Raw genomic sequence first — 144,179 nt, forward strand, 5'->3', positions numbered from 1 at the left:
TTATTCAATGTCAATATAAACACCCCACTAACAGCAGAACAAGACAGTTTATTCATCCCAATTTCAGAATGAAGGTGTAATAAAATTGATTATATAATGAACAAGTTAGACACCCCCTAACAGAACAAGAGAGGTTAATGATCCCAATTTGAGAATCAAGGTGTAATAGAATTGTTAATCTATTAAACAATGCGGAAACCCCAATAAAAGTAGTAGACCGGTTATTCATCCCAATTTGAGAATTAAGGCCTAATAAATTAATTATGTAATAAACAAGGTGAACACCCCTCTAACAGTAGAACAAGACAGGTTATTCACCCCCAATTTGAGAATCAAGGCGTAATAGAGTTCCTTATCTTGTAAACACGATGGACACCCAAGTAACAGTAAAATTAAAAAGCTTATTCACCCCAATTTCAGAATCAAGGCCTAATAGAATTGCTTATCTGATAACCCCTTAGTGACCAGCCTGTTTACTGACCAAGCGTTTTTCTTCCTATTTTCATCGTCGTGTTCCAAGAGCTATAACTTTTTAATTTTTCTGTCTATATATAGTTGCAAGAAAAAGTTTGTGAACCCTTTGGAATGATATGGATTTCTGCACAAATTGGTCATAAAATGTGATCTGGTCTTCATCTAAGTCACAACAATAGACAATCACAGTCTGCTTAAACTAATAACACTCAAAGAATTAAATGTTACCATGTTTTTATTGAACACACTATGTAAACATTCACAGTGCAGGTGGAAAAGGTATGTGAACCCCTAGACTAATGACATATCCAAGAGCTAATTGGAGTGAGATGTTAGCCAACTGGAGTCCAAGCAATGATATGAGATTGGAGGTGTTGGTTACAGCTGCCCTGCCCTATAAAAAACACACACCAGTTCTGGGTTTGCTTTTCACAAGAAGCATTGCCTGATGTGAATGATGCCTCGCACAAAAGAGCTCTCAGAAGACTTACGATTAAGAATTGTTGACTTGCATAAAGCTGGAAAGGGTTATAAAAGTATCTCCAAAAGCCTTGCTGTTCATCAGTCCACGGTAACACAAATTGTCTATAAATGGAGAAAGTTCAGCACTTGCTGCTACTCTCCCTAGGAGTGGCTGTCCTGTAAAAATAAATTGCAAAAACACAGCGCAGACTGCTCAATGAGGTGAAGAAGAATCCTAGAGTGTCAGCTAAAGACTAACAAAAGTCTCTGCTGGCATATGCTAACATCCCTGTTAGGGAATCTACGATACGTTAAACACTAAACAAGAATGGATTTCATGGGAGAATACCACAGATGAAGCCACTGCTGTCCCAAAAAAACATTGCTGCATGTTTACAGTTTGCACAAGAGCACCTGGATGTTCCACAGCAGTACTGGAAAAATATTCTATGGACAGATGAAACAAAAGTTGAGTTGTTTGGAAGAAACACACAACACTATGTATGAAGAAAAAGAGGCACAGCACACCAACATCAAAACCTCATCCCAACTGTGAAGTATGGTGGTGGGGGCATCATGGTTTGGGGCTGCTTTGCTGCGTCAGGACCTGGACGGAGTGCTATCATCAAAGGAAAAATGAATTCCCAAGTTTATCAAGACATTTTCCAGGAGAACTTAAGGCCATCTGTCCACCAGCTGAAGCTCAACCAAAGATGGATGTTGCAACAGGACAACGACCCAAAGCATAGAAGTAAATCAACAACAGAATGGCTTAAGCAGAATAAAATATGCCTTCTGGAGTGGCCCAGTCAGAGTCCTGACCTCAACCTGATTGATATGCTGTGGCATGACCTCAAGAAAGCGATTCACACCAGACATCCCAAGAATATTGCTGAACTGAAACAGTTCTGTAAAGAGGAATGGTCAAGAATTACTCCTGACCGTTGTGCACGTCTGATCTGCAACTACAGGAAACGTTTGGATGAAGTTATTGCTGCCAAAGGTGGTTCAACCAGTTATTAAATCCAAGGGTTCACATATTTTTTCCACTTGCACTGTGAATGTTTACATGGTGTGTTCAATAAAAACATGGTAACATTTAATTCTTTGTGTGTTATTAGTTTAAGCAGACTGCAATTGTCTATTGTTGTGACTTAGATGAAGATCAGATCACATTTTATGACCAATTTGTGCAGAAATCCATATCATTCCAAAGGGTTCACATACTTTTTCTTGCAACTGTATGTATATATATATATATATATATATATATATACACACACACACACACACACACACATACAAAAAGATACAGTATCTTTCGAGTTCTGGGGAGGGATCCAGTCCCTGCCCATAACTGCCTTATTAAAAATAGAGTATTACGAATCGGGCAATGAGATGCAGGGAATGGATCACCCCTCAGAACATGAAGCATACATGGGGTGGGGATATTTATTTCTATGGGGGGTGCTGTGTGCCTTGCACTTAAAGCAGTGGTATAACTGGAAATGACTTGGCCCCACCCCCCAGCAACTTCTTCGCAACCACCAACTCCTGTGCAACCCCCACTGTGACTAGTCAAGATCGTTCTCTCAGATGAGGTCCAGCAGCCGCTACGTCCTTTTCCTACCCGTGTCTCTGTATATAATGTCATTTTATAATACTGTTGGCAGGGTCCCTTCTGAGTTCAGGTCCCAAAGCAGCTTCTTCCCCTATAGCTACACCTCTGACTTATAGTGTCATGGTGCAAGGAGAGGGGACAAACACCAGAATGACAACAGAAGGAAAATGACCAGGAACTAGGATGAGGACCACACACCAGAAAATCAACTGCATGGCATGAAGTGTGAGTCCAGACTAAATAGAGGAACAGTAATAAGCACAAGCTGCACCTGAGAAAAGAGGTGTGGTCATTACCAACAACAACACTGCAACAAGTGAAAACAGAGAGACTGTCAGATAACCTCACATGCAGCCAGTCTGTCAGATCTTCTAACCACTGTCATGGGAGGGACCATGACAGTACCCCCTTCTATGGGTGACCTCCGGACACCGAGGACTGACCTTAGCTGGATGAGCCCTGTGAGAGGCTTTCACAAGGCGACTAGCCACTGGAACCCACATTCTCTCCTCTGGACCGTAACCCTTCCAGTGAACAAGATACTGAAGGGATCTACAGAGAATTTTGTGAGTTCACTATCCTTGCGATCTGAAATTCAAGATTAACGTCCACCATGACAGGAGCGGGAGGCAAGGAGGATGGGTCAGCAGGTTCGACATATTCAGCAATGATATCCGGAAAACATTATGAATTTTTAAAGCCTGCAGAAGTTCAAGACAAAAGGCTACTGGGTTAATAATGGCAGAGATCTTATATGGACCAATAAACCTTGGACCCAAATCTGTAATAAAGTCCATGGATAAATGAGTCCAAGGTCGGGATGGGATAGACAACGGAAGTAGAGATCTTAAAGGCCTAGTATGTGTCACCTTGGCACATGCACAAGTCTCCCAAGCTGACACATAGCCCTCAATACATTTATGCAACCCAGGCCACCAGATTCTACGACAGATGGATCTGCTCCCAGGGTGTCCTGTAAGAACAGCACGGTGATGTTCCTCGAACACCTTGTGCCGTAATTCAGAAGGAACAAACAACTTCCCTGGAGGATAGTAATCCGGTGAATCTCCATGGGCCTTCAACACCTCTGCTTCAAGTTCGGGATAAAGGGCGGATATTACGACCCCTTCAGCTAATATCGGACCGGGATCTTCTGAATCACCCCCCCCCCCCAAGGAAAGTTGCGTGACAAAGCATCCACCTTGACGTTCTTAACCCCAGGGCGATAGGTGACAACAAAATAAAATAAAAAAACAACGACCATCTGGCCTGCCTTGAGTTCAGACATTTAGCCCACTCCAGTTAAGCCAGATTTTTGTGATCAGTAATTACTGTATTGTTATAAATCGCTCCTTCCAACCAATGATGCCATTCCTCAAAAGCCAACTTAATGGCCAGCAACTCTCTATTACCTATGTCAATTTTTTTCAGCAGTTGAGAGCTTCTTAGAGAAGAAAGCACATGGGCGCCATTCACTAGGTGAAGGACCCTGCGACAAGACTGCTCCTAGCCCCACCTCGGATGACTCAACTTCCTTAATAAATGGCTTTGACACATCTGGTTGCACCAGTACAAGAGCAGAAGTAAAACATTTCCTCACAGCTGAAAAGGCTTGTAATGCCGCATCAGATCAGACTGAGATATCCGAACCTTGCCTAGTCATGTCCGTTAAAGGTTTAACAACAGTTGAGTAGTTCAAAATAAATTTACGGTAGTAGTTAGTGAACTCCAAAAATCGCATAAGCACTTTCAGATTTTCGGGTCGTTCTCAGTCCAACACAGCACAGACCTTTTCAGAATACCTACGAAAACCTGAAGATGAGAGAAGATAACCCTGGAATTGCACTTCTGGAACTGCAAATATGCAATTCTCCATCGTAGCATACAGTTTATTCTCTCTTAGGATCTGTAAAACTTGTAACACTTGTCTCACGTGATCCCGATGTGTCTCCATTTCAGGAGAATAAATTAGAATATCATCCAGATACACCACAACAAACCTGCCCACCAGATGATGAAATATCTCATTGATGAAATGTTGAAAAACCGCAGGAACATTGGTCAACCCAAAAGGCATGACCACATTCTCAAAATGACCTTCAGAGGTATTAAAGGGCTTCTTCAATTCGACCCCCTCCTTGATCCTTACCAGATTATATGCCCCTTCAAATCTAACTTAGAGAACTCCTTGGCACCGACATTTTGATTGAACAAATTCAGGATCAAAGGAAGGGGATAAGGATTACGGACAGTAATAATTAAGCTCACGGAAGTCCAAACATGGCCTAAGAGTTCTGTGCTTTTTCTTTACACGGAAAAACCCTGCATCCACTGGGGATTTGATATGTGATATATTCTCGCATGGCTGCTCTTTCGGGGCCACGAAGATTATACAACCGAGACTTGGGCAAATTAGCTCCAGGAATAAGATTGATGGGGCAATCATACTCCCGATGTGGAGTTAACAACTGGACTCCATTTTCAGAGAATACATCAGAAAAATCAGAAATAGGGGGGCGTGTCTGGAATCCGAGGAGAGTGGCTGGATATATGTACTGCTCTGCCAGGAACAGCTAAAATCCACTGACAACTGAACCAACTCCCGGTCAAATCGCCCCATCCAGACCGGAGACCGGAGTTCGGCTTACCTCGCCAGAGGACCGCGGCCTAAAGTACGTCGCGTGTGCCCAACTACAAACAGAACGTGATATTTCTAGGCCTGCCGCATACCGCATTACCTTACGGGGGACCTACAAGTAGGCAGCTCTGGGCATCAGAGGCCCTGCTGGGACCCATGTGTGAAGCGACGGACCCGGCATTTCACCAGTTAGGTGAAGACCGTGGAGACAGTGCCGCATCACTGCAACAGCATACCGAGCTGGCACAAGTCGCTGAGTGTCTGAAACCTTGCCTGCCATATCGGTGAGTGGATGACGATGACTCTCAGAGCAATATAGCACCGGAGCCCCAACCCAGCTAGTCTCCTCTTTCCACTCCCTATCCGGAGCACCCTTCCTCCCTCCCCACCACACTCACTCTTTAATTGGCTTGCCTAAATTTTTCTAGACCTCCTTGCCTTGCTACTAAGAAGTCTGCTCTACTTTTGATTTTAAAGGGCCACGACCCAATTTTTTCTGCACAGACCACACGGTTCTTAGAAAACATTTGCAATCGGCCTTTCTCTCCTTACCACACAACTTTCACAGTACCAAGTGTCTGAGCACCTGCTGAGTTTCCAAGTACCCCTATAAAAAGGGAAATTAATCACCTTAAGTCTATACTGCTCAGCTAAAGAAAAAACACTATGTTCTAAACCCCCTGAGTGCAGAAGGGGTGGTTCCACGCACCCAAAAGGGTCCAGGTCCTACAGCACATAAGGGCCCCAGTCAGGACACACAGAGGCCCTCAAAGAGCCCAGCTTCGTCCCAATTGGATTTCGATAAATATATAATGAAGAAAACACAAACTCAACCTGGGGCACAGTACTCAACTCCCAAAAGCCCGGCATCACGTCAAGTATCTACTCTACAAGAAAAAGACAGTGAAGAAGAAAACAATATGGACACATCCTATGACCTCCCCATTTCTAGGTCGTTTTTATCACAGGCCCTGTCCAATGGTCTCAACCCAGTACTAGAAGAATTATCAGGAATCAAGAAAGAAATGAGGCAAATAGGCCACAGAGTTGAGGTCCTTGAGTCCACACAAACCGCCATTACTAGTTACACAAAACAGAACACAGATACTCTGGTTCATTACCAACAGCATATTAACAATCTGTTTGAATACATTGAAGACCAGGACAACAGAGGCAGGAGAAATAACATTCGACTGAGAGCGGTCCTAGAGTCAGTCGCACCCGACGTAGTACCAAAAGCAGTACTTGATAAATGTCACTCTCTACATGGCGAGGGCTACTCAGAATCTATCCTTATCGAAAGAGCACACAGAGCCCTACGGCCCAAACACAGACCCAATGATCCTCCAAGAGATATGATCTGCAAATTTGTATATGTCGCTCAAAAAGAACAAGTGATGAAAAAAGCTAGAGAATGTACGCAAATCGTCTATGAAGGCTCATCTATTCTCCAATATCAAGACCTCGCACATCACTTTAAACAAGAGACCATCTTAAAACCACTGACAGACCTCCTGAGGCACAGAAGAATTGCCTTTTACTGGCTGTTCCCATTTGGTATGCTAATTACCTGGGAAGAAAAGAAGTACGTCATCAGAACCCCTAAAGATCTTCCAGACCTCTGCGAAGCACTCGAGATCGAAGATGTGGACATTCCTGACTGGTCTGCGACAAATTATGTCTGCATTCACTCCAAAATCACTACATTCACTCCCAAGGAGACTGTCGTCTCTGGTAAAACCCAAAGAATCAAGAAGAATCAAGGAAGACTGACTCCGAGACGCATCATCACAGAAGAGGACTAAAGGTTTTGTTAGTCTCCTATTACTGTTTGACAGCTTTGGCGTGATTGGTTTTACCATGATGCCACAGCTGTGTCAGAGCCCTGCGTCCTAGCTGGGGGCTCCTATGTATTGTCTCACCAACCTCTTTATAGATTTAGCAGTTGGAGTTGTTATTACTATACCCGACTGGTGAGCATGGGAGTGCCCGGCACGGATCACAGTCCAGCTCTGACCTAGGACAGCTATTTTTGTAGCCAGGTCATTAAAGCCTACCTTTATTAGATTGTTTACTCTGCTAACCACTCCTTTCTAACACTTCATGTTACCAGTACCTTTATATAGGTAGCACTTAACGTGCTGCCAACATTTGAATATGTTCAAAAGTTCTGACCTCTTTTGGTCCTATACAGGTTTCCCAAACCTCCTATTAGTTCATTTATATTGGAGGATCATCGGTACTATTGTTAATTTCTGTTTTGTTTTATATGTCTTAGCTCGATTCTGTTCCCACCTTTCCTTCCCCATCTTTCCCGGCCCAAGATCCAAAGCATCACTCCACGTCCGACTAGTATACCTACCAGGTACAATTTAACTGAAGTATGTACACAGCCAGACCTACTGTACATCCTCTACACTTTACAATGGCTACACTCAGAATAGCTACATACAATGTGAAAGGCTTTAAGTCCCCAGCGAAGAGAAGCCAAATTCTGCAGCAGTTACACAAAGAAAAAAACTATATTATATTTATTCAAGAAACACATTTTAAGCACAATAAGATACAACATTTTGCACATTCCTGCTACAACCTCTGGTACCACAGTTCCTTTGCTCATTCCAACAGACTTAGTGTGAGCATGGCAATCCACAAACACACATATTTCTCATTGATAGACTCAAAACTAGAAACAAAGGACGTTTTCTTCTAGTAAAAGGGAAAATAAATACATAAATCTATACATTTGTTGTGGCCCACAGACAATGGTTTGTAAGAAATTTGAAGAATTTAAAGAGGGCCTAGTAGTCGTAGCCGGAGACTTCAATGTATCCCTCAACCCCCAGATTGATGCGTCGCCAGCTATACCCAAAAGCACGCTAAATTGTATTAAAAAATTGATCCATAAAAGCAATCTTGTAGATGCCTGGCAAGCACTCAATCCTAATACACGTGATTACACCTTTTTTTCATCCCCTCACAACAACTACCACAGACTAGACTATGTTCTTCTCCCAGTGTCCCAAATTCATCTATGCACCGAGGCACAGATTGGACCAATGATCATTCCCCAGTGTATGTCTCCTTCAACACACCAGACCTGGCGCCTAAGAATCTCAACTGGACCTTAAACGAGACACTGCTAGACAGACAGGTTATAAAAGAGAAGATTGAAGCGAAACTAAAATAATTCTTCTCAATCAACACATCAGGCGACACCTCACCTCATATGGTGTGGAAAGCACATAAGTCACTTATCAGAAGAGAATTCATCTCAGTAGCCTCCTATCTAAACAAAGAGAGATGTGCAAAGATAGCCATTTTATATGATAAGATCTCCAGATTAGAATACGCGCACAAACACTCACAGAATAGCAAACAACTAGAGGAACTATCTGATGCCAGAGAAGAACTTAAAAAAGCCTTAAATGCCCAGTCAGCTAAGTCTACTTTCACACTCGCGTTTTGGTTTTCTGTTTGTGAGATCCGTTCAGGGCTCTCACAAGCGGTCCAAAATGAATCAGTTTGCATTCTAATGCATTCTGAATAGAAAAGGATCCGCTCAGAATGCATCAGTTTGCATCAGTTCAGTCTCCATTCCGCTTTGGAGACGGACACCAAAACGCTGCTTGCAGTGTTTTTGTGTCCGTCTGATGAAACTGAGCAAACGGATCCGTCTTGGCACACAATGTAAGTCAATGGGGACGGATCCGTTTTCAGTGACACAGTCTGGCACAATAGAAAACAGATCAGTACTCCATTGACTTTCAATGGTGTTCAAGACGGATCCGTCTTGGCTATGTTAAATCTAATACAAATGGATCCGTTCTGAAAGGATGCAGACGGTTGTATTATCTGAACGGATCCGTCCATGACGGATCTGGACAAAACATGAGTGGGAAAGTAGCTTAAGCTCTACCTTTCACTAAAACAGAAATTCTTCACACATGGGAACAAACCTACAAAGTTCATGTTAGCAATTTTACGACAGCGCAAACGTAAGTCTAGAATTTCTGCAATTAAACAGACATAGCGTCAGCCTTCCACGGTTTCTACTCGGAGATATACAATGTAAACACAGCTGACCCTGAAAACATTAAGAGTAAAAAACACGAACTAATGGAAGATTTTTTTTAAAAGGTCCATCTCCCCACCATATCTGGAGATCAGGCTTTAAACCTCTGTCAACCCATCACCTCAAAAGAAATCTATACAACCCTGAAACAAATGGCCAAAGGGAAGTCTCCAGGTCCAGATGGTCTCCCAGTTCTTTATTATACCACCTTTTATGATACTCTACTACCTTTTATGTTCCAAGCCTTCAATTCGGCTCTAACAGGCACTCCTTTCTCATCTCCAACTTTAAACGCCCATATCACCCTGATACGTAAAGCACAGAAAGACCCAACCTTATGTTCCAGAGGAAGAAAAGACAGGATGCAGCGTCTCATGTGTGGTGCTGTTTGCTATTAGAATATATCTAAAATAATTGCACTTTCCCTCTGCTGTTGTGAGGAGTCACAACAGCTGTATCTCGCCTCGCTGGTATTATCTGACCAGCATAATACCCATGCCAAAGATGCGACCGTAGGGGTGAAATGGTTATTGAGAGGATATAAGAAAAATTGGAACTTCTATATCAGAGCTGTCAGCAGGGATGCAGTACCAGGTAAGTATTGGTAAAAGCAGATAGTGGTTTATTTACAGTCTACGCCTTTCAAGTTCAGGGTTCAGGGATTTAAAAGCACTTTTGGAGCGCAGGTTGAGGGGTGAGAGGGGAGAAGAAACAAACAGAGGTGTGTTTGTGCATAATTATATATGTTAATCACATAGTAAAATATTTTAAAATACTTTCCAATAACCTTATTTCCTCATAGAAGGTTTATATACATAAAGCATGCGCTTCTAATAGATGTGGAACTTACAAAACACAGACAAGACCCTATCTGGTAAGGGTTCATATTAATCAGAAAATAAAGCCTATTTAGGCTGATAACCTCACTTGTCCCAGATATTAAAACTTAACTTTTACTAACTTTGTGAATGTGAGCTAAAGAAAAGGTCAAAACTATGTGACGCCCTGTCGAAGGGCTTAAACAAAAATTTAGCTGTTATTAATAAACTGGAAAGCAAAGAACTTGGTATCCCACTGGACGTCCAACGGGATGTTCAGTTATTGTTTAACCTAAGTGAGAGTACCCCCCAGGGGGGCCGAGGCCCGTTTACGACATTAAAAAATAAGAGTGCAAAAATGCCACCATTGGGAGATCTGTCTTGTATAGATGTCTTTATTAGTCAGGTTTCCCAAGAATTAGAAAGTTTGGTACCAGGGAAACCCAGGTTTAATTGCACAAAAGCAGAGTTTAAAGCCCTGGAGAATCTTGAACACGACAAGAATTTAACAATTAAGCCCTCCGATAAGGGGAGCAATGTTGTTATTATGGACACAACAGAATATAAAAAGTTGTGTCTTAATCTCTTGGGTGGCAGGGACACATATGAGAAGCTAAAATCTGATCCCACACCTTTGTATCAGAAAGAACTGGTGATAATTTTACGAGAGGCTAAACTTGAGGGTCTTATATCAGAAGACGAATTTGATATTATGTATAAGAAACATCCCACTGTAGCTACGTTTTATAGTCTACCAAAAATTCACAAAGGGACATCATCTTTTATGGGGCGCCCCAATAAAATCATCTTTTATGGGGCGCCCCAAAATGTGGGTATTTACATTGATCGCATCTTGGCACCTTTTGTTAACACCTTCAGGACCTTGGACGAGATAGCTCGTCTTAACTTGCAGGTACTTCATGCACTAGGACTAACAATCTTGTCCTGCAGTTAAACTGTCACTGTGAGTAAACACACAGTTGTATGTGAACTAAGCTACTTGTAATTCTCCTTCTCTGGTGCTGAGGAGATCAAAGCTGTGGATTAGCCTGCCCTTCCTCCTCAGCTGCAGAGTTAACCCCTTTCAGTACTCCTCACACATCCACACATCCATAGCTCTTCCTTAGTGCTATGTTTGGGGAGCTGTGTCACCACTGAATGTCATTTACAAAATGATCCAAATCTGAAGTAGACATATGGGAAATGTAAAGTAAACTATTTTAGGAGGTATTACTATCTGTTTTAAAAGCAGAGAAATAGAAATTTAGAAAATTACGAATTTTTCCAAATGTTTGGTAAATTTTGTATTTTTTTATAAATAAAAATGAAATATTTTGACTCAAATTTACCACTGTCATGAAGTAAAATTTGTGATGAGAAAGAAATCTCAGAATGGCTTGGATAAGTAAAAGCGTTCCAAAGTTATTACCATATAAAGTGACACATGTCAGATTTGCAAAAAATGGCCAGGTCCTTAAGGTGAAAAATTGCAGGGTCATTAAGGGGTTTTTAAACAATTCCGGGATATGGGCAACCTATTGGGCCGCCTGGAAGGTGTTTTCTTGGAAGATGACACCCTACTTGCATCGATCGACGTAGAGGCACTCTACTCCTCCATTCAACATCATCTTGTAGTGAAGGCGGTAGAAACGTTTCTAGCTACTAGGGGTTGTCAGTTTCAAGCACACAATCGACTGAATCTTAAACTTTTGGAATTTACATTAACTTCCAATTATTTTTTGTTCAATGGTACCTTTTACCACAAACTCAGAGGCACTGCGATGGGGAGCCCCTGTGCCCCATCGTATGCCAACTTGTTCCTGGGATGGTGGGAAAGGACCATTGTGTTTGGAGACCCACCTACAGTAAAGACCACTAATGTGGTCACATGGGCTTGATTTATTGATGACATCTTTCTGTTATGGAAGGGGGAGGGGGAGGAATTTGTTGATTTTGTGAGTGGTTTAAGTGACAATAACATTGGACTGAAATTTACATCTGAGATCAAGAGGGATGCACTTCTGTTCCTGGATATTGAGATTGTAAGGGGTGGTTAGAGTGAGCTTAAAACAAAAACTTTCAGGAAATCAATGGCTGTCAGTTCTTTATTGAGCTGGGATAGCCCCTTTGCCTTTAAAAAGGGGTATTCCAACTGGGCAATATCTGAGAATAAGGAGGAATTGCTCTACCCTGAGTGATTACAAACAGGCAGGGGACCTCTGTAAAAGGTTTCGGGAAAAAAGGTATCCTGAATCCACCCTGAAGAAAGCATACAAGAGCAATCGGACCGAGCTCCTTCACCCCAAAAAAGAGCAAAATGCAACTATTCCTATACGGTTGACAGCCACATTTGATAGTGCTACAAAGAAGGTGAGTAAGGTGATATCTTACAACTTTACCCCTATATTAAAAAAGTGATCGCAGAGACCCCTCAGATCACCTACCGGAGAGGCCAAAGTTTGCGCGATCATCTGGTTCACAGTCATTTTAGTGAAGCAACAGATAGAATAGGAATGTGGCTTCAACCAGTGTGTGGCTGCTATCATTGCAGCAGTTTCATTGCATGTCCCTTTGTCCCCCCCAGGGCCGTGAATTCACGAGTAATGTTACAGGAAAAATATATACCATCAGACGCTTTCTTAATGGCCGCTCAAAAGGGGTCATATACAAGGTTACTTGACAGTGTGGCCTCGAATATGTGGGCAAAAAACCACTCGTAAATTCCGGAGATGGATTGGCGAACTCCTGAGGGGACATGAGACATGGTAGAGACACCACCTTGGCTAAGCACATTAAATTGAGTCATGATGGTGATTATTCAGGAATGAAATTTATGGCAATAGAGTTGGTCCCTCCTCTTAAAAGAGGAGGGGACTGAGACAAGAGGATTTTGCAGAGGGAGACATGGTGGATATTTGAATTAAAAACTGTCCAACCTAAGGGCTTAAATAAGCAGTTATTATTTGGCTGCTACATTTGACATTATAATGTATCCCAGATTAACTCCAGACCCCTCTGGAAATATTGTCATTACCCCAAACTACTGAGTCATTTTACTCTTGTCTGTGGGACCCTGTTACAAATAATTTCTCATTGAGCTTTATTATGTATATCCTACTGGTTCATTGATTGTTTTATCTGCCGTCTAAATACCCTATTGCACTATATAAATATCTTTCAGTACCCAATGCGCACTTTTTGAATTGGTATCTATAGTACCATAATAACTATCTAAGGGGCGTGGCTTTAGGGGGAGTATATTTTGGCCCATTCTATCCATCCCCCCATTTCCCGCTTAGCCCTGCCCTCCAATCGTATCACTATGGTGACAAGTCTCTACCACTGCTATGTACCGCTTCCTTTTCATCTGTGGCAGGCGCCTACAGGCATCAGGGGCGCGCCTCCTCCATCTGCATTTGGGGATCACGTGAGTAGTTCGGTCAGGTGATTTATCAGATGACCGACCATGTGACCACTCACGTGAATGACCACATGACAGTGGGGGGCGGGCTAGCAAATTAGTCCGTGCGGATTTAAATACCGCCAGCTTGGACACCTACTCTATCACTGCCATACGCAGGACGGGATTTCAGCCAGGCTATGGACATCAGCACATGGAGAGCTAAGTATTATGTATTCAGCGCTTGATCACTGCTAATTTATGACCTCCTATCTGTTGATTTTTAAGCCCAAAGTTGACCAGGGCTATTGGAGATTTAGCACGAGCCTTTAAAATGATATGAGTGTACACTTGTTTTGTGTTTCCCCTGACGAAGCTGGGCAGTCATCGCCGCTATAAGAGTGACTACTAGCGCCACTTAGAGAGAGTGGAAAATTGGAGCTAGTTGTAGGGATTAGTGTTGAGCGAGCATGCTCGGCCGAATACCAGTTCGGCTCGAGCATCGCTATGCTCGGCACATGGCTGTACGCAAAGCTAAGCAGCCAATAAACGTGCAGGTAAGTACTGCCCTCGCTGTAGTGCCGGTAGCCATGTTGGGTACTGGCATTTCAGTGATTGGCTGGCCGTAATGCGTGGATGACGCGTGTTCAGCTCATTTGAAGTCAGGGAAAGATGAGCATAGGAAGGGACACACAGTGTAGGGTGTGTAATTGAATAATATGTCTGTACAAAAATGTTTCAGAGACAAAAAAGTATTTGTAAAGACTATTGTGTGTGACAGCAGCAATATATGTTTGCAGAGTAACGTGCGGTAAATTGCTCAGTGAAAGAGAGAGCTGTGCATAGGAAGGGGCAGGCAATGTAGGAAGTGTAATAGAAAGATTTTTATGCACAAAACTTTTCAGAGACCCAAAAGTCCTTTTAAGGACTATTGTGTGTGACAGCAGCAATAGATATTTTTAGCGCATCCTGCGGACAATTAAATTAGACCGCTGCGGACAATTAAATTATTTGTGCCACATCTCCTGTGTAAAGTGTGCGCATCCCTAAAATATCAGTGACATCCAGTGCACTTTTTCCTTAAATAGTGTCTGCTGCGGACAGTTCAATTATCCGCGGCACATCTCCTGTTTAAAGTGTGCGCATCCCTAAAATATCAGTGACATCCAGTGCACTTTTTTCATAGATGGTGGCCGCTGCGGACAGTTATTATCTGCGCCACATCTGCTGTTTAATGTGTGCACATCCCTAAAATATCAGTGACATCCAGTGTAGTTTTTCCGTTCTGCTGTGTAACGTGTTCGCTTCAAAAAAAAATCTGTGACATAAAATTTTATTTTACAATAGACAGTGTCCTCTTCTGACAGTGACCTGACCAGGCCCACATCTGCTGTGTAATGTGTGTGCTTATAAAAAAATTCGGACATAAAATTTAATTTTTCAATAGACGTGTCCTCTTCTGACAGTGACCTGACCAGGCCCACTTCTGCTGTGTAACATGTGCACTTCTTAAAATTCTCTGTGACATCAAATTTAATTTTTCAATAGACGGTGTCCTCTTCTGACAGTCGGGAGTGGGTAATTTCTGCGCCTTCCTTGGATGTGGTAGCTGTTTCTCAGGCTTCCTCTCTGGAATTGAACACTGATTCCCTGTTACCAGTGGTCACCATGTTAGGCGCATAAAAGAACATCGAAAGTTGATACGGCAGACATCCAAATGGATCATCAACGTCACAGGGACATGCAATCAGGCAGAAGTTATCTAAAGTCAACAAAGCGGCAGCAGGCCTTCGCCCATAATGTTTACGATGGTCAGCTCACCTGCAGGCCCTTAACTAGAATTTTTTCGATGGTCATCTAAGCAGCAGGCACTCTCCCATAAGAGTCTGGTCAACACAATCCTCACCGCCGGGGGTCACGTAACTAATTAGCATGGAGGAGTCTCATAGGTTATCGGAATTAACCAGACAAATCGCTCCACCAACTCAGAACGGCCATGCACCACCACTCACAGAATCGAGAAAGAGCTATCAATCTGTCAATCCTTTCCGTGTACGGGCCGGGTAAGGTATGCCGTGTTAAGTCAAATTAAGCTACAGGCTCCATCCAGTTTAAGTTTCAGCTTTGCAACCATACTCCCCCCCGGAATCCAAAGACTTTGGTTTCCCCGAAGCTGCTCGTGGTTTATGGGAATAACACCGCCGGATCGCCTCTCGGATCGTCTTCGAATCTCCGACTTTCATTGTTGGTTAATGAAAACATTCTTGGCAAATGCTTTCACTGTGGTTCGTCTTGCGACGGTCCACAAATTTCATCTCTAGCGGTGCGATACGGATGCCACCAGCCGTCCCTCTTAATCATGGCCCCAGTTCCGAAAATCAACTACTTTTTTGGCTAAACTTGCACTTTATATACAAGTAAATATACAGGAAAGAATTTTTCCTAACAATTTTTCCTCTAAAATCGTCTTTAAAGGGTGGCGTACTAATCGGACAACATCGTTCCCGGCAGCAACCTGGGAGTCCAAGATGCATCCAGACATCCTCCCCATGCTGTCCCCAAACAGTGGTGTCTTCATCAATTTCTAACATTTTCCTATGAACCAGGCACACTCCCCTCTTCAGAGCAGGGGGTACCTTGTTTAATGCTCGGATTCTCCCATTGACTTCCATTATACTCGAGCACCCGAACATCCCGATGTATTCGGTACGAGTCCCCGAGAACCCGAGCAGTACAGTGCTCAATCAACAATAGTGTAGGGGTACCTAGGGGAAGAGACCCAGTATCCCCTTGTTGTCCCTACTTCTCTCAAATCTCACCTCCCAATATATCTTGACACTTTTTTGTACTTTGCACCATTCTGTCTATGCGTGGTCACTTTATGCATGTATGTTTTTATTAATTGATGATTATGTAGCGGACTTATCTTAATATGAGGATCTATTAAAGGTTACATTTTAAGGCTACCCCTCTACAGTCTAAGAATACATCTCCGAAATTCAGAACAATAGGTCTCCGCAGAACGATCTCCCTGCTGTAAGCAACACAACTCGGCCATCAATATCCAATCTGGGTCATCGTAGATAAGACCTAGAGTTCTAAAAAAATGATCTACTGACCGGAGGGACTGTGATCCGGTCGGTAACGAAAAAGCCCAAGACTGAGTGTCACCTTTAAGTAGTGAAATTATTATACCCACACTTTGACTTTCGTCTCCAGAAGAGTTAGGACGTAGTTTAAAATATAATTTGCATGACTCCCTGAACCGAATAAAGTTGTCACTTCCCTCTGAAAATGTATCTGGGAGAGCGACCTTAGGTTCAGGACAGGCCTGGTTCCCGCTGCCAGAACCAGCTGCCTGTGGTCTCTGGATCTGTGAGATGGTAGTGCGGAGGTCATCTACCTCCAAAGACAGCCCCTGCAGTTGTCCAACTAGTGCAGTAATAGTATCTATCACTGCACTGGCGTTTTATTTTGGTGGTTGATAGTGTCACAGTGTAAGGGGAGGGGAGGAACACTAGAATAACAACAGAAGTAAAGTGACCAGGAACTAGGATGAGGACTGCACACCAGCTCTTCCAACTCCAGGCAGAGAATATCAACTTTATGGTATGAAGTGTCCAGACTAAATAGAGGAGCAGTACTAGGTGTCATTACTAACAACACTGCAGCAAGTGAAAACAGAGAGACTGTCAGATAACCTCATGTGCAGCCAGTCTCTCAGATCTTCTAATCTCTGTCATGGGAGGGACCATGACATATAGTAAGCTATTACTACTAGTGAAAGCCACACAGACCCTTCCCATATTCTTCTCTCCACATTGCAGCACAGTGTGAGGGTCTATTTACCCTTACAGTCACTCACAGAAATGCTAACTGCTGAAGTTTTGTCTGCTGGTTGAATCGGTCAGTCATACATACTCTCTAGCATCCAGACTCTCCAGCAGGTCACCGAGTTTAAGGATGTCAGCCACAGGCTGCACTGAAAATGGATGGGTCATCTCACATTGCTCTCACTACTCATGTAAAGCTGCTGGACTGTAACACTTTATGCCGGCAGAGCCCAGAGCGGAGGACAGGTGTCAGTTGGCCAATGCGGTGTGCAGGCAGCACAGCAACTCCCTGCTTATGGGCCCCGTGTACTTGACTTGTTCTGACAGAAAGGAGTTAATGCCATTTGGCAGCAGAGGCAAGGAATAGGGTAGGAATCAGGAGAAAGACAGAGGACTGGGGCCGTGTTTACCTGTCTAGGGTTACTGGTACGTGCAGCATAAATTCAGATTGGATGGCACTGTACTTCTTAATACAGATGACCATAAGAATGGATGATTCTATTAATCTGAAACGTGCAGTCAGTGGCGTAGCGTGGGTTGCCAGCACCCGGGGCGAGCCATGTATGGCGCGCCCCCCCCCCCTCCCAACCTGTGGACACGCCCCTTTTACAGATAATGTAGCAGTCCTATATAACACCACAGATAACATGGTGGTAACGCTCTAAGTACAGATGATGTAGTAGATGAGTATAAGGCCCCTGAAGTCTGGGGCAAGGATGCGGCAGGGTGGGCCAAATTCTCAATCCACCCCCCAACCCTACTGTATAACAAATATGTGTTTGGGCATTACATACATCACTACAAAATATACAGGGGAATACAGCACCACATACCTCATCCATCCAGTGACCTCTCCTGTGATGTAGACTTTCCTCAACGTCTTCATTCGGAGATAAGACCGCTATGACACCTTCTTTCAGCCGCGTCTCATCTATGCCCCCTCTGTATAATATATAATGGCCCCTCTGTAATATTTGGATATATAATGGGCCATTATATATCCTAATACAGAGGGGCCATTATATATTATAATAATACAGGGGGGTCATTATATATAGTAATTATACAAAGGGTCCATTATATATCCTAATATTACAGAGGGGTCATTATATATAATAATTATACAGAGGGGCCATTATATATCCTAATATTATAGGGGTCACTATATATAATATACAGAGGGGCCATTCTATATTATAGTTATACAGAGGGGCCATAATAAATAATAATTTTACAAAGGGGACATTATATAATGGCCTTCTGTATAATATATAATTAGTTATACAGAGGGACCATTATATATAATAATTATACAGAGAGGCTATTAATAATGGGGCCTCTGTATAATTCTAATATATAATGGCCCCCCCTGTATAATTATTATATATTATGCCCCCCCTGTATAATTATTATATATTATGGCCCCACTGTATAACTATAAATTATAGTTATACAGTGGGGCCATAATATATAATAATTATACAGGGGGGCCATTACATATTAGAATTATACAGAGACAGAGGGCCCATTATTAATAGCCTCTCTGTATAATTATAATATATAATGGCCTTTATGTATAATATATGATGGCTCCCTTGTATAATTATTATATATTATGGCCCCCTTGTATAACTATAATATATAATTGTCCCCTGTATAATATATCATGGCCACCCTGTATAATATAAAATGTTGCTCATTCTTTCTAAATATACTGGCCTCCTTTGTATCTCTTCTGCCCACCTCCATAGTGCCCCCAGTACTTCCATAAAAAAAATATAATACTCACCTCTCCATCACTTCTTGTAGTCTTTGCTTGGGCGTCCCGGCGCAGGCGGTCAGGAACACATCACACTGCCCTACTGCGCCACGTCATCGTGTCATCTCGCGAGACCCGGCGCAGGAGGTCTTGGTGATATAATCACGATCTCCTGGACTCCTGTGCCGCTCTGCTGCTTCTTAAAGCGTCAGGCCAGGCGGATCGGAGGGGATGGGAGCCATAGGCTTCCATCACCCTCATTTTACTGCTTTCTGCCTGGCGCCCCCTTCAATTTGGCGCCCGGGGCAACGGCCCCCCTGGCCCCCCCCCCACGCTATGCCCCTGTGTGCAGTATGTCTATTTATAGTCATACTATTTGAATGTTTTAATGCATGTTTAAATAAAAGTTGAGTAAAAAAGACCCCATATCTTACCCCACTTAAACCTCTCCCCTATAACTCCTACCCCCTAAATGCAGACTTCCGATCAGAGGGAAAGAAAAGCTAACTCACCTCTCTTCTTGTGCCCCAGGTGTCACCGCCACTCCTGGTCCACTCTACTTTTCCTCCAGGCTCATGCACTGCACTATGACCTGAAGCCGCACAGCGTCAGTTCATAGTGCGCGTCTGTGCAGTATGCACATCAAGTCCTCTTGCAGGACACAACAGGGCTCTGGCTCACCAAGAAGAAAACCAGGGAGCAGTGAGTAATGCCAATGCCGCATTACACTCACCGCTTCATATGCCTCCTCTCTTAATGGGCACTTCTAAAATGGAAGAGCATATTAGTTACAATTTTTTTTTTTTTTTTAGGGCACCTAATTTTGCCTACCCATCATCCCAGCTCTACCCGCAGATCGGTGGGGGCAGAATTTTATGTAAAAACAATTATCTAATTGTTTTTATGCAAAAACAATGATCTAATTGTTACTAATGAGCTCTTCCATTGTAGAAGTGCCCATTAGTACACAGGAGCTGCGAGCCAGGGAGCTATCAGTGTATTGCTGGTATTGCTCACTGCTCCCTGCTCTTTTTTGGCAGCTGCATAATGCCCAAAAAAATCTACTGCAGTAGAAGCTGTGCTGTGGCAATCCAAGTAGATTCTCCAAAAATCCCAGTTCTCTGAACAAGAGGGGCTTGCAAGATGTGGTCATTTGAAAGAGGGAAAGAAGAATCAGAAAAGGAACAAAAACACAACCCATTGGTTGGGTACAATAATTGATGCTGTACAATCTCATATTTATACCTGTGGTTAACTAATCCCTGCAGCTCAAATGAATGTTCCTACTTGAAATTCTCCTTTCAATCCCTTATAGTCAATCTGAGCTGTAATCTCTTTAGGCAAAGTTCTTGATTCCTGCCTCTCCTGTGTGGTGACACTCCATCAATGATGCAGAATCTTAACTGGTATACATTGTGCCAGAGCTTAAAGTAGCACTCCCAGAAAAATGTTGTGACCTGGTAATCTATAGTGAAGGTAATCTCACTAGTCACTGTATTTATGACTTATAACCTCCCTTCTGATCCTTATCTGTGTCATGTGACCAACACTCTGATCTCCAACTGACACAGGACAGGAAGTCAGTTACTTCTCTATTCATTCCTATGAGACTGACCTTGAGGCTCCTATAAGATTAAATAATAAGCAAAAGTGACCCACGCCTGTATTTCTTGCGCATTACGTGAATATTATATTGCCGATTTTTCGCAATAAAGAAAATAATCCCGAATTTGTGAATATATGATAAATAGTCGCCCAAATATTTGTGAAATATTGCAAATTCAAATATAGTCCCTGCCGCTCATCACTAGTAACCACAGTATAAAATGAGAAATTCCACGGCACTTCCTAAAATAATTAGTGTTTTTTTACACCAGATGCAACGTTTCGGTCCTCTCTATGGAACCTTTCTCAAGCGAGTAACCACAGTAGACATATTTCTGCAGTGACCGCGATAGCACTCATTCCTACCGATATCAGCATGTAACATCAGATGGAGAAGCTAAGTGAGATCCGAGGGAAAGAGGTATGCACTCCAGACAGATTTACATCATTATCAGGGTGCATATTATATACTGTACAACAGTAAAGATATAGTAGTTATCCACATAGTGAGGGCCACATTTGAAATGTCAACTAAGAAGATTATATGAGTTATGGCTAGACAAAATAAGGGATATTAACATGCCCAAGAATGTGCACATAAGATGCCAGCAACAAGAAAAAGGCAGGTGGGCACAACCTCACCCTACCACATTACACTGTTCTGCTCTTCCCTGCGTAACTGTTATCTACTGGTTCTGAAAGGTGCCACTGTGAACTTCTCCTGATTTGGTCATTAAAATCATCTGCAGGAGAAAGGAGATAGTCCTGGAAGAGACACTAGGCTTTTTCCGGGGATGTCGCAATATGTTGCATAACCTCTTTAACTGGAAAGCCCCATTTATATTGCACGTTGTGCTCACAGAGCAGTGTTGTGCTAGTGCTGCATTCAATGTGCCAATGTGGTAGCCAAAAGATTGGCAAACATGGTGACTGATTGAAACTGTACCAGCAGAGATGGATAATTGCAAGCAGTGACCATAAGTTTCTCTTTGATATGGAAAAAGTGTATACGGGCTATCGCATCCCATTGTACCAAGGCTGGTAATGCTTTAGGTTTGGGGAGTCTATGTGCCCTTTGAACTATTAAATCAGTAGATAAAACTTGTGGCAAAGTAATCATTTGGGAAGTGATTTAGATTCTCTAAACATTGACCATTTCTGTAATGCCAGGGAAACCTCACATTGTTTAGCCTCTAGCTGCCTTCTATGTCTGCTATTTAAACTTTTAAAGGGACACTGACAGGCCCAATAAGCATATTCAGGTATATATATGATGACAGTACAGGTCTTCTAAAGTGTATTAAAATCATATAAGTATACCCCCTGTCCACCTTATAAATACAGTAAACTGAAGTTTTATAACCTGGTTGAAGCGTCTTCAATCTGCCCAAGGGGCGGCGTTTCATCTCCACTTGCGCCTAGCCAGCCGCCCCCCAACTGCCGTTTTGAAGCACCGCTCAGCTCATCAATATTCACTTCGCTGGACGGCTACTACTGTCCCCGACTGCACAAGATCCGGCGCATGCCCAATACAATCCTATGGGCATCGGCCTCTAGTATTAACCCATTCTGAGGTGTAAGAGAGCAGCGCTCTGAAGCGCTGCTCTGAACAGTGCCCGGCACATGCGCATACTGAAGGGGCTGAAGCGGCCTCGAAGATGCTGACTGAACGTAGGCGCTGTGTGATCCCGGCCAGTGAGGGTGCCGGACGCATGCGCTGAAGATAAGATGGAGGCTGATGCCCATAGGATTGTATTGGGCATGCGCCGGATCTTGTGCAGTCGGGGACAGTAGTAGTCGCCCAGCGAAGTGAATATTGATGAGCTGGGCGGCGCTTCAAAACGGCAGTTGGGGGTGGCTGGCTGGGCGCAAGTGGAGATGAAACGCCGCCCCTTGGGCAGATTGAAGACGCTACAACCAGGTTATAAAACTTCAGTTTACTGTATTTATATGGTGGACAGGGGGGATACTTAGATGATTCTAATACACTTTAGAAGACCTGTACTGTCATATATATACACCTAAATATGCTTATTGGGCCTGTCAGTGTCCCTTTAAGCATAGAGTATTTCTCCTTCACAGAAAAGGTACATCAACAGGTTAATTGTGGGCTGTAGTAATTTCAGCCATTTTATTTTCAACATGTGACATGTGTGTGCGTAAGGAAGCTATTTCATGTTAAAGCTTAGTGAAAGCAGACTGGAGATCTTCGCGAATAGATATTTTCAGTTCTGCATAACGGTAGCATGCATCTGTTGCTGAGACTAGTGGTGTGGCTGCATCTGTATGTCTATTCCGTAGCCACGAAAAAAAACTAAAAAAACATGTTGTTTTACGAACAAGGATAGGACAGTTCTACATTCTGTAAAATGCGGAACACCCACGACTGGTATCCATGTTTTGCGAACTTAATAAAAAGGAAATGGTCATGTACATAAGCCCATAAGACTTTGCTGAGCAGAATATAGAGACTATATGGTTAAAGTTAGGTTGACCGAGGAAAATGACACAAGGGATGAAATCGCATTCACCACTGTAATGTTCCTGAATATGGCACCTGACTGCTGCAGCCAATCACCGTCCTCAGTGGTTTACAGCTGAGGACAATGATTGGCATCAGCAGTAATGTGCCGAATCCATGTCAACAATTACTGTAACGTTCCTGTGATAAGAAAAGAGCCATGGCCCACCGCAAAATTGATATGGACAGTAATTTGCCTCTGAAGACAATCCTGCTGCAAAGCTAAACCTTTAAGAGACAGATTGGTTTGTTCTACTGTTCCTTATTATACGTAACTGTTATCACACCTTTAATGACTTATTCATGCTTTCTCACACGATTAGCAAAAGGCGTAAAACTACGCACCTACAAGAATATCTCCTTACCATATAGTGCAGTTACGTGATATCTTTAGTATCAGCCTAGTAACCACATTGCAGAATATAGCAGGCATTTTCCAGTTTGTATTTTTAGCCTCCATCATATTTCCCACTGAAACCAATCCATATTGCAAACATCTGCGCCCCAATTCCATCACCTTGTGCTTGCCAGAATCTGTCTCTTTGAGCTCGTTGGGCAGATTAGTAGAATTGTAACTCATAAAAGTTAGGAACAGAGCAGGAATCTGAATATCATTAGTTAAAAAGCCAAACTAGAACAATCATTTTGAATTGTTAAATAATTAACTATTCCACTAGAAATTCATAGATCTCTCACCAATCAAGTGGTAATAGAAGTACACTTTCAGGTGATATAAAAGGCAGGTTAATGCGACCTTGTAGGGACATTCATTTTATTTCTTTTCAGTTTGAAGTCATGAATTAATAACCGCACAAAACCCTTTCTCCTTCATTTTGTCTAATACATTTATAAAATGAAAAGATCAAATCCACTTAAAGGGGTGGTCTCACTTCAGCAAATGGCATTTATCATGTAGAGAAAAGTAATACAAGGCACTTACTAATGTATTGTCATTATCCATATTGCCTGCTTTGCTGGCTTGATTCATTTTTTTCATTACATTATATACTGCTCATTTCCAGTAACTGTAACCCCTAGGAACTAGCAGTGTATAATGCGATGGAGAAATGAATCAAGCCAACAAAGGAAGCAATATGGATAATCATAATACTTAGAAATTGCCTTGCTATAACTTGGTCTACATGATAAATGCCATTTGCTGAAGTGAGACAATCCCTTTAATGGAGTTGTATGACATTAAAACTTCCAGGTCTGTTCTGCTGTTCTTGAGTAACTAGGACTGATCTTCAAAAAAGAGCAACCTCACTTGTTGCTGGTCTATGTTTGTTGCATTTGGAGGACTGGATGCCACCATTTGGACCATGAATTCCTAGCTATGCACACGTGTCCTTTTACAGATCTCAAGCTGTAAGGAGCCATAATATGATGTCCTTAGCAGTCCCTGAACCTATTCCAGTTCTGTGTATGACTGATTTCATATGGTGGTATACAAAAGCTTTTTCGTTTGGAATCAGGCAGGAAATAGTCATAGCATGTTCCATTTTATACCTTATAATAGAGCATTGCTTCTAAGATACAATGTTCCCATGAGATGGTGGAAAGAGCATCTACAGCTCTGCTGTAGTGATTCATGTACTGTACAGTGTTCTTTAATGAGATCATATAGTCAATTTGGTGAACATATGTATAAGGATTGTATACCACTATATATCTCTGCTCTAACCCCCAAAACTAAAGTTCTCCATCTTGTGAGATTGTGATGGACTGTCAGCCCTCACTAACAAGACAGTCTTTCGTGTTAGTTTGGGGAAAGGCAGTGTTCTTCCCAGCAGGGTTAGAAAATGATTTTAGTTCATTCTGCCAGAGCCTTGGTAATTCTGAAGTGTTTAATGTGGTTATAGCACCATTTAGCGGTGTTAAGTTGTATTAAACTTTGTTTTTCCTGTTACAAAGACTACTGTATTGTGGGTGGTGCACTGCATTGTGGGAGTGCAAAGAATGCTGGGAAAGAGAAGCCTCTAGTCTCCAGGACACATCAGCAGAGCCGTCCTTTTGCATATCTCCTTCTCAAACTCCACCATCCTTGTAAAATCATATCTGGTGAGAGATCTACCTTGTTTCAGGGATATTATGTTATGCAGAGCTGTTCAATTAGTTGTAATTGTTAATTGTTACTCAGGTAGTTGTTACTACTGTTAGCTAGACATCTAATCCTATCTATAGGCAGCCATTTTGCCATGTGCTTCAGTGTTATTCTTGTACTTTTACCCCAAAATCCTGTTTTGCCAATCAACAATCCTATTTTAAATTATCAATAGTGATGAGCGGTAGGTCCAATATTCGAATTCGCGATATTTCGCGAATATGTGGTAGAATATTCGTCACATATTCGCGAATATTCATATTCGAGATTATTTTGCGATTGTGAAAAATCTGCAATGTAAAAATCGCGTAATGCGAAGTGGGTCAAAAACTAATATATAACACTGTAGAATATAGTGCTATATATTCGTTTTTTAGAATTTTCAGCATTTTTTTTTCCATCTGAAGTGAACAGTCTTTGTCCCACAAGCAATTTAAGCAGAGAGAATCATGACTTCAGATGGGAAAAAAAAAGACAAATATTCTAAAAAACAAATATATAGCACTATGATATATAGTGCTATATATTAATTTTTAGTATATTCATCATTTTTTCAATCTGAAAACATGATTCCTCACTGCTTCTTGCTTGTGGGCCAATTAGTCATTGGCCAACAAGCAACTTAATCAGGAGGGAATAGTGGCTTAAGAAGGAAAAAAAGCTGAATATTCTAAAAAAGGAATATATAGCACTATTTGCGAATTCTCGAAGTTGCCATATTCCAGATAAATATTCATAATTTGAATATTCGCGCTCAACACTACCAATCAATCATACTTGTACAATCTCTCACTCACGCGCTCCATGCAGAGAGTATAAACTGTTGACAAATAAACAAGTTAGACTACAAAGAACAGTCCTCTTATATGGAAGACAGAAATGGTTTATGCTGAATGTCAGACTGTACACTGTGTGAACGTGTAAGAAGACAGAACAGTAAAACAGATGCTAGTCACCAGCAATTCTGGATCTGACTATACGGAGCCGCCATCACACACGCGGTCCTGCATATGAGATTGCAGCCATACAGTCAAAAGAAGTGAGAGCGCAGCCCCCAGCAAGTGCAGCACAATCCAGACCACACTGAAGTCCATTTCTACCTAGACTGAGTCCGCACAGAGACATTAAGCAGCTAGCAAAAAGCACACAATGTCCGCTAGCCAGGCATCATCATACAGGACCAGGTCATGAGCAAGCAGCTCTACCAAGTCCCCAATAACAGAAAAGGCTGCTCCCGCCCGTACAAAAGCTGAGGCTGCAAAAGTAAGGTCTTCCTTTGCTGCACAAGTGATGCAACTAAAGAAAGAGAGAGCATGCCTGCAAGCGTCAAAGGAAAAAGAGAGAGCAGTACTGTAAGAAGAGCGAGCACGTCTGCAAGCATCACTGGAAGAAGAGAGAGCACTCTTGCAAGCATCACTGGAAGAACAGACAGCATGCCAGCAAGTATCACTGGAAAAACTCACCGCAGATAAATAAGCGGCAGCCGCAGTGGACGAAACAGAGTTCCTAGAAGCCTTGGAGTTCCCCGAATCTGAGAAACACAGCCAAGTACTTGCCCAGACCTAGATGAACAAGATCCAACACAGCGTTTCTCAGAATACGTCCATCAGCATCCCAAGACAGATGACAACTATGATGAAGAATATTAGCCAGCTTATACAGAGTGCCGAAGATCCTACTTTAAACCACAGGGATTCAAATTTTTAACAACAGGTTCCCTACTCAACGGCAGATATGCGGCATCACGACGCATATACACCATACACCATAAATATGCAACACACATAAATACACCATATACATGGTAAACATACATAAATATACCATGTATACACTACACACATATACTAAAAAACGTTTAAAAAGCCTAAGGAGCTAAACTATCAGTGTCACGCAAAGTTTTGTTTACAGCGCTGGCCCACACCTCTAACTCCTCCCAATGTCTATCTGTTCATGTACCAACCCTGCTTAGTCTCAATTGTGCACCCCACACAGTAGTTATGCCAGATCTGGGATGGGTGGAAGGTATGCATACATAAACAGACTATATAGACACTACACTCACATGATCACATATACAATATACACCATACAGTATATAAATAACACCTAGGCTACACTTACAGTTGATTTACCTAGACCATATACATTTTATACACATTTGTACCTAACACTAAATACATATTTGCATACATATTATATTCTGTGCCATCCAGAATACAGCACCACATACCTCTTACATCAAGTGAATTCTCCTCTGATGCAGACCTTCTTTTTCATCTTCTCCTTTGAGACCAGACCGCCATGATGATTTTTCACCCATATCTCGTCTCTGCAGTTTGACAAAAGACATCTTAGGTTCCTACTTTTCCATCCTCCTCCTACCTTCTTAACAACTCACCTGCTACCTTCACTAATAATATAAATAAAAATGTGCACTAGTTCAAAAAAGCTCCTGTTCTGTGTGCCAGTACAAAAAAAATTCCCTCAGTGCCCCCAGTAAAATACCCCTATATAATGCCCACATAGTGCTCCTCTCCTCTACCCCATAGTGTCCCCATAATGTGCCAGTATAAGATGCCCCCATAGTGTCCCCCATGATGTGCCAGTAATGCCCCGTATTTTCCCCATGTGCCAGCAATGCCCTCTGTAGATGCCCCCATGTGCCAGCAATGCCCCCAGTAGATTCCCCCATACTGTCCCCCATATGCCAGCAATTCCCCCAGTAGATGCCCCCATAGTGTCCCCATGTGCCAGCAATGTCCCCAGTAGATGCCCCTCATAGTGTCCCCAAGGATGTGCCAGTAGATGCCCCCATAGTTTACCCCATGTGCTAGCAATGACCCAGTAGATTCCCACATAGTGTCCCCCATAGGCCAGCAATGTCCCCAGTAGATACCCCCATAGTGTCCTCCATGTGCCAGCCATGCCCCCAGTAGATACCTCCATAGTGTCCCACATGTGCCAACAATGCCCTCAGCGCGCCACAGAAAAGAAAAAAAAACACGGTACCTCCACGCTGTCAGCGATGCGATGCAGTCCTCTTCTGGCCTAGTGTCTGCAGCCTATCAGAGGAACAGCTAAGGGAGATGCCTCTCCCTTGCCCTACTGTCACTGCCTGCCCTGTGAGAGATCTGAGAAGATTGGATAGACTTGTGGCACTGAGTCTATCTGGCAGGTATTTATGTGTTTCCCTTCTGTTTGTTGTTGATGGAAGAATCACACCCTCTCCACAGGTTCTGCTTATTAGCTGTTTAAAGGGAACCTGTCACCGGGATTTTGTGTATTTGATCCATGTGCAAATTAACCTGAGATGAGTCCTGTACGTGAGAAGTGTCAGGGACAGGACTCATCTCAGGTTGATTTGCATATGTATCAAATCAGTTTTTTTTACACAATAAAAGCACACAGAGCTATGGGGACTGGGTATTGCGGATGTGCTATCTAGCAACACATGTCCTCAGCTCTATACACAAAATCCTGGTGACAGGTTCCCTTTAAGAGGCTCTATTTAAGTCCGCCTCTTACTGCTGACTTTGCAGTTAATATTTTCCTTCCGGAGTTCTATACAGGTTGTTTGTGGATCCTCTACTTCCCGCTCATCTCAAACTAAGTCCTCCTGTTCTCCCCTTTGTGCGTGTGTTGCTTCTCAGGGAGACGCTGGTCCCTTCATGGTGGAAGGTACTGGCTGTCTCATTCCCCGGTCCCTATGTTAAGGTTTGCTTCAGTGTCAGCAGGCCTTAGGTTCCCAATCCCTCCGATCGATGGATGAATGTTTCCGTAGCCCTGGGCCTTATTTATGATGACCCAGATCGGGTTTCTCTGGCTGAATCTAAGCTGCGTAGTTTGAGTCAGGGAGAATGTTCTGCAGTCATATTGCTCTGAATTTAGGAGATGGGCGACTGATTTGGAGTGGAATAACCCAGCACTCTGTAGTCAATTCTGTAAAGGGCTGTCTGAGAGACTAAAAGAAGCACTGGCATTCCACAAAAACCCTGATTCTTTGGAGGCGACTATGTCTCTGGCCGCACAAGATTGATAGACACCTGAGAGAGAGGTGCAAGGTTCCCCTCACTTGGAATGCACTACCATATGGGGAAACAGCCTCTTTTGTCCCACGGGGTACAGAGACACTCAAGCTCTTGTCTGGTGATGAGCCTATGCAATTGGGACAGGTGTCTTCATGCCCTGATAATAGGAACTTCAGGGTTCAGAGAAGGACATTTTATTAACGTATGTCCTTATATTAAACCTCAAGGTGAAAAAGGAAAAAAAAAAAGGTTGTAACTAATGGGTCTAATTATCTTACTCTTTGCAGCGTGGATGGGGAGTCGGAGAAGGTATTTTTTTTTTTTTACCAGTAGTACCCAAATTCTTCTGCCTGCCATGGTGGCGCTAGACTCCAGAAATATTCAATTGGAAGTATTTGTTGACAGTGGGGCAGGGGTTAACCTTGTGGACTATCAGTTCGTTCAGAGTCATGGTTTTAAAACAAGCGCATTAAACAAGGAGATATCCGTCTCTCGTAAAAGTGTCTGAATCATATGGAGCATGATATTCACTTGAGCATAGGTGATTCCCATGTTGAGTCCATTTCTTGTTTTGTACTGAAGGGTTTGCCTGCCCCTCTTTTGCTAGGTTTACCATGGTTGACCAGACATAATCCTACCATAGATTGGCAAGCAAGACAGATCAGTAATTGGAGTGATTTCTGTATAGACAACTGTCTCGGCGCATCACTTATTGTGGTATCCACTAAGGTGCTACCCTCGTTTCTTTCTGATTTTTCTGACGTATTCTCTAAGGGTGGAGATCAGGAGTTACCCCCTCACCGAGAGTATTATTGTCCGGTCAACCTTATTCCTGGAGCTAAATTGCCAAAGTATTGGCTGTATAATCTTTCCCAACCCGAAAGAGTAGCTATGTGAGAGTATATTACTGAGAGTTTGGCAAACGGACATATTAGACCATCTAAGTCACTGGTGGCTGCCAGCTTCTTTTTGTTAAAAAAAAAGATGAGACCCTTAGACTGTGTTTAGACTTCCGGGTGCTAAATCGTATCACTGTCCGTGATCCTTATCCCCTTCCCTTGATCCCGGATTTATTCGATCAGATTGTAAGAGCCAAGGTGTTTTCCAAGTTTGATATAAGAGGGGCTTATAATCTGATAAGAATCAGGGAAGGGGATGAATGGAAGACGGCCTTTAATACCCCTGAGGGCCACTTCGAGAACTTGGTCATGCCCTTTGGGTTAACTAATGCCCCGGCGGTCTTTCAGCACTTTATGAATGACATTTTTCATCATTTGGTGTGGAGGTTTGTTGTTATTTACCTCGATGACATGCTAATTTACTCGCCCGATATGGAAACTCCTTAGGATCATTTAAGACAAGTATTACTGATCCTCCGGGAGAATAAGCTATATACTAAATTAGAAAAATGTGTGTTTGCTGTACAGGAGCTGCAGTTCCTGGGTTACCTGCTTTCTTCCTCAGGTTTTCGTATGGATCCCGAAAAGGTCAGTGCAGTATTGGACCGGGATCGACCTGAGAATGAGAAAGCGCTGATGCGTTTTTTGGGTTTTACAAATTACTACAGAAAATGTATCCTGAATTATTCTACTCTTTGCTAGCCTTTGACCGATATGACCAAGAAAGGTGTGGATTTCCCAGTCTGGTCTAAAGAGGCATTACATGCTTTTTCTGCAATAAAGAAATGTTTCGCTTCTGCTCCCATTCTGGTACAACCTGATGTGTTCACCCTTTCATTGTGGAGGTTGACGCGTCAGAACTGTGAGTCAGAGCAGTTTTGTCTCAGGGTCCATCTCCTGGCAAATGGTGCCCTTGTGCTTTAAAAAAAAAAAAAAAAAAAACTCCCTTTTGCTGAAAGAAATTATGATGTTGGTAATAGAGAGTTGCTGGCCATTAAATTGGCCTTTGAAAAATGGCGTCATTGGTTAGAAGGGGTGATTCATCCCATTACGGTAATTGCTGATCATAAAAATCTGTCTTACCTGCAATCGACGAGGCGTCTGAACTCAAGGCAGGCCAGATGGTTATTGCTTTTTACCAGATTAAATTTTGTGGTCACTTATCACCCTGGTGTCAATAACGTTAAGGTGGATGCTTTGTCGCGTAGCTTTCCTCCGATTTTCTCTGGTGGGATGGTGGTTTCCCCCCTGTATCCCGGACTTGAGGCAGACGTGTCGGAAGCTCAAGGAGAGGCACCTGATTCCTATCCTCCAGGGAGGTTGTTTGTTCCTTCTGGGCTTCAGCACAAGGTGTTTAAGGAATATCATGATACTGTCCTTGCGGGACTCCCTGGGGGCATATCCACTGTGGATCTTATTTCCATGAGATTCTGGTGGCCAGGTTTATATAAAGGTGTGGAGGGTTATGTGGCAGCCTATGAGACCTGTGCACGTGCCAAGGTGACTCATACTAGGCCTTCAGGATCTCTTCTTCCTTTGTCCATCCCATCCTGTCCCTGGATGCATTTGTCCAAGGACTTCATCACTGATTTGCCTAGTTCATCTGGGAAGATGGTGCTTTTGGTGGTGGTGGACAACTTCAGTAAGATGGCGCAGTTTATACCATTATCAGGTTTGCCCAATGCTAAGACTCTCGCTAAATTGTTTATTAATAACATTGTGAAATTACATGGCATTCCCTCTGATGTGATGTCTAATAGGGGGACACAATTTGTTTCCAGGTTCTGGAGTGCATTCTATACTCGTCTGGGAGTTCAGTTGTCCTTCTCTTTGGCTTTCCACCCTCAGTCGAATGGACAAACTGAGCGCACTAACCAGAATCTGGAAACTTATTTGAGGTGTTTTGTCCCTGAGAATCAGGAAGAGTGGTCTTCATTTTTGTCTTTGGCTGAGTTTGCCTTGAATAACTGTAGACAGGAGTTCACTGATAAGTCACCATTTTTTGGAGCATATGGGTTTCACCCTCATTTTGGTACCTTTTCTGGGACTGAGTCCTCAGGTATACCTGAAGAGAATAGATTCTCTTTCTCATTGTCATCTATCTGGCAGAAGATTCAAGTCAATTTGAAAAAAATTGCTGAAAGATATAAACGTATGGCTGACAAGAGACGTATGACTGGTCCGGACCTGTGTGTGGGTGATTTGGTGTGGTTGTCCACTAAGAACATTAGGTTGAAGGTACCCTCTTGGAAGTTGGGCCCAAGATGTATTGGTCCTTACAAGATCTCTGTCATTATTAATCTGGTTGCATTTCATCTCACAGTCTTGGAAGAGCCATAATGTGTTTCACAGGTCTTTGTTGAAGAACTATGTGGAACCTGCTGAACCATCTTCCTTGCCACCTCCTCCTGTCTTGGTAGATGGTAATCTGGAATTTCAGATCTCCAGAATAATTAACTTGCGCATTCTTCGTGGTTCCCTTCAGTGCCTCGTACATTGGAACGGTTACGGTCCAGAAGAAAGAATGTGGGTTCCGGTGATTGATGTCAGTACTAGTTGCCTTCTGAAGGCTTTTCACAGGGCACACTCGGGTAAGGTCGGTCCTGGGTGCTCGGAGGTCACCCGTAGAAGAGGGGGTACTGTCACTGCCTGCCCTGTGAGAGATTTGAGAAGATTGGATAGACTTGCAGCACGTGAGTCTATCTGACAGGTCTTTCTGTGTTTCCTTTCTGTTTGTTGTTGTAGCCAGAATCACACCCTCTTCACAGGTTCTGCTCGTTAGCTGTTTAAGAGGCTCTTTTTAAGTCCACCTCTTACTGCTTACTTTGGTTGATATTTTCCTTCTGGAGTTCTATACAGGTTGTTTGTGGATCCTCTACTTGTCTCAAGCTAAGTCCTTCTGTTCTCCACTTTGTGCGTGTGTTGCTTCTAGGTCTCAGGGAGATGCTGGTCCCTTCATGGTGGAAGATACTGGCTGTCTCATTCCCCGCTCCCTACATTAGGGTTTACTTTAGTGTCAGCAGTGCTTAGGTTCCAGCGTATGAGTTCATTCACCATCAGGACTTGCTCATACTGTCAGCAGTCAGGGAGAGGCTCAGTGATTGTTAGGATGTTACCATTCCCTCCTCCCTAGCTTTGGGGCCTAGTCTGTTTGCCTGTTGCTGTTTGTTTACTTTGTGTTCCTCTTATCCCCACTTGCCAGGACAGTGTTCATATGTTCATCTGCATCGCCGTCCTGAGGACAGTGATACAGATGAATGTAGGGAGATGAACACTTTCACAATGCAAACACTCATCTCCTACCGCACCGGATCAGGATTCAGTGGGTAACACGGTTCTCCAATCCGGCTATCATTTTAACAACCTGATCTGGAGAACCGGAGGGAACCGGCTGAATCCCATGCCTGTCTAATCCTATGTACAGGCAGCCATTTTACCATGTGCTTTAGTGTTAATGCAAATGCTATAGTACATGCTATCTATACTTCATGCTTATACTTGCTATATGTATTCTTGTAGTTTTACAAAACAGTCCTGTTTTACTAATCAATCACACTTGTACAATCTCTGACTCACGCGCACCACCCAGAGAGTACAACCTTTTGACCAATAAATAAGTTAGACTACAAAGAACAGTCCTCTTATTTGGAAGACAGGAATAGTTTATGCTGAAAGTCAGACTGCACACTGTGTGAACATGTAAGAAGACAGAAGAGGCAAGGCGATAAAAGATAATTGGAGAAATAGTTTTTATTCCCTTTATAAGATATATTGCAAAATACAAATGTTCTAATATTCTCCCTTTTTGATTATTGAAGACTGTTAATAGGTTAGTGCCTATTTATGCTTTAAAACTACAAGATTTTGAAACAACAAAGCATATCAACAGGCCATCTTTTTTACCCTATAAAACAATATCTTCATTTTATAATACCTTCACACATGGATCCAAGCCATACAATTGCTATTTTGTTTCAGCAAACTGCCTTTATCATAGCCCATAAATTTACTCCATGTGTTGATTTAAAGGATATGGACACCTTTGTAAAAAAACAAATTTTACACTAGTTTATTTTGTGAGGAAAATAATTTATGAAATTGGTTCTAATTCTCTTTCTTTTTTTGTTTTTGTTCTACAGCCTGCTGTGCTTCCTATGTATAGCAGGCTGCTCTCAGTGAGTTTACAGAGAATCCGTCATCTGACGGATTTTCTGTAACTCCTCCTGTGCACACGGGAGCTCACACTGTCTCCCTCCCCCCCTAGTCAGGAGCGCTGTATCAGAAGCTGCCAGGTCCAGCACACATGAATTCCTACCCCTCTCCCGAGAAGCCCCGCCTCCTCACGGACATCTCTCTCACCAGGAGCAGCTCCAGAATACATTGTGGTTACAGGACCTGTGGTGATGTCACAGTCATGTGATCAGCCATGTGTGTGGGAGGAGTTAGGGGAACGCAGACTCCTTGTAGGATTGTGCTGGTGGAGAATGCAGAGGTACATTATATATGGAAGATGCGTATAAAGCACGGCTATGTCAGTGTAACCAGTCTATTGTACAGTTTTCTGTTCACAGTTTAATGTGCACACAGTAGTTCTATCTGTGTAATGGACATGTAGCAGAACTGTGTGTGCAATGTGTATATAGAAAACCATAACAAAAAGAAGAAAACACAGTCGGCACTATTACATGCGGTCCGATGTCGATGACAAATCTCTCAGCAACCATGCAGTGAAACGGGTGGTGGGCGCTGTGTATGGCAGCCTCAGGTCGGCTGATGTTGGATAAATGTAACATTTTCTATATTTATTTCTGCATGGGAGACTAGCAATGGTTCCTTGCTGAAAAATCAGCCTCATAACGTTATGTGGGCCTATGATTTAGAAATATTTGAACTCTTCATTGGCTAAAAATACTCCTCAAAATTTGAACTCTTCATTGGCAAAAATACTCCTCAAAATTGTTAAGAGGAGTATTTTTACTCTTCTAGAAAAAATGTAGTTCGACATCTGCTGTCAGCTGTTGCCAGGTGAACATTTTAACCACCTCCCGTCTGCCTGTTGACTAGAAACATCTGGGAGGTGGATCTCTATTTCTGAATAGACGTCTCTGAACGTCCATTCAGAGATGGCAACTGCACGCTAATTGTGCAGCTGCAGAGCGGTGTCAGTGACAGCAGGGCAACCCAGAGAGAAGGCAGGGACAGTTCCCAGGTGTCCTTGCCTTCTAGATCGCTGTATACTACGCATTTCATGTCCTAGCCCGGCGGTCATGTGACCGCCAGGGCCGTGAGAGTGCAGGAACTGTTGGGTCTTCTACAGACCTCGATCAGCCCTGCACTGAGGCTGTACAGCGCAGTATACCACCGTACAGCCTCTCTTGGGGGTGTATTTCCCCTGTAACTGGGGATACTATGTCAGCCCGAGTTACAGGAGATCTCAATAGTGAAGGAAAAAAAAACGTAAATGTCCCCCAGAGTTCCTGTATGACCTTATGGGGGATGCAAAGTGTAAAAAAAAATAAAAAAAATAAAGTGTTAAAATAAAAAAATAAAAAAATAGACATATTTGGTATTGCCGCGTCCATGACGGTTGGCTCTATGAATATCTCACATGATCCACTCAGTCTGATAAACACCATAAAAAACAAAACAAAAATGTGTAAAAAAAATCAATTTTTGTCACCTTGCATCACAAAAAGTGCAACACCAAGTGATCAAAAAGTCGTATGTTCCACAAAATGGTACCAATAAACCCTTCATCTCATCCCACAAAAAATGAGCCCCTAAATAAGAAAATCGCATTAAAAAAAATATATAACTCTGACTTAACATCACATAAAGTGCAACAGCAAGTGATCAAAAAGGCATATGCCCCCCCAAATAGTACCAATAAAACTATCAAAAAACTGAGATCCTAACTAAGAATAAAAATGAAAAAGCTATGGCTCTCAGACAATGGAGACACTAAAACATATTTTTTTGGTTTAAAAAATGCTATTATTGTGTAAAACTTAACTAAAAAAAGAAAAAGTATACATATTAGGTATTGCCACGTCCATAACGATCTGCTCTATAAAAATGGCACATGACCTAACCCCTGAGGTGAACTCTGTAAAAATAAATAAATAAAAACTGTGCTAAAACAACCAATTTTTTGGTCACCTTGCCCCATAAAGTGTTATAATGAATAATCAAAAAATCATATGTACCTAAAAAAGGTACCAATAAAAACTTCTACTCTTTCTGCAAATAAAGAGCCTCTGCACAAGACAATCGGCAGAAAATAAAAAAATATGGCGTTCAGAAAATGAAGACACAAAAACATTTTTTTTTTCAAAAATGCTTTATTATGTAAAACTGAAACAAAGAAAGTAGACATATTTGATATTATTGCGTCCATAACAACCTGCTCTAAAAAATAGCACATGATCTACCCTGCCAGAAGAATGTTGTAAAAAAAAAATGAAAACAGTGCCAAAACAGCCATTTTTCTGTCACTTTGCCTCACAAAAAACTTTATATAAAGCAATAAAAAATCATATGTACTCCAAAATAGTGCCAATAAAACTGGCACCTTATCCCCTAGTTTCCTAAATGGTAAATTCTACTGTAAGGGTGCATTAGGGGGGCTTCAAATGAGACATGGCATCTAAAAACCAGTTCAGCAAAATCTGCGTTCCAAAAACCATATGACACTCCTTTTCTTCTGCGTCCTGCCGTGTGGCCATACAGCAGTTTAAGACCACATGTAGTGTGTTTCTATAAACCACAGAATCAAGGTAATAAATATTGACTTTTGTTTGGCTGTTAACCCTCGATGTGTTAAAGAAAAAATTGATTAAAATGATAAATTTTCCCAAAAAGTGAAAAAAAAAAAATTTGATCTGCATTTTCCTTTAATTCTTGTGGAACACCTAAAGAGTTAACAAAGTTTGCAAAATCAATTTTAAGTAACTTGAGGGGTTTAGTTTCTACAATGGGGTCATTTATGGGGGGTATCCACTATGTAAGCCCCACAAAGTGACTTCAGACCTGTACAGGTCCCTAAAAAGTGGGTTTTGGCAATTTTCTTAAAAAATTTAAGGATTGCTTCTAAAACTCTAAGCCTTGAAACGTCCTAAAAAAATAAAATGACATTTACAAAATGATGCCAACATAAAGTAGGCATATGGGGAATGTTTAGTAATAAATATTTTATGAGAAAATTTGAAAGTTCAGCAGCTCTCACCTGCCCTTCCTCCAGCTGTGCGCACGGATAACCCGAGTCAGGTTACGGGTAACTGAATGCAGAAAGATTTGAAGAAAATCCAGCTCCACTTGTATAAAGGAATATGTTTATTTTGCTTGCGATAAAATCTCATCCATAGGTTACAAAAAATAGCAGTCTTGTCTACGCGTTTCGGGCTACCAGAGACAAATTTCAGCCCTTCCTCATGACACAGTTAGACATTAAAAATAAGGTCTTTTAAAGGGGGAAAGTGCACCTGTTTCCGCTAATTGTTTCCACAGGCATGTAACCTCCCCCAAGAAAAGGTACTACACCTCCAAAGCTCTTCTCATGAAAATTAAAAGAAAAAACCACAGAAAAAAGCATTTGACCATACATATACATAATAGGGACTACTATGCAAAGAAAGAGAAATGAGGAAATGCATATAATATTTATACTGGATACACACTGATCATTTTACTAGACAGTGGTAAAGTGTGATAAAAAGTCACATTACAAAAAGGGAAAAAAAACTCCCCAAAGTGTTCTCAGAAAAAAACATGTAAAATAGTTTTGCGCTTGAAACTATAGAATATAATTTTATTGCTGCAAAATCAAATCCAGACATTTGTTCAAACCTTCTGGTTGACGTGTATTCAGAGCAAAAACCCAGAAGGACTCTCTATTTAATAATTTTGTTCTGTGATCTCCTCCACGTTTAGACAGGAAAACTTTTTCTATACCTTGTACCGCCATATCAGATGTGTCCCCACCATGGCAAATAGCAAAGTGCAGACTGTCTGCAGATACATTGCGATTGCCATGGTGGGGCACATCAGAGATGTGTTTCCGTATCCTGGACTTGATTGCATTGATGGTACAACCTACGTATTGAATGTTGCATTTTTTACATGTAATTAAATAAACAGCATGGGTTGTGTTACAGTTGAGATATGTTTTAACTGGGAAAATTATATTATTAGAGGCTGAGACAAAGGTTTTGGATATTGACATATGAGTGCAGCAAATACATCTGTGGTGTCCACACCTAAAACTTCCCCTGGTCCTAAGCCAGATTGGTTGCGATTTTTTCTCCTCCTGATACATGCTGGGGCTGACATAGTTCGCAATGATAGGCGCTTTTCTAGCTGCACATTGTATACCATCTGCCATTATGCCAGTCCATTCTCTGTCATGTGCCAGGACAGGAATTTTTTTTTTATAATATGGCAAATTTTTAAGTACTCTGTGCTATACTGAGTCACAAAGAAGTTTTTATTTTCGTTACTCCTGTCATTGGCAACAATTTCATCCTTTGTATTGTTATTGTTACTTTTTTTCTGTATTACATGGTAGTTGTTTCTATTGGGAATAGAGGAGAGAACCCCTTGTAATCGCAGAAACCTGCTGTATAGCCTTTTCTACATGTTTGATGCCATAGGCTCTTTTGCCCAATCTATGGGAAATATTATTTGCTTCATCCATATAACTTTTTTCTTCCGTGCAATTCCTTCTTGCACAAATTAATTCCCCTCTAGGGATATTGGCAATTACATGTTTTGGATGGCACGATGTTGCATATAGTGTGTTATTACCTGCCATGGGTTTCCTATAAGTGCAGGTAGAAATCCTGCTGGTGGAGGGATCCCCCCTCGGGCGCAAATCCAAGAAAGAAATTTCCTGTATATCATGGTGAACGCTAAATGAGATAGCATTCACACAGGAGTTGATATAATCACAAAAGGAAGGTATGGCCGTCACATCGCCCGTCCAAATAAGGATCAGGTCATCAATGTAACGGCCATACCACCTGATGTGATGACAAAAGGGGTGGGTGTCGATGAGGAGAAAACACCTCTCCCACCACGCCATAAAGATAATAGCAATGGAGGGAGAGAATTTAGCCCCAATCGACACCCCCGATACCTGGAAATAAAATTGATTGTTGAACATGAAGAAGTTGCGCCTGAGGAGGAAATCCACTACCACCAGGACATACTTCTGTAAACCTGCAGTAATATTCCCATATATTTTTAGGAACCAGGTGAGGGATTTTTTGGCCAGTTCATGGGGAATGTTGGTATACAAAGACACCACGTCTGCTGTGATCCACACATAATTCGTGGACCATTCCATATTATCAATGGTCTGTAAAAAAGACGTGGTGTCTTTGAGAAAGCCAGGTATTAACGGTATAAGCGGCTGAAGTATGGAATCAACCCATAGTGACATACGTTCAGAAAAGGATCCAATGCCCGCCACAATTGACCTTAAGGGCGGTGGAAAGGTATTTTTATGTGTCTTAGGGAGTGCATGGAATACTGGAATAACTGGGTATTTGACATAGATGTATTCTGATTCCTTATTAGTTAAGAGGCCTGATTTAGTTCCCCAATCCAAAATATCCTGCAGTTCTTTCTGAAAGAGGGGGAGGGGGTTGTCTCGGAGAGCGACATATACTGTGGTGTCGCTTAGCATGGATTCAATAAGGGTCTTGTGAATAAAAAACTGTGCCAGAACAGCCATTTTTTGGTTACCTTGCCTCACAAAAAGAGTAATATATATACACACAAACACAATGCACAACTACCTCTAGCAAAATATATATATACTGCAGGAATAAACCTACAATGGCAGCACATCAGGCCAAATATCAATATGGAGGTGCAGGCCAATGGATCCGGCAACAAATTCAGGACAATATAAGAGTTTTTAAAAATTGCAGCACTCTCACAAAAAATGAGTAAAAAGAAAAACACTTTATTCACCCATGTGAGTGAACTTGTGTTTCAAGTTTGGTGTACGAGGTTCAGGTTCGGGTTATATTAGAATTCTGTCATGGATTCTGCTACCATGGACCATAACTAAGGGTCCATTCACATGTCTGCATATTCTGTCCTCATCTTTTCTGCAGTTTTGTGGAAGGGGTGCGGACCCATTCATTTTCAATGGGGCCAGAAAATATCCGGACAGCACCACCTTGTGCTGTCCACATCCGCACTTCCGTTCTGAGCATGTCCTATTCTTGTCTGCAGCCACAGACAAGAATAGGCATTTCTATCATAGTGCCGGCCATGTGCGGTCCGCAAAATGCGGAAAGCACATGGCCGGTGCCTGTGTTTTGTGGATACGCAATCTGTGGACTGCAAAACAGTTGCGGACGTGTGAATAGACCCCTATGGTCGGTGGTAGCGGAATCCATAGCGGAATTCTTAGATAACCTGAACCTTGTATGCCGAACTTGAAACACAAGTTTACTCAACACTAGTCGCAACGTTTTAGCTCAGAGCTTGAAAAAAGGCTGTGAGAATTGATTTTATTACAGTACTCAGTCTTTTGGGTATGAGTCTATCAGCATTGCACATTTGCCCACTCTTCTTGTCAAAAACATTTAAAATCTGTCAGATTGCGTGGGCATCTCCTGTGCACAGCCCTTTTCAGATCACCCCACAGATTTTCAATCGGATTCAGGTCTGGGCTCTGGCTGGGCCATTCCAAAACTTTAATGGTGAAGCTATTCCTTTGTTGATTTGGATGCATGCTTTGGGTCGTTGTCATGCTGAAGGATGAAGTTCCTCTTCATGTTCAGCTTTCTAGCAGAAGCCTGAAGGTTTTGTGCCAATATTGACTGGTATTTGGAACTGTTCATAATTTCCTCTAGCTTAACTAAGGCCCCAGTTTCACCTGAGAGAAAACAGCCCCAAACAGCCCCATGGTGCCACCACCATGCTTCACTTTGGGTATGGTGTTCTTTTGGTGATGTGCAGTGTTGTTTTTGCGCCAAACATATCTTTTGGAATTATGGCCAAAAAGTTTAACTTTGGTTTCATCAGACCATAACGCCTTTTCCCTCATGCTTTTGGGAGACTTCAGATGTGTTTTTGCAAAATGTAGCCTGGCTTGAATGTTTTTCTTCGTAAGAAAAGGCTTTTGTCTTGCCACTCTACCCCATAGCCCAGACATATGAAGAATATGGGAGATTGTTGTCACATGTACCACACAGCAAGTACTTGCCAGATATTACTGCAGCTCATTTAAAGTTGCTGTAGGCCTCTTGGTAGCCTCCCAGACCAGTTTTCTTCTCGTCTTTTCGACGTCCAGTTCTTGGTAATGTTACTGTTGTGCCAAAATTCCCCACTTGATGATGACTGTCTTCACTGTGTTCCATGGTATATCTAATGCCTTGGAAATTCTTTTGGACCCTTCTCCTGACTGATACCTTTTAACAATGAGATCCCTCTGATGCTTTGGAAGCTCTCTGTGGACCATGGCTTTTGCTGTGGGATGCGACTAAGAAAATTTCAGGAAAGACCAACTAGAGAAGCTGAACTTTATTTGGGGTTAATCATAGGCACTTTAAATTATGGCAGGTGTATGCTGACTCTTATATAACATGATTTTGAATGTGATTGCTTAATTCTGAACACAGCTACATCCCCAGTTATAAGAGGGTGTGCACACTTATGCAACCATATTATTTTAGCTTTTTTGTTTTTGTTTTCTTCCTTCCACCTAAAAAATTTCAGTTTGTTTTTCAATTGAGTGGTGCAGTTTATAGGTCACATTAAAAGTTCTGAAATAAAGTATCTTTTTTTACAGCATATAAACCTGACATTTTAACAGGGGTGTGTAGACTTTTTATATCCACTGTGTGTGTGTGTATATATATATATATATATATATATATATACATATATATATATATATATATATATATATATATATATATATGTGTGTGTGTCATTTATCAAACTGATGTAAAGTAGAACTGGCTTTCTAACTGGCCAGCTAAGACCTGTCCTAGGTTGCTAATATAGCTTATATGTTTTTATACAGCTAGACCTGCCAATAACCTTAAAATAGTTTATATGTTTATTTGTTAAAGACAAAGCAGAGTTATTTACTGTGACTTTATGTTTTAGATGTCATATAACAGTTATGTATGTTGTGTTCACAGAAACAGAAAAAGGTAAGCTCAATGACACACACAGCAGACGCAACAGAAAGCATAGAGTTAGGGTACTTTCACACTTGCGGCAGAGGATTCCGGCAGGCAGTTCCGTTGCCCGAACTGCCTGTCAGAGCTGGCAAAATATATGCAAACTGATGGCATTTGTCAGACTGATCCGGATGTGTATTCGTCTGACAAATGCATTGAAATGCCGGATCAGTCTCTCTGGTGTCATCTGGAAAAACAGATCTGGTATAAAAAATTCTTGCATCAGATCCGTTTTGCCAGAACACTTAATGCCGGATCTGGCACTAATACACTTCAATGTAAATTAATGCCGGATCCGGCATTCCTGCAAGTGTTCAGTTTTTGTGGATGGAAATAAATGCTTTATTTTCTCCGTCCTGAAAAGGTAAAAAGACTGAACTGAAGACATCCTGATGCATACTGAATGGATTGCTCTCCATTCAGATTGTATTAAGATAAAACTAATCAGTTCTTTTCCGGTATTGAGCCCCTAGGACGGAACTCAATGCCGGAAAAGAAAAATGCTAGTGTGAAAGTACCCTTAAACTGTTGTTGCTAAGCAAGAGTCTTTACCAATCCTTACACAGCCCAGAGGTTTTGACTAATTACAGCCAGCCTCACACACAACTTGCAGGAGCTGCTGGAATCATTATTTACCAGAGAGAGGAGCTGAACAGACACACGCTCGACTAAGAGCTGTGTTTTATGGAAGCAAGAGGCCAAACTAGGTATTTAAAACAGTTATATAATGTTCCTACTGTTAATATAATGATTAGCACTGTATACTGAACTAGTTATATGTATGTTTACTTACTGCTGCGGAGGCGGCAGTGTTATATGAAGAAAAGTTGAAGTTAATAAAGGAGTTATTTCTACCATTTGGTGTGCTCTTTAAACCTACTGTTTACATAGAACGGCGCTAGAGGAATTACAGAGTAATAGACAGTCTAGTTAGACTAAAAAGTCTTCTAATGCTGCAGCGCAAAAGGCACTTTATAGTGCTGCGTCTGCCACAGGCTTAGTTGTCCATAGTAACCAATCAGATTCCACCTTTCATTTTTCACAGCTACTACTTTTTCACAGTTCTAGTTTACACCAGTTTTGATAAATCTCCCCCACTGTGTACTTCTATGTCTACATTGCATTGTGTGTTGTCACACTATACTATTCTGTGTGGGAAAAGTGACAGCTCACTGTGCGGACTGCACACAATACTGTATTCAGAAGAGAGTGCATGTAGTGAGCTGCTCTATAAATTCCTGCATATAACGCCTGGTTCTGACTCGGCAGAAATATCTATTGCGACTACAAATAATGGACTTTCTACAGAAAGGAAAGTGAGAAATACATCTGCTAATTACAGGCTGTAGCATATTTTAAGACTCACTATGTTGTGCATTGGAATGAAATCTTACTACCAAGTTAATTGGTAGTAGTGTTGGGCGCGAATATTCGAATCACGAATTTTAATCGCGAATATCGCAACTTTGAGAATTTGCAAAGATTTCGAATATAGTGCTATAGAAATATATGTTCTGTGGGGATTGGCTCTGGTAGACAGGCTAGTAGACGCAGTATAGAGGCAACCACAAAGTCTTTAACTTAAATAGTTCAATGTTTATTCACACATAAGGAAAAACAAAAACGACACTTTGCAGAGTCTTGGTGTTAATTCACACAATGAAAGTCCACTGAACACAAATGTCACCTTTTTGACAGTTTTTCTCCAGCATCCCACAACAGGATTTAGTGGTCTGCTTCCCAGCAATCCGGCTCTCAGCCCTTTAGCACGGCACACATCCTTAGATCTTAAACACAGAGACTCCACAGCTTCCCTGTCAGATGGAGGATAATCCACACCACCTGACAGTGCTGACTGTGCTTTTATATCCCAAACCAAAACCCGGCCTGGAACGTGGGTAGAAGCCACCCACCCAGCACTTTGGCTGCTCCCGGTAAGAGCTGGCCCGGATCAGCTTACAGCCATACTAAAATATCAATGTGTCAACCAGCACCAGCTACCGGTGACACTTGAAAATACCAGCTCTTACCTCACCGAGGCCAGGAAACTCGGTGACACATACCTTCCGTCAATGACGGCCCCTTGCGCCTTCCTACATACCTCCCCCATTTGTTCAACCCTGAGGGGGTGAACACCCGCCAGACAGTGTACCCGGGACAGGGCATCTGCGTTTCCCTGTAACCTGCCTGCCCTATGTTCTACGGAATTTTTTTGTTTTGTAATGACAAGAAGCACCTGGTGATCCGAGCATTCCTCTCTTTGGCCTGGCTCATCCACTTGAGAAGGGAGTGGTCAGTCACCAGACGGAACTTTCTCCCCAACAGATAATAGCGGAGAGACTGGAGTGCCCATTTTACGTCCAGGCACTCTCTCTTCACTATACTGTACCGGATCTCGGCTGGAGTGAGCTTATGGCTGAGGAAGACAATGGGATGCTCCTCCCCATTGACTTCCTGAGACAGTACAGCACCGAGGCCTACCTCAGAAGCATCTTACTCCCTTATGAAGTCGGGCGTCAACAAAACTGGGGACCCACACAGGGCCGACTTCAAAGCAGAGAAAGCCTTTTCCGCCTGCTCATTCCAGTGGACCCTCACTGACTTGCGTCCATTCAAAAGGCCTGTGAATGGGACAGCGACTGTAGCAAAGTGGGTGACAAACCTCATATAGTATCCCTCCATTCCCAGGAATGACTTTACTTGCCGAGTAGTGACAGGTCAGGGCTAATTCTGAATTGCCTCAATTTTGTTCAGCTGAGGTTTGATAATTCCGCACCCAATTACATACCCCAGGTACTTGGTCTCTTCTAACCCTATCGTGCACTTTTTTGGGTTAGCGGTCAGTCCAGCGTTCCTAAGGGAGTCCACTACAGCCTGCACTTTTGGTAGATGACTTTCCCAGTCGGTACTATGAATGACAATATCGTCCAGGTAAGCCAAAGCATACTGACGATGTGGACAAAGTACAAAGTCCATTAGGCGTTTAAAAAGAGGCAGGGGCACCATGCAGACCAAAGGGTAACACCTTATATTGGTATAGTCTTTCTGGTGTGATGAAGGCAGTTTTCTCTTTGACAGCCTCCGTCAACGGTACCTGCCAGTACCCTTTGGTGAGGTCCAAAACAGAAAAATACTGAGCTTGGCCTAACCTCTTAATAAGCTCATCCACCCGAGGCATGGGATATGCATCAAACTTAGAGATTTAATTCAGTTTGCGAAAATCATTACAGAATCGTAATGTCCCATCCAGCTTGGGTATTAAATCTATTGGACTGGCCCATTCACTTTGAGACTCCTCAATAACGTCTAGCTGCAGCATTAGCTGTACTTCCTCCCCGATGGCGTGCCGCCGAGCCTCGAGTACATGATACCGGACTTTTGCTTCAGGCTCGGTGATAATGTCATGCCGGATTATGGATGTGCGTCCAGTGAGATCAGAGAACACATCCGTGTTCCGACTAATGAACTCCCTGTCTTCCTGAGCCTGTTTAGAGGAGAGGCTGTCAGCAATTTTCACTGTGGCAGCCGCTTCACTTGCTTCAGACAGAGGGGCAGAAACTTCTTCCCCTAGAAACTCTGCTCGTGGGCTGTCTTCAGTACAGGTTTCCCTATCTTTCCATGGTTTGAGCAAATTCACAAGGTACACATGTTCCGGCTTTCATCTCCCTGGCTGGTGTACTTTGTAATCTACCGCTCCAATTTTTTCAAGTTCCTCGTAGGGCCCCTGCCACCTAGCTAGGAACTTTCTGTCTATGGTTGGTACCAGAACCAATACCCGATTGCCTGGGTTAAATTTCCGGACCCGCACCTTCCGATTATATACACTACTCTGTGCTGCCTCCATATGCTCCCTAACCAGAGGTAAAACTGTTTCTATCCATCCTTGCATCTAGGTGACATACTCAACAACACTTTTGTGCGGTGTGGGTTGTTGTTCCCATGCCTCTTTTACCACTTCCAAGAGGCCGCGTGGGTGTCTGCCGTATAGCATTTCAAAGGGTGGGCACCTCTTGCACTGCAAACATGAAATAGGGCAGAAAAAGGTTCTATTCCCTCCCATCTTTAGACACCACTCTTTAACATTTTTTAATGTTTGATTAAACCTGTCTACCAGGCGATCGATTTGCGGATGATACACGAACATCCGTAGCTGTTTTATGTGGAGCCACTTACAGAGTTCCCTCATGACCTTGGACATAAATAGGGTCCATTGGTCAGTCAGAACCTCCTTATTCACACCCACTTGAGAAAACTTCTCCATTAACTCTATGAGTTTGTCTGATGTATAACACAGTGGCTCCGCCTCCGGGTACTGAGTGGCGTAGTCGAGGACGACCAAGAGGTGTTGGTGCCCTCTAGCGGACTTCGGTATCAGGCCTATGAGATCCATAGCGATTCGTTCGAATCTCGATAATCGGGAGGGGTACCAGGGAACTACAGAAATCTGGCTGGGGACTCTGGCAGGTTGAGCCAGACTTACAATATTCTTATACCTCTCTGAACACACTGGTCCAGTAAAACCGTTGTAGTATCCGGTCCTGTGTTTTCTGCATTCCCAGATGACCCCCGAGAACATGCTGGTGGGCTAACACGAGTTTGCAATAAGCCTGGGGCACCACCAACTGTTCAATGGATTCACCTTGCAGCTAATTTACCCAATACAACATATCATGATGAACCACAAAACGGGGAAACACTGAATCTCTGCCCCCGGTTGTTGTGGTTCCCCATCTATTATTAATACATTTTCCCAGGCTAAGGATAGGGTTGGGTCCCTGTGTTGTGCAGTACCACAATTATCCCCGGAGACATTGAGGTCTGCCAGCTCAGGACCCGGCGGCAAGTCCTCCATGTGTCCCACCATCACACTTAGCGGGTTTTTCTCCCCCTCTTCCACTGAAGTGGTGGTCATTAGGGTTGAGAGAACCTGAACTGTAGGATTTTTGGACCCCAAACCCAAACTTTTTAGTAAAAGTTCGGGTTCGGGTTCGGTGTTCATCAATTTAATGGCGCTTTTTTAAAAAGCTGCATAGCAGCCAATCAACAAGTGTTTAACTCTTGTGCCCTTAGAAGCCATCACAGCCATGCCTACTAATGGCATAGCTGTGATTGGCCAGTGCAGCATGTCACCCAGCCTCTATATAAGCTGTAGTTACGTGGCACAGCACATCACTCTGCTCTTACTAGTGTAGGGACAGGATGCTGCTGCTGTGAGGGAGAGAATAAGAAAGAATCTGTTATCAGAACTTGTTAACTCTAATATCTACAGCGATTGTGTTTTCAGGGTGCAGTGCAACATTTTTTTACCCTGCCCTTAGCCCAGTGGCACAGAAAAATATGTTTTATCTGACTGTTAGGTGGGCGTCGGAGGCCATTTTGCGCAAGTTCAGTGCACCAGCACAGCATATGTGCCAGGGACAATAATTTAACCCTGTTCTTTTAGTTCAGTGGGCAACATATACCCATTGTTTAACGCACCTGCACTGCATTTGTGCCAGGGGAAGGCAAAATAAATTTCTGAGAGTCCAATGCAAGCGTGAAATACTGCTGTTATATTGTGGTTTGAAAAACACCCATTTTGTGCAAGACACTTCATTTGCCCCCTTTGCTACAGTTCTGAAAGTCCAATACAAGCTTTAAATACTGCAGTTATATTCTGGGTTAAAAAAAAAACACCCATTTTGTACAAGACACAACATTTGGGGCCTTTGCTGCATTTGTGACAGTCAAATATAAGCTTTAAATACTGCAGTTATATTCTGGGATTAAAAAAACATCCATTTTGTGCAAGACACTACATTTGGGGCCTTGGCTGCATAGGTGAGAGTCCAATACAAGTGATAACTACTGCTGTTAAATTGTGGCTTGAAAAAAACACCCATTATGTGCAAGACACTTCATTTGCGGCCTTTGCTGCATTTTTGAGAGTCTAATACAAGCGTTAAATATTGCTGTTATATTGTGGTTTTGAAAAAAACACCCATTTTGTGCAAGACACTACATTTGCAGCATTTTCTGCATTTGTGACAGTCAAATACAAGCCTTAAATACTGCAGTTATATTTTCGGTTTAAAAAAACAAACCATTTTGTGCACCTACAAGCTTTAAATACTGCAGTTATATTCTGGATTTAAAAAACACCCATTTTGTGCAAGACACTATATTTGGGGCCTTTGCTGCATTTGTGACATTTGAATACAAGCTTTAAATACTGCAGTTATATTCTGGGTTTAAAAAAACACCAATTTTGTGCAAGACACTTCATTTGCGGCCTTTGCTGCATTTCTGAGAGTCCAATACAAGAGTTAAAGGGTTATTCCCATCACGCTGTTTCATACTTACCTGCTTCCAGCGCGCTGCCCACTTCCTGATTTCGGCAAGGGGCGGGCTCCATCTTGATTGAAGTCTTCTCCCGGCCGGGCTGCACGCTGGACTGAACGTGCACGCCCCCGCGCATGCGCCCAGGTGACTTCTTCCTGGCAAGTATACTATACTGGCCAGGAAGAAATCACCATAGCGCATGCGCTGCGTCTGTGCAAGCGCAGCCACTGCGATTCCGGAGAAGAGTGGTGGCTGTAACCAGGGGAGACGGAAGACAACAGTCAGGTAAGTATATGTTCATTTTCTTCTAAGGGGTGGGAATTTGTTAATTAAATATAATTAGAGAAATGATCACTGTTAAATCGTTAACAAGGTTCTGTTCTTAATCAGAAAGTTGGAGGATATATGGTTGCTCACTAGAACCGAGGCGGAAGCATTGTTGTACATTGCAAAATAGCATGAATATATGGGGCAGGGAAGTTAAATTAGAGTAGGGTGAGTTTGATGTAGGACCAATCAATATAGTCAAAAGCTTTTTCCGTGTCGGTGCCTAGGAGAACCAGAAGCAATTTTTTGTTTGAGGCATAGTAAAGGGCATCTAAGATTTTGGTAGTATCTTTTCCTTCTCGCCCTTTAACAAACCCCACCTGGTCAGGATGGATCAGGTCAGGGAGAATAGATTGTACTCTGGATGCAAGCATTTTTGCTAAGAGTTTTGAGTCAATATTTAGAAGGGAAATGGGACTATAGTTGGCACATATAGTGGGATCATTTCCCTCTTTGGGAATAATCATAATCACTGCCCTCGTCATGTCTGAGGAAAGGGGGCAATTTTGTAGGGCTTGGTTACAAACACGAAGTAGATAAGGAGCTAACGTGGTTTGGAAGGTTGAGTAGTAGATAGTTGGGAGTCCGTCAGGGCTGGGATATTTACTTTTTGGAGAGCATTTAAGGGACGTGGTTAGTTCCGCAATGGTGAAAGGATTTGAGAGGTCTATTCCTTGGGAAGGGGTTAAGGATGGTAACTTTAGGGTGTCTAAAAAAGATTTTGGGTATGGGTTTGCCTCCATGTTAGAATGGGGAGCAGTGGGGGGGTAAATTATAAAGGTCTTTATAGAATAGACGGAATTGTGCAGCTATGTTCTCAGGAGAATAAAGTTGATTACCTTGGACTGATTTGATTGAGGTTACATATCTGGCGTTTTTTCTTCTTTTAATACGGTTCATCATAAATCTCAAGGCTTTATTGCCATGTGCGTAAAATTTATGTTGGGAAGAGAGGTAGTACTTGGCGGTTTTTCTGTTTAGTACGTTTTTAAGCTCGGATCTAAGAGCCGAGAGATCAGATAGCTGTTGAGGGTCAAGGGATTGTTTATGTAACATTTGTAGAGTGTGTATGCGGTCTAATAAGGAAGAAAATTGTTTGCCAGCTAGTTTCTTTCAGTGGGAGCATTTGCTTTTAAAATGGCCTCGGATAAATGCTTTATGGGCATCCCAAAGTATTTGCGGGGAGACGTCAAGGGAGTGTCACGGAAGGTGTACAGGAAACAAGACAACACAAAATGAATATACGACTCACTGGATCCAAAACTAAGGAACAAAAAGGGAGACCCCTGCATCAGACCTGGCACTCTCCCTGACTGCTCAGCCTATGCAAAAATCCCAATGGTAGATGATCGCATATCCTCGTACCTCGACTGTATAACACCTGAACACCCTATAATAGTGAGGGGACACGACCACCGGCTCCCTACACTAGATACGGAGGGAGTCAGGGTCACCTGGGATCCAGCAAACAGAAAAACACAAATGAATGCACAACACTTATCTTGAGGAAGACTGGGAAGTAGGATCAGCATGCACACACACTCCAGGAAGTAATATAAACCGCACACTGATGCACTATGGGGAGGAATTTAAAGGGATGCAATCAGTACAACTACATGACAGCTGAGAAAGGCTAACGAGATGAGGAACTGAAAGCAAAACAAAGGAAGCTCAAGGAGGAGGTTCTGAAAGGCATCTGTCAGAGCTTCTCAGATGCCTGGTGGTGACAGTACCCCTCCTTCTACGAGTGGACTCCGGACACTCAGAGCCCACCTTCTCAGAATGGGACCTATGGAAAGCCCTAATGAGACGAGTGGCCTTAATGTGCGTCACTGGGACCCACATCCTCTCCTCAGGACCATAACCCTCCCAATGAACGAGGTACTGGAGAGAACCGCGGACAACACGAGAATACACAATCCTAGAGACCTGAAATTCAAGATTACCATCAACCATAATCGGAGGAGGAGGCAAAGACGAGGGTACAATGGGTTGGACATAAGGTTTTAATAAGGACTTATGAAAAACATTATGGATCTTCCAAGTCTGAGGAAGATCAAGACGGTAGGCAACAGGATTGATGACAGACAAGATTTTGTAAGGCCCAATAAACCTAGGACCCAACTTCCAGGAGGGAACCTTCAATTTGATATTCTTAGTAGACAACCACACCAGATCACCAACATTCAGGTCCGGACCAGGCACACGTCTCTTATCCGCCACACGCTTAGATCTCTCACTCATGCTCTTTAGATTATCCTGAATCTTTTGCCAAATAGATGACAAAGACGAGGAGAATCTGTCCTCATCAGGTAAACCAGAAGACCCCTCTCCCGAGAATGTCCCAAACTGCGGATGAAACCCATATGCACCAAAAAATGGTGACTTATCAGAGGACTCCTGACGACGGTTATTTAAAGCAAACTCAGCAAGGGACAAAAAAGAACACCAATCCTCCTGATTCTCCGCCACAAAACAGCGCAGATATGTCTCCAGATTCTGATTGACGCGCTCTGTCTGGCCATTCGACTGTGGGTGGAAAGCAGAAGAGAATGACAACCGAACCCCCAAGCGAGAACAGAAAGCCTTGCAGAATCTGGAAACAAACTGCGTGCCCCTATCAGAGACTATATCTGAAGGAATACCATGCAATTTGACAATGTGATCAATAAATGCCTGCGCCAGCGTCTTAGCATTGGGCAAGCCAGGAAAAGGGATCAAATGCACCATTTTGCTAAAACGGTCCACCACCACCAGAATCACAGTCTTCCACGAGGAACGAGGCAGGTCCGTTATGAAGTCCATGGACAGATGTGTCCAAGGACGGGAAGGAATGAGTAACGGAAGGAGAGGACCTGATGGCCGTGAATGAGGGACTTTGGCACGAGCACAGGTCTCGCAGGCTGCCACAAAACCCTCAACCGACTTACGAAGCGCCGGCCACCAGAATCTCCGAGCGATGAGATCCACTGTGGCTCTTGCCCCCGGGTGCCCAGCAAGGACCGTATCATGGTGTTCCTTAAAAATCTTGTGTCTTAAAGCGAGAGGCACAAACAACCTCCCAGGAGGACAAAGATCAGGAGCCTCTGACTGGGCTACCTGAACCTCTGCCTCCAATTCAGGATAAAGAGCAGAGACCACCACACCTTCAGCCAAAATGGGACCCGGGTCTTCAAAATTCCCACCTCCCGGAAAACAACGTGACAGGGCATCTGCCTTCACATTCTTAACCCCAGGGCGGAACGTGACAACAAAATTAAACCTTGAAAAGAACAAAGACCATCTGGCCTGTCTCGGGTTCAGACGCTTGGCTGACTCCAAGTAGGCTAGATTTTTATGGTCAGAAAACACGGTAATAGGGTGTCTGGCTCCCTCTAGCCAATGGCGCCATTCCTCAAAAGCCAACTTAATGGCCAACAACTCCCTATCTCCCACATCGTAATATCTCTCTGCGGAGGAGAGTTTCTTCGAGAAAAAGGCACACAGTCGCCATTTGGCAGGAGAGGAACCCTGAGACAAGACCGCACCCACACCCACCTCAGAAGCATCAACCTCAACTATGAAGGGTAGAGAAATTTCAGTTTGTACCAAGGTGGGAGCGGAAGCAAAACTGTCCTTGATATTAGAAAAGGCCTTACGCGCCTCTACCGACCAGGAAGAAAAATCTACCCCCTTTCTGGTCATATCAGTGAGTGGTTTAAAGGGAACCTGTCACCGGGATTTTGGGTATAGAGCTGAGGACATGGGTTGCTAGATGGCCGCTAGCACATCTGCAATACCCAGTCCCCATAGCTCTGTGTGCTTTTATTGTGTAAAAAAAATGATTTAATACATATGCAAATTAACCTGAGAGGAGTCCTGTATGTGAGATGAGTCAGGGACAGGACTCATCTCAGGTTAATTTGCATATGTATCAAATCGGTTTTTTTACACAATAAAAGCACACAGAGTTATGGGGACTGGGTATTGCAGATGTGCTAGCGGCCATCTAGCAACCCATGACTTCAGCTCTATACCCAAAATCCCGGTGACAGCTTCCCTTTAACAACAGAGAAATAATTCAAAATAAACTTCCTGTAATAATTGGCAAAGCCCAAAAAACGCATCAGTGCCTTCTGATTCTCAGGAAGCTCCCACTCAAGCACAGCGCGGACCTTCTCGGGATCCATGCGAAAACCAGAAGCGGAGAGAAGAAACCCCAGAAATTGGATTTCTGGAACCGCAAACACACATTTTTCCAGTTTCGCGTATAATTTATTCTCCCGCAGGATGAGCAAGTCTTGACGTAAGTGTTCCTTATGAGTTTTGAAATCAGGAGAAAAAAATCAAAATGTCATCCAAATACACTAATACAAATTTCCCCATTAAATGATAAAAAAATGCTGTTCATTGTCGGAATATTTATGCTGTCTCCGATTGACAGTCTATATGATTTATGTGAATAAATTAAAATCGGTAATAAAGGAGATTCTAACTTATTATCATAAATATCAAGCTAAACAAGCTCGTGATCTGCGTTGAATTGAAGACAAAACCCAGTTACGGACAAAATATATATGTAATTTATTAATACAATTTATAGTGCAAAATAATATGTATAATAAAATTGGCGGTAATAAAATTCATTCAATGATATGCAAAATAGTGGTAAAGACAAAAATAATTGAGAACATATATATATATATATTTGTGTGAGGCACTTACGGTAGTACAGTGAAGAACCTAGGAAATCAGGGAATAAGCGTAGTCGGTTGTGGTGTGCCGAAACCGAGGATGAGGTAGGCCTGAGAAAGAAGAGGGCCCACCCAAGGAAAGAGATGTGGAAGAAATGAGTTGTTAAATGAGTGGAGTGGTGGGAGGGTCAAAGTTCAGACCTCGGACGGTGCACGAGTCAGGTAGAGGGGTGCCCTAAATAGGCTGGAGGCGGACCTCAGCCCCTCCCACAAATCCAGGCCAAAGCCTTCACACTTGTGTGAGGCACTTACGGTAGTACAGTGAAGAACCTAGGAAATCAGGGAATAAGCGTAGTCGGTTGTGGTGTGCCGAAACCGAGGATGAGGTAGGCCTGAGAAAGAAGAGGGCAAAATGAGATAAACCGTTTATTGTATTCGATATACAGGAAAACTCAACCCGACATGTTTTGGAAAGCATTCCTTAACTCCCGTGTTGGATTGGGGATGTAACGTGCGAAAGCGGACGACTTCCAGCGCCCCAATCTCTTAATGACATGAGCCGGGATGTTGGCACTGGAGGCCGTGGACGCGGCCCCGATCCGAAAGGAGTGCCCAGAGTAGTTGGATGCGTTGAGGCCTAGTTGAGTGAGGGATGACCTGACATAGGTCATGAAGGTGGTGGTGGTGAGTACAGACCCACACAGTTGAAGTAGTGGCTGACAGGGTAGGAACTTGTGATGCTGTTTGTATGCGTCCAGAACCCCGACTGGGCACCATCTGTTCTGCGTAGGGTAGTATGGAATGTTCACGGGTGAGAGCTGACTGCTTTTGGAGTGAGGTAAGGTTAGGGTATAATGATCCCCGTGTTTCGTCAAGTGGGAGGCTAGCAGACAATGTGTAGTTTGGGTCGCCGAGGTCGTGGTGAATTCCCCGGGCCTCAGGAATCCGTAGAAGGCCAGGTACATCGCTGTTTTGATGATGGAGTTGGTATCAGCTTCAAAAGGACTGGAGCCTAATAAGTCGGATAGTGCTTTGAAAATGTGACTGTTAATGGGCAGTCTCTGTGTCGGCTGTGCGGGTTCTGTCCTCTGAATGCCCTTGAGTATGGTTTTGATCTGGTGTGAGGCCATGAAACTGATGTTGTTGGGGTGTATGATTAGCATGTGATGTTGGATGCCGGTGAGATAGAGCTTGATGGTGTTGTATGACAGTTTGAGCTTGAGGTGGCAAAAAGAAGCAAATCCTAGCAGGGAAGTCATGACAAATGGGTGCGTGATGCTGTGTTCCAACAGGAATTTGTTAAACAGTGCGAATGCTCTGTTGTATGACCTGCGTGTGTTGTCTGATAGTGCAGAGTGGGATAATGACTGGCTATGGCGCATGATGACATCTAATCCAGAATGAGCTGGTGAAATGACGGGGTGATGGAGGCCGTGGGTGACGCTGACGGGAGAGCCTGATGAAACGCCTGAAATTGGAAACGAGACAGATTGTCAGCTGCCGTATTGCACCTTCCCGGGACGTGGAAGCAGTGTATGAAGAAATTGTTGCAAGCTGCCAACCAAGTAAGCTTGCGCAGGAACCTCATGATTGTGAGGGATTTGGACCGACCCTTGTTAATGATCTGGCAGGTTGCCTGGTTGTCTGAGTAGCATCGGACCGACCTGTTTGCCCATGAATGACCCCACGCCACGGCGGCCGCCACGATAGGGTAGATCTCGAACAGAGCCGAGGTAGTGGAGAATCCTTCCAAACCCTGGACCGCAGGAGGCCAGCTACCCCACAGCCAATCGTTCCCACAAATGGCCGCGAAGCCTGTGGTGGATGCCGCATCCGACCAGACAGATGGGGAAGAGTCCGATAGCTGAGGGAGGAACATGCTCCTGCCGTTCCAGGCGGACAGAAATCTCCTCCACATACCCAGATCTGCAGTGGCGTGGGCATCCAGGGGCAGCCTGTGAGAGTCGTGAAGGAAAAGGGGGAAAAGGTGCAGAAGCCGTGAAATGAACGAGCGACCCTGGGGAATGATGCGCATGGCAAAGTTCAGGGACCCCAATAGGGACTGTAACTCCTTGCGGTTGCAGTTGCCAAGTTGAAGGTAATTGTCTATGTGGTTGAGAATAACCTGGATCTTCCCGAGTGGCAAACTGGCTTGCATGGAGGCCGAATCCAACTGAATGCCCAAGAAGGTGATGAATGTGTCCGGCCCTTCTGTTTTCTTGGAGGAGATGGGTACCCCAAGTTCCCCGAACAGCTTGATGGTGGCCCTGAGGCTGGCGGGAGGGGAGATGTTTTCCTCCACGAGTAGAAAGTCATCAAGGTAATGCAAGACCATCGGGCATCTTGCTACGTTCAAGAGCAACCAGCATAGTGCCTCCGCGAATGTGTCAAAAATGGCCGGGCTACTCTTGGATCCGAAGGTCAACCGGGAGAAAAAATAATAGTTTCCGGACCACTTGATGCCATGAAGGTGCCACAGTGACGGGTGGATTGGTAGCAATTTGAACGCATTGGCGATGTCGGTTTTGCTGAGCCATGCTCCGACCCCTGCTTGCTTGATGGCGGTGATGGCGTGATCTATGGTGGTGTATTGGAGTGAGAATTCTTCCGATGGAATGAGGGAGTTTAGACTGGGGTCGGCTGAACCGTGTGGTGCCGATAAATCGATGATTAGCCTCCGTTTCTGGGAAGACTTCCCGGTGACGATGCCAATGGGATTGGTGCGCCATGTGGTGAATGGGGGTGTCTTGAATGGTCCTAGCACGAAGCCCTCTGCGACTTCCAGGGCTATGAGGGCGTCAATTGCGGTGGGGTTGCCTTGGGCGGATAGGAGATTTGGACATTCCAGGGTGCCTGTCGGCATGTGCAGGATGCCCGTGTGGAAGCCTTCGGTCAGACCCGACACAAGGAAATCCGTGAGATGTCTGGATGGGTGCTGAGACATGAATGCTGTAAAAACCGGCATATTTATGGTCGATAGATACTGTTTGGAAAACATTTTATTTGGACACATTGATTTAGCATGTGCCCGGAAACAATTGGTACAAATGTGCAACAACTTACACCCGCTGTAATTGCAGGATCCCATATTGAAATTGTTGCAGATCTGGGACATGCCCAGAAACTTGATTGGCCGCCCCAGCTTGTCCCGGGTTGATTTCTCCGTGACCCCGGAGGGGCCGGCCGTTTGAGAGGGGGCTTGTCTGTCCGCCGCATTCGGACAGAAATTGGTGGTGTGGGCCGTGGAGGAGCAGTGCACGCAAGCTGGCGTCCTCAGGCCTGCGAAGTGTCGGCAAAAAATGACGGTGTCGATTCTGGCCCAGTTGGAGCGGACTCCGTACTGGGAGAAAGCCCCCGCCACTTTTGCCGAAAAAGATCTATGGTAGTCATAGAATGCCGACCCTCCATATTTGTTGCCCAGGTCCACCAGCTTGTGCATGTAGAGGTCGAGCTCCTCCCTTCTGTTGGGGTAGACCGTGCAGATGACCTCCCTGTAGATGCCGAAAGCCAACACAAATTCTGGAATAGACAGTTTCCTATTGAGGCGGGCATCCCTAGCTTTGACCACAACCGAGACATCGTCGTAGGCATACGTTTTGTTCTCGACAATGTCTTGAGAGGCAATTAGGAGGGAGGCCAGGTTCACATCCTTACCTTCCAGAATGTCCCTTTTCAAGTGCTCCGGTATCATGTGCGCCGGGCTGACTTCTTGGTCATCTGGGTTGATGGATGGCACGGCCACTGGCAACCCGGCTGGTGCCGGTGGCGCCGCCGGTGGTGGCACTGCCAAGGAGAGGGATGTAGTGACCGACTCCAGCTTCCCTAACCTGTCGTTGACCCTGGACATGGACGTCATCAAAGAGGCCAGCATGGCGTGTATGTCCCCCGTGCTGGACTGGCTGGGTCCTTCCCCTGCCTCCGCGTTACTGGCTGACGTGCGCAGTAGACGGAAAAGCTCCGCTTTCCTTGCCGTGGCGGGGAAGGGAATCTGCCGTCTCCTCAATTCTGTCGTGATACGCGGAACTGTCCAGGATCTGATGGATGCTGGGCTGGAAAGATCGTCTCCCTGGGCTAAGGTGATGGATCTGGCCGGAGTGCCAGGAAGGGAAAAGTTCTCACTTCCTTCCAGAGACATGCTAAAACAGAATAGTTTGTTAGTGTGGGGAAACACAGGATCGTGCTGGCAAGCTAGCTATGCCGGATGGCGAAATAATTAAGCCTAAGATGGTGACAGATGAGGCCCTGCTAATTGCCGAGCGGCTTGAGAGGCACTATCTATGAGTTGGCGCGAGGGGTTGATGAGGCCACTGACGTGGTGGCAGGAGTGTGAGGCCTCTCGGTGACTTGTAAGACAGGACTAGGGAAAGGGAGTGACAGGTGAGGCCCTCTCTATGCAACAGCGAGGCGGCTTACTAACGAGTGGCGCGATGGGCGGCTGCCTCCGAGCGTGTGAGGCGGGGTGTTGGCCTCGCGGACCACTGACTGATGGCGGAGCCAAGAGGGGAATACTCTAGTGGGATTCCGACGCCCCTAAATGCCAGCACGCTGACCCTAACGGGATGGAGTGAAATGTAGGAAAAATAGACGATTGAGCAGGTGTACGTACCTGGTAGCAAGAAAAATCACAGGATACGTGCAGCGTAAATAAGAATGAGCTTGACCGCCTAAAAGAGGGGTAGACAGAAGTGTTATGACGAGAGTTTGACAGCGGTCTGGATGTTAGCATGACCTGAGGGATTGCGCCATGAGTTGCAATGGTGACCCGGTATGGTGGATGTAGTGTGAAATGTAGAAATGAACCGGGGGTAGTTTGTTTTGATCATTCCTTTTTTTTTTTTTTTTTTCCTATGGCGTTTTTTTTTTTTTTTTTCCATATGGCGGGTTCTATTTTTATTTATTTTCTTTTTTTTTTTTTTTTTTTGGCGGGTTTTTGTTTTCCCATATGGCGGGGTTTTTTTTTTTTTTTTTATTTTCCATGTGGGGGGGGTTTTTTTTTTTTTTTTTTTTGGCGGGTTTTTTGTTTTCCCATATGGCGGGGTTTTTTTTTTTTTTTCATGTGGCGGGGGTTTGTTTTTTTTTTTTTTTGCGGGCTTTTCTGTTTTCCATGTGGCGGGGTTTTTTTTTTTTTTCCATGTGGCGGGTTTCCCTGTTTTCCATATGGCGGGTTTAATATTATTTTTTTTTTTTTATCTCCCAATGCGGGTTGTTCTGGTGGTTTTGTGTGAAGCGTTGGTTTTTAATGCGGTGGATTGGTAACATGGATGTGGCGCCCCCCTCCTGTATGTGCTGGCTGATGGAGGGGAGCGGTAGCCGAATCTTGAGGTGCGTGGTGCAGGGGTGTATGTGCGGCACCCCTCGGCTCCCCCTCCCCCCCCGCACAGCGCGCACGCGCGCGGCACCCGGCCGGCCGCCGGTCACTGCGCATGCGCCGAGGCCGTGCACGCGCCGCGCATGCGCAAACCGGGCGTCGGGACGCGGCGGACGCCATTGGCAGCGCGGCAGGAGGACGGAGACGCGGGGAAGAGAGGGACCGTGGCACTGGTGTGGTGTGTGGAGAGGGAGCGTGGAGCGGTCGGGTTGCGGTGAGCAACTGGTGACTGTGAGAGGGCGGGCGTGCCGCTGAGCTGGGCGAGGGGAACAACTTGCCCAACAAAGTAACAGAATGGTCCATGGCAAGTGACAGCATGATGCATATGTATATGTGTGTGAGGGGAAGGAAAGTGTGGGATGATGGTGAGGAGGGGAACGGCGTTGGTACCGTGTGCATGCATGATCAGAACACGTAGCAACATGAAAACCGTGACAGGAGTGAAACTGTGACATGGTTTGACAAGGAAAAAGTGAAATGAACGAGCTGGTACAGGGGCAGCCGTGAGGCCCTGTGCTGTACCGTATGACAAGACTCACAGTTTAACGGGCAAAACGGGGCCCGCAAGGAACCAGGTGAAGTCGGACGGATGGAACCGGAAAGCTCCAAATCCTGGACCCGCAAGCAACGAACCTCAGAAGGAAAACAGCAACTCGTAAGTAACCTCTCAGTTAACTCCACAAGTAACTCTCTCTCTCTCTCAAAGTTCAGACCTCGGACGGTGCAGGAGTCAGGTAGAGGGGTGCCCTAAATAGGCTGGAGGCGGACCTCAGCCCCTCCCACAAATCCAGGCCAAAGCCTTCACACATGTATATATATATACACACAATTATGCCTTCTTATAATAATACCCCTCACTTATATTAAAAGTCAATTTAATACTTGATTTCTCTCAGCCGACAAATGTCCGATTAAACCCAAATCTGGTTTATCTCTTATCTATATAAATATATATATATTATCAACCATACTGGTCTAGAACTGAATTCAGTTCCTTGGAGATAATACTGTGCTTTCACTAGTATATTTTTAATCTCCCTGTATTGAATTAATTTTCAGGATGATACTGCAGGTACACCCCAATCTTATTCCAAAACAGATACTATATACAAAGTATGGTTAATTGAATATATAGATATGTATTATATTAATTAATTATCCTATAAAATATAGGTAAGGTTTATACTATACCAAAATGTCAGCTAGCAGAAATCAGTTTCAATGGTTCTAAGATGGCTGCCTCCAATGACTGGCAAGGTGGTCAGGGTTGGATCTGATCTTTTGATGATGTTCAGAGAGAGAGAGCCAGATAGCTCTAGAGATCGATCTCTTCTGTCAGCCCATACCATCTTTTTATCCTCTCTTAGAAAGGGCTTGGCCAAGTTTTATCATTAACTAGTGACCTCACTTTATAATTAATAGAACCTCCCTCTAGGGAAAAATATACCCTAGATCTTTGTTACCCTAACACTAGATGGCACTAGTATTCCATACAAAAATCAAAGCATTAATTTATTTCTCGTATTCATATACTAGCAATAAAATGTAATCTAAGGTTTCAGACGAAACCTTGAGAAGATCTTGAAGAGACAATGAGTTTTATACTTGGTCAACTAACTTGTGTATCCTTAAGTCTTTTGACCAAACTTGATTAAATCAAGATAAATAGGGCTATCTCAATTCATTGTTCGTGGAGGAGACAGGGTTTGTTCATGATCACCTGTGTCCACATTTTTCCATTCCAGGAAAGAAATAATTAATTTGTGTGTTCCACTGAGACAGATTCTAAACATGACAGAGGAGTTTACACCTCGTTTCTAATCTTAAAACTGAATATATCTATGAGGACTATACTCTTATATATATACTATATATTCAGCACACCTATTAAAATTGATAATATAAAATCAATCTACTCCTATATTGATTAATATAAAAACCACAAAGAAAGATTAGAGTCTTTCTATTCACTAAAATCATCAAAACTCAAATACATTGTCTTATCTAGGCCTTGCGACATCTTCTTCTCACAAAACAGACCTAGGTAAACACTTTGGTATATATCGTAAACCTTAGGTTAGCAATTTCAGAGTAAAAAAAAAATCCTGAATTCACTCTGCCTTAAAATAAGACAAAATGGTTGTCCCTTAGGCTCATGTCCATACACTTATATAGGCCTTATAATTATGGACTTTATTCATACTCAATAGTTCTGACAAATCCCCCCCTTTCTTCCCACGTTAGTCAAGGATCCCCTTAAGACCTAACTGGGAGAAGGTCGGAAGAATTTTCATGTTCATCAATATTGTATCTGAGTCTTTTATCGCATCATAACGTCAATCCTGGAAAAGTATATTATCACAGAGATTCTGTGTCCAATGGTTTTAGCATGTGAGAAAAATGCAAAACTTGGCACCAATCATGCCATTATTGCTGTGACTTTGTTCTCATGCATAATGTACCAATTTGGTTTCTTTCCCAAGCTAAAATGGTGATATCCGGTATCTTCATCCAATGAATGTCCTTGGATCCAGTTTCGCAAAGATTCTTGAAATATAATCTTCTTAGCCATCAATCACAATCCTGGGACATCTGAAACACGACTGTAGATTCGGGTTGATGATTAGTTCCGTCTTTAATTGGACCTCTTGAATCAACACCATCTGCACGATATCTGTATCTTTGTTGTCATCATCATCGCCAGGAATCACGTCTGGTTCCGTCCGTCCTTTTTCTATAAAGGAAAATGAAAGTATAAAAACAGTATATATATATATATATATTTATTTAATTTTTTCTTTTGAGATATACAGTTTCCCTAGCGTTGCTATGTAAAATGCTTTATATGGAAACCCCAGAATTGCAACATCTGTGAACTGAGAGAAATCAGATTAACGCATCCTTATTCATTCTCTTATTCAGCGTCATCTTCTATGATTCTCAGTTCTGATCTTGGATGACATACTCGCAATTGATTTACATGGACCCATTTCTCGATAAAACCATCTTTGGTATTAATTTTCACCTTATAAACTACAGGTGATATTTTATCAATTACATCATACGGACCTTTCCATGATGGGAGAAATTTTCTTTCTTTTACCCGATCCCGGGCAAAGTTATAGAGATACACTCTATCTCCTACCTCATATTCTTTTTTTGTCGTTTTCAAGTCATATCAAGTTTTGTTACTTACGGCGGCTTTCTCAAGATTCTTCTGCGCGAAAGCAAACGCGTGTTGAAGATACTTACGAAGGTCTTCCACATACTGATGTGTCGTGGCTGCATTGATCAGGTTATGATCTGATGTGCGATACAACAGATGTTGAGGAAGTACCATTCTTCTTCCTGTCATCAGCTCAAAAGGTGACATCTGGGTAGCCGTACTTGGAGTAGCTCTAATGGCCATGAGTACTAATGGTAACCTTATATCCCAGTCTTTACCCGACTCCTTAACATATTTCTTAAGGATGTTGACAATAGACTGGTTATAGCGCTCAACGGATCCGCTAGATGTTGGACGATAAGCAATGTGTAATTTTCTCTTCACACCCAACATCTTCCACATCTTCGCCATTACCTCACTTACAAAGTGTGATCCACGATCTGAATCAATCCTTAACGGTAACCCAAATCTGGAAAATACATGGTTAATCAACAAAAATGCACAGGTCTCGGCTGTGTTATTGCGGGCCGGTAGACACTCTACCCATTTTGTAAATACACAAGTGACGGTTAACATGTATTTATTTCCTCGGGATGACCGGGTAACAGGACCAATAAAATCGATTTGGATGTCAGACCATGGTAATGAAAAACCTTTCTTCTGAAGTGGAGCACGATGTTTAGGACCTTGCGGTTGAAATTGCACACATACCAAACAACCTTGACAATAACTCTGGACATCCTTTAACATATGAGGCCAGTAGGCATAATCACGTAGTGACTCATATGTAATCTTTTCTCCACGATGACCAGCTGTAGGTGCATCATGGGCATGCTGTAACATTAAACCTCTAAATGTAGTAGGAACTACCCACTGCTGAATACCATTTTTAGAGGTTCTCATTAATAACCCATCCTGAATACTAAATTGGGATTTGGATTTCATAAGTAATCGGAGGTCTTCTTTTTGGGTAAAATTATCCTCCGATATGGGATTATTATTAGGATCCTAAATATGTTTATAGAAGATTCCCAATATAACATCTTCCTTCTGGCTTTTGATCAGATCCTCACTAGAAGATTCTTGGCTCCATTGAACTATACTATTTTCAGTTTGGGCCTTAGCCTGTTGTCTAGTGATAGCGTCAATGGGAATCATCTCTAGTAGATGATCTATATTCACCTGATCACCATTTATGGCTCCTTGTTTGGCTAGTCTGTCAGCTAGGTCATTACCCTCTTTATCTTTATTTTGGGTTTTGGAATGACCTTTAGTCTTTTTCCAATAAATGGTTAGATCATTATGTCGGACTAGCTCATCTATGGCACAAAACAACTTGGCGTGTTTCACTGGTTTGTTATTGGACCGTAACATATGACTCCTCTTCCATGTGGGCATATATTCTACAAAACTGTTCCGCACATAATTTGAATCGGTAACTATGACGAATTCTTTTATATTGTGCTCTATAGCAATTTTAACGGTTTGGTAGACAGCTGCTAATTCGGCTACCTGGCTACTCTTAGCCCCAATACTATAACCTATTGAAATACTCGGGCACCCATCTATCCACGTGATACCAATTCCTGCCACTAGTTTTCTTTCGTCCCCTACAATGGTGTGGTAAGCACAACCATCTATGTACGCACAAGGGAGTAGAGAGCAATAGTCGTCTTCATACGCTTTGTAAGGGGAAGATTTTTGTTCCTCTAGAAAATCATCTATCAGTTCTTCCGTTTGAGAATTAGCAGCGCAATTATGCAGTTCAGCAAGTCCTTGGGCTACTGGACACTTTTTATTTTGCTTATACTGAACTTCCAACGGCCATCCTTGCAAAGACAAGGTCCAAGCAGTGATCCTGCTGTTAGACAAGTTACCATTCCTAATTGTATCACTCTGTAGATATTGTAGGGGTTGATGGGCCGTTTCAACAATGATTTTCTCACCCTGTACAAAACTTCTAAAGTTTTGAAGCGCCCAGACTGTGGCTAGTAAAGCTTTTTCACAGTTGCTAAACTTTATTTCTACTGGTGACAGTGATTTACTTGCATAAGCTATAACTTTATGCAATTTATCCTGTTTTTGGCATAGGACAGCACTAATACTAAGATTTGTAAAACCAGTTTCCAGATAAAAGGGTTTACCCCCCTCGGGATAAGCTAGACATGGGGCTTGGGTGAGTCTCCTTTTAAGCTCAGACATAGCTTGTTCCTGATCCTCCCCCCATGTCCAGGGTACACCTTTCTTTAACAATGTCAGCAATGGTTTACTAATTTCAGCATAGTTATCAATGAATTTACGGGAGTAATTCATCATACCCAGAAATGATCTTAATTCACTAATGTTGGTAGGCGTTTTAGATTTCATAACAGCCTCTACCTTTTTCTTCTGGGGATTCAGGCCTTCACAGGTAACCTCATGTCCAAGGAAATTTACCTTAGTTCGACACCACTGGGCTTTCTGTAAAGAAATTTTCACACCTGCCTCTTTCAACTGATTCAGTACATGCCTAATTTCTTGAATATGCTGGTCAAATGAAGTACTTTTCATCAAAATGTCATCTACATAAGTTAAATTTCCTCTTTCTGTGGCATCAGGCATAGCCTTATGTAAAAATACAGCAAATTCATGACCTGAATTTATGTACCCAAACGGTAGTCTAGTCCAGGCAAACTGTTCTTTACCAAAAGTAAAGGCTAATTTGTATTGATCTTCAGGGCTCACTTTGATGGTCCAATATCCCTGAGCGCAATCTAAGGTGGTAAAGATCCTAGCGCCTTGCATTTGTACCAAGCATTGGTCTATATATGGCACGGGCCAGCCGGACATATATACACGTTTATTTAGCTGACGAAGATCAGCACATAAACGCCATTGACCATTTGGTTTAAGAATTCCAAGAATAGGGTTGTTATAAGAACTGTGCACTGGTCTTATAATACCTCTCTCCTTGAGATTTTGGATTATTTCCGCTAGCGAGTCGTAACAAGCTAATGGAAGACGATATTGCTTGATATAAACGGGAGGTGCCTCAGGATCAGTCTGAATCCTAGCAATGTGTATGTCAGTCAGACCACAATCAAAGGAATCTTTAGCAAAGATATCCTTGAATTCTAAGAGAACTTCCTTTAGTTGTTGTCGCTCTGGGTCATTGGAGCATCCATCAGCTAATGAAATTTGTTGCTGGACCATTTCCATAAACCCTGGAAAAACTTCTGGTTGACCTATTTCATAGGTTTCCTCCAATCTGTCAGTGAGGTCATGATTTGACTTACCTGCTTTTTCAGCAAACTCATGATATTCCTGGGCTTCCTGCTCATTGATTGTATGATCAAAGGTAAGAGAGGATTCCTCTACCTTACAGGTACCTTCTTCAAGATTAAAAGGATATACTGAACTAATGGTGAACAATCCTTCAGGAGAAGAATAAAATGTTTGTTCAACCAATTGTTCTTCTGTTAGATACGATTCAGGTATTAGGCCAATAATTATATTCTGAAACCCAAAAGTATAATAATCTGAATCTAATGCCATACCAATGATAGTGTCTTTAGACAAATGAACTTCATTTGGCATACCATTATTCACAATTATTTGGGTTTTAAAGGTTTGTAAATTCACCATAGGGGTATGATTTACTGAAATACCTAATTGTTGCATTCTGTTTGATAGGCATATCAATGCATCACCATTCTTTAATTTTTGGCCTTTTGACACCTGAATGGGTAGCAGGAAATTATTAGTACCTGGAGGGATGATTATATCTCGTGGCACTAATACACTGACTGCATAAGGCAGTATCTGGGATGACTTAAGTGCTTCATGTTCATCCATAAAACCTTCAGGATTCCCTTTTAATCTTGTCCACAATGTGGAATTCACTATATCCACATGGATAGCAAAATGATGTAAAATATCGTTGCCAATGTACATAGGATATCTGGGTTCATCAAGCACCAGGAATAAATGAGTAGCCGATTTTCCTGCAATAGAAATGGTTAATATACATTTTGCAATTATATTATGATCATCAGAATCATTATCTAAGTCATGTATCCAATTATCTTGTGGATTTGGATATCGAATCACTTTAAAATTGGCCACTTGATTTAGTAGATCCCTACTAATATAACTGTTTTCATGGCGCAAATCCAATTTAGCCCTCTTAGTTCTTCCTAAGTCATTCACCTGTACTGGGAAGAACATCTCATCATCCACCTTTTACATTCCCATTAGGAATTGTTCGTGACCATTAAACCCAATAGGGTCAGTAGTTTCTGGGTGTAGGTGGATTGTAAGAACATCCCCTTCCAAACAAACATCTTTTACTCGTTCAGGAGACACACATATGGTGTTATCTTCCTGTTCACCTATAGTGGAATTTGGAGTGATTTGTAAGAAAGAGACATCAGGGACTTGGCTATTTCGGAAATGTACCTCAATGGAATCCGGCCTTTCCTCTATCACATGGCAGTTACGCCTATTGTGATAGGATTGTGATTGTTCATAATTAATGGGCATCCTCACTTGAGACCATATCACCTTATTAACAAAATCAATAACTGGACTTAATCTTTTCAGGAAATCAATGCCAATAATTAATCTATCAATGGGCATATCCACAATCAATGTAGGATGGCTAATTACTTTGTTTCCTACTTTAAAATCCAGTCCAAGCTTTACCTAAAACCTTGAGGGCATTGCCTGAGACACTTACCAGGTTAGCATTAAAACTTTTTAACTTATACCTGTTAGAAGATACATCCTGCAATTGTTGGAAGTATTTTACAGATAATAAAGTTGCTTGGCTACCTGTATCTATCAAGGCTATTATTGGCGAGAAATTATCAAATAATTCAACTTTCATATAATATCTATTATCTATTTCCTGTATGGAACAAAGATATTTGACATGATTATTGAAATGGTTTTCCTGCTCAGCAGTTACACTTGTCCTCGACTCCTCCTCCTTCCTTTTATGAGCAGGATCGCATGTCTTCTTCTGTGCAGCTGAAGACTTTGTGTGCTGTAAGACAGAACAAACAGGTTTCCCCTCCCCCTTGCCATGTGGCTTTGTAAGGGTTAAATTCTTTTTAAAGGGAAAGACAATTATATTAGATTGCTCCACTTTACATACATTTAAGTCATCAACCCCTGCAACATTTGACATACTTACCTGCTTCTCCCCCTTTATATTTGGGGAGGATTCTCTACAGGAGGGGTTACCCCTAAAAAAGGATTTTTAGGGTTAGCAGTGATTGTTTTAGACAATTCCTCCATCCGCTGCATCAACATACCAAACTGATCTTGGATTTGATCCATTCGATCATATAGGTTACTTCTCTTTCTCCCATAATCTTTGGGAGATTGATTTTGGTACCGATATGATCGTGATCTCCCAGAACCATCTGACTCAGAACCACTTTGAGCCCTTTCTGGCCTACGTTGATATCCCCTATAATAATTATTCTGATATCTTTGAAAAGGAGGGAACCGTCTATTTCTAAACTCCTTCTGGTGGTTTGGGTTCTTTTCAGCAACATTTGGACCCTTATTCCCATCTGGCCTAGGCTGAATTTTATTTGGCTCGGAAGGTCTAGGAGTTTTTAACACATCAGCATAACTTCTTTTAGGGCTTTCAAATTTTCCCTGATCTCTTTTTATGTGAGTTTCTGCTATTTCCGGAGACTCATCACAATTTTGTATTGCAGCGTACAGAGTTGTACTCTCAGTGAGTAACCAATCCAGAGTCTTTCTGGGATGGTAATCCCTGGCCAAAATAAATTTTATTTTATTGGGCAAAGCGTCATAAAATAACTGGATAAATTCACTACCTTCAAAATTGGGATCTTTTTCGGATAAACTATAGGCATTTTTGAGGACTGACAAAAATTCCCTGGGACTTTGATTATGTCTACATTTCAGGGTAAATAAGGCCCTCCTTGCAGCAGTAGCGGACTTATAGGGACCAAATTCAGTTTTTATTTCTGCGACCACATCTGACCAAGAATCCCTACCCATATCTCTAAGGGAATTAAAGAAATACCGGTGTTTTGGTTCGAATACCCAGGTAATAAATTCAAGTTTCTGTCTATCCTTTTCTAAATGTAAAGTTTTCATGGCCTCCTCATATATTTCCAAATGACTTATTATGGAGGGTGAACCCTTTTTTGCAAATTGACCCACAGTTTCCTTGAGAAACTTGATCACTTTAGTAGTGTCTATCATGGGTTGATAAGATCTCTGTACTGAACTTTTAGAGGACCTAGGAGGTGAAATCGGTCTTAATTTAGGAAGAGAATGTTCTCTCAGAGCCATTAATTCTTCTCCATTAAAGGGGTTGTCATATTTACTTTCTGCATCTGATTCCCCCTGGAATATTTTACCTGCACTCTATTAAAATCCTTAGGCTGTCTGAATTGAAGAGGGTCAAGATCCCGGTTATCTAATTCTGTTTGTAAATTTCTATTGTCCTTATACAACTTTTTACATTCCTCATCTAGATCCACCATAGACAATTGACATTTAGACAATTCATTAGTAGCCTGACTTAATTTCCATTCCAGAGTCCTAATAACTTCTTGCTGTTGACTGTCTCTGTCATTATATTCTGATAATTTAGCAGACCATTGTGCTAATTCACCAGAAACCATGGCCGCCTTATTTTCCATTTCAGATAAATCTTTTTGAAATTTATCAATTTCATATGCCTGTTCAACATTTTTATATTTTGCTTTTTCTAATTGCTTTGCTATTTCAATAACTAAATATACAAATTCAGGCCAAGATTGAAGGATTAATGAATCCTTATCTTTCTTATGTTTAGCTTGGGAAATGTGACAGAGATAATCAGCAAACCGGGATTTATCAGACCAGACATCATCTGCATATTCTACAGCTCTCTTTTCCAATTCAAACCTCCAATCCTTTAACTCTCTTTTAATATCCAACCTGTCATGCATATGACCCAACACAATATATTCAATTAATTCTTGAGTCTTTCTATCATGCATATCAGTCTTTACCACTGCAGCAGCAGCCTGCATGCCTTGGCTAGCCTCGCCATTGTTATCAGACATTTTTTTACTTGTTGCACTACAAGTACCACAATAACTTTATCAAATATATATTTTGCACCCCAAAATTTTGTTTCTATTACAAGCAGATCTCGGTAGGGACCTCCAATTTAATGTCGGAATATTTATGCTGTCTCCGATTGACAGTCTATATGATTTATGTGAATAATTTAAAATCGGTAATAAAGGAGATTCTAACTTATTATCATAAATATCAAGCTAAACAAGCTCGTGATCTGCGTTGAATTGAAGACAAAACCCAGTTATGGACAAAATATATATGTAATTTATTAATACAATTTATAGTGCAAAATAATATATATAATAAAATTGGCGGTAATAAAATTCATTCAATGATATGCAAAATAGTGGTAAAGACAAAAATAATTGAGAACATATATATATATATATATATATATATATATACACAATTATGCCTTCTTATAATAATACCCCTCACTTATATTAAAAGTCAATTTAATACTTGATTTCTCTCAGCCGACAAATGTCCGATTAAACCCAAATCTGGTTTATCTCTTATCTATATAAATATATATATATTATCAACCATACTGGTCTAGAACTGAATTCAGTTCCTTGGAGATAATACTGTGCTTTCACTAGTATATTTTTAATCTCCCTGTATTGGATTAATTTTCAGGATGATACTGCAGGTACACCCCAATCTTATTCCAAAACAGATACTATATACAAAGTATGGTTAATTGAATATATAGATATGTATTATATTAATTAATTATCCTATAAAATATAGGTAAGGTTTATACTATACCAAAATGTCAGCTAGCAGAAATCAGTTTCAATGGTTCTAAGATGGCTGCCTCCAATGACTGGCAAGGTGGTCAGGGTTGGATCTGATCTTTTGATGATGTTCAGAGAGAGAGAGCCAGATAGCTCTAGAGATCGATCTCTTCTGTCAGCCCATACCATCTTTTTATCCTCTCTTAGAAAGGGCTTGGCCAAGTTTTATCATTAACTAGTGACCTCACTTTATAATTAATAGAACCTCCCTCTAGGGAAAAATATACCCTAGATCTTTGTTACCCTAACACTAGATGGCACTAGTATTCCATACAAAAATCGAAGCATTAATTTATTTCTCGTATTCATATACTAGCAATAAAATGTAATCTAAGGTTTCAGACGAAACCTTGAGAAGATCTTGAAGAGACAATGAGTTTTATACTTGGTCAACTAACTTGTGTATCCTTAAGTCTTTTGACCAAACTTGATTAAATCAAGATAAATAGGGCTATCTCAATTCATTGTTCGTGGAGGAGACAGGGTTTGTTCATGATCACCTGTGTCCACATTTTTCCATTCCAGGAAAGAAATAATTAATTTGTGTGTTCCACTGAGACAGATTCTAAACATGACAGAGGAGTTTATACCTCGTTTCTAATCTTAAAACTGAATATATCTATGAGGACTATACTATATTCAGCACACCTATTAAAATTGATAATATAAAATCAATCTACTCCTATATTGATTAATATAAAAACCACAAAGAAAGATTAGAGTCTTTCTATTCACTAAAATCATCAAAACTCAAATACATTGTCTTATCTAGGCCTTGCGACATCTTCTTCTCACAAAACAGACCTAGGTAAACACTTTGGTATATATCGTAAACCTTAGGTTAGCAATTTCAGAGTAAAAAAAAAAATCCTGAATTCACTCTGCCTTAAAATAAGACAAAATGGTTGTCCCTTAGGCTCATGTCCATACACTTATATAGGCCTTATAATTATGGACTTTATTCATACTCAATAGTTCTGACATCATGAAATGCTGAAAAACGGCTGGAGCATTCATTAAACCAAAAGGCATAACCAAATTCTCAAAATGGCCCTCAGGGGTATTGAAGGCCGTCTTCCATTCGTCTCCTTCTCTGACCCTGACCAGGTTGTATGCCCCTCTTAGATCTAATTCGGAAAAAACTTAACAATCTGGTTAAACAGGTCCGGGATCAGAGGAAGCGGATAAGGGTCACGAATTGCGATACTGTTCAGCTCCCTGAAATCCAGACAAGGTCTTAAAGAACCATATTTTTTCTTAACAAAGAAAAAAACAGTGGCAACAGGTGACTTCGAGGGTCGTATGTGTCCTTTTCTCAGACTCTCAGAGATATAAGCACGCATAGCGACCCTTTCAGGTTGGGAGAGATTGTATAAACGAGATTTAGGCAGCTTGGCGCCTGGGATGAGATTAATAGGGCAATCGTACTCCCTGTGCAGGGGCAAATCCTGAACTCCACTCTCAGAGAAGACATCCGAAAATTCAGAGAGAAAAGATGGTACAGTCTAAGTAGAAACCTCAGAAACAGATGTCGTGAGGCAATTCTCTCTGCAAAAGTCACTCCAACCATTTATTTGCCTCGCTTGCCAATCAATGGTGGGGTTATGCTTAGTGAGCCAGGGTAGCCCCAACACTAGAGGAGTAGGCAATCCGCTAAGGACGATACATGACACATCCTCAACATGAGCATCACTCACAATTAAACGGATATTGTGAACTATGCCCTTTAATGATTTCTGAGAAAGTGGAGCGGAATCAATAGCAAAAACATGAATATCCTTTCCCAAAGTGCAAACCTGGAAACCATGAGTTATCGCAAATTGATTATCTATGAGATTGACAGCTGCTCCACTATCTACAAAAATCTCACAAAAAATGTTCTTGCTCTCTAGCGCCACCCTGGCAGGCAGGACAAAACGGGAACTACAAGCAAACGGAAAACCTTCAATTTCCGCCTCAACCCTGCCAATGTTAACAGATGGAACATTTTTAAAGGATTTTTTCCTTTTTGTTTCTTTATTACTCCCAAAAAACTGCCTGAATCTCCTAGAGGGACAAACATTTTCCAAATGATTTATACCTCCACAACAAAAACAAACCTTCCCATGCGGGCTGAATCTTCTATTGATAGAGGCAATCAACCCCAGCTGCATGGGCTCCTGCTCAGAAGGGGTTGACAGCGACTGAGACCCCTGCGCACAGAATGAGACTGCTGCACTGTCCTTGGACTGAGTATGACAGGAAGGAGTAATCTCTCCTCTCTCTCTAAGACGCCTGTCAATACGAACGGCCCGAGACATGGCAGAGTCCAAGGAGGTAGGCCTCTCATGAAAGGCAAATGCATCTTTCAATCCCTCTGAAAGACCATGGCAAAATTGACTTTGGAGTGCAGCATCATTCCAACCAGTATCAGCTGCCCATCTCTGAAATTCTGAGCAGTATATCTCTGCGGATTGTTTACCCTGGCATAACAGACGTAGTCTAGACTCTAGCCAAAGCAATACGATCCGGATCATCATATATCTGACCCAGGGCTAAAAAGAATTCATTCACTGAACGGAGGGGCCGTGCCCCCACCGGCAGCGAAAAGGCCCAGGACTGAGCGTTATCCCTGAGCAGCGATATAATGATCCCCACCCTCCGTTCCTCATCACCAGAGGAATGGGGAAGAAGGCGAAAATGGAGTTTGCAAGCCTCTCTAAAACGCACAAAATTCTCACTACCCCCGGAGAACGTATCCGGGAGCGAGATCTTAGGCTCAGAACAAACTCCATGAACGCAAGCTGAACCGGTCACTTGAAAATGAGAAAGAGTCTTTACGGAGATCTGCTACCGCCAGTGAAAGACCCTGCAAGCGTTCAGTCAAAAGTGAAACCGGATCCATGCTTGAGACGGTTTTGGCGGTTTATAATGTCACGGAAGGTGTACAGGAAACAAGACAACACAAAATGAATATACGACTCACTGGATCCAAAACTAAGGAACAAAAAGGGAGACCCCTGCATCAGACCTGGCACTCTCCCTGACTGCTCAGCCTATGCGAAAATCCCAATGGTAGATGATCGTATATCCTCGTACCTCGACTGTATAACACCTGAACTCCCTATAATAGTGAGGGGACACGACCACCGGCTCCCTACACTAGATACGGAGGGAGTCAGGGTCACCTGGGATCCAGCAAACAGAAAAACACAAATGAATGCACAACACTTATCTTGAGGAAGACTGGGAAGTAGGATCAGCATGCACACACACTCCAGGAAGTAATATAAACCGCACACTGATGCACTATGGGGAGGAATTTAAAGGGATGCAATCAGTACAACTACATGACAGCTGAGAAAGGCTAACGAGATGAGGAACTGAAAGCAAAACAAAGGAAGCTCAAGGGGGAGGTTCTGAAAGGCATCTGTCAGAGCTTTTCAGATGCCTGGTGGTGACAGGGAGTCATTAGTCTTGAAGTATTGTTCTAGGAGTGAGGTGAAATGTATTATATGGCGATCGTCGCTCAATATGTACTCATTAAGTCTTCAACTGGAGGGCTTACCAGAACCAGGTTGTAGATGGAAGGAGCAAAAAATCGGAGAGTGGTCTGAAATGGTGATGCTTCCAATCTGAGGGTTTGAGGACTGATGCAGGAAGTCCTTGGGTACATAGAAACATAGAATGTGTTGGCAGATAAGAACCATTTGGCGCATCTAGTCTGCCCAATATATCTGAATCCTATGAATAGTCCCTGGCCCTATCTTATATGAAGGATAGCCTTATGCCTATCCCATGCATGCTTAAACTCCTTCATTGTATTTGCAGCTACCACTTCTGCAGGAAGGCTATTCCATGCATCCACTACTCTCTCAGTAAAATAATACTTCCTTATATTACTTTTAAACCTTTGCCCCTCTAATTTAAAACTGTGTCCTCTTGTGGTAGTTTTTCTTCTTTTAAATATGCTCTCCTCCTTTACCGAGTTGATTCCCTTTATGTATTTAAAAGTTTCTATCATATCCCCTCTGTCTCTTCTTTCTTCCAAGCTATACATATTAAGGTCCTTTAACCTTTCCTGGTAAGTTTTATCCTGCAATCCATGTACTAGTTTAGTAGCTCTTCTCTGAACTCTCTCTAGAGTATCTATATCCTTCTGGAGATATGGCCTCCAGTACTGCGCACAATACTCCAAGTGAGGTCTCACCAGTGTTCTGTACAGCGGCATAAGCACTTCACTCTGCTTATACCTCTCCCTATACATCCAAGCATTCTGCTGGCATTTCCTGCTGCTCTATTACATTGTCTTCCCACCTTTAAGTCTTCTGAAATAATTACTCCTAAATCCCTTTCTTCAGATACTGAGGTCAGGACTGTGTCAAATATTCTATATTCTGCCCTTGGGTTTTTACGCCCCAGGTGCATTATCTTGCACTTATCCACATTAAATTTCAGTTGCCAGAGTTCTGACCATTCTTCTAGTTTTCCTAAATCCTTTTAGGAAGATATAGTCAATCCTACTGTATGAATGACCTGGAGCAGAGTAAAAAGTGTAGTGAATAGTAGAAGGGTTCATACATATCCATATATCTATTAGTCCCATTACATGTAATTTGGTTTTGAGTTTTTTCAAGAGTTTAGCTGATATAGGAGCCTTTTTAGATGATGTGTCTGTGGTAGGGTTTAGTGCTATATTTAGGTCTCCTGCCAGGATTAGAATACCTTCCCTGACGGATTCTACCAAAGAAAGGACTTCCAGAAGCCAAGGGACCTGATCATAGTTGGTTGAATAAATATTCACAAGGGTTAACATCTTATGGCCAATAAGCCCCTTCAGGATAATATATCTTCGCTCTGTGTCTGTAATATGGGAAGAATACTGGAAAGGGACATTTTTTCTAAAGCCAATACTGACTCCCCTAGAGGCTGCGCCATCAGAACCGCTATGAAACCACTCAGGGAATCTAGAGTGGGAGAGGTCTGGAAATTCCCTTTGTTTATAGTGGGTTTCCTGGAGGAAAATTACTGAGCAGTTTTCCTTCCACAGAAGAGAAAGGATCTGGGATCTTTTAGAGGACGATCTAAGTCCCTTCATATTGAAGGATGAAAGTTTGAAGTCTGTCATGAGAGACTAAATGGGGAGTGAAGGGAGGAGTAAATGCTGTTATGCTTGTCTCGTTTAATAGTGGGAGGGTGAAATTGATAGGCAGCCCCAAGGGGAGTCAGGGCCCAATATGTCACATGTTTAAAGCCAAATATATGGTACAGTAAAACTCTTTGACTGTAAAATAACAACAAAAGATAAAAACTGAAAACAAAACAATAACTTAACCAGGGTCACGTTAAGGCAACCAACAATGAGGTAATTTGTGTGGAGCTCTTAGGCTTCATGTAGGAGGGGGTAAAAGAGGGTATCACCCCAAGTAGATTGACCTGCTACGGGATGATAAGTTACAGTGATGAGACCAACAAGATGTTACAAGGGACAAGGGGGGGCGGGGGGTAGATTAGGGGGATGGGGGGGGGAAGTAGGGGAAGAGGGGGGATAATTGGGGGGTTCAGGAGGGGAAAGAGGGAGAGAGTAATTGGTCAGAGATATCACATAGCTATAACAGACACGTGTTATCTTTTAGGCAATACGTGGTGGACCAGGCAATCCTCTTGGGAGTCAGAAGGCTGTTTCTTCTTTTGTTCCTTTGGGGTGCCGGCTTTCTCCCAGGGCGTCATCCTCGGTAGGTCTGGTAGAGCTGCTATATCTGAAACAGTGTCCCAGCAGGTGATATCCAAAGGTGGAAGAAAATAATTCTTGGAGATCTTCGTATGAGGAGATCCTGACGAATTTCCCGGAGTAGTTGAATGAAAGGCCAAAAGGGGAAGGTCCATCTATATGGGATCCGTTTTCCACGAAGGTGATCAGTAAGAGGTTTAAGCATTTTCCTCTTTTAGAGGGTAATCGGGGCTAAATCCTGGTATATTGATATAGGGTTATCTCTGAAAGAGACGTTGTTTGAAGGTCTTGCAGCCGTAAGGATTTTTTCCTTATATATAAAATTCAGAAAGCAACAAATAATGTCCCTGGGCGGCTCATTACTTTTTGGCCTTGGTCTGAGAGCTCTATGGGCTCTCTCGATTATAAGGCTTGAGGAATCTTTGCTTCTTTGAAGGGAGGATGCAATATATTTGATCGCAGGTATGATTTCTTCATTAGCCACCGATTCAGGTATACCTCTAAATTGCAGATTATTTCTTCAACTGCGGTACTCTTGGTCCTCCATGCTCACATACAGGGTGTTAATATGTGTCTGGCAGATGGAGAGGGATTGAGCCATCGCTGCACTATGTTCAAGTGTAGCCGCCTGAGTAGTCTCCAGCGTTTCAAGTCTGTAACCCACATGTTGAATTTCCTGGGTCAGGACAGAAATCTCCTGCTTCAGCGGGAGTAAGGCTTCAGCTAGTGCTTGTTTTATGAACCTTCTGGACACAGGTAAGGCTCGGGGAGATCCTATGTCGCCCACTTCACTTTCCCCCTCAGACTAACCTTCTTCTCCGCTGTCAGGAGCGCGGTCGTTCAGAGGCGCCATTTTGCAATCTTTAGCTCCTGGGCCTGCGGCTTGTTTTTTGAGAAATTTGGCCATCCCCACGTTCGGGTTTATAGATTTGGGAACGGCGCCCGGCTCAAGGGGTCGTTGTCCCCCGATTTTGACCATGATTCGGGTCTCTTGTGCTTGCGTATGCTAGAATCCCAGCAGGTCTGTGTACGGAGCTCAGCGAGACGTGGCCATTCAGCTCCGGCGCTAGCTCCACCCCCCGTAATGAATTGGTCTTATTTCTCTTCCTCCGGACATGTTCATCAGGACCAAACTTTTACAGGCCGCCAAGCAGTCGGTTCTGGAGACTTACATTCAGGACTACATCCGCAAGGGAGCTTTGGAGGAGGTTCCTGCATGGGAACGGGGCTTAGGGATCTACTCACCAGTGTTTCTGGTTCGCAAAGCGTCAGGAGATCTCCAGATGATTATTGATCTGAGAAATTTAAATCGATATATAAGAAAGGTGGGGTTTCTTATAGAGACCATGAGGTCAGTGGTTCACGTTCTCAATCCTGGAGACATGATGGCAATCCTGGACCTCAAGGATATGTATTTGCACATCCCGATTCATCCGGCTTCCAGGAAATATCTCAGAATTGAGGCACAGGTTTCTGGGGTCATCAGACACCTTCAGTTTGTTGCCCTTCCTTTTGGCATTTCTTCTGCCCCTCATACTTTTAACAAGGTGGTTGTTTCTGTGGTGGCGGCTCCAACACTTCAAGGACTGACCATCATTCCTTATCTGGATGATTGGCTTTTAAAAGCTATGTGTGGATGCTGTTCATTGATTACAGCTTGGCCTTTAACACCATCCCTCCCAACAAGTTGGCAATGAAGCTGAACAACTTGGGTCTCAGCTCACACCTGTGCAACTGGATACTGGATTTTCTTACAAAAAGACCACAAATCGTACGCATGGGCAAGCACTTTTCTTCATCCTTAACACTAAAGACTTGGGTACCACAAGGCTGTGTGTTGAGCCCTCTCCTTTACTTCCTCTTCACAAATGACTGTAAACCTATTCACAATACCAATACCATTATACAATTTGCAGATGACACGACCATGATAGGCCTAATCTCCAACAATGTTGAAACAGCCTATAGGAAAGAGGTTGAGAACCTAGAGAGATGGAGTACGAACAACAACCTCATACTCAATACCAAAAAAAACAAAGGAGCTAATTCTGGATTTTAGGAAGAAGAAACAAAATGGACACCATCCCATTAGCATTAATGGTGGAGATAGTTCAAAGTTTCAGATTCTTGGGAGTTCATATTAGTCAGGACCTGTCATGGATAAAAAACACAACAGAAATTACCAAAAAAAGGCCTTCAGAGGCTAAAGAAAGCACAACTCCCAAAACAGCTGCTAGTCAATTTTTACAGGTGCACCATAGAATCTGTTATCACATACTGCATTACAGTGTGGTACTCCGACTGCTCTTCTGAGGACAAGAAGACCCTCAAGCGCATCATCAGAATGGCTCAGTTACCATCAATGTACTCAGTTACCATCACTGGATGACATCTTCACTGCTCGCTGCAGCAACAGGGCAAAAATTATCTGCAGGGATCCAACTCACACCGGCCACAGTCTTTTCATTCCCCTACCCTCTGGTAGGCGTCTTAGAGCCCTACATGCCCGCACCACTAGGCTGAAGAACAGCTTTTACCCCAAAGCAATCAGTCTCCTAAATGCTCGGAGATTATTGCCCCTTCCTAGGATAGAAACTACCACAGACTGAAAGTGACTGCTGCATTCATGAACCCATGATGACCTCTTGTCTGCAGTGGTGTCTGAATCAGTGTGTATATATACTCACAAGCACTTCCTACTTTGCTTTTGCTATATATATGCTGTGAACTGTGAATAGTAATGCTTTCTAGTGCAATGTTTTGTTTTTTTCTAGTGTAATGCTTTAGTTTAAATGTCAGTTCTTGTTCCTCTGTCCATGGCGTCTAGGATTGCTCCAAACAACATTTCATTGTATTGTACATTGTATTACATTGTATTGTACAGTGACAATAAAGGCATCTTATCTTATCTTATCTTAAAAGCCTCTTCTCTAATGGTCCTGACCCACCATCTTCATGTAGTGATCTCCTTTCTGTTCCGCCTGGGTTGGATCATCAACTGGCAGAAGTCGAACATGAGCCTGTCGACTTCAGTAAGATATCTAGGCTTCATAATCTACTCCGTCGGGATGTCTCTCCAGTTGACTCCAGAAAGAAGATCCCAAATACAGAACATGGCAGAGTTCTTATCCGTTCCTCGGTGAGTCCCAGTTCGGACCCTCATGAAGATGTTGGGGCTCATGTCAGCGTCTGCGAAAGCAGTCCCTTGGGCTCTATGGCACCTCCGGCCACTGCAGTCAGAGGTCTTCTCCAAATGGAATGGCAGCCCTGCCGGGCTGAACTCTGTGTGCTCCCTGTCTTGGTGAACTCGGAATTCCCTCAAATGGTGGTGCCATCTTTCAGATGGGAAATCTATGACCCAGCCAACCTGGATCATATTGACAACAGATGCGTCTAAATTAGGCTGGGGCGCTCACCTAGACGACACTCCAGTCCACGGTACCTGGTCTCCTCAGGAGCGGCTTCTCTCATCCAATCTCTGCGAAATTCGGGCTATCCGGCTAGCCCTCCTTCACTCCGCCCCCTCAGATCTGGGGCAAAGCGGTGAAAGTTCAGTCAGACAGTATGACTGCAGTACTTTACATCAACAAGCAGGGAGGCACAAGATCACTTCCCCTCTTGTCAGAGATTGGAGTGATTCTGTATTGGGCGGAGTCAAACCTTTCTCATTTATCTGCCATCCACATTCGAGACTCCCTCAATATTATAGCGGATCGGCTGAGCTGCTGTCTTCCAACGGTGGAGTATAGATTAGTTAGTTAGCTCATATATATATATATATATATATATATATTACAGATAGTTAGTGGGAGATAGTCAGTGTCGGTTAATTGTGTTAAATTCCTGTTGTGGGACGCTGGAGAAAAACTGCCAACAAGGTGACATTTGTGGTCAGTGGACTTTCATTGTGTGAATTAACACCAAGACTCTGCAAAGTGTAGTTTTTATTTTTCCTTATGTGTGAATAAACACTAAACTATTTAAGTTAAAGACTTTGAGGTTGCCTCTATACTGCGTCCAATGTGTTGCAGGAAAAATGGATTAGAATTTAAAATCTGCAAAACAAAGTTAAATTTTGAAATTTCATTCCAATTTTTCTTTAATTCTCGTGGGACACCAAAAGGGTTAACAAAGTTTGTAAAATCAGTTTTGAATAGCTTGATGGGTGTAGTTTCTAGAATGGGGTGATTTATGTGTGGTTTCTAATATGTAAGCCCCACAAAATGACTTCATAACTAAACTGGTCCTTTAAAAATTGGGTTTTGGAAATGTTCTTAAAAATGTTAAGATTTGCTTCTAAACTTCTAAGCTTTTTAACGTCCCAAAAAAATTAAATGTAATTTCAAAATGATCCAAACATGAAATAGACATGGAGAATGTAAAGTAATAACTATTTTTGGAGGTATTACTATCTATTTTAAAAGTAGAGAAATTGAAATTTGCTAATTTTTCCCCATTTTTTGTAAATTTTGTATTTTTTATAAATAAAAATGAAATATTTTGACTCAAATTTACCATTGCCATGAAGTACAATATGTGACAAGAAAACAACCTCATAATGGCCTGGATAAGTAAAAGCGTTTTAAAGTTATTACCACATAAAGTGACATACTGTATGTCAGATTTACTAAAAATAGCCTGGTTCTTAAGGTGTAAAATGGCAGGGGTTGAAGGGACTAAGAAAAATGTAATAAAAAGTCAATAAATTGTTAAAGTAAACACAATGTTATTTTTTCCCTTATACAATGTTTTATTATTAAAACATATTTTTTATAAACTTATTAAAATTAAATGTGTAATCAAAATTCAAAACATATTTAAAACAATATAAAACATGTATGATCTTTGCAAAATGGAGATGAAAAGCCGAACAAATGTGTTTTTTTATAGCCAATACTAGGCAGTGCTACTAAGGGGCTAAGCGTGAACTAACAATTTATTTTCATCTTTTTAAGCAACTGTACAGTAATATAGTTGTAATATCTCTAACTTAAGATGTAAAAATAGCATCATGGTTTCATTGATGGTCATTGATTGATGCTTTTTTAATTTTGATTTCTTTTGGCAATGTTTCCTTACTTGTTCTATTGCTTTCATATTTAAAAGTCAGTAAATCATGGAAATGGCCATGGAAAATAAAGCAATAACGCATATTCCTCCTGTGATTGTTTTCTGATGATTTACTTCACTATTGTTCCACCCTACTATAGGTCCAATATATGGGCAGAAATGTATTGAAGGAGTAGTTTACACTGGAGATTTTTTATTTGTATTTTTAAAGAAAGGTTTGCCGATGATAAGAAGGTCACAGGTGCCCAGCTACGGGTGTTCAGTTCCCTTCCAGCAGTACCACAGGGACATTAGAATGAAACAGTTCTCCTTTAAATTAAAGTTATCTCAGGTACTCAGAACCCAGAGACGCATTTTATAGTCAGCATCCCGAATAAAGGGCCATTCCCTTTCTGAAAGCAGAATTCTCTAGTATGCTACTTTAAAATGAGTTTTCTAAAGCAGGCAGCCTCTTAGGGTAGACTAAGAATTATTTAACCATAATGAGAAACGTCTTGCCGAACCACAGTAACTAATATAGCTTAGTTATATGTATAGAATTATTGTCCAATGTAAGTCATGCTCTACTAATACCTTATTTTTATATTGCTAAATCTGACACCCATGTAATTGTATCTACTGCCAAACTGAAAATGTCTGCGACCTCTATGTTCACCCTATTACTGTAATATCTTCAGGACCCAAGAATAGCAGAAAGCTACACTAAGCAAGTTAAGCAAACTCTTCATATGAACTGAAGAGACAGGTTGTTCCAAACGACAGCATGCCAGAACAGGAGGCATTGAAAGGAAAATGCTTTGGGCTAAACCACCAAATCCAAACAGGCCATTTCAAGGACGCTGCCCACAAATATATTTATCCTGTCATAACCAATCAGGGTAAGTTTATAGTAGTCATAATATGAAAAATTCCAAAATATAAGAGTTATTTTAAACCTAGATAAAAATATAAATGGGAAGTTCATAAAGCATTTTAAAGGCTAAATAAAAATGTATTTGTAAGTGATATTAAATGTATTGTATTCAATTATTAGAATTTCTAACTAATTTCATTATTTGTAGTCAGATATTTGTAATCGGTTTTGTAAAATTAACAATTTGTATATTGTCAATTAATTAACAATCTCTAAAAATTAGGTTGTTATGGCGGTGGCCCGTGCCCACTGCCTTTTTGCTCTCCTCAGCAGGCATGGCCACTGCTCTTCTCACCTGTTCCACCGCTCACAGGTTTTAGCAGCCCAGACCCATCAATCTTCCTTACCTCCTTCCGGTGGTTCCAGCTAGAGATGTAGCTCTCTGTTACTCCCACACAGGTTGTGGCCTTCTTCATGCTGTCAATGCCTCTCACAGCTGGTAGGGCACACGCACACTCCCTCTAGTTCTGAAAGTGCCAGTATGCATTCCTTCCCCAAGCCAATGGCTGTCTACTTTGGGGTACTTAGTGCCTGAGCAATACGTTCTAGTTTGCTAGTGTCCTGCAAAGGTGTTCTGTTTCTATGTTCTTCTGTTGATGATCAACTTCAGCCTGTTTTCTGCATTTAACCCTTCACTAAGAGGGTCACTTATTTAAAGGGGTTGTTCCACGAAAAATATTCTACAGCTTTCAAACCAACACCTGCATGTGAAACCTTTGTAATTAAAAATTTAGTATAGCCACTGAGTTAAACAAAAAAATGTAGCTGTATAACACCTCCTGCTGTTTGTTATTTTCCTTATTTCTTTGGCCACACATGCTCAGTTTGATCCATAAAACTGCCTCCTGAGCTGTGATAGGGAGAGCTGAGACACGCCCCCTTAGCTGCAGCAGAAAAGACACTCCCCTTGAGCTGTCAGCTTGATATAAATCTAGCAGAGCAATAAATGGGAAGATCTTTGGATGCATGTGAGGTACAGGGTGGTTCATGTACTATATGATTTTTTATTTTAATTTTTTACATTGATCATGGGAGAACCCCTTTAAGTCACATCCTTATCAGTAAGATAAGAACTGAGCTATAATGAGTGTTTATAATGTCAGAGAGCAGAGATAAGGAACCTGTCAGATTAGCTGTCTGATGGAGCTGAGAGAAAATTCATATCCCTCTATTAGAGCATCTCAGTCCTGTACAGAAAAAAAGGGTTCCATATTTGTAATAAAGACCAATTTAAAAAAATATTTTTATCTTAAAATGAGTACAATGCAATAAAAAAATAAATGCCCCCACAGGTGTACATAGTCTTTAAGTGTAAACCCTTTTTGTACGGTGGCTAAGTGGTTAGCACTGGTGCCTTGCAGCGCTGGGCTACTAGATTTGAATCTGACCATAGACCACATCTGCATGGAGTTTGTATGTTCTCCCCTTGTTTGCGTGGGTTTCCTCCGAGTACTCCAATTGATGGCAGCTTGATGTTAATGTCTGCAAACTGCTGCAGAATATATCAGTGCTATATAACTGCATAAAATAAAATAAAAATGTACCATTTTCTGGCATTTAAGTGTAATGCATTCCCCCTACAATGTGCAGACAATATTGTTAGTACCAGGGACGTAGCTAAATGATCATGTACCCTGGTGCAAGCATTCAGCTTAGGCCCCCTTCGCTCAGTGCTTTGTGGCCAGGGAGGCACATAGCTTCTTAACCTAACCCCTTCCCTCCAGCCAGAGGTGTAACTTGACCAGCATGCACTTTCTATAATACTGGTGTCTTCTTATGTGGCACAAGGGTCTTTGGGGCCCCTCAGGCTCCTGGGCCCGGTAGCGACTGCTACCTCTGCACCCCCTTATAGCTATGCCCCTGGTTAGTACAAATACAGAGGTCCCTCAAGATTAATTGGTTTTACATCAACCATTATAAGTTAAAACTATTATAACTTGAAACCATAAAGCATGTATTACACCATGCAATTGTTGGGTCGATCATCTGCAACAAGCATACATAGGAACGCTTGTTAGAGATCATCTTCCTGTATAATACTGCCGCTGATTTCATCAGGCAATCACAATCTTTCAACAGGTTTAAAAATCATCATTTGTCAGCAGCAGATTGTGCTGTCTAATTATAATCTGCTGCCAGCAAACAATGATTCAGTATGGGAATGAGTTATAGCAATAGCAATCTCACCTCCACAAATTGTGGAGGAGATCGCTGCATGTCAACGCAGTGTTCTCATTCACTGAAGAGCAGGTGATTGCTGGAAGGGAACACTTCCCTCCCGACAATAGCCTGCCTGATCGCCTGATGTAATACAGCCCTTACTCTATGGGAAGCTAGTAATTGGTTCCAAAGACCAAAAATGTCATTTTAAAATAAAATAAGATTGAAATTAACCATTACAGATAAAGCAAGTACTTACTTATGACATCCTGATTACCCAAACACAGTGTACCCAAAATGTATAATGTAGCAATTTTCACCTGTTGTCCAAAGGAGCAGCTTATCCTGGCACAAGTAAAGAGTAGTACACAACACGTAGTACCACCCTATACATTAGATAGGTGCTGCTAGACAGGTAAAGAGGTGCTACTAGACTGGTGTTTTACCTGTGAAATAGCCATGTTGATTGGATAGATCTTCCAGTCCATTGCATGAACCACACATTAGCTGTGTCTGAGCCATTATATGTAAAGTTAGGTTTTGAGTAGGGATGAGCGAACCCGTGGATGTTCTGGTTCGACGAGTTCGGCCGACCTTTGTTATAAAGTTCGGTTTGGGTACCCAAACTTGTACGACATGACCCCAAACCCTATAGAAGTCAATGGGGACCTGAACTTTGGTGCTCTAAAATGTCTGTAAAATAATCATAGAAAAGGTTAGCAAAATGAAGCAAAATGGGGGTAAAAGCAGGACAATTGCCCTGAAAACAAATGTGGATAGGGAAATGACTTAAAATAACACAGACTAGAAAAAATAATAATAATAATAATCTTGAACCAGGAGGCGGAGTTCTGAGTGGAGTAGTGTAGGTGGAAGAGGAGGAGGTAGCCAACACTGGTTTTGTGTTGTTTCTTAAAAAAAATGTATCTTATTTTTAATTTATTTATTTGGGGTCCTATAAGTCCTGTGGGATCCATGCCTGGTTCATTTTATTGAACATGAGCTTGTCCACATTGGCTATGGACAGGCGGATGCGCCTGTCCGTGATCACACCCCCTACTGTGCTAAACACACGTTCGGACAATACACTTGCTGCAGGGAAGGCCAGAACCTCCATGGCTTGAAGGGCAAGCTCGAGTCATATGTCCAATTTGGAGACCCATAAGTTAAATGTGGCAGACCCATCAGTCAGAATGTGCAGACGTGTGCACATGTACTCTTCCACCATGTTGCTGAAAAACTGGCTCCTGCTAAGAGGGTCCGTATCAGCTGGTGCTGCTGAATTTTGTGGGGTGCTGACAAAGCTTTTTCACATTTTGGCCATGCTAACTCTCCCTTCTGAGCTGATGCCGATGCATCAGCTGCATTTTAAAATGCTGGCCTTCAGGGCCTGGGCTTGTGGGTGGGTAGGGGGGTACTTTCTCTTTAGTGTTTAGGGGATGGACAGCTGAACACTTTCATGGGACAGTGTGGAGATGCTCGGGGACACTGCTGGTGGTGGTGGTGTTGCGGTAACATCCTCTCTTTGCAGGTTGCCAGGTGGCCCTGTTGATCCAGAAGGGGAAGAGGCCGAGACCGCATCAGAAGAGGGAGCAGGAGGAGCCTCAGATCTTTCATGTTTTTCAGGTGTCTGCTCAACTGCAGTTCGTGCATTGCAGTTAGATCCCTGGTCATACAGGTGGTGCTCAGGTTTAGAACATTTATGCCTGGCTTCAGGCTCTGACTGCACAGTGTGCAAAGCACCAGTGTCTTGTCATCAGCACATTGACTGAAGAACTGACACTCTAGGGAACTCCATTGAGCTGGCTTTGTTGTGCTCTGTCCCTCGGCACGGTGGGCAGTAGCAGGCATACTGGCTAGGGGAAAGCTGCGATGGTTTTGCACCCTAATCCCTCTTGTGCTGTTGGCTGGCCCTACGTGGCCACCACCTTTTCCTCCAAACTGCACAGGTCACTCCCATGAGGTCTAGGACCTTATCATGGAAACAAAGTAGTGGGTCCAGCACTCAGGTCTTGAATAAAACTATATACTTTTTATTTAAAATATTTTTTAGAAAGTTCAAAAAAGGCACACAGCAGGAGATCTCCCAACACCAGTCAACGCCAGTTTAAAAATTAAAAAATATTTGAACTAAAAAATGTATGGTTTCATGTATGGACCTAAATGCTGGACCCACTACTTTGTTTCTACAGTGGATTTGCATCTCCTAAGGATCCGTGCACCGAGGACTGCCAAAGGCTTTAAGCTGTGTGCCTTTCTTTACCTTTTAAATATGTGATTGCATTCACCCCCTGAAGAAGCTTTGAGCGAAACGTGCGTAGGGGCACAGGACACGTGGCTGGTATGATACATTTATATGCTGTTACTCTTGTTACTGATACGGCTGCTGCTGCGATGACATAGCCATTGGGGTTATTATCTGTTTGCACTAAGCACTTTATATCCATTATATACACTCACCTAAAGAATTATTAGGAACACCATACTAATACGGTGTTGGACCCCCTTTTGCCTTCAGAACTGCCTTAATTCTACGTGGCATTGATTCAACAAGGTGCTGATAGCATTCTTTAGAAATGTTGGCCCATATTGATAGGATAGCATCTTGCAGTTGATGGAGATTTGAGGGGTGCACATCCAGGGCACGAAGCTCCCGTTCCACCACATCCCAAAGATGCTCTATTGGGTTGAGATCTGGTGACTGTGGGGGCCATTTTAATAGAGTGAACTCATTGTCATGTTCAGGAAACCAATTTGAAATGATTCGAGCTTTGTGACATGGTGCATTATCCTGCTGGAAGTAGCCATCAGAGGATGGGTACACGGTGGTCATGAAGGGATGGACATGGTCAGAAACAATGCTCAGGTAGCCCGTGGCATTTAAACGATGGCCAATTGGCACTAAGGGGACTAAAGTGGGCCCAGAAAACATCCCCCACACCATTACACCACCACCATCAGCCTGCACAGTGGTAACAAGGCATGATGGATACATGTTCTCATTCTGTTTACGCCAAATTCGGACTCTACTCTCAGCTTGAATCAGTGGGCCCATTCTCCTCTGACCTCTAGCATCAACAAGGCATTTTCGCCCACAGGACTGCCGCATACTGGATGTTTTTCCCTTTTCACACCATTCTTTGCAAACCTTAGAAATGGTTCTGCGTGAAAATCCCAGTAACTGAGCAGATTGTGAAATACTCAGACCGGCCCGTCTGGCACCAACAACCATGCCACGCTCAAAATTGCTTAAATCACCTTTCTTTCCCATTCTGACATTCAGTTTGGAGTTCAGGAGATTGTCTTGACCAGGACCACAACCCTACATGTATTGAAGCAACTGCCATGCGATTGGTTGACTAGATAATCGCATTAATGAGAAATAGAACAGGTGTTCCTAATAATTCTTTAGGTGAGTGTATGTATATAATTTACTGTATACTACATTGATTAACTTTTTCTCACATTGTAAAGAAAATTGTTGCTTTATGAAATTTGCAAAGTTCTGAATAAATAATTTAAACAGTATATATGTATATATGCTATATTTTCAATATGTATAGCCTGTAATATGTGATTACCCTTATAAATTGATCCACGTGACCTGTCAGTAGAGATGTCCCGAACTATTTGCCGGTGAATAGTTTCCGGCTAGCATAGCTTGTTCGTGTTCACCGCTGCGGGCGAACAAATGCGATGTTCGGTCCGCCTCCTATACGTCATCATTGAGCAAACTTTGACCCTGTACCTGAGTCAGCAGACACATTCCAGCCAATCAGCAGCAGACCCTCCCTCCCAGACCCTCCCACCGCCTATCAAAAAGCAAGGACAGCATCCATCTTAGATTAATTCTGAAGCTGCAGTGTCACAAAGTTGTAATCGCAATGCGATTGATACAGGTTATATTAATCGCATTGCGATTACAACTTGGATCTGGGTTCCTAATGGTTATATTGATAGAATATAACGAAGATTGAGAATATAGTGCTATATTCATTGTCAATTTTAGCAATACAACCATTAGGAACTCAGATCTAAGTTGTAATCGCAATGCGAATAATGCAGGTTATATTAATCGCATTGCGATTTCAACTTAGAGCTTGGTTCCTAATGGTTGTATTGCTAGAATATAACGAAGATTGAGAATATAGTGCTATATTCGTTATCAATTCTAGCAATACAACCATTAGAAACTCAGATCTAAGTTGTAATCGCAATGCGAATAATGCAGGTTATATTAATCGCATTGCAAAAATTTAACTTAGAGCTAAGTTCCTAATGGTTGTATTGCTAGAATTGACGAATATAACGAATATAGCACTATATTCTCAATCTTCGTTATATTCTAGCAATACAACCATTAGGAACCCAGCAGCTCTAAGTTGAATTTGCAATGCGATTAATATAACCTGCATTAATCGCATTGCGATTACAACTTTCTCAAATCCGTCAGTACATTCTAGCATGGAGTCGTTCCCATGGTGATGGGGACGCTCCATGAGCACGGAAGTCGGCAGAAGCTCTAAGTTGAAATGCCGACTTCTGCCGACTTCCGTGCTCATGGAGCGTCCTCATCACCATGGGAACGACTCCATGCTAGAATATACTGTCGGATTTGAGAAAGTTTAAATCGCAATGCGATTAATTCAAGTTCTAAATATCGCATAGCGATTTCAACTTACCACACTCTGGGTCAACTACGTAATTTTCCATGGGAGTTTTGCCATGGGTCCCCCTCCGGCATGCCACAGTCCAGGTGTTAGTCCCCTTGAAACAACATTTCCATCACTATTGTGGCCACAAAGAGTCCGCGAACATTTGCGGAAATTCGCGTTCGCCGTTCGCGAACGGAAAATTTTATGTTCGCGACATCTCTACCTGTCAGGTCAGGGCATCTTATCCTTGATTTTCTTCACCACCATTAACTATTGTGTTTTAAGTATATTTTAATATTGTATCATAATAAAAAAAAAATGGCGTATATGATTTTGAGACTCTGGCAGCTATTTTTGATGTTTATATTATGGCATGTGCCGGAGCAATGGTTTAGCCCACAATATATGATTGGTGTTTATTCTATTTCAGTGTCACAGATGCAAAAGAGGTGTTTTGTATCCCAAAAATTTGGTTTATGTAACTCACAGAACTAACAGACTGATTATCTATTCTATGTCCGTGCAACGGATGCAAAGGAGGTATTTTGCAACCCCCAAAAAAAACGTTTGTCACCCAGAGAATTAACCGACTGATTAACTATTTTAGTGTTACAGATGCAAAGAAGGTGTTTTGCATGCCACAAAATGGGTTTATGTCACCCACGTAATTAAAAACTGATTAACTATTCTATGGCCTCATCCACACGACCGTTGTTTTTGTCCGCATCTGAGCCGCAGTTTTTGCGGCTTGAGTGCGGACCCATTCACTTGAATGGGGCTGCAAAAGATCCAGACAGCACTCCGTGTGCTGTCCGCATCTGTTGCTCCGTTCTGTGGTCTGCAAAAAAAGTATAACCTGTCCTAATCTTGTCTGTTTTGCAGACAAGAATAGGCAGTTATATCAATGGCTGTCCGTGTCGTTCCGCAAATTGCGGAACAGACGCGGATGCCATCCGTGTTTTGCGGATCCGCAATTTGCGGACCTCAAAACACACAACGGTTGTGTGCATGAGGCCTATGTCTGTGTCACGCATGCAAAGGAGGAGTTTTTCTACCCCCAAAAAAGGTTTATGTCACCCACAGAATGAACAGACTGCTTAACTATTTTATTTCAGTGTCACAGATGCAAAGGAGGTGTTTTGCAGCCATACAAATTGGGTTGTCACCAAAAGAATTAACAGACTGATTAATTATCCTATTTCTGTGTCTTAGATGCAAAGGTTGTGTATTTCACCCCAAAAAATGGCGATAGGTGCCAGACAGAATTAACAGCCAGATTATGTATTGTATTTCTATGTCACGGATGCATATGAGGTATGTTTCACCCCCAACAATTGTTTATAGGTCACCAACAGTATTAAAGGGAGTCTGTCACCACATTTTAGCATGTTAGACTGTTAAAATAGGGTTATGTGATCCAGCCAGAACATAAAAACGGTACCTTTGTGGTAGAAAACGGACTTTTCAATTTGCAGAAAACGAACTTATAAGATTATCTTCTGAGCCCTCTCAAGTGCCCAGGGCGGTCTCTCAATCCTAGGAGCCCCAGGCAGGCACCTCCTAAACGGCTGATAACTCCGCCCTCCGTGCGCCTCTGCCCGCCCGTTTACTCCCCTCCCCTGTCCCTTTCCACTGCGGCTGTGCGGTACAAATCGTAGCGGGCGCATGCACAATAGGTATTGCGATGCCCTGCCAGGAGCGGGCATCGCATTGCGCATGCGCCCGCTACGATTTGTGCCGCACTGCCGCAGTGGAAAGGGACAGGGGAGGGGAGTAAACGGGCGGGCAGAGGCGCACAGAGGGCGGAGTTATCAGCCGTTTAGGAGGTGCCTAAACATTTTAACGGTCTAACATGCTAAAATGTGGTGACAGACTCCCTTTAAATGCCAGATTAAGTATTGTATTCCTGTGTCATGGGTCCAAAGGAGGTGTATTGCACCCACAAACAATGCCTATAGGTTACCTACTGAGTTAAGAGCCAGATTAAAAGCCTAACACTGTCCCTCACTGTAGCAGCGTCATGACCCTACACTAGTTAGAGCATGAATGGCGTGCAACACGTGATCCGGAATTTATGCAGGCTGGGTCACATGCTGCACCTGCCCATCACAACCATGCTAATACTAGGCATGACTGTGATAGCTTCAAAGTGCCCACAGCTTAAACGTTTGTTGATTGGCTGCTCTGCACTGTATATTAAAGGGATTTCCAGTTTAGTGTTTATATAAAAGTAGTTTAAACATTGTCTACATAGAAGATTGTGAAACTTTCTAATATACTGGGGCAGATAGAAGAATTTAGTCAAGGGGAAGGAGGAGTGTGCAGAGCAGAGTGGGTCTTGCAAAAGTGCGCCAAGGATTCAGCTCGGCCTTGTGCTCCAACGCACACATTTGCATATGAATACAAATGCAGATTTATCTGCAGCGGTTTAGCATACAGACAAAAGCATGATTAACCCTACTAGGCAGTATTCCTGGTTTAATAGTCTTGATCGTGCTGACAGAGCCTCTTTAAATAAACCTTTTCTGACTTTATTGACTTGCAAAAAGCCAGGATATGGCATTACAAGCCAGCTTCGGCAGTATCTGGAGAACGCGCAGTGAATCATACTGGCTTCAGCAGCAACACCGCTAGGACTCTATTGGTATTTTGCATTTTCAAACTTTTTTTTTAGATAATACAGCAACTACTTATAGGGCCTAATTTGTCTTAACAGGTTTCTTTAAAGTGTGGCCAAGGACTATGTGTATTTCTAAGCTGTCATGCATATGGCTAATGTCTTCAAACATTCATCTGCCATTGTGGAACTATACCATACTACTCCATGTACATGTAGTAGTCGCTAAACCCAGGTCAACATTGAAGAGAGCGCTATGCTTGTTCTGGAGCTGCAGCTCCTTCGACAGTTGACATTGCTGCAGAGTAGAGTTGAGCGAACACCTGGATGTTCGGGTTCGAGAAGTTCGGCCGAACATCCCGGAAATGTTCGGGTTCGGGATCCGAACCCGATCCGAACTTCGTCCCGAACCCGAACCCCATTGAAGTCAATGGGGACCCGAACTTTTCGGCACTAAAAAGGCTGTAAAACAGCCCAGGAAAGAGCTAGAGGGCTGCAAAAGGCAGCAACATGTAGGTAAATCCCCTGCAAACAAATGTGGATAGGGAAATGAATTAAAATAAAAATTAAATAAATAAAAATTAACCAAAATCAATTGGAGAGAGGTCACATAGCAGAGAATATGGCTTCACGTCACCCACCACTGTAAGAGTCCATTTTCATAAATTTAGGCCCAGCACCCAGGCAGAGGAGAGAGGTCCCGTAACAGAGAATCTGGCTTCATGTCAGCAGAGAATTAGTCTGCATGTCATAGCAGAGAATGAGGCTTCACGTCAGCCACCACTGCAACAGTCCATTGGCATATATTTAGGCCCAGCACCCAGGCAGAGGAGGGAGGTCCCGTAACAGAGGATCTGGCTTCATGTCAGCAGAGAATCAGTCTGCATGTCATAGCAGAGAATGAGGCTTCACGTCAGCCACCACTGCAACAGTCCATTGGCATATATTTAGGCCCAGCACCCAGGCAGAGGAGGGAGGTCCCGTAACAGAGAATCTGTCTTCATGTCAGCAGAGAATCAGTCTGCATGTCATAGCAGAGAATGAGGCTTCACGTCAGCCACCACTGCAACAGTCCATTGGCATATATTTAGGCCCAGCACACACACAGGCAGAGGAGGGAGGTCCCGTAACAGAGAATCTGTCTTCATGTCAGCAGAGAATCAGTCTGCATGTCAGAGCAGAGAATGAGGCTTCACGTCAGCCACCACTGCAACAGTCCATTGGCATATATTTAGGCCCAGCACCCAGGCAGAGGAGGGAGGTCCCGTAACAGAGAATCTGTCTTCATGTCAGCAGAGAATCAGTCTGCATGTCATAGCAGAGAATGAGGCTTCACGTCAGCCACCACTGCAACAGTCCATTGGCATATATTTAGGCCCAGCACACACACAGGCAGAGGAGAGAGGTCCCGTAACAGAGAATCTGTCTTCATGTCAGCAGAGAATCAGTCTGCATGTCATAGCAGAGAATGAGGCTTCACGTCAGCCACCACTGCAACAGTCCATTGGCATATATTTAGGCCCAGCACCCAGGCAGAGGAGGGAGGTCTCGTAACAGAGAATCTGGCTTCATGTCAGCAGAGAATCAGTCTGCATGTCATAGCAGAGAATGAGGCTTCACGTCAGCCACCACTGCAACAGTCCATTGGCATATATTTAGGCCCAGCACCCAGGCAGAGGAGGGAGGTCTCGTAACAGAGAATCTGTCTTCATGTCAGCAGAGAATTAGTCTGCATGTCATAGCAGAGAATGAGGCTTCACGTCAGCCACCACTGCAACAGTCCATTGGCATATATTTAGGCCCAGCACACACAGGCAGAGGAGAGAGGTCCCGTAACAGAGAATCTGTCTTCATGTCAGCAGAGAATTAGTCTGCATGTCATAGCAGAGAATGAGGCTTCACGTCAGCCACCACTGCAACAGTCCATTGGCATATATTTAGGCCCAGCACCCAGGCAGAGGAGGGAGGTCTCGTAACAGAGAATCTGGCTTCATGTCAGCAGAGAATCAGTCTGCATGTCATAGCAGAGAATGAGGCTTCACGTCAGCCACCACTGCAACAGTCCATTGGCATATATTTAGGCCCAGCACCCAGGCAGAGGAGGGAGGTCTCGTAACAGAGAATCTGTCTTCATGTCAGCAGAGAATTAGTCTGCATGTCATAGCAGAGAATGAGGCTTCACGTCAGCCACCACTGCAACAGTCCATTGGCATATATTTAGGCCCAGCACACAGGCAGAGGAGAGAGGTTCCGTAACAGACAATCTGGCTTCATGTCAGCAGAGAATCATTCTGCATGTCATAGCAGAGAATCAGGCTTCACGTCACCCAACATTGGAACAGTCCATTGGCATATATTTAGGCCCCGGCACCCAGACACAGGAGAGGTTCATTCAACTTTGGGTAGCCTCGCAATATAATGGTAAAATGAAAATAAAAATAGGATTGAATGAGGAAGTGCCCTGGAGTCCAATAATATATGGTTAAGGGGAGGTAGTTAATGTCTAATCTGGACAAGGGACGGACAGATCCTGTGGGATCCATGCCTGGTTCATTTTTATGAACGTCAGCTTGTCCACATTGGCTGTAGACAGGCGGCTGCGTTTGTCTGTAATGACGCCCCCTGCCGTGCTGAATACACGTTCAGACAAAACGCTGGCCGCCGGGCAGGCCAGCACCTCCAAGGCATAAAAGGCTAGCTCTGGCCACGTGGACAATTTAGAGACCCAGAAGTTGAATGGGGCCGAACCATCAGTCAGTACGTGGAGGGGTGTGCACACGTACTGTTCCACCATGTTAGTGAAATGTTGCCTCCTGCTAACACGTTGCGTATCAGGTGGTGGTGCAGTTAGCTGTGGCGTGTTGACAAAAGTTTTCCACATCTCTGCCATGCTAACCCTGCCCTCAAAGGAGCTGGCATTGACACAGCTGCCTTGGCGACCTCTTGCTCCTCCTCTGCCTTGGCCTTGGGCTTCCACTTGTTCCCCTGTGACATTTGGGAATGCTCTCAGTAGCGCGTCTACCAACGTGCGCTTGTACTCGCGCATCTTCCTATCACGCTCCAGTGCAGGAAGTAAGGTGGGCACATTGTCTTTGTAGCGTGGATCCAGCAGGGTGGCAACCCAGTAGTCCGCACAGGTTAAAATGTGGGCAACTCTGCTGTCGTTGCGCAGGCACTGCAGCATGTAGTCGCTCATGTGTGCCAGGCTGCCCAGGGGTAAGGACAAGCTGTCCTCTGTGGGAGGCGTATCGTCATCGTCCTGCCTTTCCCCCCAGCCACGCACCAGTGATGGACCCGAGCTGCGTTGGGTGCCACCCCGCTGTGACCATGCTTCATCCTCATCCTCCTCCACCTTCCTCATCCTCGTCCTCCTCGTCCTCCAGTAGTGGGCCCTGTCTGGCCACATTTGTACCTGGCCTCTGCTGTTGCCAAAAACCTCCCTCTGAGTCACTTCGAAGAGACTGGCCTGAAAGTGCTAAAAATGACCCCTCTTCCTCCTCCTCCTCCTCCTCCTCCTCCTGGGCCACCTCCTCTTGCATCATCGCCCTAAGTGTTTTCTCAAGGAGACATAGAAGTGGTATTGTAACGCTGATAACGGCGTCATCGCCACTGGCCATGTTGGTGGAGTACTCGAAACAGCGCAACAGGGCACACAGGTCTCGCATGGAGGCCCAGTCATTGGTGGTGAAGTGGTGCTGTTCTGTAGTGCGACTGACCCGTGCGTGCTGCAGCTGAAACTCCACTATGGCCTGCTGCTGCTCGCACAGTCTGTCCAGCATGTGCAAGGTGGAGTTCCACCTGGTGGGCACGTCGCATATGAGGCGGTGAGCGGGAAGGCCGAAGTTACGCTGTAGCGCAGACAGGCGAGCAGCAGCAGGATGTGAACACCGGAAGCGCGAACAGACGGCCCGCACTTTATGCAGCAGCTCTGACATGTCGGGGTAGTTGTGAATGAACTTCTGCACCACCAAATTCAGCACATGCGCCAAGCAAGGGATGTGCGTCAAATTGGCTAGTCCCAGAGCTGCAACGAGATTTCGCCCATTATCGCACACCACCAGGCCGGGTTTGAGGCTCACCGGCAGCAACCACTCGTCGGTCTGTTGTTCTATACCCCGCCATAACTCCTGTGCGGTGTGGGGCCTGTCCCCCAAACATATGAGTTTCAGAATGGCCTGCTGACGTTTACCCCGGGCTGTGCTGAAGTTGGTGGTGAAGGTGTGTGGCTGACTGGATGAGCAGGTGGAAGAAGAGGAGGAGGAAGCCGAGAAGGAGGAGGTGGCAACAGGAGGCAAAGAATGTTGCCCTGCGATCCTTGGCGGCGGAAGGACGTGCGCCAAACAGCTCTCCGCCTGGGGCCCAGCTGCCACTACATTTACCCAGTGTGCAGTTAGGGAGATATAGCGTCCCTGGCCGTGCTTACTGGTCCACGTATCTGTGGTTAGGTGGACCTTGCCACAGATGGCGTTGCGCAGTGCACACTTGATTTTATCGGATACTTGGTTGTGCAGGGAAGGCACGGCTCTCTTGGAGAAGTAGTGGCGGCTGGGAACAACATACTGTGGGACAGCAAGCGACATGAGCTGTTTGAAGCTGTCTGTGTCCACCAGCCTAAATGACAGCATTTCATAGGCCAGTAGTTTAGAAATGCTGGCATTCAGGGCCAGGGATCGAGGGTGGCTAGGTGGGAATTTACGCTTTCTCTCAAATGTTTGTGAGATGGAGAGCTGAACGCTGCCGTGTGACATGGTTGAGACGCTTGGTGACGGAGGTGGTGGTGGTGGTGTTGGTGGTACATCCCCTGTTTGCTGGGCGGCAGGTGCCAACGTTCCTCCAGAGGCGGAGGAAGAGGCCGAGGCGGCAGCAGCAGAAGAGGCCGAGGCGGCAGCAGCAGAAGAGGTAGCAGGGGGAGCCTGAGTGACTTCCTTGGTTTTAAGGTGTTTACTCCACTGCAGTTCATGCTTTGCATGCAGGTGCCTGGTCATGCAGGTTGTGCTCAGGTTCAGAACGTTAATGCCTCGCTTAAGGCTCTGATGGCACAGCGTGCAAACCACTCGGGTCTTGTCGTCAGCACATTGTTTGAAGAAGTGCCATGCCAGGGAACTCCTTGAAGCTGCCTTTGGGGTGCTCGGTCCCAGATGGCGGCGGGCAGTAGCAGGCGGAGTCTCTTGGCGGCGGGTGTTCTGCTTTTGCCCACTGCTCCCTCTTTTGCTACGCTGTTGGCTCGGTCTCACCACTGCCTCTTCCTCCGAACTGTGAAAGTCAGTGGCACGACCTTCATTCCATGTGGGGTCTAGGACCTCATCATCCCCTGCATCGTCTTCCACCCAGTCTTGATCCCTGACCTCCTGTTCAGTCTGCACACTGCAGAAAGACGCAGCAGTTGGCACCTGTGTTTCGTCATCATCAGAGACATGCTGAGGTGGTATTCCCATGTCCTCATCATCAGGAAACATAAGTGGTTGTGCGTCAGTGCATTCTATATCTTTCACCGCTGGGGAAGGGCTAGGTGGATGCCCTTGGGAAACCCTGCCAGCGGAGTCTTCAAACAGCATAAGAGACTGCTGCATAACTTGAGGCTGAGACAGTTTCCCTGGTATGCATGGGGGTGATGTGACAGACTGATGGGGTTGGTTTTCAGGCGCCATCTGTGCGCTTTCTGCAGAAGACTGGGTGGGAGATAATGTGAACGTGCTGGATCCACTGTCGGCCACCCAATTGACTAATGCCTGTACCTGCTCAGGCCTTACCATCCTTAGAACGGCATTGGGCCCCACCATATATCGCTGTAAATTCTGGCGGCTACTGGGACCTGAGGTAGTTGGTACACTAGGACGTGTGGATGTGGCAGAACGGCCACGTCCTCTCCCAGCACCAGAGGGTCCACTAACACCACCACGACCATGTCCACGTCCGCGTCCCTTACTAGATGTTTTTCTCATTGTTATGGTTCACCACAACAACAAAAATATTATTTGGCCCAATGTATTGTATTCAAATTCAGCGGGATATAAATTTGAGGCCTAGTATTTAGGCGCTGGGTGACCGGTATGGATTTACTAACAGAATTAGACTTGGAAATGCACAGTAGCGTGTGTGTGAAGTTATTCTGAATGACCCTATGTGCACCTTGAATATTATATACCCTTTTAGGGATAGATTTCAAATAGCTCTGATACAGCAGAAACCACTAAATTTTTAAATTGCTAAATTGGGAATTGTATTTCAACCCAGAACAAAAAATGTGCTTTGACGGACACTAAATAACTTTCCCAGCCACAACAGGACAGCGGTAACGAGAGATTTAGCGGGATATAAATTTGAGGCCTAGTATTTAGGCGCTGGGTGACAGGTATGGGTTTAGTGACAGAATTAGACTTGGAAATGCACAGTAGCGGGTGTGTGTGAAGTTATTCTGAATAACCCTATGTGCACCTTCAATATGATCTACCCTTTTAGGGATAGATTTCAAATAGCTCTGATATAGCAGAAACCACTAAATTATGAAATTGCTAAATTGGGAATTGTATTTCAACCCAGAACAAAAAATGTGCTTTGACGGACACTAAATAACTTGCCCAGCAACAACAGTACAGCGGTAACGAGAGATTTAGCGGGATATAAATTTGAGGCCTAGTATTTAGGCGCTGGGTGACAGGTATGGATTTAGTGACAGAATTAGACTGGGATATGCACAGTAGCGTCTGTGTGTGAAGTTATTCTGAATGACGCTATGTGCACCTTGAATATTATATACCCTTTTAGGGATAGATTTCAAATAGCTCTGATATAGCAGATACCACTAAATTATGAAATTGCTAAATTGGGAATTGTATTTCAACCCAGAACAAAAAATGTGCTTTGACGGACACAAAATAACTTTCCCAGCCACAACAGGACAGCGGTAACGAGAGATTTAGGGCCGCTTCACACGAGCGGATGCCGTGCGTGGCATCCGCTCCGTGAAAGAGTGCCAAGACCCGCTGCAGACTGCAGAGGCACGGAGCGGTAACATGACTGTTAATGCTCCGTGCCTCTCTGTGATCTCTTTACTACGAAATCACAGTTGTCACTGTGATTTCGTAGTAAAGAGATCACAGAGAGGCACGGAGCATTAACAGTCATGTTACCGCTCCGTGCCTCTGCAGTCTGCAGCGGGTCTTGGCACTCTTTCACGGAGCGGATGCCACGCACGGCATCCGCTCGTGTGAAGCGGCCCTTAGCAGGATATAAATTTGAGGCCTAGTATTTAGGCGCTGGGTGACAGGTATGGGTTTAGTGACAGAATTAGACTTGGAAATACACAGTAGCGGGTGTGTGTGAAGTTATTCTGAATGACCCTATGTGCACCTTGAATATTATATACCCTTTTAGGGATAGATTTCAAATAGCTCTGATATAGCAGAAACCACTAAATTATGAAATTGCTAAATTGGGAATTGTATTTCAACCCAGAACAAAAAATGTGCTTTGACGGACACTAAATAACTTTCCCAGCCACAACAGGACAGCGGTAACGAGAGATTTAGCAGGATATAAATTTGAGGCCTAGTATTTAGGCGCTGGGTGACAGGTATGGGTTTAGTGACAGAATTAGACTTGGAAATACACAGTAGCGGGTGTGTGTGAAGTTATTCTGAATGACCCAATCTGCACCTTGAATATTATATACCCTTTTAGGGATAGATTTCAAATAGCTCTGATATAGCAGGAACCACTAAATTATGAAATTGCTAAATTGGGAATTGTATTTCAACCCAGAACAAAAAATGTGCTTTGACGGACACTAAATAACTTGCCCAGCAACAACAGTACAGCGGTAACGAGAGATTTAGCGGGATATAAATTTGAGGCCTAGTATTTAGGCGCTGGGTGACAGGTATGGATTTAGTGACAGAATTAGACTGGGATATGCACAGTAGCGTGTGTGTGTGAAGTTATTCTGAATGACCCTATGTGCACCTTGAATATTATATACCCTTTTAGGGATAGATTTCAAATAGCTCTGATACAGCAGAAACCACTAAATTATGAAATTGCTAAATTGGGAATTGTATTTCAACCCAGAACAAAAAATGTGCTTTGACGGACACTAAATAACTTTCCCAGCCACAACAGGACAGCGGTAACGAGAGATTTAGCAGGATATAAATTTGAGGCCTAGTATTTAGGCGCTGGGTGACAGGTATGGGTTTAGTGACAGAATTAGACTTGGAAATACACAGTAGCGGGTGTGTGTGAAGTTATTCTGAATGACCCAATGTGCACCTTGAATATTATATACCCTTTTAGGGATAGATTTCAAATAGCTCTGATATAGCAGAAACCACTAAATTATGAAATTGCTAAATTGGGAATTGTATTTCAACCCAGAACAAAAAATGTGCTTTGACGGACACTAAATAACTTTCCCAGCCACAACAGGACAGCGGTAACGAGAGATTTAGCGGGATATGAATTTGAGGCCTAGTATTTAGGCGCTGGGTGACAGGTATGGGTTTAGTGACAGAATTAGACTTGGAAATGCACAGTAGCGGGTGTGTGTGAAGTTATTCTGAATGACCCTATGTGCACCTTCAATATGATCTACCCTTTTAGGGATAGATTTCAAATAGCTCTGATATAGCAGAAACCACTAAATTATGAAATTGCTAAATTGGGAATTGTATTTCAACCCAGAACAAAAAATGTGCTTTGACGGACACTAAATAACTTTCCCAGCCACAACAGGACAGCGGTAACGAGAGATTTAGCAGGATATAAATTTGAGGCCTAGTATTTAGGCGCTGGGTGACAGGTATGGGTTTAGTGACAGAATTAGACTTGGAAATACACAGTAGCGGGTGTGTGTGAAGTTATTCTGAATGACCCAATGTGCACCTTGAATATTATATACCCTTTTAGGGATAGATTTCAAATAGCTCTGATATAGCAGGAACCACTAAATTATGAAATTGCTAAATTGGGAATTGTACTTCAACCCAGAACAAAAAATGTGCTTTGACGGACACTAAATAACTTTCCCAGCCACAACAGGACAGCGGTAACAAGAGATTTAGCGGGATATAAATTTGAGGCCTAGTATTTAGGCGCTGGGTGACCGGTATGGATTTAGTGACAGAATTAGACTGGGATATGGCCAAAAAATAACCACACTATTGCTGGTTAAATGCACTTGGTGACGGGCGCAGCTTGCCCCTGATGTAGTATATGGCCAAAAAATGAACAGACTATTGCTGGTTAAATGCACTTGGTGTCACAGCTTGACCAACCACACTACTGAGGGTTAAATGCACTTGGTGACAGGCGCAGCTTGCCCCTGATGTAGTATATGGCCAAAAAATAAACAGACTATTGCTGGTTAAATGCACTTGGTGTGACAGCTGCACCCTGATGTAGGCTTTAGCCAAAAAACAACCACACCATTGAGGGTTAAATGCACTTGGTGACAGGCGCAGCTTGCCCCTGATTTAGTATATGGCCAAAAAATGAACAGACTATTGCTGGTTAAATGCACTTGGTGTGACAGCTTCACCCTGATGTAGGCTTTAGCCAAAAAACAACCACACCATTGAGGGTTAAATGCACTTGGTGACAGGCGCAGCTTGCCCCTGATTTAGTATATGGCCAAAAAATGAACAGACTATTGCTGGTTAAATGCACTTGGTGTGACAGCTTCACCCTGATGTAGGCTTTAGCCAAAAAACAACCACACCATTGAGGGTTAAATGCACTTGGTGACAGGCGCAGCTTGCCCCTGATTTAGTATATGGCCAAAAAATGAACAGACTATTGCTGGTTAAATGCACTTGGTGTGACAGCTTCACCCTGATGTAGGCTTTAGCCAAAAAACAACCACACCATTGAGGGTTAAATGCACTTGGTCGCAGCTTGGATGCACTTGGTCGCAGCACCGCACAAGACACAAAATGGCCGCCGATCACCCCAGAAAAAAGTGACTGACAAACGGTCTGGGCAGCCTAAAAACAGTGAGTGAGCATTTGAATTTCAGCAGCTCAATGATGCACAGCTGCAGATCGATCGATTAATCAAGTGAAGTCCTTTGGAGGAGTTAATCTGCCTAATCTCGCCCTACTGTCGCATCCGCAACCTCTCCCTACGCTAATCAGAGCAGAGTGACGGGCGGCGCTATGTGACTCCAGCTTAAATAGAGGCTGGGTCACATGGTGCTCTGGCCAATCACAGCCATGCCAATAGTAGGCATGGCTGTGACGGCCTCTTGGGGCAAGTAGTATGACGCTTGTTGATTGGCTGCTTTGCAGCCTTTCAAAAAGCGCCAAGAAAGCGTCACAAAAGCGCCAAGAAAGCGACGAACACCGAACCCGAACCCGGACTTTTACGAAAATGTCCGGGTTCGGGTCCGTGTCACGGACACCCCAAAATTCGGTACGAACCCGAACTATACAGTTCGAGTTCGCTCATCCCTACTGCAGAGTACTATGGTGAAGGGACCACTCATGAACCCTTTCCAGTGGGCCCACTAATGTGTTAAAACAGACCTGATTTAGCTCACAGAGCATTGTCTAGACCACATACAACTGTGGGCACTTTTCAAATGAGAGCAAGATTAGCCACTATATATATATATATGCATTTTCTGCCGCTAAATGCAAGGTAAACATTCTCATTCACTGACATTAAAGGGGTTATCCCAAACTATTAAACTCCCCCCATACGCTTGGCCCCTCACAATGAACATACCTCGATCCCAGCTCCCTGTGCGGCTCCTGGTCCCTCCACCACTTCTGCTTCTCCCTGTGCGTGGATGAAAACATCTAGTGTTGGGGGGCAGTCAATGGCAGGCGGGGATGGGGACGAGCCACACTAACATAGCGGCGGCTCCGCCCCCGAAACCAGATGTTTTCATCCGCGCACAGGGAGAAGCAGCAGCGGTGCAAGGACCAGGAGCTGCGCAGGGAGCGGGGAGCCAGGTAAGTATATTCATTTTGGAGGGCCCGGGCATATAGGGGGAATTTAATAGTCTCGGATAACCCCTTTAAACACTGCCTTGAAAAATGAAATAGAAATTAAACAAAAAGTATACAAAAGTTATAACTTTTCATTTAAAGAGTAATTAAACTTTTAAAATATAAAACTGTGAAACCCCTTTGACAAATCCTATATGTTGCATTACTTCTAGTCACATAGATACAATTTTATTGTAGCTGCTGTATTACTTTTATGACTCATAATAATGCTGCCTTTTGTGATATAGATATGTTATTCCATAGCACTATTTGATTTTCTTTCTCTACTTCCTTTTGCTAGGGTATACTTAGTCTGTCGAATCCTTGGTACATGTAATTTTCCACTCCGGCACAGTAAAGACCAGAGTAATATCAGAATACTCCTTTACTTTTGTCACTTTGTCATTTGCCTATAATGGTTATAATTAGAGTTGAGCGAACACCTGGATGTTCGGGTTCGAGAAGTTCGGCCGAACATCCCGGAAATGTTCGGGTTCGGGATCCGAACCCGATCCGAACTTCGTCCCGAACCCGAACCCCATTGAAGTCAATGGGGACCCGAACTTTTCGGCACTAAAAAGGCTGTAAAACAGCCCAGGAAAGAGCTAGAGGGCTGCAAAAGGCAGCAACATGTAGGTAAATCCCCTGCAAACAAATGTGGATAGGGAAATGAATTAAAATAAAAATTAAATAAATAAAAATTAACCAAAATCAATTGGAGAGAGGTTCCATAGCAGAGAATCTGGCTTCCCGTCACCCACCACTGGAACAGTCCATTCTCAGATATTTAGGCCCCGGCACCCAGGCAGAGGAGAGAGGTCCCGTAACAGAGAATCTGTCTTCATGTCAGCAGAGAATTAGTCTGCATGTCATAGCAGAGAATGAGGCTTCACGTCAGCCACCACTGCAACAGTCCATTGGCATATATTTAGGCCCAGCACCCAGGCAGAGGAGGGAGGTCCCGTAACAGAGAATCTGTCTTCATGTCAGCAGAGAATTAGTCTGCATGTCATAGCAGAGAATGAGGCTTCACGTCAGCCACCACTGCAACAGTCCATTGGCATATATTTAGGCCCAGCACACACACAGGCAGAGGAGAGAGGTCCCGTAACAGAGAATCTGGCTTCATGTCAGCAGAGAATCAGTCTGCATGTCATAGCAGAGAATGAGGCTTCACGTCAGCCACCACTGCAACAGTCCATTGGCATATATTTAGGCCCAGCACACACACAGGCAGAGGAGAGAGGTCCCGTAACAGAGAATCTGGCTTCATGTCAGCAGAGAATCAGTCTGCATGTCATAGCAGAGAATGAGGCTTCACGTCACCCACCACTGCAACAGTCCATTGGCATATATTTAGGCCTAGCACACAGGCAGAGCAGAGAGGTCCCGTAACAGACAATCTGGCTTCATGTCAGCAGAGAATCAGTCTGCATGTCATAGCAGAGAATGAGGCTTCACGTCACCCACCACTGCAACAGTCCATTGGCATATATTTAGGCCTAGCACACAGGCAGAGCAGAGAGGTCCCGTAACAGACAATCTGGCTTCATGACAGCAGAGAATTAGTCTGCATGTCATAGCAGAGAATGAGGCTTCACGTCAGCCACCACTGCAACAGTCCATTGGCATATATTTAGGCCCAGCACACACACAGGCAGAGGAGAGAGGTCCCGTAACAGAGAATCTGGCTTCATGTCAGCAGAGAATCAGTCTGCATGTCATAGCAGAGAATGAGGCTTCACGTCAGCCACCACTGCAACAGTCCATTGGCATATATTTAGGCCCAGCACACACACAGGCAGAGGAGAGAGGTCCCGTAACAGAGAATCTGGCTTCATGTCAGCAGAGAATCAGTCTGCATGTCATAGCAGAGAATGAGGCTTCACGTCAGCCACCACTGCAACAGTCCATTGGCATATATTTAGGCCCAGCACCCAGGCAGAGGAGGGAGGTCCCGTAACAGAGAATCTGTCTTCATGTCAGCAGAGAATTAGTCTGCATGTCATAGCAGAGAATGAGGCTTCACGTCAGCCACCACTGCAACAGTCCATTGGCATATATTTAGGCCCAGCACACACACAGGCAGAGGAGAGAGGTCCCGTAACAGAGAATCTGGCTTCATGTCAGCAGAGAATCAGTCTGCATGTCATAGCAGAGAATGAGGCTTCACGTCACCCACCACTGCAACAGTCCATTGGCATATATTTAGGCCTAGCACACAGGCAGAGCAGAGAGGTCCCGTAACAGACAATCTGGCTTCATGTCAGCAGAGAATCAGTCTGCATGTCATAGCAGAGAATGAGGCTTCACGTCACCCACCACTGCAACAGTCCATTGGCATATATTTAGGCCTAGCACACAGGCAGAGCAGAGAGGTCCCGTAACAGACAATCTGGCTTCATGACAGCAGAGAATTAGTCTGCATGTCATAGCAGAGAATGAGGCTTCACGTCAGCCACCACTGCAACAGTCCATTGGCATATATTTAGGCCCAGCACCCAGGCAGAGGAGAGAGGTCCCGTAACAGACAATCTGGCTTCATGTCAGCAGAGAATTAGTCTGCATGTCATAGCAGAGAATCAGGCTTCACGTCAGCCACCACTGCAACAGTCCATTGTCATAAATTTAGGCCCAGCACCCAGGCAGAGGAGAGAGGTCCCGTAACAGACAATCTGGCTTCATGTCAGCAGAGAATTAGTCTGCATGTCATAGCAGAGAATGAGGCTTCACGTCAGCCACCACTGCAACAGTCCATTGGCATATATTTAGGCCTAGCACACAGGCAGAGCAGAGAGGTCCCGTAACAGACAATCTGGCTTCATGACAGCAGAGAATCAGTCTGCATGTCATAGCAGAGAATCAGGCTTCACGTCAGCCACCACTGCAACAGTCCATTGTCATAAATTTAGGCCCAGCACCCAGGCAGAGGAGAGAGGTCCCGTAACAGAGAATCTGGCTTCATGTCAGCAGAGAATCAGTCTTCATATCATAGCAGAGAATCAGGCTTCACGTCACCCACCACTGTAAGAGTCAATTTTCATAAATTTAGGCCCAGAACCCAGGCAGAGGAGAAAGGTCCCGTAACAGACAATCTGGCTTCATGTCAGCAGAGAATCAGTCTTCATATCATAGCCTAGAATCAGGCTTCACGTCACCCACCACTGTAAGAGTCAATTTTCATAAATTTAGGCCCAGAACCCAGGCAGAGGAGAAAGGTCCCGTAACAGACAATCTGGCTTCATGTCAGCAGAGAATCAGTCTTCATATCATAGCAGAGAATCAGGCTTCACGTCACCCACCACTGCAACAGTCAATTGTCATAAATTTAGGCCCAGCACCCAGGCAGAGGAGAGAGCTCCCGTAACAGAGGATCTGGCTTCATGTCAGCAGAGAATCAGTCTGCATGTCATAGCAGAGAATGAGGCTTCACGTCACCCACCACTGCAACAGTCCATTGGCATATATTTAGGCCTAGCACACAGGCAGAGCAGAGAGGTCCCGTAACAGACAATCTGGCTTCATGTCAGCAGAGAATCAGTCTGCATGTCATAGCAGAGAATGAGGCTTCACGTCACCCACCACTGCAACAGTCCATTGGCATATATTTAGGCCTAGCACACATACAGAGCAGAGAGGTCCCGTAACAGACAATCTGGCTTCATGACAGCAGAGAATCAGTCTGCATGTCATAGCAGAGAATGAGGCTTCACGTCACCCACCACTGCAACAGTCCATTGGCATATATTTAGGCCTAGCACACAGGCAGAGCAGAGAGGTCCCGTAACAGACAATCTGGCTTCATGTCAGCAGAGAATCAGTCTGCATGTCATAGCAGAGAATGAGGCTTCACGTCACCCACCACTGCAACAGTCCATTGGCATATATTTAGGCCTAGCACACAGGCAGAGCAGAGAGGTCCCGTAACAGACAATCTGGCTTCATGACAGCAGAGAATCAGTCTGCATGTCATAGCAGAGAATGAGGCTTCACGTCACCCACCACTGCAACAGTCCATTGGCATATATTTAGGCCTAGCACACAGGCAGAGCAGAGAGGTCCCGTAACAGACAATCTGGCTTCATGTCAGCAGAGAATCAGTCTGCATGTCATAGCAGAGAATGAGGCTTCACGTCACCCACCACTGCAACAGTCCATTGGCATATATTTAGGCCTAGCACACAGGCAGAGCAGAGAGGTCCCGTAACAGACGATCTGGCTTCATGTCAGCAGAGAATCAGTCTGCATGTCATAGCAGAGAATCAGGCTTCACGTCAGCCACCACTGCAACAGTCCATGGTCATAAATTTAGGCCCAGCACCCAGGCAGAGGAGAGAGGTCCCGTAACAGACAATCTGGCTTCATGTCAGCAGAGAATTAGTCTGCATGTCATAGCAGAGAATCAGGCTTCATGTCAGCCACCACTGCAACAGTCCATTGGCATATATTTAGGCCTAGCACACAGGCAGAGGAGAGGTTCATTCAACTTTGGGTAGCATCGCAATATAATGGTAAAATGAAAATAAAAATAGGATTGAATGAGGAAGTGCCCTGGAGTCCAATAATATATGGTTATGGGGAGGTAGTTAATGTCTAATCTGGACAAGGGACGGACAGGTCCTGTGGGATCCATGCCTGGTTCATTTTTATGAACGTCAGCTTGTCCACATTGGCTGTAGACAGGCGGCTGCGTTTGTCTGTAATGACGCCCCCTGCCGTGCTGAATACACGTTCAGACAAAACGCTGGCTGCCGGGCAGGCCAGCACCTCCAAGGCATAAAAGGCTAGCTCTGGCCACGTGGACAATTTAGAGACCCAGAAGTTGAATGGGGCCGAACCATCAGTCAGTACGTGGAGGGGTGTGCACACGTACTGTTCCACCATGTTAGTGAAATGTTGCCTCCTGCTAACACGTTGCGTATCAGGTGGTGGTGCAGTTAGCTGTGGCGTGTTGACAAAAGTTTTCCACATCTCTGCCATGCTAACCCTGCCCTCAGAGGAGCTGGCCGTGACACAGCTGCCTTGGCGACCTCTTGCTCCTCCTCTGCCTTGGCCTTGGGCTTCCACTTGTTCCCCTGTGACATTTGGGAATGCTCTCAGTAGCGCGTCTACCAACGTGCGCTTGTACTCGCGCATCTTCCTATCACGCTCCAGTGCAGGAAGTAAGGTGGGCACATTGTCTTTGTAGCGTGGATCCAGCAGGGTGGCAACCCAGTAGTCCGCACAGGTTAAAATGTGGGCAACTCTGCTGTCGTTGCGCAGGCACTGCAGCATGTAGTCGCTCATGTGTGCCAGGCTGCCCAGGGGTAAGGACAAGCTGTCCTCTGTGGGAGGCGTATCGTCATCGTCCTGCCTTTCCCCCCAGCCACGCACCAGTGATGGACCCGAGCTGCGTTGGGTGCCACCCCGCTGTGACCATGCTTCATCCTCATCCTCCTCCACCTCCTCCTCATCCTCGTCCTCCTCGTCCTCCAGTAGTGGGCCCTGGCTGGCCACATTTGTACCTGGCCTCTGCTGTTGCAAAAAACCTCCCTCTGAGTCACTTCGAAGAGACTGGCCTGAAAGTGCTAAAAATGACCCCTCTTCCTCATCCTCCTCCTCCTCCTCCTGGGCCACCTCCTGTTCCATCATCGCCCTAAGTGTTTTCTCAAGGAGACATAGAAGTGGTATTGTAACGCTGATAACGGTGTCATCGCCACTGGCCATGTTGGTGGAGTACTCGAAACAGCGCAACAGGGCACACAGGTCTCGCATGGAGGCCCAGTCATTGGTGGTGAAGTGGTGCTGTTCTGTAGTGCGACTGACCCGTGCGTGCTGCAGCTGAAACTCCACTATGGCCTGCTGCTGCTCGCACAGTCTGTCCAGCATGTGCAAGGTGGAGTTCCACCTGGTGGGCACGTCGCATATGAGGCGGTGAGCGGGAAGGCCGAAGTTACGCTGTAGCGCAGACAGGCGAGCAGCGGCAGGATGTGAACGCCGGAAGCGCGAACAGACGGCCCGCACTTTATGCAGCAGCTCTGACATGTCGGGGTAGTTGTGAATGAACTTCTGCACCACCAAATTCAGCACATGCGCCAAGCAAGGGATGTGCGTCAAATTGGCTAGTCCCAGAGCTGCAACGAGATTTCGCCCATTATCACACACCACCAGGCCGGGCTTGAGGCTCACCGGCAGCAACCACTCGTCGGTCTGTTGTTCAATACCCCGCCACAACTCCTGTGCGGTGTGGGGCCTGTCCCCCAAACATATGAGTTTCAGAATGGCCTGCTGACGTTTACCCCGGGCTGTGCTGAAGTTGGTGGTGAAGGTGTGTGGCTGACTGGATGAGCAGGTGGAAGAAGAGGAGGAGGAAGCCGAGAAGGAGGAGGTGGCAACAGGAGGCAAAGAATGTTGCCCTGCGATCCTTGGCGGCGGCAGGACGTGCGCCAAACAGCTCTCCGCCTGGGGCCCAGCTGCCACTACATTTACCCAGTGTGCAGTTAGGGAGATATAGCGTCCCTGGCCGTGCTTACTGGTCCACGTATCTGTGGTTAGGTGGACCTTGCTACAGATGGCGTTGCGCAGTGCACACTTGATTTTATCGGATACTTGGTTGTGCAGGGAAGGCACGGCTCTCTTGGAGAAGTAGTGCCGGCTGGGAACAACATACTGTGGGACAGCAAGCGACATGAGCTGTTTGAAGCTGTCTGTGTCCACCAGCCTAAATGACAGCATTTCATAGGCCAGTAGTTTAGAAATGCTGGCATTCAGGGCCAGGGATCGAGGGTGGCTAGGTGGGAATTTACGCTTTCTATCAAATGTTTGTGAGATGGAGAGCTGAACGCTGGCGTGTGACATGGTTGAGACGCTTGGTGACGGAGGTGGTGGTGGTGGTGTTGGTGGTACATCCCCTGTTTGCTGGGCGGCAGGTGCCAACGTTCCTCCAGAGGCGGAGGAAGAGGCCGAGGCGGCAGCAGCAGAATAGGCCGAGGCGGCAGCAGCAGAAGAGGTAGCAGGGGGAGCCTGAGTGACTTCCTTGGTTTTAAGGTGTTTACTCCACTGCAGTTCATGCTTTGCATGCAGGTGCCTGGTCATGCAGGTTGTGCTCAGGTTCAGAACGTTAATGCCTCGCTTCAGGCTCTGATGGCACAGCGTGCAAACCACTCGGGTCTTGTCGTCAGCACATTGTTTGAAGAAGTGCCATGCCAGGGAACTCCTTGAAGCTGCCTTTGGGGTGCTCGGTCCCAGATGGCGGCGGTCAGTAGCAGGCGGAGTCTCTTGGCGGCGGGTGTTCTGCTTTTGCCCACTGCTCCCTCTTTTGCTACGCTGTTGGCTCGGTCTCACCACTGCCTCTTCCTCCGAACTGTGAAAGTCAGTGGCACGACCTTCATTCCATGTGGGGTCTAGGACCTCATCGTCCCCTGCATCGTCTTCCACCCAGTCTTGATCCCTGACCTCCTGTTCAGTCTGCACACTGCAGAAAGACGCAGCAGTTGGCACCTGTGTTTCGTCATCATCAGAGACATGCTGAGGTGGTATTCCCATGTCCTCATCATCAGGAAACATAAGTGGTTGTGCGTCAGTGCATTCTATGTCTTTCACCGCTGGGGAAGGGCTAGGTGGATGCCCTTGGGAAACCCTGCCAGCGGAGTCTTCAAACAGCATAAGAGACTGCTGCATAACTTGAGGCTGAGACAGTTTCCCTGGTATGCATGGGGGTGATGTGACAGACTGATGGGGTTGGTTTTCAGGCGCCATCTGTGCGCTTTCTGCAGAAGACTGGGTGGGAGATAATGTGAACGTGCTGGATCCACTGTCGGCCACCCAATTGACTAATGCCTGTACCTGCTCAGGCCTTACCATCCTTAGAACGGCATTGGGCCCCACCATATATCGCTGTAAATTCTGGCGGCTACTGGGACCTGAGGTAGTTGGTACACTAGGACGTGTGGATGTGGCAGAACGGCCACGTCCTCTCCCAGCACCAGAGGGTCCACTAACACCACCACGACCATGTCCACGTCCGCGTCCCTTACTAGATGTTTTTCTCATTGTTATGGTTCACCACAACAACAAATATATTATTTGGCCCAATGTATTGTATTCAAATTCAGCGGGATATAAATTTGAGGCCTAGTATTTAGGCGCTGGGTGACCGGTATGGATTTAGTGACAGAATTAGACTTGGAAATGCACAGAAGCGTGTGTGTGAAGTTATTCTGAATGACCCTATGTGCACCTTCAATATTATATACCCTTTTAGGGATAGATTTCAAATAGCTCTGATATAGCAGAAACCACTAAATTATGAAATTGCTAAATTGGGAATTGTACTTCAACCCAGAACAAAAAATGTGCTTTGACGGACACTAAATATCTTGCCCAGCAACAACAGTACAGCGGTGGGTAACGAGAGATTTAGAGGGATTTAAATTTGAGGCCTAGTATTTAGGCGCTGGGTGACAGGTATGGGTTTAGTGACAGAATTAGACTTGAAATACACAGTAGCGGGTGTGTGTGAAGTTATTCTGAATGACCCAATGTGCACCTTCAATATTATATACCCTTTTTGGGATAGATTTCAAATAGCTCTGATATAGCAGGAACCACTAAATTATGAAATTGCTAAATTGGGAATTGTACTTCAACCCAGAACAAAAAATGTGCTTTGACGGACACTAAATATCTTGCCCAGCAACAACAGTACAGCGGTGGGTAACGAGAGATTTAGAGGGATTTAAATTTGAGGCCTAGTATTTAGGCGCTGGGTCACCGGTATGGATTTAGTGACAGAATTAGACTTGGAAATGCACAGAAGCGTGTGTGTGAAGTTATTCTGAATGACCCTATGTGCACCTTCAATATTATATACCCTTTTAGGGATAGATTTCAAATAGCTCTGATATAGCAGAAACCACTAAATTATGAAATTGCTAAATTGGGAATTGTACTTCAACCCAGAACAAAAAATGTGCTTTGACGGACACTAAATATCTTGCCCAGCAACAACAGTACAGCGGTGGGTAACGAGAGATTTAGAGGGATTTAAATTTGAGGCCTAGTATTTAGGCGCTGGGTCACCGGTATGGATTTAGTGACAGAATTAGACTTGGAAATGCACAGAAGCGTGTGTGTGAAGTTATTCTGAATGACCCTATGTGCACCTTCAATATTATATACCCTTTTAGGGATAGATTTCAAATAGCTCTGATATAGCAGAAACCACTAAATTATGAAATTGCTAAATTGGGAATTGTACTTCAACCCAGAACAAAAAATGTGCTTTGACGGACACTAAATATCTTGCCCAGCAACAACAGTACAGCTGGTGGGTAACGAGAGATTTAGAGGGATTTAAATTTGAGGCCTAGTATTTAGGCGCTGGGTCACCGGTATGGATTTAGTGACAGAATTAGACTTGGAAATGCACAGAAGCGGTGTGTGTGAAGTTATTCTGAATGACCCTATGTGCACCTTCAATATTATATACCCTTTTAGGGATAGATTTCAAATAGCTCTGATATAGCAGAAACCACTAAATTATGAAATTGCTAAATTGGGAATTGTACTTCAACCCAGAACAAAAAATGTGCTTTGACGGACACTAAATATCTTGCCCAGCAACAACAGTACAGCGGTGGGTAACGAGAGATTTAGAGGGAATTAAATTTGAGGCCTAGTATTTAGGCGCTGGGTCACCGGTATGGATTTAGTGACAGAATTAGACTTGGAAATACACAGTAGCGGGTGTGTGTGAAGTTATTCTGAATGACCCTATGTGCACCTTCAATATTATATACCCTTTTAGGGATAGATTTCAAATAGCTCTGATATAGCAGAAACCACTAAATTATGAAATTGCTAAATTGGGAATTGTACTTCAACCCAGAACAAAAAATGTGCTTTGACGGACACTAAATATCTTGCCCAGCAACAACAGTACAGCGGTGGGTAACGAGAGATTTAGAGGGAATTAAATTTGAGGCCTAGTATTTAGGCGCTGGGTCACCGGTATGGATTTAGTGACAGAATTAGACTTGGAAATGCACAGAAGCGGGTGTGTGTGAAGTTATTCTGAATGACCCTATGTGCACCTTCAATATTATATACCCTTTTAGGGATAGATTTCAAATAGCTCTGATATAGCAGAAACCACTAAATTATGAAATTGCTAAATTGGGAATTGTACTTCAACCCAGAACAAAAAATGTGCTTTGACGGACACTAAATAACTTTCCCAGCTACAACAGGACAACGGTAACGAGAGATTTAGAGGGATTTAAATTTGAGGCCTAGTATTTAGGCGCTGGGTGACAGGTATGGGTTTAGTGACAGAATTAGACTTGGAAATACACAGTAGCGGGTGTGTGTGAAGTTATTCTGAATGACCCTATGTGCACCTTCAATATTATATACCCTTTTAGGGATAGATTTCAAATAGCTCTGATATAGCAGAAACCACTAAATTATGAAATTGCTAAATTGGGAATTGTACTTCAACCCAGAACAAAAAATGTGCTTTGACGGACACTAAATATCTTGCCCAGCAACAACAGTACACCGGTGGGTAACGAGAGATTTAGAGGGAATTAAATTTGAGGCCTAGTATTTAGGCGCTGGGTCACCGGTATGGATTTAGTGACAGAATTAGACTTGGAAATACACAGTAGCGGGTGTGTGTGAAGTTATTCTGAATGACCCTATGTGCACCTTCAATATTATATACCCTTTTAGGGATAGATTTCAAATAGCTCTGATATAGCAGAAACCACTAAATTATGAAATTGCTAAATTGGGAATTGTACTTCAACCCAGAACAAAAAATGTGCTTTGACGGACACTAAATATCTTGCCCAGCAACAACAGTACAGCGGTGGGTAACGAGAGATTTAGAGGGAATTAAATTTGAGGCCTAGTATTTAGGCGCTGGGTCACCGGTATGGATTTAGTGACAGAATTAGACTTGGAAATGCACAGAAGCGGTGTGTGTGAAGTTATTCTGAATGACCCTATGTGCACCTTCAATATTATATACCCTTTTTAGGGATAGATTTCAAATAGCTCTGATATAGCAGGAACCACTAAATTATGAAATTGCTAAATTGGGAATTGTACTTCAACCCAGAACAAAAAATGTGCTTTGACGGGCACTAAATAACTTTCCCAGCTACAACAGGACAACGGTAACGAGAGATTTAGAGGGATTTAAATTTGAGGCCTAGTATTTAGGCGCTGGGTGACAGGTATGGGTTTAGTGACAGAATTAGACTTGGAAATACACAGTAGCGGGTGTGTGTGAAGTTATTCTGAATGACCCTATGTGCACCTTCAATATTATATACCCTTTTAGGGATAGATTTCAAATAGCTCTGATATAGCAGAAACCACTAAATTATGAAATTGCTAAATTGGGAATTGTACTTCAACCCAGAACAAAAAATGTGCTTTGACGGACACTAAATATCTTGCCCAGCAACAACAGTACAGCGGTGGGTAACGAGAGATTTAGAGGGAATTAAATTTGAGGCCTAGTATTTAGGCGCTGGGTCACCGGTATGGATTTAGTGACAGAATTAGACTTGGAAATACACAGTAGCGGGTGTGTGTGAAGTTACTCTGAATGACCCTATGTGCACCTTCAATATTATATACCCTTTTTGGGATAGATTTCAAAGAGCTCTGATATAGCAGGAACCACTAAATTATGAAATTGCTAAATTGGGAATTGTATTTCAACCCAGAACAAGAAATGTGCTTGAACGGACACTAAATAACTCGCCCAGCTACAGCACTAGGGACAGATTTAGCTGGATATAAATTTGAGGCCTAGTATTTAGGCGCTGGGTGACCGGTATGGATTTAGTGACAGAATTAGACTGGGATATGGCCAAAAAATGAACAGACTATTGCTGGTTAAATGCACTTGGTGTGACAGCTTCACCCTGATGTAGGCTTTAGCCAAAAAACAACCACACCATTGAGGGTTAAATGCACTTGGTGACAGGCGCAGCTTGCCCCTGATTTTGTATATGGCCAAAAAATGAACAGACTATTGCTGGTTAAATGCACTTGGTGTGACAGCTTCACCCTGATGTAGGCTTTAGCCAAAAAACAACCACACCATTGAGGGTTAAATGCACTTGGTGACAGGCGCAGCTTGCCCCTGATTTTGTATATGGCCAAAAAATGAACAGACTATTGCTGGTTAAATGCACTTGGTGTGACAGCTTCACCCTGATGTAGGCTTTAGCCAAAAAACAACCACACCATTGAGGGTTAAATGCACTTGGTGACAGGCGCAGCTTGCCCCTGATTTTGTATATGGCCAAAAAATGAACAGACTATTGCTGGTTAAATGCACTTGGTGTGACAGCTTCACCCTGATGTAGGCTTTAGCCAAAAAACAACCACACCATTGAGGGTTAAATGCACTTGGTCGCAGCTTGTGCTGGCGCACCACAAGACACAAAATGGCCGCCGATCACCCCAGAAAAATGAGACTGACAAACGGTCTGTGCAGCCTAAAAACAGTGAGCAATTGAGGATCAGCAGCTCAATGATCCACAGCTGCAGATCGATCAGTTAATCAAGTCCTTTGGAGGAGTTAATCTGCCTAATCTCGCCCTACTGTCGCAGCCGCAACCTCTCCCTACGCTAATCAGAGCAGAGTGACGGGCGGCGCTATGTGACTCCAGCTTAAATAGAGGCTGGGTCACATGGTGCTCTGGCCAATCACAGCCATGCCAATAGTAGGCATGGCTGTGATGGCCTCTTGGGGCAAGTAGTATGACGCTTGTTGATTGGCTGCTTTGCAGCCTTTCAAAAAGCGCCAAGAAAGCGTCACAAAAGCGCGAAGAAAGCGACGAACACCGAACCCGAACCCGGACTTTTACGAAAATGTCCGGGTTCGGGTCCGTGTCACGGACACCCCAAAATTCGGTACGAACCCGAACTATACAGTTCGAGTTCGCTCATCCCTAGTTATAATAAAACTACAATAGCCATCTCTTTTTTGTTAGAATGTCAGCTCAGCATTTTTCATTCTGTCATGTTATCTCCTCTCTGCATAAGTAACCAGCTGAAGGACATTGAAGTCTTAGATTGCAAATTCTAATACATTTATAATTAAGAAAATGTGATAAACTCTTTACATTGACTTTGGTTGATATCATAAGGCTCAGTTGGGGTATAAGAAAAAACAAAAAAAATGGTTTGTCATATTTTTTCACCAGTTTTTTTTATATATTCAGTTATTTTACATTCCTTGTCAGGTGATCATTACATAGATTCAACAAAAACCTTTTAGAGCATTGATCAATGAGAAAATATAATTCAATATACTATAGCCTTAAAATAGCACTTGACCCATGAATATCCTCGCTGGTAGAATGGGCTATGACAACGGCCACCTCCAGATGATTACACAAGAGTGATACAAAGTTTGAGGGCATGTGAGAAGGATTTAGCAAGATGTACAGGCAATCTGTAGGGATGAAGTGAAAACATGGAGATGAATCAGGTCAGTCCACATGTAATTCCCCTGTGGTTGTGCTGCACACTTACTGTCAGGCCCCCTCACAGATTACAGCTAATTGCTGAAGAAACTGGAATACTTATTGTCAACGTATCGTCTAACAAGTAGGCAAAGCCCAGAGTACAAGATGAAACCCATTTAATTTACAAATGAAACAATAATTTTGAAAATAAATGCATGGAATCCACCACCAATAATGCGGAATACACAATACTTCTCCTACGCATTTTGTCTTTGAGACCTGATTGCAAATAGTGCCTTCTTAAAGAAATAGAAGACACATCAGGATGTTGTACAAGTGACCAGATACATCTTTATTTTGGGGACTGAAATCAGAATGACTGTCTGAATCCAGCCTTACATTAGTCTTTATGTCAGGCTAAAGGCTAGATGGACTAGAAGCTTCCCTTCTAAGATTATTAAGAGGCAAGTTATACAGAAGCTTGGTTTCCATATAGCAGCAGTAGAGTAGTAGAGAGGCAGTTAAACATGGCAGTTCTCAGCTTTTGCAGCTTTCACATCTTGTTGTAAGTTGCGTGGTACACTACCATCCAGGGTTACCAACCTTTCCTTACATTTTTTTCTGGACAACTGAACTAAAAATCATGGACAGCCCAAAATAATTATGGACATACACCCTATCACTTTTTAGAGGCTGTGCCACATTCCATGCCTTTAAAATGTCCTAAACATAATGCCCTTGAATAACAAACACCACAAAATTAAACAAATGTAACGACTATGTGACTAACCTGGCATCTTCTCCGCCGGCTGCTTATGTGCTAGGATCTAGCACCATCTGTCAGCTCCACCATGCTTTGATGCAGACCCTAAACAGTGCAGGGGGTTCATTAATCAATGCCTAGGTCGCTTCTTTAATGTTGCACCTTACAGGAGAAGCCCTGGCTTGGATCAACCCACTCTGGGAGAGGAGTTACCCAATCGTTATGAATCTACAGGCTTTCTGTAGGGTGTTTGATGAACCAGGATCAGGGCTGTCTTTAATATTGATTGGACCCTGGGCAAGTATTTACTTACAGTAGGCCCCCTGGATCCCACCTTCCCACACACTAGCATCACGCCCTTCACCACAACACACACACACAAAAACACACACCTGGTAGAGTAGTAGACTTTAATAATGATGAGTGGTCACTAGAGGTGTTCTTTGGCAGCAATATAAATACTGCCTTTTTTCTGAAAGGCCAGTGTTTACATAAAAAATCTTGCAGAGACATGCTATAGACACCAGAACTATTACATTTAGCTGTTGCCATGTGGCCTCATTTATGTGGGGTTGAACTCAATCCCATTAAAAAGAAGGGTTAGAGAGCATGCATTGTCTATTAATGCGGCAGGAGAGGAGGAGGATGCCACACAGTTGAAGACCTTGGCAAGGCATTTTTAAGACAAACATGACTCAGATGGATCCTTATTACGGATCAGAGGAATTGATCGAGTGGTTATTCCAAAGAGAGGAGGTAATTGGCAGAAATTGTTGGCTCAGCAAGATACCAAATGGATTTTTCTTCTAAATACCGTCTCCCCCTGTGGCCTCAATGAGGGCATAAGTTATGCCCCATTCATTCAGATAACGTTTTTGGTCTGGGGTGATTTTGTGTTCTGTTTCCTGTGCCTTCGACTCTACTATTCTGTGGTGCCCTGCGGTCTGGTTGTCCAAACCGACATGTAGTTGTGTTTCTTTTAACAGTTTTTTTTAGCACTTTTCCTTTTGTATAAAATTATGTCTTTTTTAACAGTTTGTATACATAGGCTACTAATCACTCATGGCCACTTGTATATATTCCAGATTTGGGGACATTTTTGAGCTTGGATGGGGATGCTGAGATGTGGAGGGAGGACCTTTTTACTTCTGCTTGTGATGTGGTGTTTTGGCCTATGGGATTTTTGTCTGATGATGGGGCCCATATGTTTCTCTTATGTCTATATTTTACATCTATATATTTATGTTTATACAATTGAGGCTATAACTAACATGGGATGTACAGAACTGATATGACCAACATTTGGATATGTTTTAATTTCACTCCTAACACGTATTTTATGAATTTATTTCACTGCATGTCACTTTATCACTTGCACTTTGCACTTTTTATTGCACTGGCACTTTTTTGTATCACCTATTGTTTCTCTAAGATTATTTTAGAATCTTGACCAACATTTTACTATTAAGTACTTATATATATCACAATGAACTTATATTTGTTTATTTATTATAAGTATAATTTACACTTGTGCACTTTATTGTGTATAACGTGTCTTAAGAAGTCATCATTGTTGTACGTGTATTCACTTATGAGCATTGATGCCATTTAGCTGTTGGTCATCTATGCAAATGAATTTGCTAGTATGTTGTGCATTTGGCACGATTTACAATGTACTCTATCATTTAAGATGTATTACTATTGTATTATATGCCAATTGTGTTGATATCACCTTTCATCACAACGTATTTATAATATTATACCTATATAGACATATGTTCGCAGCGATATTCTGTCCTCCCTTTAGTGAGATGGTCAGATATTTGTGTGCGATCATGTGACTCTCCTGGGCGAGGTCTCACGCGATTTGCTGCTAAGTGACATCACAGTCATGTGACTGCAGTCAGGTGAATTCTTCTTGTGCGTAATCACACGCGATTAGCCACTGAGTGACCAGTGACGCTACACTGTGGGATGGCTATTTGTGGTCATGTGACCGTGATGATAGGTGATCTGTCTCTCGGGATCTCGTCCGAGATAAGCGGAGTTGATCTATTGGTCCCTCCACATGTGTCCCACATATTCAATTCGTATCTGGGTATATAGTGTGGCCGAGTGTTCAAATCAGATACGCCCCTTGAAGAAGCGGAGCGAAACATGCGCCGGGGTGCGCTCACAGCTGACTAAGGGTTGATTGTACCATTTCCCAGGTATTTTCTGTCCCTTTCCCTTTTATCTGCCTGTAGTTTATACATCCACAGATTGTTTCCTAACTGGTACCCTATGTGGATGTTTGCATATAGGGCATATGGGATTATGAGATAGTCCCCTGGAGATTATTGGTATACTTTGCTATTGCTCTTTTGTCCTTGTATTGAGCAAGATTAGATGTTGGGATCTTGCACCTTGTTAATCAGCAGGTGAGCTACTTCTCGCAGCGCTTACCTGCATTGCTGCTTAACTTTTTTATTATTTTGTCTTGATTCATGTGTTGTTGTAATTATTAATTACCTAATAAAGTTTTTCATATTTTTTGCATGTGTGTCCCTACGGGGCACCAATGTTTATGCAAATATCGATAAATTAATATTCATAAATAGGAGGAGCCGTCTATTGATGACTCTGCCTATTTATACCTATATATAACAATACAATGCTTTGACTATACTTTGCCTTACACTAATCACTACGCTAGCTGCATGCGCCTTACTAAACTAGCTATCGTTAATAACCACACATTACACAGATAGTTACAATACACTAACAATACAGCACTAAATATACAGTACTCAACTACACTACACGTTCCCAAATTCCACCCATAAACTAACTATACAGTTCACACATACACATATTAACAGCCCACCCACCTGGTTCTATTTACTATCCCTATGGGGTACGACGAGGGTTAACAGTGGTCTTACAGGGGTGTAAGCAGACCACAAACATAAGTAGATCAAGGAAGGGTTAACAATGGGGGTGATCAGGGCTGTACAGCAATGCAGGGGTTAATACCCTGCAAGTGTACAGTGAGGGGGTGTGTGGCAGGGCAGGGCAGCATGCAGGGGTTCTGTGCTGTAGGGGTATGCAGGGGTTGCCATCAGGGGTGTAGGTCAGGGGTTATTGCAATGGGATGTGTTGGTGGCAGGGAAGGGGTTATAGGGGGTATGTGAGGGGTAGATAGAGGCTAGACAGGTAGATACTTAATCCTTCCAGAGTTAGTAGGCCTTTTCCATTTGGTCATCATGTAGCTGCTCTCTCCCATGTGTCTCTGATTCTAGTCTGGTTGCAAGAGACCGTCTTCCTTGCTTGGGGCTCCTATATCAGCCTCAGAAACAGCCCACCTCCCCCCTCCTCAGGGATGTGACATCATAGTGTGCCTTCCTCAAATCCCAAGAGTCCTCCCCCCTAGTCCAAAAATGCTGGGAGTAGAAGCATGGCCATGGGGCAGTGGATGTCTTTGGTTAGAAAGCCCCCTGACAAACGGTGCCAGAGAGTCTGATTGTTTGGGCCTGAACAAAAGAGGACTAGATACGAATCAGCTGTTATCCTACAGGCTATCAGCACAAGTTTCACTCTAAACATGGGGGATGAACTGTTGATAAGAGTTCATAGGGAATTGAATACACTTCCCTCTACATATATACATATATATATATATATATATATATATACTTATTTGGAAGCACATATTTTCCACAGGGGCCACAATGAGTCCCTGTAGACCACTAGGGGCAGACGTGCGCAGATGCTGGGCACATCTGCGTACATCGTCCTATGACGTGGCAGTCAGTGCATGCATATATATCACACATACACGCACGTATTTGCATGCATGTATGGATATATATATGCATACGTCTCAACCCTTCCTCAACAAGACCATATCATCCAGTGTCTTCTTTCCTGTGGTTTTCAGTCCCTCAGCCTTCCATGTCTGCTGCTGCACCAGAACCCATGCAGGTTGACCGAGTCGGGCTGACTGATGAAGAACGTAATCACGGTAATACAAGAGGGCTTTGCTTCTATTGTGGCAGAGCTGGACATCTTCTTTGCTCCTGGCCTCTGAATCCGGGAAAAATTTGAACCTAGGATCTGTCGGGGAGGTAACCCTATGTGAAGACAATTCCTTTCCCCCTCTGATTCTCCTGGTAATACTGTCATTAGGAGATGTTTGATTCATGGAGACTGGGCTTCTGGATTCTGGAGCAGTGGATCGTCATCAGATTCATGTTCGACACCTGCAGACAGGGGCATAAACATAGAAACATAGAAACATAGAATGTGTCGGCAGATAAGAACCATTTGGCCCATCTAGTCTGCCCAATATATCTGAATCCTATGAATAGTCCCTGGCCCTATCTTATATGAAGGATAGCCTTATGCCTATCCCATGCATGCTTAAACTCCTCCACTGTATTTGCCGCTACCACTTCTGCAGGAAGGCTATTCCATGCATCCACTACTCTCTCATTAAAGTAATACTTCCTTATATTACTTTTAAACCTTTGCCCCTCTAATTTAAAACTGTGTCCTCTTGTGGTAGTTTTTCTTCTTTTAAATATGCTCTCCTCCTTTACCGAGTTGATTCCCTTTATGTATTTAAAAGTTTCTATCATATCCCCTCGGTCTCTTCTTTCTTCCAAGCTATACATATTAAGGTCTTTTAACCTTTCCTGGTAAGTTTTATCCTGCAATCCATGGACCAGTTTAGTAGCTCTTCTCTGAACTCTCTCTAGAGTATCTATATCCTTCTGGAGATATGGCCTCCAGTACTGCTCACAATACTCCAAGTGAGGTCTCACCAGTGTTCTGTACAGCGGCATAAGCACTTCACTCTTTCTACTGCTTATACCTCTCCCTATACAGCCAAGCATTCTGCTGGCATTTCGTGCTGCTTTATTACATTGTCTTCCCACCTTTAAGTCTTCTGAAATAATTACTCCTAAATCCCTTTCCTCAGATACTGAGGTCAGGACTGTGTCAAATATTCTATATTCTGCCCTTGGGTTTTTACGCCCCAGGTGCATTATCTTGCACTTATCCACATTAAATTTCAGTTGCCAGAGTTCTGACCATTCTTCTAGTTTTCCTAAATCCTTTTCCATTTGGCGTTTCCCTCCAGGAACATCAACCCTGTTACATATCTTTGTGTCATCAGCAAAAAGACAAACCTTACCATCGAGGCCTTTTGCAATATCACTTATGAAGATATTAAACAAAATTGGTCCCAGTACAGATCCCTGTGGAATCCCACTGGTAACATGACCTTGTTTTGAATGTTCTCCATTGACTACAACCCTCTGTTGTCTGTCACTCAGCCACTGCCTAATCCACTCAACAATATGGGAGTCCATGCTCAATGACTGCAGTTTATTGATAAGTCTTCTATGTGGGACAGTGTCAAAAGCCTTACTAAAATCTAGATATGCGATGTCTACTGCACCTCCACCGTCTATTATTTTAGTCACCCAGTCAAAAAAATCTATAAGATTTGTTTGACATGATCTCCCTGAAGTAAACCCATGCTGTTTTTCATCTTGCAATCCATGGGATTTTAGATGTTCCACAATCCTATCCTTTAATAGGGTTTCCATTAATTTGCCTACTATTGATGTCAGACTCACTGGTCTATAGTTGCTCGATTCCTCCTTACTACCTTTCTTGTGAATGGGCACGACATTTGCCAATTTCCAATCTTCCGGGATGACTCCTGTTACTAATGATTGGTTAAATAAATCTGTTAACGGTTTTGCCAGCTCACCACTAAGCTCTAGTGGCAGACCATGTGACTGCTATGGGGCCCAGGGCAAGAGGGGGCCCAGTCTTAGTTGGGATTATCTTCTCTTCTGGAGGTGAAAACTTGGTCAGGACTCTACCCTCTAACAACTTTTAGCAAATGAGGCAGTGGAAAAATGGCCCAAGGATCATTGAATAGGGTTTAGGCAGTGTGGGGGGGCCTGGTTGATCCTTGCTTTGGGGCCCTTATTTCTCTATGTACTCCATTGCCTGCAGAGTCCTTTGAAGTTATTGTCCGTCGATAGAAGGGCTTTATCTAAGTCCATACAGTTCATTACTGAACCTGTAAAATTACAGGTGGGAGCGTTTCATACTGAAGAGATTTAGTTCCTGATCCTCTCCTCCTGGGACCTTCGTGGCTTCATGTTCATGAACCTGTTCTTGACCAGAGAGGTGATTCATTAGGGACAGTGCTGTCTTGGGAAGTGTCTTTCTTCTGTTTAGCTGACACGGTTCTCTCGGGTACCATCCAATCTCCAGGGTCTCCTAGCAGCCTACTATGCTTATGTGGGTGTCTTTGACAAGAAAAAGGCTGAGATGCTACCTCCTCACAGATTTTATGACTGTCCTATTGATTTGGTTCTGGGTTTCTCATCTCCTTGTGGACACATCTATCCCTTGTCATCAGCAGAGACTCAATTCATGTCTGAGTATACCGACTCACCATGTGACGCAGACAGTATGCTGCAGCGGCCCACTGACACTACCGAACAGCAATTACACTGGTTAGTTATCTTCCCTAGCACTTTGGGGTAATGATATGGGGCACGTAAGTATCTCTCACTCTGATAATAATTGACTGAGCAGTATCTATTTGGCATCTCATGTGAGGACGTATACCATTTATATACATTTGAATGTGAGGGGATTATATGGCTAATAGGCCCAACTTTATTATTGTTTTCTATTTGCTGAATTAGTGTCTCATCAAATTTCATTACTAACTCATGACTAACCAGTGTTGCAAAGAAATTGCTAGACACTAGGTCGGATTATTCATGTGAAAAACTTTTTGGATGTTTATTTAAACACTGCATGTGTGTCCCCTGATGAGCCCATGTAATGCATTGGGCTCTCTCAAGGTCCTTTGATGCTACTGATCGGGAGGAGGAGCCTCAACACATCATTCATCCCACAAAAATTGCTGTTTGTCCTGTGAAGTTGTCTGAGATTCCTCCCGGAAAGACTTCTGTTGCGCAGAACGGTCATGCAGGACAATGAAAGACTTTCAAGTTCATCGACGGTTCATCACTGCCGGTCCATCATGTGCCTGTCCAAGCAACGTCCAGCAGGCCCCTTTCTTCCTCTTCCTGTTAGCCAAAAGCAGGAGTAGGTACAAATATTTCCTTCGCATGTCATCTCTGTTTTGGATCCACACCTGCTTTTGCCTTACAAATACTGATCAATTACTGACCAAATATAAATGCGTTTTTGTAGGACTGCGCTGCTCCTATTTTTCAGTAAGTGCTACTTCTAATTCAGAGCCATCCACATGTGTGAGCATAGGAAAACATCGACTTCCACAAGTATCCTTCTTTTTCTCAATGGACACTTCTGTGGAACATCAAACAATCACACCAAAAGTGAAGCATTGTCTCTAAGAGTCAAATAAAAAGGAATTTATTGTACTCACAAACATATTTGAAAAAAAAGCATTTCAAAGAGGATGAGCACCCTCATAATCCTGCCCCGACCCGGGTTTCACTCCAAGCTTCGTCAGGGGCATACACTCCACCCACTTTAGGGATGTCTTTAAATACACAAATAGATCCCACCTCTACCACACGTTATAGATTCACATAATTAGCATTCAATATAAAATTATAAAAAACTTAAAAAATCCATACATTCATATCATCAAATTTGCCATAGTATTAAACTCTTTCCATAAGTCCTCCCGCCAATAAAACCAGCAGCCATTCCTGTTATCCACCTTCTCGATATAACCTAACTCATACACTAATATCCTCTCTTCATTCATAAATTTCTTCCACTACGTCATCCTCCATGGAATGTGGTCACATGGTACATTCTAACCTATCCCTTGCTACACCTCCTCTATTCATCCATAGAGGTCTTTTTTCCTCGATCCTTCTGCCGATAAGGTACCTCACTATTTTTTCTACCAATACTTTCTCATATTAGGCATGGTTTGTAACTCCACATTTAACCCCTGAAGTTGTAGCGTATCCAATTTATACATCCATTCAACCTCACATCGGTTGATTTGCGCAATAGGGTCTCCTCCCCGCCAGTATGGCTTTACTAATTCAATGCCGACAAATACTAAGCCACTCAGATTTTTTGGATGAACCTTTTCAAAATGTTTGTCTCCAACCCCTTTTTAATATTCCTAATATGTTCTTGTATTCTCGTCTTCAATTTTCTCATCGTCCGGCCTACATTTTGGAGGGAACAAGGGCACTCCAAAAGGTAGACCACACCAGTATTTTCACATGTAATTTCTCCTTTTATTTCAAAATCTTGATTTCACTTGTTCGAGTGCACAGTCTGTGTTCCCCTCTGTTTACTCTTTGGTCCTAATTTTACATGGAGGACAAAAACCACATCCTGTAAATGTATTCCCTTTTTTCTTTAAAGATTTTTAGGGATAGAACTATGTACACAGTGATTCCGGAGATTTGGGGCTTTTTTATATTTACCTCCAGACAGTTCTGGATTTCATTCCCTAATACCGGATAATTTTTTAGGACCACCCAGTTTTTTCTAACAGCGTTTTTAATGAGGCCTGCATTGATATTATATTGAGTAAGGAAAGCGAAGCAAAAATATTTATTTTATTTTTCTTAATAATCCTATTTTCTTTCATTATTTTTACCTTCCTCTATACTTTTATTACACTCAGCTAACTCTTCCCTCAAATATCTCTTCTTTAGCGCTCCTGAATTGCCTGACTCTGCTCCCTGAAATCATAAACTTTTGTACAATTGCAATAAATTCTTTTATTTTGCCCCTTAGGTATGGTTTTTAACCAAGGGTCATAATGACAACGGGTGGTATCAATGCAAGCTTTGACGTCTGTCTCTTTAAAAAAGTCTTTGTTTTCAGGCAAGAAGTTAATAGATACATTGCTGATATCACTGGTAAATTTTAGATTCCAATCGTTCCTATTCAATTTAGTAATAAACTCCTCCAAACCCAGTTTTTCTCCCTTCCATATAAGCAGGCAGTCTTCTACTGTATATACCGCCACCATACAATCAATTCACCATATTGTGTTTTCTTTCAACAGAGATGTTTTTTTTTACTCTCTTTCTCCCAAAGAGCCATAAACAAATTTGCGAAACTGGGGGCGAATTTTGCCCCTATCGCCTTCTCAGTCCGCTGTAAAAAATAAGTATTATCAAACCAAAAGTAATTATGACAGAGACAGAAATCAACACAATCAAGAATGAATTCCCCTTGTTTCTTTGACATTAGAGGATAATTTTTAAATTCCTCCTCAATACGGACATATTTGATTTTAGAGCTAACTTTATACGTGAAGAGTCAGTTTTTTCCACAAACTGTGAACAGAAGAAGAGTAATGGTTTGGAAGAATTGTTTTTTGAATTGGAGTGAGATTTGATTAGGGAAATAAGAACTTCCTTGGATATTTTGTCATTGGAAAAATATCTATCTGAAGACAAAATCCCAGAAGGATTAAGGTGGCAGCTACCACTAAATTCTGAAGAAAGTATTGATTTGGAAGAGTGGGAAAAATGTATAAATGATTGTGGTATTAAGGTTATAAGATTTATTATTTGCAAGCTGAAAAACAAACCTGTCTTCAACAATTTTTGAAACCTTACAAAGATCAAAAGGAATATGTTGATTTATGTAGTAAGTGCCAAACTAGTATAGTGAAAATAGAAATGGAGGTCAAGAGCAAAAAAACAAAAAAAGTTCCTTAACCACTTAAGGACCACAGGTTTATACCCCCCTAGTGACCAGGCCCTTTTTTACAAATCGGCACTCCACAACTTTAGCGGTTTATTGCTCGGTCATGCAACTTACCACCCAAATGAATTTTACCTCCTTTTCTTCTCACTAATAGAGCTTTCATTTGGTGGTATTTTATTGCTGCTGACATTTTTACTTTTTTTGTTATTAATCGAAATTTAACGATTTTTTTGCAAAAAAATGACATTTTTCACTTTCAGCTGTAAAATTTTGCAAAAAAAACGACATCCATATATACATTTTTCACCAAATTTATTGTTCTACATGTCTTTGATAAAAAAAAAATGTTTGGGCAAAAAAAAAATGGTTTGGGTAAAAGTTATAGCATTTACAAACTATGGTACAAAAATGTGAATTTCCGCTTTTTGAAACAGCTCTGACTTTCTGAGCACCTGTCATGATTCCTGAGGTTCTACAATGCCCAAACAGTAGAAAACCCCCACAAATGACCCCATTTCGGAAAGTAGACACCCTAAGGTATTCGCTGATGGGCATAGTGAGTTCATAGAACTTTTTATTTTTTGTCACAAGTTAGCGGAAAATGATGATGATTTTATTTTTTTTATTTTTTCTTACAAAGTCTCATATTCCACTAACTTGCGACAAAAAATAAAAAATTCTAAAAACTTGCCATGCCCCTCACAGAATACCTTGGGGTGTCTTCTTTCCAAAATGGGGTCACTTGTGGGGTAGTTATACTGCCCTGGCAATTTAGGGGCCCAAATGTGTGAGAAGAACTTTGCAATCAAAATGTGTAAAAAATGACCGGTGAAATCCGAAAGGTGCACTTTGGAATATGTGCCCCTTTGCCCACCTTGGCAGCAAAAAAGTGTGACACATCTGGTATCGCCGTACTCAGGAGAAGTTGGGGAATGTGTTTTGGGGTGTCATTTTACATATACCCATGCTGGGTGAGAAAAATATCTTGGTCAAATGCCAACTTTGTATAAAAAAATGGGAAAAGTTGTCTTTTGCCAAGATATTTCTCTCACCCAGCATGGGTATATGTAAAATGACACCCCAAAACACATTCCCCAACTTCTCCTGAGTACGGCGATACCAGATGTGTCACACTTTTTTGCTGCCAAGGTGGGCAAAGGGGCACATATTCCAAAGTGCACCTTTCAGATTTTGCAGGCCATTTTTTACACATTTTGATTGCAAGGTACTTCTCACACATTTGGGCCCCTAAATTGCCAGGGCAGTATAACTACGCCACAAGTGACCCCATTTTGGAAAGAAGACACCCCAAGGTATTCCGTGAGGGGCATGGCGAGTTCCTAGAATTTTTTATTTTTTGTCACAAGTTAGCGGAAAATGATGATTTTTTTTTTTTTCTCTTTTTTCCTTACAAAGTCTCATATTCCACTAACTTGCGACAAAAAATAAAAAATTCTAGGAACTCGCCATGCCCCTCACGGAATACCTTGGGGTGTCTTCTTTCCAAAATGGGGTCACTTGTGGCGTAGTTATACTGCCCTGGCAATTTAGGGGCCCAAATGTGTGAGAAGTACTTTGCAATCAAAATCTGTAAAAAAATGACCAGTGAAATCCGAAAGGTGCACTTTGGAATATGTGCCCCTTTGCCCACCTTGGCATCAAAAAAGTGTCACACATCTGGTATCGCCGTACTCAGGAGAAGTTGGGGAATGTGTTTTGGGGTGTCATTTTACATATACCCATGCTGGGTGAGAGAAATATCTTGGCAAAAGACAACTTTTCCCATTTTTTTATACAAAGTTGGCATTTGACCAAGATATTTTTCTCACCCAGCATGGGTATATGTAAAATGACACCCCAAAACACATTCCCCAACTTCTCCTGAGTACGGCGATACCAGATGTGTCACACTTTTTTGCTGCCAAGGTGGGCAAAGGGGCACATATTCCAAAGTGCACCTTTCGGATTTTGCAGGGCATTTTTTACAGATTTTGATTGCAAAGTACTTCTCACACATTTGGGCCCCTAAATTGCCAGGGCAGTATAACTACGCCACAAGTGACCCCATTTTGGAAAGAAGACACCCCAAGGTATTCCGTGAGGGGCATGGCGAGTTCCTAGAATTTTTTATTTTTTGTCGCAAGTTAGTGGAATATGAGACTTTGTAAGGAAAAAAGAAAAAAAATGAAAAATCATCATTTTCCGCTAACTTGTGACAAAAAATAAAACATTCTAGGAACTCGCCGTGCCCCTCACGGAATACCTTGGGGTGTCTTCTTTCCAAAATGGGGTCAATTGTGGCGTAGTTATACTGCCCTGGCAATTTAGGGGCCCAAATGTGTAAGAAGTACCTTGCAATCAAAATGTGTAAAAAATGGCCGGGGAAATCCGAAAGGTGCACTTTGGAATATGTGCCCCTTTGCCCACCTTGGCTGCAAAAAAGTGTCACACATCTGGTATCGCCGTACTCAGGAGAAGTTGGGGAATGTGTTTTGGGGTGTCATTTTACATATACCCATGCTGGGTGAGAGAAATATCTTGGCAAAAGACAACTTTTCCCATTTTTTTATACAAAGTTGGCATTTGACCAAGATATTTCTCTCACCCAGCATGGGTATATGTAAAATGACACCCCAAAACACATTCCCCAACTTCTCCTGAGTACGGCGATACCAGATGTGTGACACTTTTTTGCAGCCTAGATGCGCAAAGGGGCCCAAATTCCTTTTAGGAGGGCATTTTTAGACATTTGGATCCCAGACTTCTTCTCACACTTTCGGGCCCCTAAAAAGCCAGGGCAGTATAAATACCCCACATGTGACCCCACTTTGGAAAGAAGACACCCCAAGGTATTCAATGAGGGGCCTGGCAAGTTCCTAGAATTATTATTTTTTTTGCATAAGTTAGCGGATATTGATTTTTTTTTGTTTTTTTCTCACAAAGTCTCACTTTCCGCTAACTTAGGACAAAAATTTCAATCTTTCATGGACTCAATACGCCCCTCACGGAATACCTTGGGGTGTCTTCTTTCCGAAATGGGGTCACATGTGGGGTATTTATACTGTCCCTGGCTTTTTAGGGGCCCTAAAGCGTGAGAAGAAGTCTGGAATATAAATGTCTAAAAATGTTTACGCATTTGGATTCCGTGAGGGGTATGGTGCGTCCATGTGAGATTTTATTTTTTGACACAAGTTAGTGGAATATGAGACTTAGTAAGAAAAAACAAAAACAAAAACAAACAAAAAATTTCCGCTAACTTGTGCCAAAAAAAATGTCTGAATGGAGCCTTACCAGGGGGGGGGGGGTGATCAATGACAGGGGGGTGATCAATGACAGGGGGGTGATCACCCATATAGACTCCCTGATCACCCCCCTGTCATTGATCACCCCCCCCTGTAAGGCTCCATTCAGACATCCGCATGATTTTTTACGGATCCATGGATCGGATCCACAGAACGCATGCGGACATCTGAATGGAGCCTTACAGGGGGGTTATCAATGACAGGGGGTGATCAGGGTAATCAGGGTGATCACCCCCCTGTCACTGATCACCCCCCCTGTAAGGCTCCATTCAGACATCCGCATGATTTTTTACGGATCCATGGATACATGTATCGGATCCACAAAACGCATGCGGGCGTCTGAATGGAGCCTTACAGGGGGGTTATCAATGACAGGGGGTGATCAGGGTAATCACCCCCCTGTCACTGATCACCCCCCCTGTAAGGCTCCATTCAGACATCCGCATGATTTTTTACGGATCCATGGATACATGGATCGGATCCACAAAACGCATGCGGACGTCTGAATGGAGCCTTACAGGGGGGTTATCAATGACAGGGGGTGATCAGGGTAATCAGGGTGATCACCCCCCTGTCACTGATCACCCCCCCTGTAAGGCTCCATTCAGACATCCGCATGATTTTTTACGGATCCATGGATCGGATCCACAAAACGCATGCGGACGTCTGAATGGAGCCTTACAGGGGGGTTATCAATGACAGGGGGTGATCAGGGTAATCACCCCCCTGTCACTGATCACCCCCCCTGTAAGGCTCCATTCAGACATCCGCATGATTTTTTACGGATCCATGGATACATGGATCGGATCCACAAAACGCATGCGGACGTCTGAATGGAGCCTTACAGGGGGGTTATCAATGACAGGGGTGATCAGGGTAATCAGGGTGATCACCCCCCTGTCACTGATCACCCCCCCTGTAAGGCTCCATTCAGACATCCGCATGATTTTTTACGGATCCATGGATACATGGATCGGATCCACAAAACGCATGCGGACGTCTGAATGGAGCCTTACAGGGGGGTTATCAATGACAGGGGGTGATCAGGGTAATCACCCCCCTGTCACTGATCACCCCCCCTGTAAGGCTCCATTCAGACATCCGCATGATTTTTTACGGATCCATGGATACATGGATCGGATCCACAAAACGCATGCTGACGTCTGAATGGAGCCTTACAGGGGGGTTATCAATGACAGGGGGGTGATCAGGGAGTGTATATGGGTGATCACCCGCCTGTCATTGATCACCCCCTGTAAGGCTCCATTCAGACGTCCGCATGTGTTTTGCGGATCCGATCCATGTATCCATGGATCCGTAAAAATCATGCGGACGTCTGAATGGAGCCTTACAGGGGAGTGATCAATGACAGGGGGGTGATCAATGACAGGGGGTGATCAGGGAGTGTATATGGGTGATCACCCGCCTGTCATTGATCACCCCCCTGTAAGGCTCCATTCAGACGTCCGTATGATTTTTTACGGATCCATGGATACATGGATCGGATCCACAAAACGCATGCGGACGTCTGAATGGAGCCTTACAGGGGGGTTATCAATGACAGGGGGTGATCAGGGTAATCAGGGTGATCACCCCCCTGTCACTGATCACCCCCCCTGTAAGGCTCCATTCAGACATCCGCATGATTTTTTACGGATCCATGGATACATGGATCGGATCCACAAAACGCATGCGGATGTCTGAATGGAGCCTTACAGGGGGGTTATCAATGACAGGGGTGATCAGGGTAATCAGGGTGATCACCCCCCTGTCACTGATCACCCCCCCTGTAAGGCTCCATTCAGACATCCGCATGATTTTTTACGGATCCATGGATACATGGATCGGATCCACAAAACGCATGCTGACGTCTGAATGGAGCCTTACAGGGGGGTTATCAATGACAGGGGGGTGATCAGGGAGTGTATATGGGTGATCACCCGCCTGTCATTGATCACCCCCCTGTAAGGCTCCATTCAGACGTCCGTATGCTTTTTGCGGATCCGATCCATGTATCCGTGGATCCGTAAAAATCATACGGACGTCTGAACGGAGCCTGACAGGGGGGTGATCAATGACAGGGCGGTGATCAATGACAGGGGGGTGATCAGGGAGTTTATATGGGGTGATCATGGGTGATCAGGGGTTTATAAGGGGTTAATAAGTGACGGGGGGGTGTAGTGTAGTGTAGTGTGGTGTTTGGTGCGACTGTACTGACCTACCTGAGTCCTCTGGTGGTCGATCCTAACAAAAGGGACCACCAGAGGACCAGGTAGGAGGTATATTAGACGCTGTTATGAAAACAGCGTCTAATATACCTGTTAGGGGTTAAAAAATTCGGATCTCCAGCCTGCCAGCGAGCGATCGCCGCTGGCAGGCTGGAGATCCACTCGCTTACCTTCCGTTCCTGTGAGCGCGCGCGCCTGTGTGCGCGCGTTCACAGGAAATCTCGGCTCACGCGAGATGACGCCAATTAGCGTAGCCTAGGAGCGCCGCGGAGATGACGCCTTTCGGTGTTAGCGTGGCGCCAAGTGGTTAACGTGAGTGATGATTATAACAACAACAATAGGGTATATAAATGGAAGAATGAGAAGGAAGACTACAATTATGCTAGAAAAGGGACAGCCAATAGAGAAGTAGGTTTACCCACTCAAGGGAATTACATTGAGAATCAGAAAGATATGCCAGAGAATATAGTGAACCATAGGGCCAACCCTATTGCTCAAGAATTTATGGAGAGGAATTATACACAACATAAAAGAAGTTATGATACACGTAATTACAAACCTTGGATGAGATCGCATTATAACTATAAGTACCACACACCAGGCTATAGACGGAATGGAACATACCGATATGGGAAATATAACCAGCAATATAAAAACTATTATTCACAGAGTCAAGAACAACAACAAGCTCATCAGTATAATCATTACCAGAGAGGCGATAATAGTAATCGACAATTTTATGGTTGCAACTGCCAAAGTAGAGGAGAGGACATACCACAACCACATATCCAGAGAGATGAAGTTCCAGATAAACAAAATTTTCCTCACCAAGCGACGAAGGGAACATAGAGGAGTGGTGTAGCGGAAGTAAGGGAGGTGGAAAAACAGAGGAGAATAGGGATGACCCCCAAAAAAGAAGATATGTAGAGGAAAAAGAGGAGGAAGGAAACATAAACCATACACAAAGAAAAGCAGGGGGAAGTAACAGGGATTTTTAACCTCAGTACTTTCTGAACCAGAAAAAAAGGTATTAGTGAAAGGATTAAAATTTGCAGTCACTTATGGATTAAATAAGTTAGCATTTTTTTCGATGTGCACAAATATATACGAAAACGTAATATTGCGAAATATTGTATAAATAAGCAGGCACCTCCCCTTAAGAATGCAGGGATGGAGAATGGGATAATTCACACTCGGCTACAAGAAAAATCTACGTTCTTTCCCAAGAATAAAGAGAATGAATGTATAGAGGCCTTCAAGAGGAGATGGACACAAAGCCAAAACAATATAATTTGACATCAGAAGAGAAATTAGCACTGAAAAATTCTTGAAATCAATTCCAATATTGTCATAAAGCCAGCAGACTAAGGGGGGGGGGGGGGGGGGCTGGTATTGATGGATGCTGACAAATATGAGGCTGAATTGCAAAGATTACTATCAGATGAAGAAACCTATTTAGTGCTCAAAAAGAATTTAAAGGTGAATTAGATAAATTGCTCCAAAAAGGGTTTACAAAAGGGATTATTAATAAAAGGGAATTAGAGTATTTAAAGTTTCCTGATACTTCAGTGATATACCACCTATCGAAGAGCCATAAAAGTTTAATAAACCGCCCTGGAAGACCAATAGTCTCCAGAATTAATTCACTAACCAGCAGACTTATGGAATATGTTGATTACTTTCTCCAAAAGTATGTAATTCAAGCTCCATCCTATTTGAGGTAATCTAGTAGCATCATTTATCTAATCAATAACATGAATATTTGCTGTGAGAATACGTGGCTCGCTACAGTAGACGTAACATCTTTGTATACAATTATTCCGAAAAACTTAGGACTATTGTTGGGCGAGCGAGCATGCTCGGCGGAACACTAATTTTACTCGAGCATCGTGATGTTCAGCACATCGCGGTGTTCGGACGAGTACCGTGTGTGCTCAAGCGCGATGCTCGAGTCTTCTCCCCGCAAGTTTGTTGGCTGCTTCGCAGCCAATAAATGTGCAGGCATGTACTGTTGCGGTGCTGCGGATCCCTTCCTCTCTGTACTGCTGTCCACGCTCGGCTTTTCACCTTCCCATGTTGTGTCAGTGACCTCATCGTCCACCACCTCCTCTTCCACTTTCTCACTCTGCTAATCCTCCTGACTTGACCTAACCACAACCTCAGTAATTGACAACTGTGTATCATCATCATCCACCTCGTGAACAAGCGATTGCCGTTTACCATCGTCATCTTCTTGAGACTGTGAAGGCTCAAGAGGTTGGGAATCAGGGCACAATATCTCGGGTCCCTCTTCAAGCGTGTTGGGCGCGAGGGCCAAATGTAATAGTGGCGCTGGAAAGAACTCCTCAGAATATCCGAGTGTGGGATCACTCGTTTGACAAGCCTCTCCATGGTGGGAGGAAAGATGATCAGAGGGAGGATTCAGTTGACCAGACTCTTGGCTACAGATACTGGACTTGGTGGAAGAGAGAGTGGTCCTTAATCGACTGGAAGCATTATCTTCAGCAATTCAACCGACCAACTGTTCGCACTGGTCCGACTTGGACAGTGTTGTCCTGCGCCGCCCAGCTAAAGTGTACATGAAGCTGGGTTTGGTGGATTTTTTTTTTTCTGATGCACTCGCAGCAGGCACAGTTTCATTGCGCCCAGGGCCACGGCCTCTGCGTGAACAATCAGCATCACGCCCACTTCCCCGTCCCTTAGTGCTCACCTTCTACTTATTAATGGTTTTGTCACTAGATGTGGCGCAGATTGTTTTACTGTCCGCTAAAGACACAGTTTTCGGATGTAGGACACAGAAACCCACAGAATATGGACACTATATTAGGCCCAGATTATTGGAATCTGCAATACACACACTGTTTTCTGATGTAGTACAGTATTGGTTACAGAACACCACAGATTATGGATACTATATTAGCCCTAGATTATTGGAATCTGCAATATAGACACTGTTTTCTGATGTAGTACTGTATTGGTTACAGGACACCAGAGATTATAGACACTATATTAGGCCCAGATTATTGGAATCTGGAATACAGCCACTGTTTTCTGATGTAGTACAGTATTAGTTACAAAACACCATATATTATGGACACTATATTAGGCCCAGATTATTGGAATCTGCAATATAGACACTGTTTTCTGATGTAGTACAGTATTGGTTACAGAACACCACATATTATGGACACTATATTAGTCCCAGATTATTGGAATCTGCAATACAGACAACTGTTTTCTGATATGGTACAGTATTGGTTACAGAACACCACATATTATGGACACTAAATTAGGCCCAGATTATTGGAATCTGCAATACAGACACTGTTTTCTGATGTACTGTAGTACAGTATTGGTTACAGGACACCAGAGATGATAGACACTATATTAGGCCCAGATTATTGGAAATTGGAATACAGACACTGTTTTCTGATGTAGTACAGTATTAGTTACAGAACACCACATATTATGGACACTATATTAGGCCCAGATTTTTGGAATCTGCAATATCGACACTGTTTTCTGAACTAGTACAGTATTGGTTACAGAACACCACATATTATGGACACTATATTAGGCCCATATTATTGGAATCTGCAATACAGACACTGTTTTCTGATGTAGTACAATATTGGTTACAGAACACCACAGATTATGGACACTATATTAGGCCCAGATTGTTGGAATCTGCAATACAGACACTATTTTCAGATGTAGTACAGCATTAGTTACAGGACACCAGAGATTATGGACACTATATTAGGCCCATATTATTGGAATCTGCAATACAGACAGTTTTCTTTTTTTTTTTTTTAAAGCTTTATTGAAAAAAAAATCTGTTACATTTGTATCGATTCAATGAGAAGGAGGAGTAAACTCCCGTTATACAAAGAGTTGTTTTGGTAACAAATAGTAAACACAAAACAACATAACAACAATAAGGATGTATGTTGAGAAGGCTTTTGTTCTGTATACTTCTTATCCGGGCCCTGGAAGAGGACTATAGGTATAAACATATCTGTTTAGTAAGGAAGAATGAATGACTAAGTTAGTGGTAGCCTCTAAAGGACCTCCAATTTTCCCAGAGGGACCAAACTTTGTGGTGGGATCTGTTTTCCCAGGCCGCTATCTCTTCGAATCTATAGATAGAGTCAACTTTGTTGAACCGGTGATCTAGGGAAGGGAGGTCTGTTGACAACCAATGGGTAGAGATTAGGAGTCGGGCGGTTACAATTAGGATCTTGAAGGGGGGGGGGGCTTTTGTCTTGTGGTCCTGAGACAGACCCAATAGAGCCAGCAATGGCGAAGGGGTGATGTTAGAATTGCAAATTGCGTAGCGTTTTTTATAGATATTATCCCACCAGCTAAGGATATTGGGACAAGCCCACCAAATATGAAACATTGTTCCACGGCCTTCTCCGCATCTCCAGCAGACGTCAGAACCACTACTATCATAACGGCAGGTAACATCAGGTGTTTTGTACCATCTAGTTCGTACTTTATATCCATTTTCCTGGATTCTGATACATCTTGAGGATAAATGTGGTGTTTTTAAAAGTAGGAGTTGATCTTCAGGTGAGAAATGGGTATTTAAATCTTCTTCCCATTGGCTTACAAAGGAAGGATTGGAGGTGAAATAGGCGTACTGAGATATCTGTATAGGGAGGATATAGGTTTCCTCGGAGGAGAATGGTTGTGAATAAGGCTCTCAAACCAGGTAAGAGGTTTGAGAAGAGAACTCAGAGGAATGTTTTTGCTGATGTAAGTAGACAGGAAAGAGAGTATGTGAGGCTGGATTTGATCTCAGGGAGGGAGGAGATGAGGGAATCACGGTCCAACCTCCCTTTCTCGCTCTTCAATAATATAGTGAGAATAGGTACTTTAGAGGAACGTAGATTGTTGGGGACAAACTTTGTCTGAGTTCTAGAGGGGCTAAGCTTATCACATCTCTGACCTGGACCAGGGGGGAGGGAGATGGGAATCCCCAATTTGAGCTTTGGAACCATTTCCAGGCCTCAAGAGTAGCTGTCGCCAGGGAATTGTGTTTGAGGGCTGAAAAGATATTATGGTGAGGGTCGACTAGTAAGGCTCTTAGGGTCGGGAGATATTCAGGGGTTTCCATACCAACCCAAAACTTTTGTTCAGGGCATCTAAACCAGTCTAGGGCTCTGGAGAGAAGTATGGCTTTATTATATAATATGGGGTTAGGGAGGCCTATACCCCCCTGAGTTCTCGGTCTCTGTAAGGTATTGATGTTAATTCTTGTTTTTTTGCCATTCCATATGAAGGAGCGATTAGGATGGAAAAAATACGTTTGGTATAGGGATGGGAAGGACCTGGAGGAGGTAATTAAGTCTAGGTAGGACAAGTGACATGACCATGTTTTTACGTCCAAACCAGGAAAGCAAAGGAGGGTTTAAAGCTTCTAGTTGACTTTTGATAGAGCTTAGTAGAGGAAGATAGTTTAAGTTTGTATAATGATGGGATATCAGAGTGGATTTTAACTCCTAGGTATGTTATATAGGGTGAATCCCAATTGAAAGGTGAGGAGAGGGTTAGTTTGGATCTGAGTCTGAGACTGAGTCCCATACTGAGAATGTGGGATTTTTTTCAAGTTTATTTTAAAGTTGGAGAGAAAACTAAATTTATCCAGGATAGTGTAGATAAGCTGGAGAGAGGTTTCAGGGTTGGAGGACATTATCAGAAGGTCGTCAGCAAATGCTGCAATTTTATATTCTTGATATCCTAGTTTAAGACCTTTAATGTCGTTTGCTGTTCGTATGAGAGCAAGGAGGGGTTTGATTATAAAGACGAAGATCAAGGGGGAGAGGGGGCATCCCTGTCTAGTCCCATTCCTTATGGGGAAGGGTTGTGAGGTAGTGTCATTAATCAGCACAGACGCCGAGGCATTGGTGTGCATAGCTTGGATAGAGCGTATAAAGGCTGAAGGTATTCCAAATTGCTTCATGGTGCTGTACATAAAATTCCAATGTACTCGGTTGAATGCTTTTTCGGCATCGGTGCTGATCAGGACTAAGGGTAGATGATGTTTTGAGGCGTGAAGTAGAACGTTTAGTACTCTTGCTGTGTTGTCCTTTCCCTCTCTTCCTTTGATAAACCCTGTTTGGTCTCTATGGATAAGTTGGGGCTAGTCGATTTGCTAGTAGCTTAGCTAATAGCTTTAGGTCTATATTTAATAGAGACATAGGGTGGTAATTGCCACATTCAGTAGAGTCCTTCCCTTCTTTGGGAATAATGGTAATATTAGCTTTTGTCATCTCATGGGAAAGAGGGTCGCCCTGTAAGGTATGATTGCAAACATTAAGCAAGTGTGGCAGGAGGACGGAATTAAAAGAGCGGAAATAGAAAGCCGGGAACCCATGTGGGCCGGGGGCCTTTCCTTTAGGGAGTCATTTAATTGCTAGGAGCAGTTAATCGCTAATGAATGGAGAGTTTAGGGCCTTTATATGAGTTTCGTCAATTTGAGGTATTTTAATAGATCGGAGGAAGAGTCCAATCAAGTCTTGATGTGTAGAACTCAAGGTATCACTTTTCTGGGGAGGTAGGTTATATAGGGAGCAATAAAATGTCGAAAACCACTGAGATATGTCTTGTGTATTAGTGAGCATAATGCCTTCATCACTGCGAATTTTACAAATAAAGTTTTGGGCCTTTCTTTTTTTGATTCTAGACATCATAAAATTGGACACCTTGTCTCCGTGGGCGAAGTATTTATATTGTGCATATTTGTTTTGTAAGTATTTAGCAGATTGGGTATTTATTAGGTTTTTTAGTTCAGCTCTGAGGAGCGCTAATTTTGTTAAATGGGAATCTAGCAGGGATCTTTTATGAAGGGCCTCAATATCCCTAATATCATTCAGGAGGGAGTCAATGTGGGCCAGTCTTAATTTTTTTGTATAGGAGCCTAAGTTTATCAGTTGACCCCGGATATAAGCTTTAAGGGTGTCTCAAAGGGTATAGGGTTGGATATCAGGGGTGTTGGATGAGAAAAAATCTCTCAACCATTTAAGGACCTTTTCTTTATTTTCTGGGGTTTGGATAAACTGTTCATTGAGTTTCTAGTTAAACGTTTTAATAGGTCTATTAGGGGTGAGCATATGAATCCATATAGGGGCATGGTCGGATAGGCTTATAGAGCCAATTTGGGCCTTGGAGCATAACTGAATGTGTTCGGAGGAAACCAATAGATAGTCCAAGCGCTGGTATGAACCATGCGGATTGGAGTAAAATGTATAGTCCTTAACATTGGGATGTAAGGTCCTCCAGACGTCAACCAAGCGCCGGTCATGAAGAGATTTTCTTAATTTGCTTAATGCTTTATTTGAGATAGCGGACTTTTGGGAGGAGGAGTCCACTGGAGGGACCAGAGTAAGGTTAAGGTCACCTCCCATAACAGTCACTCCTTCTCTAAAATGATCAAACATCTGAAGAGTTTTATGGAGCCATGTAGTCTGGATGACGTTTGGAGCGTAGACATTAATAAACGTGTATATCTGGTTCGCTATATTACCTTTTAAAATTATAAATCTGCCCTCAGGGTCTTGAATAGGATCCAAGTAGGTGAATGGGGTGTTTTTACTGAAGCCCACGCTAACCCCCTTAGAAGCAGTGTTAGAACCACAATGATACCAAGTGGAGAAATAGGCGTGGGAGAGGTTTGGATAATGATTAAATCTAAACTGTGTCTCCTGAAGGAAAACGACGGAGCAGCCCTTTTATTTTTTTATTCAGAGAAGATTTGGCAGCGTTTGGAAGGGGCATTAAAACCTTTTACATTGTAAGAGGTAATTTGTAAATCCGCCATACAGTGTTATAGAGTGAGTGGTACTGCTCTGTCGCTTCTCACCGCAAGGGGCACTGATTTACAACCCTCTGCACAGCACGGATAGAGATATAGTATTTTTTCCCTCTGTGGGGATTTGAATGATCTGCAGATCAGTATACATCCTGAAACAAAAGGATTAACAATATAACTGGCAAATAACAGTACTAGCATAACAAGATGGAGAATAGGCATGGTATTGCCTGGAATGGAATATGGGGAGAAGAGAGAAAAAACATGTTAGTTATCAGGTAGTTAAAGAACTGGCGGACATGAGAGATTCAGTTGTCCATAGGGAGTCTTCTGGATGTTGTTCTTCTAGAATTCCTAGGACTCTTTTGGCGCATGGGGGTGCTATGTTTTGGACCCACTCCTGTTTTTGCCTTACAAATACTGATCAATTACTGACCGAATACTGACCGTTTGAAGGCGAATGCTCAAAAGACAGGATCCGTTTTTTGGGAGGGTTGTTCTTCTGATGGATCAGATGAAGGGAAAAATAAACAGTGATGTCAACACAAACTTACTGCGGATACCATCCCCACTCTGTGACTTTGCCACTACTTGTATCTGTGGCTAACAAAATATGTTATCTTTCAATCTATGTGGATGCAGCATATAGTGTAAAATGAGACAACTCTTTCACTCTATAGTACAACCAGTGCCTAACAAAACAGGTTATCTAGCAATCTATGTGGAAACAGCAGATGGTATAAAATGAGACAACTCTTTCACTCTATAGTAGAATCTTAGGCCACTGCACGGTTTATATTATACCTGACGCTAACATTGACCTGTAAGTTTGAGTTCATACTTCAGTTATTTGGTCCGTTAATTACAGCAGTTACTATATGGTGAGCCAAAATCAGGAGCCAATCCTACTTCCAGAAAAGGTATCATGAAAAGATCTGTATCTGACCTTTGTTTTTGAGCCATAACTGACCAAATAAGTGAAATGTAAACTGAGCCTTATAGTGATGCTCAGTTATTCTACAGCTAACAAAAGTGATTCAAAAGCATGTTTTTGCAACATGGCTTAAAATAACCTTTTTTTTCTCCACTATTGTATTGGCACTGCCTCCATGTCTTTCTTTTGTTCCACTAAAGAGTAATTGGGACATAGGTAGAGATGAGGGAATTCGTGTCTTCAAGTTCGGAGTGCAAAGTTCAGATTATCTAAGAATTCCGTTATGGATTCCGCTACCACGGAGCATAAGTTATGGTCCGTGGCAGCGGAATCCATAAATTAATTCTTAGATAACGCAAACCTTGTAAGCCGAACTTGAAAACACATCTCTAGACATAGGTCTTTCAGGGGTGATCAGTGTTTTATTTTCTTCTTTTACTAAAGACTGCTGTATGCTTTTCTTTTGGTTTAGCTAGGGGTTAGCTAGGACTGTTGGTGGCCTGCATGATGATGCGCATGTCCATATACTGTATGAGGCCTCCCAGTCATACTGACACACAGTAACTATTTGACAAAGTACTAGTTATGCATGTTGCTGCACCGCACAGTGATGTGCACTGAGATACACTATCCCTGCAGGCCGGGATATAGCTGATTTAATGCGCATCGTGACAAATTCGGAAGCAAATTTCTTGAAATTTTTTTGCTCATATCTAACTTCATTCTTAAACTCATTTCTGTAGTGCCAAGAGCACTGTTTCCGTTCTCCTCAGCTATTATTATCTAAACCTATCATAATAATCATTGGAAAGTAATTAATTAAATTATATTTTAAAGATTTCGTACAGTCCCTTTAAAGATTTAAGTGCCATTTTATGTCCAGTCATAACATATCCAGGCTTTAAGAGACCAAAGAGTGTATGGCACTATCAAACATTACATTGCCCTAGCCTTGAATTCTCCACACTTCATAACTTACAAGCTAAAGCACAATCTTTGTTGTTTTTGCTAGTGTTGATATTCATAAAGATCTACTGTTAGGTCTGAACAAGTCTTGCTGGCCTCTAAATCATTTCATTATGTATACGGTTTAATACTCCGGTAATGGATGGTGAGACAACTTCAGCTCCAACCCCCTTTAATTCTGTCATATTTTAGAGATTAGTTATCCAACCCCAAGCATGGTGGCTACAGTAAGTGTTTATTTACTGTGTCTATTTCTCGTTTCTCTGCTTTTGTGATTTCTCTAGAGTCAATGCTGGCATCTTTCCAGAATCTTTTCAGCTCTCTTCTCCTAATAGGATTGCTTGTTCACAGATGCATGTATTTTGCTTAACCACTATCAAAAGACGTCACTCCTTATCCTTTAAGAAATCGGCAGTGGTTTCTTCTATCCACCATTTTATAAATTAATAAGACTGCTCTAACAATATAAAAGAGAAAAGAAATTTGCTGATTCTCATTAGTGAAATCACAAAAGATTCAGGTGAACATATGTCACTGAAAGGCACAACAACTAAGGCTGGGATTATATGCAAGATTTTAGTAACATCTGACTTCTGATTCGGTTATTATAATTATATACAAATTGTATAGAGACGGTTCACGCAACAAGATGAGAACGATTTCTTTATAACATTATTCTAAACTAAAGAGAAAACATGGATTGCACATCCACATGCTATGCACTAATCTATTGCTGTTGAGCATAATTTACAAATTGTACATGAGGCACTTTGTATACTTTTCCATCAAAATTCATAAGCCCATTCACCACCTCAAGGTGACCTCTTTTGAGCGGGTTTCTACACTATATTGGCACAGACCCACTGCTGCCTCAAGACTGCATCAACAGAAGGTTTACTACAGAAGCCCAATAGCACCCCTGATATGAGGCTAAGCTCACTATGATTGTGGGCCACACCAATTCAAATCAAAGGGTTGTCTGTGAAATCAAGGTTGGGACAGATCCTCCAGATCAAGAGTTGCTTCGTAACCACTTTTCATTTCTCTTTCTTCAAAGAGCAATCCGGGAGAGGGGGCTTCTTCTATTAACTCAAAGTTCACAAATTGGGAATATAAAAAATAATAATTCTGAACTATACAACGCTTTTTAGAGTTTAAATGTAAATGTCGCTCTTACGGATTAATTAGAACTATAAATTTAAAAATTTTCACTTCGATATTAATAAAGCCTGTCTAAAGTTGGTAGAGTCAGTTTTGCATTGGGATTTTCCCGTTTTTTCAAAATAGCATTGTTGCCTCTTCTCAGTGACTGAGACAGCTCATCAAGGAAGACTTGCGCATATGCCTATAGTCACTTTGAGAGAAAATTGAGTTAGCACACTTACATAGTTGCTTAGATTGCTAAAAGATGCAGGTGCATTAAGTACAACCTCCCTTGATCAACACAAGGTTTCTGGTCTAGATGTCAACATCCTCTATGATGTTATTGTGTGCTCTATAAGGAAAAAACACACTTACCTGTCTACATTCCTGCTATACCTGTGCCCAGCTGATTCTGGTCCCTGCAAGACCAGGAAGTGGTTTGGTCATATGAATGCTGTTACAGGCATCAAGAGTAGGGATGAGCGAACTCGAACTGTATAGTTCAGGTTCGTACCGAATTTTGGGGTGTCCGTGACACGGACCCGAACCCGGGCATTTTCGTAAAAGTCCGGGTTCGGTTTCGGTGTTCGTCGCTTTCTTGGCGCTTTTGTGACGCTTTCTTGGCGCTTTTTGAAAGGCTGCAAAGCAGCCAATCAACAAGCGTCATACTACTTGCCCCTAGAGGCCATCACAGCCATGCCTACTATTGGCATGGCTGTGATTGGCCAGAGCACCATGTGACCCAGCCTCTATTTAAGCTGGAGTCATATAGCGCCGCTCGTCACTCTGCTCTGATTAGCGTAGGGAGAGGTTGCGGCTGCGACAGTAGGGCGAGATTAGGCAGATTAACTCCTCCAAAGGACTTGATTATTGATCGATCTGAAGCTGTGGGTCATTGAGCTGCTGATACTCAATTGCTCACTGTTTTTAGGCTGCCCAGACCGTTTGTCAGTCACTTTTTTCTGGGGTGATTGGCGGCCATTTTGTGTCTTGTGGTGCGCCAGCACAAGCTGCGACCAAGTGCATTTAACCCTCAATGGTGTGGTTGTTTTTTGGCTAAAGCCTACATCAGGGTGAAGCTGTCACACCAAGTGCATTTAACCAGCAATAGTCTGTTTATTTTTTGGCCATATACTACATCAAGGGCAAGCTGCGCCCGTCACCAAGTGCATTTAACCCTCAGTAGTGTGGTTGGTCAAGCTGTCACACCAAGTGCATTTAACCAGCAATAGTCTGTTCATTTTTTGGCCATATACTACATCAGGGGCAAGCTGCGCCTGTCACCAAGTGCATTTAACCCTCAGTAGTGTGGTTGGTCAAGCTGTCACACCAAGTGCATTTAACCAGCAATAGTGTGGTTATTTTTTGGCCATATCCCAGTCTAATTCTGTCAGTAAATCTATACCTGTCACCCAGCGCCTAAATACTAGGCCTCAAATTTATATCCCGCTAAATCTGTCGTTACCGCTGTACTGTTCTGGCTGGGCAAGTTATTTAGTGTCCGTCAAAGCACATTTTTTGTTCTGGGTTGAAATACA

Source organism: Bufo gargarizans, chromosome 3 (assembly GCF_014858855.1).
Source record: "Bufo gargarizans isolate SCDJY-AF-19 chromosome 3, ASM1485885v1, whole genome shotgun sequence".
In the NCBI taxonomy this organism is placed as follows: Eukaryota; Metazoa; Chordata; class Amphibia; order Anura; family Bufonidae; genus Bufo; species Bufo gargarizans.